Raw genomic sequence first — 144,179 nt, 5'->3', positions numbered from 1 at the left:
TCTGTATTGAGAAAGAAAAGGAAATCCCACAAATTACTTAATGCAGTCATCTCAAATTCAAGCAATAAAAGTACCCCCTTTTACCTCACTAGAGCAGCTATTTCAACCCTTTCTACCCCTCATCTTCTAGTCCTCTTCTAAACCCTACAAGATAAATGCCTTCTCTGCAGCAAGATGGAAAGTTATTGAATTCACAGTATTTTGGAAGGAAAGACATTATTATCCATGGTCCCAAGGCTCTCCTGGTGAATGCACTGCTACTGCCTTCTCTTTTGTGGTTGGGGAAATCAGACCCAAGCCACCCGGCCAACAGTGACCTTGAGGTATGAGGTTGTAGAATTGTTTCTCAAGAACAAAGAATCATTTTAGTAAAACTTGTTTTGCTGAAGATTGTGTATTTTGCAATATAATAATGAAGTTTCTTCCCTCCCCATTTTTTTGTTACCATTTTACATGCCTACTTTTAGGACTAAAGACAACAAGGGACTGCCTTAATTATTTGCCAGACACTAGGACGACTAGGATGTCCACTTACATATTGCACTTTAAACCAGAAATGTGGTGCCACATTTTTGCCAAATTTTTAGCAAAATTTTTGTTTTCCTTTTTAGGTTTACAAAGTAAAACAGCATTAGCCTTGTACCTTACAAATATTATAACTTGATATAGAATATCCCTCAGATTCAATCTGTCAATTTTTCTCCCCCAAACATCCACACAGTCATACTTTTGAACCTACTTCAGAAATACTGTATGTTTGCGTGGATGATATTTTTATATAATAACCACAATAACTGTGCTTATGCAAAAAGAAGTTTGCCATGTAGAGGTAAAATAATCATCTCAGAAGTTTGATTCAGAGGAGTGTCTATTTCTTTTACACAGGGCATAGCAATAACAAAAGCCCACATTTCCTGCACAGAACGATAGCTTACTCCAATACAACCCAGCTCTAGTTTTTAATAGGAAATTGTAATAGTTGTTAACCTCTAGGTCATCCTACATACACAGAATCCATAAAATGCTTTCTAAAATAATAAAATCATGTTTGAACAGGATGTGTACTCAACATATCAGTGCTATGATATAAAACACTGCTAGTTAAAAAAAAACCCTCTTTATTTCACCCCATTATTAATTATTTAATTGTAAATATTTAGTATTTCACTTTAGGGCAACAAAACCCAAAATCTAAGAGATCATTTGAGATGGGCATTTCCTTCCAGTTATTTTGGGTAAAATCTGCTTACAGAACGGAAAAGATTTGCTTTTTCTTTTCACAAATGTTTCCCTTTCAGATATCATATGCAGGAAGCTTGCAAAAAGGCACAGTATGTGAATTATCTTGAAAAGAGGCTGTCGTCTTAGGTTTATGGAAATGGAATAAATCTCAAGCTTAAATAGAACTAGAATAATGACTTCCTTTATATTCTTTCAGCATAGCCTTAACTGCAAACACAAATCATCTGGGTGATATTTAAAAATCAAACTGAAATAAAGGAGTATATGTTGCAGTCATCGCATAGTTGAAAGGCTTGTGTTGTTCTTTAAAAATATGATTAACCAAGTTCAACAAGTGAGCAAAAAGCCAGTTATAAATACAAATAAATACAACTTTCCTTCCAAGTAATACTTGCTCAATTAGACTATTTATACCATGTATTAAAATTGTTATTTTTATACCTGCAAGGATTGACGTGACCACAATTTAGCAATGGCATGAGACTTGCAGCATAGGCACAGCAAATAGGGTTCCAGAATAATTCAGGACTTGACAGATATTAAAAATGCCCCCTTTATATAGAACACCACATTAGGCACTTTACAAAGCGTACACCAACATGAATCAGTAGGAAGCAGTAGGAAACATGTTTTATTGATGTCAGTGACAGAACTACACTTCACTTAGTGGCGTCAGGATTGCACCCAGGAGCCACCTGTACAAAGGCTCTTGTGAAAGAGCACAGTCTGTCCTACAACAAAGGACTGTCCCTTTAGGAGGTCCCAATCCTTAGAACTAAAAATCTTCAAAACAGGCTGAGTACTGAACAAGTGGCAGCCGTTAAGGATCAGCATGTTCTGCTGCTTTTCAAGAAAAACTTGTTACTGCAGTTTAGTAAACACAAGTTACAGGATAAAATCTAATGTTTTGACTACTGCTATTAGAACAAGTCTTCATCTTTAGGAAACTAAAAAGCTGCCATATGCAAAAATACACATAAGATGTCTTCTAGCCATTGATGCCTCCCTGGCCCTCAGGGCTGAGCATGGCCTCTGGACAGGCACCCTATCACCAAGCATTTGGGACAAAAGAGAGACAACACAGATTCTCTCACTGATGAGCTTTTTGTAGTCATACAACCAAGACTTTTGGTCCCTGTAAAGTTGGAGTTGTTACTTCCAAAATAAACCCAAATAATGTATCTGTTGCTGCTTCAAATATAAAAGAATTGACAAATAATTGCTAATGAACTGTATGCAACAGTTCATAAGCCATTATTAAGAGCTTAATAAAAAACACTCATCCTAAAGTACTGCTTGGTACCACAAACTCCTTCTGATATAGATATAACTAAAAGTCCTCCAGTAAACTTAAAAGCTATGCCACCCTCAAGGTATCGTACAGTAATGGGATTGTACATACAGCACCAATTCTTAAAAATGCCATTTAAAAAATATTTTCAAGTGAACACTTACTGACACTTTAAAGATTACACATGGAAGTGTTCTCACTCAGTGATTTCCCATGCACTGAGAGAATTTGCATTGCTTGAGGTGATTTCCACTTTGAAGAACTTTTAAATCACAGAGGAGCTGTCCCTGACAAAGATTTTTACATCTTTGGGTAACTGCTTTCCCTTTGAGAGTTTTCTTGTTATTTTGTAATTCCCCTTTTGAAGATTTGCATATTGATGAAGAGGCGCCTTTGAAGTTTTTCACATTGTTGGGATGGGAGCAACCCTTTGAAAAATGTTCACATCATGGAAGATCTACCTTCAGAATAGCGTGCATCAACAAGGTATTACCCTTCTCAAAAATAGCTTCATTGCTGTCTTAATTTTGTGAGATAGCCTGTCCTTTCTTCATGCACATAAGTCTCTTACTTTGCAAAGCTCTTGGAAAATATATTACAAAAAATTTAGTTCTTTGTCTCCAGAAGTTGTAACAAGAATTACTAAATAGAAAACAGATAAGTGTTACAAACTCTTACAAAACAAGTAAGCTGTCTCATTCATGTAACAGTGCATGGCAAGATGAGAGGAAATGTCTCACATGAGAAAGATGAGGTCAAATACCTGTTGGTGTTACATGGCCTACTAACTGGAGCATTCCTCTCTACCATGTACATGTCAATGCATTACACCAGTCTGAAGCTAGTAATGCCTGAAATAAGTCAAAGATAGCAACAGGAAAACCCTCTGAAGAATCCTCATGTATCTTGATGTCAGAAAAAGCACAGTTCATGTCAGTGGGTCATATTTTCAAAACCACCTAAAAAAATTTGGACATTTTCATTATCAGAAATTAGGTGTTTGCAGTCAATAGATGCATTCAATAACGAGAACTTACAAGGAGTTTATCTGTGCTTCCACATCTCATGAAGTAGCAAGGAGCACTTTAATGTAATACAGAAGAAACTACTCCCATGAAATCTCCTATCAGGCTAATACCAGAAATTCTTGCTAGAGATCGTTACACTTCTATAATGTCTGTCAGGCCAAAAAAGATATAAAATTATAAAAATTAAAGTGGAAATGAGCAAGTCTAACTCCATGATTTATCCAAATGTTACGCAAAATTCTGCCACTGTTTTTTTTGAGTGGGAAAAAAGGACAAAAGCCCACTAGTGCAGGAGTGCAGAGGGAAGGCAATGCTGGAGGGGGAAAAACTTCATTAAGAAAAGGAGGGATTGAAAAAGTTTTTTCTGTTGATTCAGTAGTGAATGAGGATTATGATGTCAACTGCAGCAAATATCCTGGGCAGGTTTTTTCATAGTGATTTTTCATAAATCACCATCAGGTGTGAGTAAATTAATTGCTATGAAAAATAACATTATTTTCATATGCACAGCTATGAGACCTCCTTGTTACTCTAAGCACGAGCTTTGCAGTCAGGAATAATTTCCTGAAGGCCTCTGAAGGCTTCCTATTGCAATACAAAAGAAGTCATTCTTACAGAGCAAGGGAGGGCAAGAGAAGTTAGAGAAATGAGCATTAACAATCTCCATTCATTAGCAGGAAGCTGTTAAAGGTTTGCAGTGATTAATCATATTAAGTAACTACTGACCAGCCACAATTAAAAAATATTTAGTGGCCTATTTAAGTAGATACTTCATCTATTCTCATATAAACAATTTTGTTTGGTTTTACACAGTATATTTGACCTTTAAGCCTAAGACCTGAACTTTTTAGTACTAGCTCCCCAAGTACATGTCAATTTAACTACCACTATTTGACTACCATTATTTAACTACCCCATCAGAACCTTGAAATTCTCTGAACAGAAATGTACCTATGAGAAGTTTCAGTCTCTTTTTTTCCCCAGCACCTTTCCAGCTCCCACCATTTCTCATCGAGATATTTCTGAATATTTCAAACTCAGACACCATATAACATTAGTTCCAACTGGTTTCCCACCAAAGCAATGATCCCTACATAATTTCCGAAAAAAAAAAAAAAAAAAAGGTTTGTAATAAAGCCTCAAAATGAGATAAAGCATAACAAGAACTTCTGGAAAGGTTTCACAGAACACCAGTTTCTCTTACTCTGATCCCATCAGTCATTTGAAAACAGATTTCCATTTTCTAACCAAAAGCACCAACCTCCCCCCCCCCCCCCCCCACAAAAACCAACACCAAACAAGAACAACCACTTGTAAAGATGATGAACTTCTAAAAATATGCTATAGATAGCTTTGGCCCTGGTAGCCAGTTGAGATGGCAAAAAGAACACAGCTTTTTCATCATGTTTTAAATCAAACTTCAGTTCAGTCACTTTTTCCCAGTGGGGGTACATACCTTTTCTGGACAAGCTGAGGTTCTGTTGCAGCCCAATAGCCCATATAGCAGAGCTTCTCAAAAAGCAGAGAATCTTCCATCAGCAAGTCCTAACAATTCCTGAGCAGAGAGGGGCTGGGGAAACCAAATCAAACAAAAACCCAGCACACACACAAAACAACAAGGTGGAGCTGGCAAGAAAGGCTTCTTATGACCCTGGGTAATGTAACCTGATCACTATTCCGGAGTCTCATTCAACCATTTTATACTCTACCTATTTCAGAGGAAGAAGAAAAGCGCTCTCGTACTTGCTCCCCTAATGAAGCCTAAACACCCCTTCCCCTCACACCTCAAATCCAGACAAATATCCCTAGTACAGCAACATCTTACATAAATCATTGTTCACAGCAGTTCTGTCTCTCACTTCAGACCAAACCAATCCCTCCAGAAATAGCTTGCTCTTCAATAAACTTCATTCAGTTGCATTGCGTATAACATACTGACCTCTGAGGATAGCAAGCATATCTTGTCTCCCTAGAGATAAAGCACTACCGCCATTTCAAGTATTAATTACTAGAGCCTTAAAAATTTACTAGTTTATGCTTTAAACATTAGTTCGGTGTTTAAATCGCAATATATTCAAAAGTGACTGCCCCCTCACAGAAGATCACAATGAGATCTTATGGCTGATTGCTATTAGTCACCCTCAAGGAAGAATGCATCACTCACATCAGGTGCCAAAGAGCCTGTAATAAGTGAAACAAAGCTTCACTCACTCCAGCAAAGTTTGTAATGGTATACATGGGGTTTTTTTAGGATGTAACAGTTTCCTAATTCTGAAACAGACTGTACTTTTAAAGCATAAATTATGGTTTAAAGCACCCAGTGGATGAGACTGCCCTTAGTACCAGTACATTAATTATGAAGCAACTTATATAATAAATGTGCAAATACTGGGACATATTTCAACTTCCCAAAGAAAAGTCCTCACTGCATCTGTATCACCAGGAGTCCCTGCTACAGGCAGACTGCACAGACTATCCCTAATAACAGTATCATCCTCTGAGCAAGGAGAAATTAAGCAACTGGCTTTAGTTATATTACAGCAGTACAACAACCCTTCTCACTTATCAGATCCCACTGGGTCATGAATACTGCAGATTTTTTTTTTTTTTTTTTAAGTACAAGTTCATGATGCCCTTGATACTTTCAAAAATCTTTGTATACACTTGTATGACAAGACATGTTGTGGATGTATCAGCTCTGTGTTTTGGTTTAGGTATTGTCAAAGAGAATGTTTCAAATGAATGAAACCCTGAAAACAGTTTTATGATTTGTTATCCTAGATATGTCTGGAAATTTTGTCATAGCTTTCATAGCTTTCCTCTGATATTCAGCATTGTTTTGACAGAACCAAAATGTCATGTGCATTTTTCTTAGTTTTGAGTGAAGCATTTTTCAGGAACGCTTCTTAGGGTCACAGTGAAACTCATACAGGGATAAGTGACAGAGAATCACTATGGGCAAACTGCTCCACCGCTGGGAACAAGAAAACCTGAGGTTTCTCAAGTTTTTCTCCATCCTGGAACAAACCGAACTGTTGTATGCAACATCCTATATGATAAATGTAGACATTTGGCTATAAAATGTTGACAAGTTTGTAGGCATGTTCCACACAAACATATTTTTCATGGAATTGAAATATTTTTTGGCTCTTTTATTTGATGAAAGAAACCCAAACAAACTGCATGGAAGGCTTCAGTTCTAACAGATGTTCCAGTCAGCAAGCTGAAATCAGCATTGCAAGACCTGGCCCTTAGTTTGAGTCCTAAAAAACCCACATCCCTTTGGTATAAATATATGTTTAATTGTTTTCACCTTGCTTCCTTGTCCTTACCCTTTAGAAAATATAAGGCCATGCAAGTAATTAAGTATTTGCATATCCATCTCTTTTCCACACAAACAGGATAACAGAGAATTCCAAGTTTACTCACATATTTGCCTCTTACAGGGCTTACATACCAGTAAGAAATGAAAATATATGAAGTGAAATTAGTTTTGTGCTGACAACTCATACAAATTATGTGACTTCAATTTGAGTTTGTTTAGGTGATGGAGAATGGCACCTAACCTTTCAGCTCTCCTATTGCGAGACAGAATCATTCTGAAAGTATAGCCAAAGCAATGAATTGCCTCTTTCACTGAAAAGAAGGTTATTTACGTTGCTTGGGACTGAGGCACAGCTTAAACTATTACAGAATGGTATCTTTGATTTTAAATTAAATGTCAAGCATAGTTATACAGTGGTGAAGTACCCTCAGCTGTCTGGCAAAAGTATAACATATTGCATGCAAAATGTAAGGAGATAAGATAGAAAAAAACCAACCAACCAGAAAACCTGAACTGCAGACAGAGTGATCCCAGAATAGAGACAGACAAGCACTGCAACTCCAATTTACCTCGATGTCCTGCCGTAACGTGGCCAGTCTGCTTCCAAGGAGCCCACACCAGCACAAGAGGAAGAAAGGGCACGAGTTCAGAGGAGATTGCACAAGAAAGGAAATATTCACAAATGTAAGCAAGAGACTTTAAATTTGTGTTACTGAAAAATTCACTTAAAAACAGAACAGAATAGTTAATTTGCATATAACACACCTAATTTACCCTATCAGTCCCAACACCTAAACATTTTTGCAGGATATGTGGTGCATTCAGCATAAGGCAAGAGAAGTCACAAGTACACTTGTCTACAGCTACGAACATCATCCTTCGAAGACAAAAATATATTATGCCACTTCAGGAAGTCACTGCCAGACCAGGCATGCTGCCACTGAGGTAGTTTGACACTGAAACCCCACATACCACTGGGCTGTGCTGGGTGTCCATGCCCAGGTGATGGCCATGGGCCTCTGAGGGGACAGCAGGGCTGCCCCGTGCCACACACGGCCGGTTCCACAACAGCCCCACCCCAGAGCACAGCTGAGCTCCTCAGCACCTCTGTGGAAAGATACTGGCAAAACACTGCATGGCAGTGAGGGGAAAAAAACAAGAAAAACAACCCTGAAAAGACCAAAATCTGAGAAGAGCCATATTATCCATCAGACAGAAGACAGATTTGATACAACAGCCACCATTCGGGCGTAGCTGACTCCAAGCAGCAGCAATGCACTGTCTTATTAATGGCCTCCATGTCTTGTCACCAACCACCACAGAAACAGCTTTTCTGTGGTGACAGAACTCTCTACTTCAGATACCACAGTGCACAGTGGGAATGGGTCTGTTTCGGCTGTGTGATGGCATTCAGACCTTCCACACTTTCTTAATTCTTTTTGTAGATACATGCCCATAACTGATCAGGAGCTTCAAATAACAATATTATATTCTCATGCTGGTCTGGCTCTACAGTTTATGCTATCTGAAGATGTCATGTAAAATATTTCATACAAAGAGAGTCTTAATAGTGATACCTAAAGAAAGGTAAAAACCTAGTGTTGTTCTCCAGTCTTGTTTAAGTGGGTGAAATGGAGGATTTAATCAGCCTACCAAATAAAAATCAAAGTTTCATGTGGCTGTGACTGATCTACATAGATTTCATAGTCTCAAGAGTCAACCGAGTAGTTTAAATTTTGAAGCATATGGCTTTTACAGCTTCAGTTAATTTGGGCCTTTTTACTATGAAAACATTTAAAACACCTGTCATTTTTAACTTATGAAGTTATTATCGAGTTCAGCTAACAACAGAATATTGCATATTACTGAAATAATTAGTAACCAATTTTCTCAAAAGGCTGAATTTTTTAAGAACATGACAATAGGTCCTTTAATCTTCATAAACTCTTTCAGGAGCTAACACTGACAATTTCATTTCCAAAAGTCACAGATGACAACCTGCTGCAATCTCACCTTTGCCTGACAAATTACTGTTTAATGCCATGAGAACGCTCATCCAGATGCTGATCTGTTGCTTATTCAACCCCTATAGTTTCTAATTGGAGTCAAGTACTTACGAATATTTTTATACTCAAGCTTGAGTTAGTTACCTATTTTCTGAAGGAAAGCTAATAACTCTTATAACTTTCATACCACTTACTTAGCAAACCGAGAAACACAGGATTGCACTGCTAAGTATCGCTCCATTTGGTGGTGTTTCCTGTTGACATCCCTGCTGAATTTGGCTGAGATAGTTTTCTTCACAGTACCTACTATGGGGTTATGTTTTGGATTTGTGCTGGAAACACTGTTGATAATTCAGGGATGTTTTAGTCACCGCTGAGCAGCGCTTACACAGAGTCGAGGCCTTTTCTGCTCCTCTCACCACCCCACCAGTGAGTGGCTGGGGGTGCACAAGAAGTTGGGAGGGGACACAGCCGGGACAGCCGACCCCAGCTGACCCAAGGGATGTCCCAGGCCACAGGGCGTCCTGCTCAGCACATACAGCTGGGGGAAGGAGGAGGAAGGGGGGGACATTCAGAGTGATGGTGTTTGTCTTCCCAAGTCACCCTAACACGTGGAGGAGCCTGGCTTTCCTGGGGATGGCTGAGCACCTGCCTGCCCATGGGAAGTGCTGAATGAATTCCTTGGTTTGCTTTGCTTGCATGCATGGATTTTGCTTTACCTGTTAAACTGTTTTTATCTCAACCCACAAGTTTTCTCACTTTTACTCTTCTGATTCTTTTCCTCCTCCCACTGATGGGGAGCAAGCGAGCAGCTCTGTGCTGCTCAGCTGCCAGCTGGGGTTAAGCCATGACAACGTATGAGGCTATCCTTATTTCTGTGACTACATTGTCATTAATTATAATAAACACTCTTGATCACTTTACCTACAGTAAGAGAGAATCTCAACTGTGTTATAGATATCTGAGCAGTATGTTTATCGTACTGTTTTATGTATCATGGCTTACATTTGTAGCCATAAATTATATCTGATATGATTTTATTGTATAATATAATATACTACTTATCTAATTGTATGAACTGTATAAATTAGATTTATAAAGTATATTTCTGGCCCTTTTAAAACTATTTTAACATTTTAAAGCTATTATCATAGCATTCTTGAGCTTTTAAAAAATGCTCAAGACTAGAAACTTTTCTACGAGCCTCCACTGAAATTGCAAAACCAGAAGGGACGCCATTAACTTTCAGTGAAGTTTGGATGCATCGTGGTGCAAGCACCTGTACAGCATGGAGATAGCCCAGATAATCTTTGGGGACATGCATAGAAGTAATATGATATTCAGTGTAAATAAAGTGGAAAAAGTTATTTTAACCAAGACTGAAAAGAGAGCTAAAGTCAACAGCAGACTGACTTCCTACTCACCAGAAGGTTTATCTTCCCACTGTACACCAAGAAGGACAAGTCTTGGAATAGATCCCAAGCACTTTCTGAGAAACATTTGATTGATTAACTACTACTGACACAACAGTACCGTATAATTGATAATTTAGAGATATGAACGAGAGTAAATATAGATATTTGTACCTGTGGTCCATATTTAAAGGCATCATTTAAAAACTGTAGTCAAAATATTAAAATCAAGCAAATACATAAGAAAGCTGACCTATCTTCATTCTGAAACCTTTCTGAGGATCTTTTAATAACACACCATATTCCTCTTCTTGGTGAGGTGGGAATCACGCCTGTAGGAACACTTTGGTGCATCAGGTAACACCAGGAGGCCAGTATGAAGGGGAACATGATGTATTGTATAAATATTTCAGGATCAAAATACTTTCAAATTATTATTGAAGGAATTAGGGCAAATTTAATGAAAAAAAAATTCAGCCAGCCCCCATTATCATCCTTCATGCAGGCTGTTTCCTTCAAGACATAGCACTATCTATTGTAAAGGAATATTAAATCAATGCTCCACTCTTTAACAGGAGGAGACATGCTATTGGATTTGCTTTTATTTCAGATTAACAATAAAGTTGCTATTCAAAGATGTTAAAAGAGAATTCTTCCAAAACCCATTTGTACTGGTCCCTAATCAAGTTCAGGTTAGGTTATTACACACTGGTAGGCTTCATTCTACTTATTATTCTGCAGTTTCTAAATTATTCTGTAGTGTCACTCTTCAGCTAATCAGCAACAAGAAGTTGCAGAAAGTATCTCCATTTGCTCATTCTCTTCCCCATAACTGGGTGAAGAGATGTAAAAAACTGCTCTGAGAAACTAAAATGCTGAAAGACTGCTACATAAATCCAAATTTTGTATCTACTTCCTTTAAAAAAAAAGTCAATATAATGATTTTCCTTGAAGCAAATAGAGCCCAGACAGTTAGGGGATAAAGACTTTACCCTTTTCAAGTTAACACCATTCAACTACTATCTCCCTAATAACTTCTGGCTATAGCAGTGATTTCTAGATATTTATATACTTAATCCTACTTTATCCAACAGGATTGGCAGCTAGTGTAATTTTGCAGGGAAATGCAGGCCTCTTCTTAAAGACACACTGTAGTAAACAAGATCAACAACTTTTCATTTTTTATAGGACCCAGTGACAGGGCACACTGCAGTCAGGCATTACTTACATGTGAAGCAATGACTGAAACCATGATGCCTGGATACGTTAATTGTCCTGTCATTAAAGTACCTATCCACTGCACAGCCCCAATGGAATCTAAACATGCATCATGTTAATCCTGCATCTGATTATTTGATCTACCAAGAAAAAAAGTAGTAAAGAGATTTGAAAATGAAAAATTTCAGAGAATAGTAAAAAAGCTGCAGTTGTTCAAGTCTAAAAAAATAGCATAAATGTATAGTAATCAAAGTTCTTTATTTTTTCCTATAAATCCAGAGTGAATTAAAGCTTTTAGAAAAGCTTTTCTGAACTCAAAAGATTAAATTTAACATTTTATAGATTTATTATGTAACTGCATGTTTGAGATTGCAGCATGCAGATTGGTTTAAGAATGGAAGAAAGTTATTTTGTTCAATGAAGATATTCACAAGGTGGTGTTGTCCCCATCCTCCCCCCCCCCCCCCCCCCCCCCCCTTATTAAGTAATCACAAATCCACTTGCCTCCCCCAAAGAAAGAAATTCACAGTATTTATTCTGCCCAAGGATGCCATTTCTAGACAGTAAAAAGAGAAAATCTCTTGCTTTAAGAATGGGAAAACTTTAAAGCACATGCTTCAATTTGTTAAGGACATGCTAATACGTTGCCCATAGTAGGTTACACAATGTGAAGGCACAGAAGAGAGGTTCCTAGAAAAAGGAAGGAAAAATTTGACAGTGAAATTAAGTGGGGATCTCATTCCTGTAATTTTTGTTTAATGTTCTTCAAGATTTAGGCCATAGTAGGAAGGAACTTGCATTTAAAAGCCTTTTTTTTTCTAAAGATAGTCCTGTACAAGAACTTGAAAACAGCTTAAAACTGTGCTTGCAGAAACAACAACAACAAAAAACTACAGTTTTTAGAAGCTAGATAGATTACATGCAGGGGCATCAAACATTCAGAAGTTGCTACCACAGCTGAAGTAAATATTTAAATAATTTTATTATTGACCCATTGGTCAATTAAAACATCTTTACTATGCATTTTCTGTCTGAAAATTGAAGCCACTTGGGAACCTTAGCACGTTTGGAAGCTAACAAGTAGCAACAAGGAACTTTCAAAATGTCTGTAACCAATTTTTATTTTGTTTTGAATTAAGAAGTTCTTAACGAGGCAGGTTTGTTTGGGTTTCTTTAAAAATTTTATTATAAGGACCCTGTTCCTCCTATCACTCTATCCTGCTCACCACCATAACACTAGCCTAGACAGCACTTCTGCTGAGACAGTTAAGCTACTGTAAGGACTAATTGCAATTTTCAGGCTGAAAATAGGTGTATACTACTTTCAGTAGGCAGTTGGCATTTCATTATTTAGGGATGACATATCATTACAGTGTTACATCTAAAGGTTAAAATTCTAGCATGCTGCTGAAAAATCTAAGTGGTATACTGAAAAGCCACTATCATTATTTATAATGGCTTTCCCAGCTGCAAAGTGTGGTGGATGGCACGAATTAAACGTTTGCTGGGAGAAAACCTTCTCTAATAATTACACAGTAAACAACAAACTATAGATGATTAGTCAAAAATTAATTGAAGTGTAACCAGAAATGAGTCTGGAAGGCACATACCCCTTTACTGCCACTCAGAAGTCATTCTACAGACTACCCATAAGAGCAAGATGAAATTTTCTCATTTCTGAGTAATGTCCACGGAAAAACCACTTTGTACCATGCAAGCAAGCTGTGTTTTTCCAGCTCTGTACCTTACTTTTCTTATGGGGTACAAACTTAACTGCCTCATTTGCAATCATCTGTAATTTTGTCTTTTGCAGGCTGGCATAGTGAAATCTGCTGTGCAAGGAATGCCAGCAACTGTTTCTTATAACAGATACACATAGTATGAGCCCTGCTGGAGAAACATGCTAAGATAAAAGTGTACAAGAACATTTGACTTCTGGAAGACAACAGCAAAGTTCTGACCTCATCAAGGGAAGGCAGGCCAGAGACTCATTTGTGGGCTGAGTGACAATACACAACATATCTAACAACAGAAAATAACACGCAATGCTTAAGCACTGCATTGTAGCTGTGCACACTACACACAGTGGTGAAACTCAGTGATTTCTCACCCTGGAAATCATGGTCAAACAATGACCTCATCTTTAGTACCAAATGGAGTCTAAATGGACCCATCTTCAAACATACTAGTTTCACACTGACAGATAAAAAAACCAAAAACAAAACCAACAAAAACCCAAACAAACAAAAAACCCAAATTCTTCTGTGTCGTCCTCTAGTTTTTTGACACTCTTCTTGGAAATGAAAGAAAATAATGATCTGGAGTATCTTAAGACAGTGAATAGCCAATACAATCCTGACTGGGCTGAACATCAGCATCTATTACTTCCATAGAGAAAACAATCAATTTAAACACCTGTCTAAAAAACATGTTCAAGGAATAATTTATTTGATAAATGATTCCCTGTCCAAGAGATGCAGTCTTAGAAGAGGTATTTAAAAAAAATTTTAAAATCAAAAACTAAAAACCAAACAAAAAACCCAACAACAGTAATGGGGGGAGTATGGCAAAAAAAATTCTAATTTCTCTCCTTAACATTTTGATCTAATATCTCTTTTTCTTATTAACTGCTTAACATTTACTGTAGTATAAGACTGCTCTATTATAGCAATAGACTCTTCAGACATTGGAAAAAATCGCACATGTTCCAGGGAAACCTCAAGTGTGTTTTGACACACACCGAGCCAGATAAAATGATTCTGCCGCTTGTTTACAGAGCAAGTGACAATATTATTTCGAAGTTCTAGAAGAAGTGATAGACAACTGGTAGCCTCCAGGAAGCACACAGACTTACAAGTAGTACAGCATTTTGGCACTATACTCCAAGCTGTGGACAAGACTGCCACCTCACTGATAGCGCTCATCGACTCTAGTAACAATTCAGGCCTTCCATCATAGCAGTAACTCAATGCTTCAAGTTATACTTACTCACATACTTTGAGATACTTGCCCTTTGTTTGTAGATTCTTTACTGTTAAATCAGCAATATTATGGTTTTGCTATGCTCTGCTCAGCATTACACCAGTATGGTAGGAAGTTAATTCTTGTTCATTCAACAGGCAGGTAGTTTGAAACTACAGTTTACACCACAAAGATAATGGAGCTACTGAAGAAACTGTCTTGCACTGCTAGCTCAGAGAAACTTAATTCTCAGATTTCAGATTTTCTTTGGGGTTTGTGCATATGTGGTTTGGAAAGGGAAAATAAAAATCAATACTTTTTGAGCTTTTAAAATTTCATTTACACAGCCCAGTATCTCAGAATTTGAACAATCAAGTAAATGAAGTACTTAAAATATTTCTAATTCAAAGTACAAAGGGAAAGAGAAAACGAGGAAAATTGAAACCCCACTGGAAGGCCTCCAAGTCAATTTAAGTAACTACCATTCAGAAAAAAATGTTATTATTATACTGTTGTTAAGTAGAATAAATTGTTTATTGAAATAGCAGTGGACCATTCGGTATAGCTAGAACAGCAACACCAACAACTCATGACATTTTTGAGAAATCAGCTGCATGCGAGGCCTTAGATTCTGAAAATGCAAATGTGTAACCCAAATATCCATACAGCAGGTGTGTCTCACCTAGAGTGCATATGAAGTACTGTGCAGAACAAGTACTTCTGAGCTCAGTTTGAAAAACATGAATTCATGCAGTTTCTTTAAAAAAGGGATTTTTTTTTTAATTACTTGAAACAGAGCCATTTTTGTCTCGCACTGTTCATTGTGAAAGGTGGTAATTTAAAATGTAAACATTTGAGCACATTTACATTGCTCCTCTGAGATGTGAGAAAGAAGACAGTGTTTGTTTTTCAGAAAGCTCACAGATGCACTTGACTATATATTTTTCAGAATCTTTATTTTTTTAAACAAAGAATCAATTTCTGCCTAGACTTTCTCACATGCAAACCCCCCAACACACAAATAACAAGAATCATGACAGTACATACTCCTTTGAGTGGGACATCTTTTCCCATTTGTGAGCTACGGGTAGCTCTTTAGATCCTACAGCTAGGAGTGGATTTTCAAAGGACTTTATTGGAGCACCTAAACTGAATTGGACAGATTTTGAAAATGCTCAGCAGTCAACAGCCCTCATTTACAATACTTGACAGTTAATAGAGATATTACGAAAATATTTTGAAAATTTACTACATCCTTATGTTGGTACCATTCTTTTTCCTTTGCATTTATTTGCCCTTTTGGTTCTTTAGCATCTGAGCTGTTTCTTTCAGTACTGGTTTCTACTTGGAAGCGTTTGTCATGAAACTTCTGTCAGCTTGGAGTCATCAGTGAGCCAAAGAAGAGGAATTAAGGTTTACATACTGCAATTTTGTCACGACTTGATATTCTTTCACTTTTTAGTGCATCCTTGACACTTCACAGATATTCACTGGCTTCTCCCCAGAATGATCTCCTGGACCTACCATGTGGCTAAAAAGCTGCCCTATTTCATAGATCATGTTTGGTCCCACTACCCTCAGGCAGACAACAGTGACAAAGAAACTAACTCTTGTGGTGGTTGTATTTTTGTTTTACAAGGAAGTACATTTCAGCTAGGTTGAGACGCTAGTTGGAGAAACACAACAGACTATGAGTAACAGGACAAGATCAAGATAAAAGGCTTTGAGATATTAACAATCTCTCCCTGCAACTGCAACTCTTCTTTATGAGATGCCTAAGCCTCAATGACCTACAGCTATATTCACTTTTTTCTTTTTTGCTGTCCACATACACTACATGCTCATAGCATACCCAGTTCTACATCAAGTTCTACCAAAGCCTTAGAGGGACATAGCAATTAAAGGAAACACAGAAAACTGAAGTTTGTAAGTTATTGTAAATCAAAACAATTAGGAAGTATGAGGAGTAAAAAAAATTTTCAGAGCTGAAAGGATGTATCTTTGTTAACAGAAAATTTCTAACCCATGGTAGGAGGCGGTATGTCAAACGTTAAGGTGGGGAACAGGATAGGTTATGTTCGGTAGGTTGAAACAGACAGATTTCTAACCATTACTACTAATGAGCTACACATACTCTTGAGAGATGTTCATCAGGTTGCATTTAGATATGGTATTGAAATGATCTTTAATTCCAAAGCAACTAGGGAAGAAAAAAAAAATATTTTTTTTAAAAAAAAAAATCACTATTAGATGCCATATGCAAAAGCAACACTTAATCTCAGATAAATAATATTTAAAATACTCTGTTTTAATCACACTTCTTACATTAAGAAAATATTTGCAGCCGTCAGTAGAGAATTTAGTCTGAAAATACTTTAGATGTTTTTGTCTTCTACCTACTCCAAAGTGATTTCATTCCAAGGTATTCTTTGCTTCAAAATTTCTTGATTGTTAAAAGCACAGTTTAGGAAATAAAGGTTTGTAAAAGTAATCTTAAAATTTTTGGCAAGAATAGTTTTCAAGCAGCATCTAAAATGATAAAGAACAGCAGTGATTTTTAGAAATATTCTTTTCCCCTCTGCTTGCCTGTCATATTATAAGGAACAGGGAGAACACAGTAAAGCCAAAAATCAAAAACATTAATCTCCATATGCAGAATTCAACTGATTAAGAACATAAGAAGCCCTAACCATTTTCTGAAACCTTTCAATTTTTTCTGGTTTCTTTCATCCTTGCAAGCTAAATCCAGAACTTCTCTGAGGTTAAAACAATCCTGCCAAAACATCTTGAGCCAAATAATGCCTCTGACTTTAGTAAGAGCTGCACATGTATGTTTAAGAGCAGAAAGTGCACTGCAGAATTTATAGCTTATTGTGTAACTGGAAAATGAGTTCAGGCCTAAAACCCTACTGCAATGTGTGCTCTAAGCGTGCAACAGGTAAGACTTCAAGTCCCTCATGACTCTTTTCCTGCAGATCCTTCTGCAACATTTTTCATTTACTAGATTGTAACTTATAACAGATTCTTACTAAAGATCCTGAATCTTCAGAGTCAGTATTCATACTGCCACATTTGGACACCTCAGAAGAGTATTTACACGTTTTAAGATTCTTTCTCTTGTCATACAAAGGGCTCAGAACCTTCTAACCTAAACATGTAGCTTAGTACACACTAGTTTGACCACCTACCTAATATGTTTGCTACCTTGATCTCAACTGTTTCCAAGATGGAACTACACCATGTATACTGCCATTTCACTCTCTCCTGCCTGGTACCGCATCTGCGGCTTTCAAAAACATTACATGTGACAAACAGCTAACTAGTTAACTTTATGTTTCACAGTTCCTTTATTTGCTAAAGAGGCACTGTTTCAGAGCAAAGTGCCCTGGTCAGAGAGAGGCAGCGATACACAGTTTAAGATTTCTCCATTCCTCCTCTGTGGATCATGTATGCTACCCAGAGACAGCTAGAGTAAGATGGCACTGATGATGGACACTTCTAATGACAGGATACAAGGAAAAAGTTGGATGTTCTGAACCTTGTTAGAAAAGATAAAAATCTTTTTCAGACAAAACACTGTGAATTAACTTTACTGATGTGCAAACACAGAAACCAATGCTTTTAGAATCATCATATTTAGGATTTTCAGAAAAGCTCAGATCTCATTAGGTATTTCAATTTATTTTGGGGGAAGACTCCAATATCCGACATGCTGAGTTGTGCCAAAGGTTTGGCTGTGTGTGTAAAATCTAACCTTCTTCAGATTATATTTGATCTCCATAAAGATTACAGAAGAGACTGCTTGTCTTTAGTCAAGAGACTTCAAACTCCCTGGTTTATCTCTACAGTGAGAAAACCATTTTATTATCTACACAGTAGAAAAATTTCTTATAATAGAAAATATTAGCCATTTATAAATCTTCGTTTTACGTATTTACATGCAATTTCATCAAAATGTTTGGTGAAAACATAAGCCAAATATTATAATAGATTTTAAAAAGTACATTTGTGCTCATTTTTCCAGAAATAGTCAAAATAAAGTTATCTTGATTTCCACAAAAATATGTCCTTGCTCTGGTTTAGAAGTAAATGGAATATTGATAATAGTGGCTCAAGAGTGAGCTAACAAAAAACCCACACCCCAAAAACCATCAGAAAAACCATCTATTGCTTATATGCTCCTGCGCATAACATTGAATACAGCAGGTATAATGGCAGAAGAGCAAAGATATAGAATATTTTTTAATCCAGATTTAATTTGAAATATGGTTTGGACCAGAAGTTACTTTAAATTTCTTCTGGCTAAACACAGGGCAAAATTTCTAGATTTTAAACAAGTACACATTTAAACTTGAAATTAGTTTAAATTGTATCGAAATTATACTAAAACTGAAATTATTTCAATATAGGCACAAAAATAAAATTTTAAAATAAAAATAAAGTTTCATTTAAAAATTTGTATAAGTTCTGAAAGATGCCTTTTTTGCCATTTGTTCTAGCCAAAGTAAAAGCTTAGCTCACATCCTTCAAAAGAAGGATTTTCAGTGTATTTATCAGGTGTAATATCAAAAGGTTTCATGATGAACTTCATTAAAAATGTGTATGTTTTGGTCACATAGTTCTTCCAAATAAAATTTGATATAATACCTAACTAAGAATCAGATCGCAATGTTAGCACCACCAGCACTAATTCCCAGCTATCCTGCACTCCTAGAACAAAAATTATGGAGAGCTGAAATAAAATAAGCAACAGGATGAAGGAGAATCTGGTTTTACCTGATAACAAAAGAAGATGGTGAAAATTTATGCTAAGCTATTAAGTAAAACCTTATGCAGGATAATATAAAAAACGTAATAAGGGTAGCTCCCTTTCATTCTTGTAAAAACAGCCATTTTCTGTACATGAATATATTTAAGATACTTCCTCCCTTCACTTAATCTAATCTGCTTAAAATAGTAAATCAACAGGTTATTAACCTCAGTTGAAAATGAGTTGTATGTCAAAGTTGTCTTGAAATAAGTAGAAACAACAATTTAGCTGCACTTTTCAGAAAAACTAGGCACATGCTTATGAATGACATCACTGGAAATCAAGATGTTTAAAGGCAGGCACTTTGCTGTTGGGTAAAATTACTTGTCTGATATAACTAAGCCTTTGGAGAGTGGCTATTCTACTTCACACAGATGCAGCCCTGCACAACTCACAAAACGAGCACAGGACATATTGGAGTCCTTACTCTCAGCTACTAACAATCACATGCAGCCTATAGGGCTGTCTCAGGGTCTGTGCTTTCTTCTAGCTTATAAACTGCTCATCTCCTTGAGCACAACCCTGGAAAAGTTTTACAGCTCCAGTCACACATGTTTCCAAGCACACTACTGGTTTCTATTACCATATTATTTTTCAAGGGATGCAAAAATGGAAACTCGTTCTTTCATTAGTAATACCCTCCTCTCAAAAAATTGACTGTTTTCTTCTAAACTCCTAGTCCCACTTGTTAATCAACAGCTCCAAGTATGTCTCAAATATTTATATGCAGAAAAACATAGCTAACAGTGTCTGGAAATAAATAAATCATAGTATGCTAAAGCTGAGAAATTCTCCCTAAAATGCAACAGAAATCCCTAGTGGAGGGAATCAAACAGTCTTTGGAGCATGTCTGCTCATTTCCAACCTCTGCAAGTCATGCCAGTAAAATTCCAAAGCAGAGTTTTCTCCAGCTACTCAGTTTAACTTCTCTTAATAAATAAGATGTCCTAGAGCACGGGAATCTCCCATTCCCAAGGGAGGAATGAAAATGGGAAGGCGGGGGGGGAGGGGGAACATTTCATACAATACATTTTGTAAGTCTCATAACCTGGTTTTTATTTGCTAAAAATGGAAAGCTGAAGCTGCCTTTTAGACAGTTATAAAAATATAATGTATCAGTTCCCCTTGGCTCTCTTGTTCATTAAAGACTGGGTTGGTTTTTTTTTTTCCTCCCTTTCCTTTAAGAAAACTGCCCTGCTGCAAAGGGCATTAGAAATAAGGATTGTATTTCAACTGAAGACAGAGTGAGCAAAAAAGCTTTCCTAATTACGTTGCTGATTACTTGAGCAGTCCTCCATTTGACAATACAATTATACTGAAAGAGAGGAGAATATCTACATTACACTGAAAAAAGTGTGGTTTTCCTGCTTTAAAATTTATAGACTACAAGCTGGACATATAAACTCCACTTGAACTCCAAAAAGTCAGATAAACTTTCTGAAAATACCAGGTTTTCCCCTGCACAAATATCTGTGCTACATAATTCGTATTTTATGTTCTTTCCAGGAACTTCTTCACCTACCAGGGACAAGCTAACCTCAAACCATAGCAGTAACAGTGTGCTATAGCCTCTTACTGGTTCCATTTCAACGTCTGCTCTGTTATATTTCTATTTATATTACACAGAAGTCAGCAAGAAGTCATAACGATCCTGACACATCTGGCAGTGCCAGAGGTGCAATACAGCTCAATATCGCAGGAACACTTAAGCAACTTAAAAGCAAAGGAAAAGAGACTACCATAGCAAGCCCCAGCTGTAAAAGGTATTACCATAAAAAGCTGCTGTGCTAACAACAGAATGGTGATGATTGCCATCCTGATAATAAATCATCATCTTCCCAGGTTTAACCTTCAAAACAATTTCAATATTCATTCTTCAGCCACCCTTTTTAACCCTGTTTTCCAGATGGGTAACTCAGGGAGGTTGAGAGTCAGTTCCTCCCCTTCCTGACAGCAGTGGAAAACCCCAGCTGGCTTCAGTTTGTAGCTAACTGGGTTCATCTGGTTATCAAGCATGCTGAGCTGGCTACAGTCAGGACCCCACTCTTGACCTGATACTCCCAGACACTTTCCAGTGTCTGGCCAGATTTGGGTATGTTCCCAGGAACTGAGCACGAGAATTATCTCTTGAACACTGGGAAACAGAGAATTCATCAAAAGGTTAGCTAGAAACAGCAGTTTCCTCATAGCACTGAGTACTACTCTTCTACTGCAGAAGGATGGGTCTTAACTGACAGCACTGTATTAAACCACAGTCACTGGCTCAGTTACGTTCAGGAGTTTGAGATTTATCTGGTTTCATGGAGCATTAAGCTTCTCTACTTATACAGAGCATAAAAAGTCCATTTGCTTCATGTCACATAGCCTGCTCCGCCAAAGCACAGGCAGATTTTCTTCTTTACAGCTCCCATCACAACTGCAGGTGTGTTCGGAGCCCACACACTGGCCTGCGAGGGCACCACAACCTGGGGTGCTGCAACCCAGCAGTCACCCTGCGCTTCCTAATGAAACTCATCGCTTTTGGATGCCTCATTCCAGCTAACCACTCTCTGTGATGCAAAGGAAACAGAAAGAGAGCTCAGCTCAAATACTTCAAGTTACTCTATTCAATGAATTCTGACTTAAATCCTTTGACATGACCCAGCAGCAGACATACCTTTAACAAATTAGCTACCAAATCATACCATTCACATTTTTAACTACTATGTCCTTTCCACAGCAACTTATTTGATTATTTTAAGACAAAAAGCTCAACAACTAGCTACCATTTAGTGATCTCAAATAATAGTATTTTATGAACAATGGCATATATGAGTAGTGGGACTCAGGTACAATTAAGCTTGCTCATTATAGAGCACTGCAAGCTTTGTTTACTGCAACTACGTTAAGTAATTTTTCCCTTCTGCTTTAAAAATAAAAAGCCTCATTTACATCATCCCCAATGGTCCAATTTCAACCACAATTTTTAAGGCTAAGGTTTTGAGGAAGAAAGCACACATTGTACTAGCAGTCATATGACTCTTATGATACAAATAACCTGAACATTTTTCTGTAACAGGGCAGGCATGTTTCCACCATAATTGCTATCAACAGCACAAATAACAATCTTACTTCAGGAAAATACCATTCTACTTTCTTTTTCTGCAGTGAGTCTACATTTATCAGGGGAAAAAATAAAGCTCAGATTCTACTGTCTAGTCCTCTTAAGTAGCTCAACCCAGTAAGTGCAAGTATCTCAAGCTCTACAGGCAAAAAAACTCACCTTGAGTTGCTCTCCATTGCACAGCAACCATTATCTATCCTTATGACAGCCTCTTAAATACACATTATGTATACACAAAACATATGCACGTGACTACATTAGAGAACAGACATTTTTATTTCACAAAAGATAACAAGCCCTCAACTAACATACCTAGAAGAGCACCTTGCTTCATGAGCAGACCTCTACAAAAACACACACCACTTGCTTCCTCAGCTTTTAAAGGAAAAACCTGAGCCCTTTCCCACCCAGGTGAGCCTCCTAACAGCAGCAGCTGATCTTACCCTGCCTTCTTGTGTAAGGTGGTGGGGGAAGGGAAGAGGGGTATCAATCTCTGCTGATTTCACCTGGATTAAACTCAAAATCTAAATTAAACTTGTCATGCCAAACATTTCTACCTAGAAGCTTTCCAATATTCAGAAAATTCAAACTGAAAGTTCTCTGTAATGCTGTTACCAGCCCAGATTGTGCAAGTAATTTCTTAGTTCTTGTGTAATACTCAAGATTTCATAAACCAGCAGAGAACCACATATGCTCTCTTTACATGGAAAGTTAACTGCATCTTCCACTATCATCACAATCAATGCTCCATCTCTATATGTATTGGGAAAAGGGCGCAGCCACTCCACGTCCTATCAAAACTAATCCACTTTTAATGGAAAAAAACCTACACATATTTATGAGACTGTGTAGGGTTTGTGTGGTGGGGTTTTTGGTAGCAGAGGAGGGGGCTACAGCAGCAGTCCCCTGTGAGAAGCTTCTCGAAGCTCCCCCAGCTCCAAGTCAGACCCACCTCCAGCCAAGGCTGAGCCAATTTGTGACTGTGGCTGCACCTCTATGATAATGTATTTAAGAAAGGGAACCTGGGAGGGGGCATTACAAGCAGGACACCTATGCAAACACTGAGGTCAGTAGAAGAAAGGAGGCAGGGAGGAAGTGTGCTAGAGCAGAGATCCCCCTTGTATCCCATGGTGAGAGGGCAGGGCCTGCCCCCGCTGCTACCCATGGAGATCCATGGTGGAGCAGAGATTTGCCTGTGGAAGTCCCCACCCCATAGCAGGTGGCTGTGCCCAAAGAAGGCTGCAACTCTATGGGAAGAAGAAGCCCCTGCTGTTGTAGTTAGGCGCTGGGAGGACTGCAACATGTGAGGATGACCCACACTGGAGCATCTCGGGAACAATGCATCCTGTGGGAAGGACTCATGCCAGAGAAAAATCATGGAGGACTGTCCCCCATGAGAGGCATACCATGCCAGAGCAGGGTAATGAGAGGAGTCCTGTTCCTGTCATCACCATCATTGTCATGTCTGCCCCTCCCCACCCTGAGAAGGAAGGAGTGGCAGACTGACTGTAAACCCCCCATTCCCTGGCCCCTGCAACACTGGGGGGGAGGACGGAGAGAGAGAGATTGGGAACAAAACTGAACCTGGGAAGAAGGGAGGGGTGGGGGGAAGTGTTTTTAAGATGTGGTAATGTTTCTCACAGTCCCACTTTGTCTGTTAAGTGGTGTTGTTGTTAGTATTTGAATTAAAGTGATGTCCTTTTTCTTCCCCTAATGAATCTGTCTTTTGCCTGTGACCATAATAGATGAGACACCCCTCCCTATCCTTATCTCTGAGCCATTTGATCCATTTTCTCCTTCTCAGCGCTGGGGGGAAGTGAGGAGTGAGCGGTTGTGTGGTGTTCAGTTGCCCTCTGGGCTCACACCGTGACAGAGACTAAAAGAAGTATGGCTTACTAGCCTGGTGGTTACTATATTCTGCGAAATGTGATGCCTGAGTTTCCAACTATATGATAAATATCTGCCTTTGTATTCAGTGACATCTACCATAAAGCACATCTAGGGCTTTATAGCAATAAGGTGTGGTGGAACCCTGCAAATTACCTCCCAGCAAAACGCCCTTCAGCTGCAGTCATCACTGTCTTTCTCCTTACACTATTTGCATTACTTTCTGCGCAATAACAAAACTTCAGGAGGTCTTCATATGAAGATACCCTTCACTGCTATTCCCCAGAATGAAGATTATAACCGGTAGGAATTTACATAAAATGTGGTAGCAGCACGATTTTCTATGATGGCATCACTTGTTAGTTTGTTGGGTTTTTTTTTAAAAGGTACAGCTCTTCTAAAGAACTACAGATATCTATTTTTATCATACCCTCTGGTGCCTGAATCTCCTTTAGATTCATCTTAGATGTTGCAGAGTTCAGATCTCCACAATCTGAGCATGGCAAGAATTCAGTGACTCCTCCTGGCTAGTTCTAAAAAGCCTGTTTTGATTAAACATTTGGAGTACCCACCTACCCATAGCCATGTATTTGAGAAGCAAAAAAAGTCTCCTAACTTTGAGAGATTTCTACCAGCAAGGCCAAGAGTTCAGCCAAAACTGTAGGTGGCAACATCGATTATTCAGCTTAGTACTTTGTCAGAAATTGATGTTAGAGGTCCAATTGCCATAAACAAAGCAACTGAAATCAATGGGATGGATTCTGCTCATTTTCAGAAGACTGAACTCCAGTATGTCTGTAACTTCAGAACAGTCAGATTCAGAATAAACAGTTAAAAATAAATGCTGAAATTTTAAGCTTATTTAAAAGGACAGATTCTCCAGCCTACCGTAATTGAGAAACTATAGAGTTGTAACACGGGGCTAGAACTTGTGCAATACTGAGGTAAATCCAGGGTGGTAAACTGGGCCCTTGAATCACATCTTCTTGCTCTATATCCATGTATTAAAATAGCTCTATCACTCCATATTCATAAAGACAACTTTTTAAAAATGCAAAAAAGTACTTCATTTTTTACTTTGCAAGTGTTAGGGTGATATATTACAATGAACATACAAACTGAGGGTGAACACACAAACTGAGAGCAATAACAAAGGCAGGTTTCTCTCTTTCGTCTGCTATCCATGCTGCATAGCCTGATCTTGCAGATTCAAAAGAAAGATGGGTAACATTAGGGAATGTTTGCAGTGCTGTGCAATTCTTTCTGTACCTACAGATACAATACACCCTTGGTGTGCATATATTAAATCTCATTAACTATGTCAGAGATATACACAAAGAACATACTGTATATACCATACCCTATTCAGAGAAGCGCTGCCAGAAAATCTCATAAATGCAAAAGCTCTAGTCATATCTGCTATTGCAGAGCAGATAATTTCAGGCTCTTTAGCTGTTAAACTAGGCAGTTCTTCACATTTTCTGTTCATCAGCTGCTTTCCACACCTAAGAGCACCTCATATGCCGTCTCACAGTTTTACACTGACATTTTATTAGTCAATACCTTACAAATTTGTTCTAACAATTTTGATTGTCTAAGCAAGATTCCACACCTACATTCAGTGGCATTCCTCTGCCCCCAGCCTGGCTTGGCATGACTATTCCCTTGTTGCCCATCCTTTTGAGCCAACAAAGCAAGGAAGTGAAATTTAATAGAATACCTGACCAGATTATTCACTGAGCTCTTTTCAGCAGTGAGAGGAAGAGAGCCTGGAAGGAAGCTGGAGCATCCAGTATGTCTTAGATATTTCAAAGGTGTTCTACAATTTATCATGCTTCAGATATTTCTGATGTATTTTTCTGTACCATTTTGTAGTTTCTTAAATCTAAAACCTACCTATGTATTTTATAATGCTCCTTTTACAATAAAACATAACAACTGAAATTGTGTATTTACATGAACAAAAGTGATCTGAAGGTTTAGAGGAATCTAAAATTTATTAGTAAAGACTGAATTCTCTGCTTCTGTACTTGGCTCTTTAGGGCCCAAGTTTGCTAATGGACTGCACAAATCTGCTCGGTTTCAGCACTTAGCATGATGATTTAAAATCAATGGAATTTCTTATGAGAGAACATGAGCAAATATTTGCAAGATGAGGGTTTACGGCTGCCTGTTTCAAATGAAAAGGTTTTTTGCTTTCTTTTTAACTCTTTCAAATATTTAGATAGCTTTCTGGTAAAGATATATAGCATATGAAATATATGGCAATACAGTGCATAATTAAGATTTTATTTGATCTCATTTGAATGAACTACATAATTCAGGTACTCATGTATTATATTAACAGCCGAATTAGATATATTTTCATTAAAACAACAATAAATAATTATTTTACTTTGTGGCAACTTGTTTGTGACCAGCTTACAGTTTAACTGTATTGTTCATTTTCACTTATTAATTTAATATATTCTAAGCATATTTATTCCCATAAACCTTTTATTTCCCCTGGTAAGGTTTTTTTATTTATAACATAAGAAATGTGATCTGAAGAAACATAGCTCACAGAGTCAAATCCTGATATGATAGTCATCATCATGAATTCCAAATTTACTTTCTGTGAGAGTTCACTGCTGGATAATAGAGTCAGAAACTCCACAAAAATCTCCTGCCAATCCATCATGTAGGGAACATATTCAGAAACTACAGATAGGGAGTAATAAACAGTCTTAAGATAGGTGAAAAATTCTGTCTCCGAAAAACATACTGATGTTAACATAACACAAACTATGTTTGCCAGAAAGTTAATGTAAACAACCACTAAAATGTGCATTTTTTTCAGGCAAATGACCCCATGCATGTATTCCTGCTGCCAGCACCGTGCTAGAGAGCTGGGCTTGGTGACAGCAGCCCCTGATGGTGAGAGCGCAGGCAGAAATCCCCATGCAAAATTAGGGCCTTTTCTTTGTTCTGCCATTGGCTTTTTTTCATTTTAGAACTGGGAAATAAGGTGCTGGGAATGTTTGGTGGCTTTCAGGACATAAGAGGGAGGTGGGAAATGTGGGGTGATGAAGAATCGATGCTTTTATTGTTTTGCATACTCCTTGCTTGCCTCTGAACTGCAAGGGGCTCTGCTGAATGACTCCCTTGGTTCCCTCCAGGCCCATTCCTGGGGAGCAACACTGCAAGAGCTGCTTAGGCTCAGGATTTCTCAACTTACTACAGCACTGCTGGATACTAAAGTGGTTGGTGACTGGTAATATCGCAGTTCTTGTAGAGCCCCATCCCCCGGTTTATGAGAAATCTGGTTTACATTAAAGTATGCCTTCTAATCCTCGTGCATTCCTCGCCTGCAGAGCTGCCTCCTCCCCGGCGCCCCCGTCTGTGAAGCCGAGACCAGGAAACTCCTTACATGGGTATAATAAGTTCAAGCCTCGTATTTCAGCCTGACCACTGGTGTGTGAATCAGAATCAAACTTTTGAACTGTGTGTTTCTCATTGAAACTCACACCTGTTATTTGTTTAGCTGTGTAAGATACTGACTGAATTCAAACGGTAGGAAAACACTTCTTCTTTGAAGACTCTAGTGCAATTTATTTAGCTATTTCTAGCCAGTTCCTGAGAAACATGATACATGTCTGAAGGATTTAAATAAGCTTGTTCCAATTTATATTATTTTCCATTATTAAGTATGGCACAGAAAGCGCTGGGTTTCCAACATGTTCCACTGTCTGTGTGTTAGCCAGAAAAAGCCACATCTCCTGTGCAAATGTAACCAGTCAGTAGAGGCCATTAGTAGCCTTGCCATGGTGGTAGTTCAGTACAGACCGGCACTGAAAGGATGGGGCTATAAGTGTTCCCAAAATATCTCACAGAATATATTAACATCTGTAAACTAGGCCTGCTTTTTTCAAAGACAGCTGCAGATTTGGTTGAGGCTCTATGTTTCTGCTAGCCTGAGAACTTTGCAAGCATACTGCAGTATCTGAGCCCCTCACAAAAACACATCAACCAGTAAAATTTGAGGGGTGTGAGATCCCAGGTCAGAGCTTTTACGATATTTTGACCATCTACACAAAATAGCCTTCTGAACCTCTGGATGAGAATGAAGATATTTTAAACTTGGAGAATATATACATCAGCTCTGTTCTTGCAAACTGTTTCAAAAGGTGAAAAGTTGATAGAGTAGCTGATAGACCTACTTTGAGAACCGTACCTTTAAACAGTGCACTCGCTCTTCTTTTAACACTTCAGTGTGTGGAGGGAATACTTTTAAAAACAAAATCAAAACCAATGGCTCAAACATATACACAAACAGGCACAGCTTCACTACACAGTTTTTTATAGAAATAAAACCAAAAAACATTAAACAAATAGAGCAATAGGCATCATCAGAGACCTTATAGCCATTTTGGATCCAGGCTTCATTTCCCCCGGGAGAGGGCACAAAGAGAATCCCTGCAGTTTGGCAAGATGTCCCATTGACAAAGGTAGCACTTCAGCAAGAAAATCTCTTGTGCTTACATTACAAGTAGGTCATAGAGGCACAAATTTTTACTAACTTTGTGCATCTTAAAAGGTCGTCCATTAGCATTTAGGGAGGATTTCTCTACTTTGAAAATAATTATTTTTTATGAAATGTGACATCCATGAACAGATAAATCTCTTTTATAGGCTTAAGATACTAATACATGGTTACATTTCTGTAGAAGGTAAACTGATAAAAACTAAGGAAATTACTTTTTAAGTCTGCTTACACAAATCTCACCGCCTGCTGAAACAATTAATCAGTAATGTCTTTTCTCACATATGCATGAGAAAGGATACAAAGTGTAGAGCATTCAATCTGGAGTCATATGCAGACTGCATATTTTAATTCCTTTTATTAATTGCTTTGTTGTGAAATTCACCCTAAGAAAATACTTTATCAGTTGACTCCATTATAATTTGGTATCAAATCCGCTCAGTATTCTATTTTTTTTATTCGTCTTTTGTCTGGACTGAGTTGTTTCTAATTTATTGCTGTATATCATTTGCAATAGGATCCTTCAAGTTTCCTCCTTAACTCATGACACCTGGTTTTTGTTATTTTAAAGACAGACAGGGACACTAGGGCATTCACTCCACACATTGTAAAAACAACACTTTAAAAGGGTGGCAGACATACGCATATAAACAGAAACAAAAAGCCTCCTCTGTTCCTGAAAACTTAGGAGTTTAATAGAGTTAGGAGTATGATTCTGCTTCAACATGGAAGAGATTTGGTTTTTTGGGTTTGGTTTTTTTCCTCACTTTGTGGTGACATGTCACAATTTAACATGGCTAACTCATACATATAGAAAAAAGTTATTTCAGCTGAATTCCCAAGGTCAGGGAGGGCTAACGAGCCTACCAGGAAGCAGCTGGGAGCCATTACTGCCCCAGCCCTGACACTACAGGACTGTACATAAGAAGTTCTTTATACATGTAGAATTTGAAACCCAACTGAATTTAGTGGGACTAAACTCTTCTAAATTCATCTATGCTTTTCAGGTGAAGTGTTAAAAGGTTTAAAAGTATTTCAAACAAATATTTGAGACTGGTAAATGTCATTCATTTACATTTTTTTCTTATTTATGGCAATGTCACAGAATCAGTGCAAAGTATATACATGAGCCTATGCAAGGAAAGCCCCATTCCCAGCCCAGAAAGAGCTGTTAGGTCAAACATACAAAAGATGTTCCATTTCTTGTCCAGTTTTACACCACATCTCTTTTCTACGTTTTAGGGCATTCTGTAGTTCATACCGACCTCCTTTATATAATTTGTTAGTATATTAAAATTACTGGGGGAAAGTTACCTAGCTGGAAATGCTGGTAACACTATATGCTACTGTCAGCCATCTTGCGATGTAACACAATTCCTTTTGGATTTTAAATATGAACAATGCCAGAGGGCATGCAACAACATTATGGATGTGTGTGTTTTTCATCTGACAACAATAAACAGAGAAGTCTGTCATGGACAGATAGAACATTTTGAAAAATTGAAGACATCTAATTACAGTGGTATAGACTTTGAAGAATTATTATAACAAAATATTCTGTGGTGATAAATCATACTTTGCTCACATACAGCAAACTCTACTGAACCTCAATAAGTAATTCTAAAGTTACAGTTGTACATTTGTAGTTGTTCACATACTGGTTTTCTGTTGCACTATGAACACCTTCCCAGGATTTTACACTCCTTTGCTGACTTCACCCTAGTGCTGTTCTGCCTGTTTGGCTAGGTAATGACAGCAACAAAACCACATGATTTATAGGTCCTTTGTTTCATTTTGTTAGGACTTCCTAAATAACTAGGACTAAATTGACTCACTAATGCTAGATTGTGGCTTTCCTTATGAAAGTCCTTAGGAAAAACCTTGAAGAAGTAAAAGTAATGTAAATGATTCAAACATAAGAGCATACAGGATTTGACACAGTTTGGCCCATTACTTTAATTCTTTCTCTGCCTGACCATGGTTTTACCCATCTCTTGCAATGTGCTGAGCTCCCATTATTACAATGTACTGCCATGTTCTGAGAATCTTAATCTCATTTTATGAGCACTACAGCATCAATATAATATCACTTGTGTTAATTTTCCCTTCAGTAGTCAGTCACTACCTAAAACATATGGCCATTATTTTCACACTGGCAATAATCAAAGGAGATAGAATTTGAAGTCTTCATTTAGGTATTTAAGAACTTGAAAGTGTATTTAACTTCAAACTTGATTAGTAAGCCCATTGTCTTCAGTGAGTGACTGAAAATCAAACTGGCTGTTTTAGGGATCAAGTTTTAGAAGTCAATTTTCAAAATACTGTTCTTCAGAGAGCAATATATTTGTATTAAAATGACAATTTGGACAATAGCCAAAGCCTCAGCTATTCTAAGTTCCATGAAAATGTTCGTTTATGCAAATCTCCAATAGCTTCAGTGCAGGGATGCAAATTTATATTAGCAGCCAAGAAATTATAGAGATGACAAGAATTGTACTGTTATTGTGTTATTAAGGATGCTTCCTTTAAAATTTTTAAGCAAGGAGGAAGACTACCTGCATCCTTAATATGGGCCTGAACTGGTAAAGAGAAGACTTTGAAAAACAGAGATAAAGATGACTGTTGAAGACATTTTACATGCCCAAGTGATTTCCTATATATGGTCTAATTTCTGCACAAGAACAATTGTATTGTGTAAAATTATACTTAGACCCCTTTAAAACATGAGTTATGTACTAGCAAAAGATCTGTGAGTCTGGCATTTTAAAGCTGATGTAAGATGTACTATAAAAAAAATAAGTGCAAAGAGAAAATTTAAAAGTTAATAATTATTTTTTTTTCCTTTAAACGTCTCAAACATTTCGAACTATATTCTGCAATATATACGCTGGGATTTCAAAAGCAAAAATTATGATCCATAGAAAAGGCCAAAATCTCTTAAAAATTTGTTGTGATTTGGGGAACTAGTTTGTGACTCATTAAAAAGCCTGATTTTTACAAAATATTCATCATCCATGCACTGAAAATCAGGCTGCTGAAAGATTTTTATTTTTTTGAAAATCAAGAGCATCCAAACTATCAGCTGACTTTTGAGAATCTGCAGAACATAAAAATACCTTATGGAAGCTGTTAATTTTTATTATTATTTTGCCACTAGTAAAACTTGAAAAGGTATGAGATACATTCTACAAATAAAATTCATTCTGGAACTAGGAGTGGGTAATTTATTCAGTGAATTTTGCCCTTTTCCCTCAACTATTTGCAAATATCAAAATAGTTTTTATTCTTCATATTGCTCTCTAAATAATTTATAAAAACTTATGTCAGCAAAGTTTTTGAAATGGAATAGTTACTATGTAAATGTGCATTTTGTTGCAAAGGTCAAATGGGCTTTTTGGATTTCCTATCTGGATGTTTGAAAGTTTCAGAGAAGTGGGAAAAGGAAAGGAATGAAAAATGCTGGAAATGCCTCATATGAACCATACATTTTCTCAAGAATTTCCACAATATCTGCTCATCAGTTGTCAAATTTTTTGCCAAGGACCATAGTGTGTATATGAAGGTTTTATGAAAATAGATCTTAACATAGCTTTGCAATTGTGTCTGTGTTTGAGGCCAGAGAGCTGATGGCATAAGCCCTTTACGTTCAGTAGTCACTAAGGCAAATTCAGGTCTAAAAACTAGTGCTCAAACCTATAATATACGAAGGAATGAGGGGGTAGAGTGGATAAGAAGTTAATCACATAGCCAAAATTTAAAAAACAACAACATAAACCAATAACAAAAAAAGCCCATACTTCTATGTTTAGAAAGATTTGGTGCTGAACAGCTTAGCAATTTCAAATGACAAAGAAATAAATATTTTCCCTGGAATGATACTGAATCCATGTGAGATCGTGACCCATATGGTATATGGCACATATGCCTCGTGATCTTGATTTAGCCAAGAATGCTATGAAGAATACTTATGCATTTTTCCTAGAGCAGAAAGGTAAAACATACTCAGTTATTTTTTACTATATAAAGTAATAGTTGCTGATGGGTAAGATAACATAAAACTGGGCCCTGGCAGTGGAGGTGCACAGTGCAGATATTTTCTTCTACAGACACACATATTGAAAAAATCTGTTTGTTTTGCAGTTTTCATTTCCCAGAACCAAATATTTCAGAGATGTTTGTGTTGGTTTCAAAATAGCTTACAAAGCCCAGACCTTGAAGGTTTCCAAATGGAACAGCAAAGTTTGTCAGTGATATTAATGTTTGGTTTACTTTTCTTCTAAATACTTATTATTTTTTGTCCTAGAACAGCATTTGGATAGAAAGTCTACAATGCTTTTTTCAGTCCCTTTTTTTGTTTGTTTGTTTGATACCAGATACTTTCAGTATTAGGATAAGACACAATCCAAGAAAATAGGCAGCCTGCTCCAGAATCAGCCAGAACTATCAAAATAATTGCAGTCACTGGATGATAAATCTGCCTTTGGTCTGATATATAAAAGAAGAACAAAGTGTTTCATATTCAGAAGTATTATTTAAACAAAAATCAGTCAGTCGACCTCCTCAAGACACATAACACACTTAACTGTACAAACCTTTATCTCCTAAGGATTTCTGAACTGGATTAGAGACCACATTGGACTCTGAGAGAACAGACCTGTAAATGGTTATGTTTAATAACCATTAGTTTAGTTATGGCAGTGTTAGACAATCTCTTGCCACTCTCATTTCTTATTTTCATGGTTATGATTCAACAGAGAAAGCTGAAAGGATATTAAATAGAGCAATGAGAAACCAAAGTGACTTGGTAAGTGTTGTGCAGACTTCTACATGCTTTCTCCAATAGAAAGCAGGAAAACTAGTTCTGAACTATTAAGTACTTCCTACATAGGGCTGATCATGGAAATAGTAGGAAAACATTAATTTGTCAAAACAAAAGCTTTCCATAGAAACATACTGGTTGCAATAAAAATTTTTTAAGATAATTTCCCAGTTTGTAACTTAATGCCAAAATAAGACAATTACTCCAGCTCTCAGTAGTTAAAAAAATTTTTGGTGAGCAGCTCAGGGGAAGCAATGATAGGTGGCTCAACTCCTGGGTCTGAGCAGGGATCTGCATCCCAAGGAAACACATCAGCCTGCTTCTGTCTCTAGCACTGTCTGCACTAACACACGCTAATGTCGGTTAGAGATGCCGGGAAGCAAAACACTCTCCCAGCACTGATTTCAACATTATTATAAATACTAGCTTGTTATTCTTCTGAAAGTGCATATGGAGACATACATTTCATTTAGAAATACTTTCCATTGTGTTGCCTAAACCCCAAAACATTCCATTATGTTTTGAAAGTACATTTAATTAAAAATGTTTGATACTATTTCCTTCCAGGTCTCGGATATATAACCAAGCCGTGACTATTTTGAGATACACAGGTACACCAGTTGTTTGAATGCTAGATCTGTCTGAGTATTGGAGTCAAAACAAACAACGCATATTACAGTAAAAAAGGAAATTCAAGTCATACTTGTATTGACTATGTTTTATGATGCTATAAAGAGGTGTCCTGACTCCAGTTTTTAAAACATATTCTGGATGGCCAGAAGCACCTTTCTGATGACATCATGCTCCTTCAGCAGTATTAAAAGGAGGGAAAATAGAGTCTCTTCACTTGTATACCACAAAGAAAAGCAGCATCAATATGCTGACTAGATCTACAGAAACAAGTGATAGATATATATAGGAAAACAACAAGTGTGTAAATGCTTTTGGTATATAAATTTTCAGTAGAAAGGGTTTTAATACCTCAAATTCCTAAGTTACTCACTAGTGTAAGAGCTGAATTTTGAAGTGTGCAGGACATAAGAACACACACAGAGGCTCAAACCACAGGTTCATCTGGTCCATTAACCTGTCTGTAGCAAGACCAAACACCTAGAGACATATATAGTAGCAAGATGAGCACCCTATGATACTTTCCTGGTATCCAACAATTTGTATTTCAGGGACTCCTTGAAAAAAGGTGTTTTCTCTGTATTTAGTAAGTCACAATGGATTTATCTACCATGAGCTTCTCTTGAACCAAGGTAAGTTTTCAGCATCCAGAACATCCTGTGGTTAGAAGCTCTGCACAGCTTAATTGCACATGGTGTGAACAAGTTGCTTGTTTGCTCTGATGTTTTTCTTACTCACTTTGTTCCTATTTCCTGCTCATAAAAGTACTGAACAATCACTCTCTGTACTGTACAATCTATGGGACACATTGTTATTTGCCTCCCCAGCAACCACTCGTCTTTTCTCTAGGCTGGAGTGCCCTAGTCAACTTAACTGTTCACAGCCCATAAGCCATCTTATGATTTTGATCATCCTTGTTGCTTTTCCTGACCCTTTTCCTATTCTGTGATATCTCTTTTGATGAGGCAGAACCACACACAGTATTAACGATGCAGATGCATCACAGATTTATACAGTTGTATCATGAGGATCCTCTGTTTTGTTCTGTATTCCCTCCTTAATATCTAACATCTGATCTCCTTTTAATCTATTACTGTAGATTGAGCTAACACTTTTCTAGAACTTGAATTTTCTGGCCTGAATTCTCCTAGAACTACCTTGTTACTGAGTGGCATTGGGCAATGTTTTTCACTCAACCCTTCATATATGAAGGTTTTACTCTTGTTAATCGCATTGTATTTATCTGCATTCAATTTTGTGGGCTATCTCAAAGCCAAGTCACTGAAGAACTCACAAGGTCTTTCTGCAACTCCTTAAAACCAGCCCTTGTTAGGCAGGAAAGACCTACCAGGATTTTAGTAAAGACTTAAGAGGGTTTTAACAAAAGGAGTTAAAGTGGTAGTTGTTATAGCTAACTTAAAATTGGAATTATAGAGCGATTAATAAAGATAGTTTAAGGATGTTCACCAGGAAGATAGAGCCAGTTCAAAAGCCCGTTGTAAGAAGAAATATTTCTCCCTATTATTCTTACATATGTTAGGGAAAAAATGTCATTTTTCACAGTACACTAATGCACTGTTACTTTTTTTGGTTTGGGTCAGGTTTTTCCACCCCTTATTTTTCCAGTGACCACCCATTTTCAGTTCCTTGTCAGGACTACTGGTACAGGTCTATAGCTCTTTTAAGCAACTTATGACAAAACAAACAAACAAACAAAACCAAAAAACACCCTACCACCACCTTCAGATTAGGGTAGCTTCAAAAGTTTAAAAAATAACAGACTTTATAAAGAAGCAGCCAGCACTTCCCATTGTTAACTCCATATCAGCTTTCAGAACACCCTACTAAGAGTTAGCAGAAAATCCAGTGGCATTCATGAAGGAAGCAAACATCATTCTTATGAAAGATTACTATGAGTTTTCTTCTGCAAGATTGGTAAATTTGAAATGAATAAACAATGAATATGTACCGGCTATAATAATTGTGACAGTAGCAGTCTTTCAGAAACACAAGTCTAAGACTGCTTTAAAGGTGTTTCCATTCATCTTTATCACAGAACTGGCTTTTTACCTTAGCATTTCACCAGCACCAAAAGGTCTTTCTTGGGATCACTAGGAACGTTTTCAATAATCTGATGAGACTCTGCCTCAAGCACAGCCATGTACTGTAAAACAAACATTTAATTTTGGCTTTCACAAGAGGTATGTTATCAACTACCATGTTCCAATAAAATTAAAATCTACCTTTGTACCTAGTTACTCATGTTTCACAGGTTATATTTCTTGAGCCAACACAATGCAATCAAAGAATATTAATGTTGTAACATGGCTAATTTAATAAATCCTGTCTGCTAACAGCATTGCTAGGGAATACTGACATCACGTGGCTTGAGCCAAGGGAAGGCTTGGAGATAACTCTGCCAAGGTGTGTTCAGATATATTCCAGATGATTGTAACTGACATTTTCCAAGATATAGTTTATTTAATGAAATATTTCCTATATGGTCAAGCAGATTAAAATATGTCAATGCAGTTAGAGGAACAGAAAATGGGGAAATTTTTTTAATAGTAAAATTCATCTAGAAGCAAATGTCGTATTGAAATAAAACCGTTTTCTTCTGCCAGTGGGCACAATTCTGCTTTCATTAAACAGAAATGAAACATCTCTAGCTAAAATTGAACTAATTGTCTCTACCAGTGTACCTTTTCACTCAAGTTTTCAGATAGGTGAAAAAGTGAGCAGCAACCAGGCATCAGAGTGCATTTGTACTAAAGAATCTACTATATTTTGCAGCCTTAAATAATGTTACTAAATGGATGAAGATGGAAAACGTAGAGTTAGAACCACTTGTGAACAATCTGCCAACATCGTAACTGTTTAAGAGGATCCTAATGACAGATGTTTTCATTAGTTAAATTAGATGAACATACCAAGGACATCTTATGTGTGATTTTATTGCTTATAACCAAATAGCAGTTTAAGTGACAACTTGTCACTAAATTAAGCAGGTAAAAAAAAAAAGCAGCACCTGATGACACAAAAGATTATTATTGTCTGATGAAAGGGAGAGAGGAAAAAAAAGAGGAAAAAAAAATCTGGTAAAAGCAAATGAAACAGCCCCGAATCCAGAAGCAGACTGTATGTCCTTAACATTGCCCTTCAAAAGCAAATAATTTTTGAATTATCAAAGTACTATGTATACTCTCTTCCTGTTCTGGATTTGTATCTAAAGCAATAGAGTCTTCTCTATTTTTGGTACTATGTAACTACTCTTAAACATACACCATAAAGAAGTCAATTATTGTGCATCCTGCATGATCCCGGGTCACCTAAGAGGCCGGCAGAAAAAGTTCAGCAGGCCTTCTCCTTACCAAGAGATGAAGTTAAAAGGGCAGGCAGCAGCTGGAGCTTTCACCCCAAACACTGTCAGACTGATGCAACCTGAGGTACCAGTAGTAGCTTATTGTTCCCTTTCTGTACCACTGTTTTTCCTGGGGACTCTTCTGGGACTGAGACGATGCCATTTCCTCCCATAATGAAGGTAAGAGAGAGAAACTCAAGATAAATTCCTCATTTCATCAAGAATTTAATTGGAGCCAAGATTTTAGTACCAATTTGATAGGCACTAAAGCACAGGACAAATGAATGCTTATAGTGATATATAATGATATACTTGAAATGTGTATATATATGTGTATATATATACACACACAGTTCAAAAAAAATTTTACAGTATGGTATACAAATCACCAATCCATAGATCTTTAAAAATATGTAAAATAATAAACAAATACATATTGTTTATCCAGTTTGTTTTCAGTAAATGTCTCACACAATTTTAACTTCTTCCTATGAGAAAAACAGAAATAAGGCTACTGCAATGCTGTGACTGTACTGTCAAGTGTGCTGGACTATTACAGCATAGGTTTGGCATGTCAAGAAGAGCAGTTTAAAAGTTCTTGCAAAGATTATCATATTAAGAGTACAGTGAGAATGGATTAATTTTGTACAATTTTCTATCCTCATTAAACTGTTTATTAATCAGTCACACTTTCTGTTCTTTTTATGATCTTTTGCGTGAAAGTCATCACAATTTTAATTAGTAATATAAATTGTGGTAGTGTGGTGGGTACGTTTTGCAATTCATGTTCCTCATTATCATGACCAGAACACACAAGTGCTCTTGTTCTCCAAGATATTACTCGAGCATGTCCAAAGAAGGGCAACGAAGCTGGTGAAGGATCTGGAGCACATGTCGTACGAGGAGCAGCTGAGGGAACTGGGGTTGTTTAGTCTGGAGAAGAGGAGGCTGAGGGGAGACCTCATCGCCCTCTACAACTACCTGAAAGGAGGTTGCAGAGAGCTGGGGATGAGTCTCTTTAACCAAGTAACAAGCGATAGGACAAGAGGGAATGGCCTCAGGTTGCACCGGGGAAGGTTTAGACTGGATATTAGGAAGTGTTTCTTTACAGAAGGGGCATTGGAATGGGCTGCCCAGGGAGGTGGTGGAGTCCCCATCCCTGGAGGTGTTTAAGAGTAGGGTCGACTTAGCGCTGAGAGATATGGTGTCGTTGGGAACTGTTAATGTTGGTTTGATGGCTGGACTGGATGATCTTCAAGGTCTTTTCCAACCTAGACAATTCTGTGATTCTGTGAAATCACTATCAATTTAATCATTCTGAAATTACAGAACATCACTTCAGTCCACCGAAAAATATCTACCTTGACTTTGGGAGCAAACAGTCTGGATAAGATAGAGATATATGAACAGAACATTGAAGCAGCAGTGTTTACAATGGTTGGAACAAGAGCTAACAGTAATTCTAGCATACTTCATATATGTTTGAGATATGAGTTAAGAAATCAGAAACTTTCTGTAATCCCCTCAGGAGTACTCAAAAATTATTCTTTTGCAGTACTGATATGAATTATTTTAGATATATGCAAGTATACACCAAATAATTATTTGTTTCAAGTGGTAAAATACACAAAAAATGGACCTATTGTTAGAAAAGACCTTAAACAGAGACATGGATGCACAGACAATTGTCTCTTCCAAGAAAATCAAGTAATCAAATGTGCTGAACTCCTAAGTAAAATTGTTAAGAAAGTGAACAGCAGGAATGTGCATGCTGCTATATAACAAATTTTACATTTGCTAAGAAAAAACCTATATCCTCCTGAAAAATTTACTTACTTGCAGAGTAGTAAAGAAAGATGATGTCAATTGTGATACTTTGTTTTGGTATCAAATTCAAGTTAAGTCACACTGAGCTTATTTTGGCAATTTTTATTCTTTTATGACATTCGTGTTCCTCACAACCTAAGAAAAATTAGTCTTGCCATTGGCAAACATATCACCTTAACATCGTTGTGAATATCTTCTGATGAATAAACTGATTAAAGTTTCTCTATATCCAAACTGCTTTTAACAGGTTTCTACCTAGTTTCAAAAGCTTGCCTGATTATTAGTCATGCACAAAGTTTTGGGGGGTTAATTAGGCTGATCATTAGCTATTCTACATGATCTGTAGACACAGATTTGCTTCTCAGACACAGTTGCTTCAGCAGTTACTAAATGTGTGTTCCGAATGCTAAGGCGTCTAGATAAGAGCTGCAATTAATGTGGCAGATTTGTATTGCAACACTTCACTGGTACCTATGCTATGATCTATCATCTAGATCAGCTAATAGTAATGCAGATAAATTATAACTGTATAAGTTCTGTGTGTGCAGCATTTGGTGAGAAATCTTCTCTCTTACTTTATTGTTTCATCATATGCACTACTGATAAATCTGTCAGACAATCAGACAATTGCATATTTTTTTTTTTTCACTAGTTACACGTAGTGATATAGCTAGTGCATAATAAAGTACTGTCTACTGGTAGCTTCAATAGTAGGCTAACACACATCTAAGGCAGATCTTCTTACCTAGTTAGAATTTTTGTTGTACCAGAATGTCAGGACTTTAGTCATTTGCCCAGGATTTCCCAATGAAAAATCACCCCCACAGAAACTCTCCAGAGAAGAAAGAATGGCATACCCCAAAAGTACTAGATTATACAGATGAGGTGTAACTCCAAAGTATGTCAGTCTTATATGATACACACAGGTTTCCTGCTAATCCTAGGCAGAAATATGGGAACCTCATCTAGTGCATAATGAGCAATATGAAATCTGTATTTCAGTACAGGTAGCATGTCTTGCACATGTGACAGCTGTCACATCACCATGTCAATCTCTTCAGTCACACCAACATTTTAACCTGAATTGAGAGCAGATGAAAAAAAGTGTTGAAGATAATGCCTCTACTTAGTAGGGTGAGGGAATGCAGCTTTCCCAGGCAGCCTTGTGTGCTTTAGTCCCTTTATAGGAAGAATTTTTTTTAATAAACCATATCCATTCATTCAGTCCCACTCTGCTACTGACTTAGTTTCCAAAAAACATGTAGCTGGGAAAAGACTGAAAGAACATCTCTATCCATTATGTTACCAAATTACCAAACTTAGTTTACTGCAAAAAGTAGGGACTAAAAATAATTAGTCACACTGTGCAATTGTCTGGTTATTTCTATAGGGAGAATATTACACTTATGTTAAAAGTTTCAGACATAAATAGTGATGGAGCAGCTGTTTAGATTATATCAAGAAGCAACCCCCCAACCATTTTTTTTTCCTTTTTTGGAGGTGAATTTTCCCTAACCTTATAACAGCTGAATAGGCTGTACCTAGATCTCATTTATGTGTCCTTCCCAGGACCACCATGCAAAGACAGATCTATTCTTAGCAGATGGTATTTTTGGTCACAAATAGAGGAAGGAGCACATTTTTTACCAGACTCTCATTTCTCCCACAAAATCTCCACTCCTCTTGGCATCTATCCCACCTCACTCCCATCTCTAAGACTTTTGGAGCAGACAACCAGCACTTCTCTCAACGTGAGGCTTTGCCTCCCAAGAGTGCCCAAGTCAGTGGTCTCACTTGTACTCACTTCCTCCAGACCCTCTCCCTCATTCCTGCTCCTGACCTTCAGGACCTTATAAATAACCCTGACTTCGAATGCCAGTTCTCCCACAAAGTTTAGATTCATCTCAAGAGTCTGAACTTTGTTGAGAATAAATAACAATCTCCACAGAACCAGCAAAGGAGGTACAGGCCCAGAGTAATTAGGAAAACAGTAATAACACTGACTACAGTAATTGCTATGAATTCAGACAGGAAGATTTCAGGGCCTCAGAAAAAAAAAAATCTCTGACTGCAGTAAGAGCCACTTGTATGTTTGCGTATCTGTTTCTATCACCTGATTAGGAATTTCTTCAACACAAATGCAAATACACATTACAGGTTATCATTCATACTTTGCTTTGCTTTACTGCAATCAAGCTGAAAGTCTTTAAAAATGCCTGAAAATAAACCACAGAGAAGCTTATGTGCTGGACAGTGCGTACATACATTCAACATCTTTTTCGCCATTCAAGCTTAACTGAAGTGATTAAGTCCTTGTTGCCATCATAAAGTCAGTCTTAGAGCTTTAAATAAAATGGTTGACTTCAGTAGCCTGTTAATGAAACTAGCAATTTCCTACAGAATGAAGCTATAAATGTGACAACTTTCTTTGCATTTTGAAAGCTTACTGAAATAAAGCAGCAAGAAGTAATTTTTTGAGAGCTCTAATACGACACCACTTGCTAAACACAGAAGCTAAGTTTGCATAAAATACAGTGCTTCTTTCTCAGAAACAGTTAAAGGACAGAAATTCCATGCAGTGTCCTTGTAAATAGCATGATGAGTTTTGAGAGGCAAAATACTTTTCAAAATAATTTTAAGAAATTTTCAAAACTGTATTTTTAATTCATTATTTGTAATAAAAGGAAAGCTACACAGAATCATATAAATGAATTTGAGATGCTGCAGCCTTTCTTTCTGCTTCACATAGAAAGTAATCATTCTACCTGAAATAGTGTAAAATGGTAAATTCACATAAATATTACCTTCTGGGACTGATATAAGCTACTATATCCCAATATATGTACTCAGTGAGTTAATGGGATTCACAGAAGTTATCATTACTGTTACTGATAACTAAGGTTACCAGTTTTCTGGAGCCTAAAACCACAGTTTTAAAGAATGAAGGAAAGAAATTGCACCATAGCATGTAGCAATAAGATTCTTTGTGAGACATATTTTAGTACTCAGTGATTTATCATTCTGCAAGAGCCATGTTCTTGTAAACTAGTCATCTTAATCAAAACCCCTTAAAAGTGTTTTGATTCAAATTACATATAAGTTAAAGCCTGCCATTTAAAAACAAAACAAAAGCCATTCTCCAGTTTTAGAAAACATAAGTGATAGCAATGGGCACTAACAGACCCTGTTAAAAAAATCAGAAATCACACATTTGTAATCTCAGGTTGGCACATGCACAGATCTGTGATCTCCCTTACACTTGTAAGCTTCCCTACCTGCTTTCATGACTTGGGTCACTGCAAGGCCTTGAAAACTGTCCAATTTTTGCACAGTTTCAGAACAAAATTATGCCCTGCTGTGACATTGCTACTCACTCCACATAAATCAACCAACGGATTTGCTCGACAGAAGCTCAGATCATCTTGTCTTCTACAATCATTTTTATTAGTAATACCTGTACCTGTGGGCAAGTGAATGAATATGACTGTACTCAGATGCCCTATTTATTGCTTATTGTAGTTTGCCTAGAGAACATGAACTTGCTGCACTTCTTGTTTCCTTGTCCTTAGTGTATAAAAGAATGAACTTTCTACATCTGACACATGCATGCTCTACCAGAATAAAAAATCTGCAGTGGCAGGCCAAATACCTTTGCCAAGGATAAATAAAAGAGTTGGTTATGCTCCTACCACATCTGAGAGTTGCTGGAACAGACATCACTTCTACCCTTTTCACACCCTTTAGTTAAATCTCTGCAGCCTCCCCTACCACCCTTCCTCATCTCTGAAATATCTGTTGCTACAATAAGTTAAATAGTTATTGAGTTTTTCCTGATGCTTTTGATAGCTTTGGCGTTGAACAATCAGCAGAGCAAGTCTTTGGAAAGCTGCAGTACTGTCTCAGAAGTAACAAAGGTAGACATTCATCTTAGCTCTGCTTTTCTTTGGTGCACAGGTTACATTTCTGCTTTAAAACCCTATGAATTTGAAGGAAAATATACAGCTTTTTCATCATATTTAAAACTGGCAGCATTTGCTGTGAGAGCTGAGTTCACTATTAGGGATAACTGCTGCAGTTACTTGGGGCCAAACTATTTATCATTGCCCTACTTTGGCCAGTACTCCTTAGACAGAGAAGCTCTCTCCATACTAATTTGAGTAATGCTTCTTTGTATTTGAAGTATTGTACTTGTATTTCATGAACCACTATTAGTAGTTATGGAAGTGTCTGGGGACTCCAAGACACTTCACAGCCACATTACAGTTCATATCAAGCAGCTGCACAGGCAAAAGTAGCTCCTGATTTAAACAGCTTAAGTATTTTCCTTAGCCAAACAGAGATCAACAAGTTGGATGGGGTTTCACTGAAAATATTTGTCTCACTACAGAACAGATATAAACATATGTTGTTTGTCTGCAGCTGATTTATACTTTCACTTCTGTAATGTTCTTAGTTCCCAATGGGGTAGGAGCAGTCGGGGAAAAGTTAAATCACAATCACATGAGTAAATTATCAGTGACACCTAAAAGCAGTTGTAAACTGCCTTATCATTTCAATTAAACTGAGAACTCAGCTGGTTTATGTCTGCATTAGTCAAGCAATACCAATCAGGAAATTATTACAGAGGCAAACACCATAAATCTTCATTGACTAACAATGATGAGGAATTTCCTGCAGCTTCCTCTAATTGATCCTTACCCTCGAATTTTATACCCTCTTGACAGGAAGCACAGCACTGCCATGTCTAGGAGCCACATTCTGTACTTGCCTGTTTCCTGCTCCTTGGAAATCAATCATCCTGTTGGTATCTCTGTGTTTACATACAGAGAGAACCCAATCTATGCACAAAAGATTAACAGTAATTCTTTCCAAGAAATGTCTAACACTTTTATAGTGCTGATCAATACACAGGTTTAAAAAGCTTATACTCGGTGACTGAAAAGCTATGTCTCAACATGTTACAGTAAGATAGTAAAATACTATTAATCCAGCTTCAGATGCCTCCCATTTGAAAAACACCATGTGATATGATGAACAACTAACCATATTTAACACAGCTTAACACTAGTTCTTATCACATTTCTAGCAACATTTGGTGGTACAGTCTCTGGTGGGAATTTGTTCAGACTTCTCAGAATGGTTTTGGGTAGCATGAAATTATAGTTCATAACGGGAAGATCTAAAGTGCTCTATCGCATATTGTTATATTGGAAGATTTATCAGAAGGTATAGTGCTGAAGTGATGTGTCTGCCCTTACTCAGAAAGCAGCTAATAATATAATATGTAAAAAGTGCATACTACTCCTAGGGTTTGGTTTGTTTACCAACTATGCATTTTCAAAGGCCCTTACTAGGGACAAGTAATTCCCAACACTCCTACTATAGCCTGATACATAATGTATAAGGTTATAGAAAATGTGTATTCATGAGACTTGTTTGGCTTTTGTCAAAAAGAACTGTGAAAAATTATGATGGAACAATTTTCATTTCTAACACATTGTTTTTATAGTTCATTCACGACTGGGAATTGAGGGGTTTAGAATTTTGCCTGCTGCAGATGTCGCAGAGAGGAGAGGAGAGGCAGAGCTTCTTACTTGCTGCTTTGTTGATGACAGTGACAGGAGACCTAAAGGAAATAGTTCTCTTGACATTAAACATGATGAGTAAATCCCTAGGCTACTCTCCCACTACATTGCATTAAAAAAGCCATGGTGCAGGGCATTTGGGAACACATAAAAATAAGTATGTTTTATAACCAGAAACGGCCTGTGGCAAGAAACTTTGAGTTTCAATACAGGACCATGGAGTTGTTAATAATAATAATAATTAAAAAAATTGCAAATCTAGGTAAAAGCTCATAAAGGTTAGTAAGCCTGGCAGACAAAAGGAATTTTTTCTTTTTGGACAAAACTTTTCTTTAATTGCTTTCAATATGCACACTGACTCTTTTCACTATATTTCTTTCATACAAACATTTTTTTCTGAGGTTTTAACTGCCAGTGTGACAAATTCAGTGCCAATTAAGGCAGTCAGAATCTTTAAAAAAATACCAATTCCTCCCTTATAAGAAAAGGAAAAAAACCAGCAGAGAACATATTTAAATTCACAGCTGCAGTTCGTTGTCAGGTAGCTCAATTAACTTTGATCTTTTATGGGGGATAAAAGTTCTGGAGAATGGCAACAGCATGGGAAACCTTTCAGCTTTGGTCCCTGCCTGAGCCATATATGCACATAGTAGAGTTTGTGAACTAACTTCCTCATAAAATTTGCAGAGATTGCAGTAACCAGACACAATATATTTGCCTAGAAGATGGAAATAGCCTTCCTTTCATTTCTGAATGCATGGCGTAACTCTAATATTTAGTACTGTAGTTGTTTTATTTATTCCACTTTCACATGATTTCAGCACGTGAAGGACGTGCACCCCAGGCTTTAGTGTCATAGGCAAATTCCACAATGGGCAGACCAGCCAGCTTTGCTTATGCAGAGCACCCAGCTCAACCAGCCAAAACTCCTTTGCAGAATGCTAGCAAGAATCCATCCTCACCTAGGAACCTCCTAGATCCTAACTTTCCTCAAAGATCCATTCAAGTGAAATCACAGCTGCTGGCTCTGATGTGTGATACAAAGCCCAAAAAGCAATTCTTTGGTTAAGGTAAAAAAGTTGCTTAGTTCAAGTTTCCTCTTTAAAATAGACATTCCTTTTCTTAGATCAAAATACTTTCTGAATATGAAACATAATATTTTATATATCATTCCAAATAACATTTCATCAATGTCTTTTACAAGAGTATCAAATCTCTCTCTTGGAAACACCTACCCCCGTACAACAGAGGCTTCACATTCCTTTCTTCCCAGTCACAGCTCTGTGGTCACAGTCATCCTGTAACTGACAAACACACCCAACTGTTTCATCTCCGTCACTTCCCCAGAAGCACTCCCACACAAAGCAGAAATTCTTTTGTTATACCACAAAAGAACAACCCTGAACTTTATATCATTAATTTGATCCCAGTAATTCTGTTACTCTGCAGACAACCCGTTCCTCCTACGCAATGCTCCAATTCTCCTCTCTGTTGACGATTTCAACTTTATCATCATCAGATTTCTTTGCTGAGTTCCTACCTTGGTATCAACACCACTGAAGAAGACATTTGTGTCATCCCTCTATTTCCAAGAACTCTGCGACTACTCTCCTTTTATCCATAGAGTCCTCCCTGGCTTACACTCTCAGCTATCTCCTTACGAGTTCACTATTTCAGAATTTGTCAGCTTAAAAAATTTTTCCACAGTGCATACCAAATCAGCTCCTCAGACATAAGCAGACCAGAAGTTTACATCTAGAAAGCCACTACCTTATCCAAGGGATCAGAGCTATCTGGCCTAAACTGTTTTCATTGGGTTTTTTATACCAATCTCCTTTATCTCCAGTTTCTTCAGTGTTTGTTCTTTAACAACACATAGCCAGCCAATCCTTCTGACATATCAAATCCTCCACCATCTGCTTTTACATCATGTATGGCAATATCCATATCTTTATACACATTACTACTAAACCTTTCACTTTCCTGTCCAAGTTCTATACTACCTATTATCCTTCTTCCTTAAAACCCAGGAAAATACTCAGTTTGTTTTCTTTTGCCTTTTTATTTTGCCTGGGTCTTGCCAAAGCAAATCCATGCCTGATTACAGCTAGGAGAAAATACATTTCAGGACTCAGTTTCTTACACTGATAAAGAGATATTTTATGAACACCTGTCTAAAATCAAAAGGCTATACCTGCTATTATATTCTCTGTTAAAATATGGGTCTGAAAGAGATGCACATATTTGTTTCCTTATGTTTCCTAGAATGTTATCTTTTATTTAAAGTTGAGAGGTTAATAAAGGAGGATGGGTTTTTCTTCTGTTTCTTGTGGATGAGGGGGGTCTTTTTATCTGTGAATTTTTAAAATGTGAGACATAGCAATCTAAGAACTTTGAGACAGATTACTGTGCCATTTTTTCCCCATCTGCTCCTTCATGCACTGAGATATTTATAAAGTAAGAAACAAAACTGAAAATATTAAGTTTCAAGAGAGCAGTGACAAAGTGTAAGAACTATTTCTATAACAGGCATGGTTCATGAGGCATAAAGATATTGACTCTCAGTGAAACAGAAATCTAGAGAATCAAAGACACCTTAATTAAAAGTTCAGTGTAAACATTGCAATTATTAACCTTCACAAGAAATATGCAATAAACAAACTAAGCTGTTATATATCTGCATGCTAAATGGCTAGATTAATTTTTCTTCACAAGGACAAGTTGGGCTGCTTACAGAAAATTATGTGAAAACATTTTGGTCTGCATTGCTGAGACTTTCTTTAATCTTTCAGGAATTAATTTTTAAATGAAAAACTGCAGAAGTTTTACAAAGCTTTGCTTTGTCAGAGACAGAGAGCAAAAGCAATAATGAGTCTACTGCCATTTTCCATGTTCTTAGCTCATATTTTCAATTTATGTGGATAATTAATATCCGACCATTTAATTCCTTTAAATTTTAATACAAGTGTTTAAAATGAGCCTTACTCAATGACCATTTCACTTTATAACCTGCTACCACTCTGATTCTCTTGATATCCCTTTCATATTCAATAGCTTTTATTTTTACAATCAGATTTTATCAAACTCAAAGGCTGTTCCATTTTTATTTATAAAGACTACATTGACATACCTCATTCTCTTAAAGCATACATCACTCAAAGCTATAAAGGTGCAGCCTTCTCTGTTGAAATCCAGTCTAAAAATAACTTTTTTTTTTTTCCCAATTGTTTCAATTCACGTAGATTTTAGGAGACTATTTGACAAATTACAGTGGATTACATTGATAATCGCAAAGTTCACAACCATAAAACTCAAATTACTGTTTTCCTTTGCTGCAATGGAGCAAAAGGAATCAACAGCAGCACATTATCTGGCCAATAAGACTTAGACTTTATTTCATTTAAAAATTAAAAATACATCTGAACTGTTCCTGAATATCTAATAACAATACATACATATATTATAGCTATATACACATTTTGAAGACTCTAGATTACTAGTTGCTGAAGTAAGATACAACATAACTAGAGGGATGCAAGTATGACTTTAAAGCATTGGCCAGTTTTGCTCTAGAACAGAAACTAAGTGCATTAGGGAGCAGGGAGCTACGTAAAAGCAACATAAAGTTATTACCATGCTTTCTATCATCACTCTCAGCTGTCCCTGATAGTCTGTGACATCTGTGGTGTAGCCTGGAAAAATTCCCCATGTCCCTTTTTAACTTGATGCTTTTTTCAGTGAACATTATTAAGTAGGAAAAAAAATCCAGAAACAAACCTCACACAACATTAATTGAAGCCTAGTGATTTATGTTTGTTTTCTTTTCATCCAGACCAATTCAATACCTTTCTGAATCTTTTATGATGCTTGTTATAGTCTGTACACCTGATTTATTTCACATACTATCGTCTGAATCATCCCAAATGCAGATGTATTTGTTTTAAAAGATTTTGCTGAGACTTGGAAATATTTTTCTCTTTCTGTAAAGGCTACATAAGTATCTTCTTAAATTCTTTGCACAGGTATACAATGACAACTTCTGCTATTACAGACTTCAGAGAGGTTAATTTTTATATGCCCGCATGGTAGTAAAGGAAGAAAGCACAAAGCATCTTCTCCTCTTTCTCTTACATAGGAAGACTGTAGGGACATAGAAACTACTTCAGCAGTCCAGTGGAGCAAGGACAGAAAATGATACCTGGAGAGAAGACCAAGAAAAGGGGGGTCTCTATAGATGATGTGATAGCAGACATATTCTTACATCTGAATTGGAAGAAGGTTATATATTTTTGCAAGATCTGTTAGTACTATAATTTCCCAATCATCTCTCCTAAAGCTTAGTTAAGTAGATGTTTATGGATAACTTATTTCTTTTTTTCAGGGGCAATTCTAAAAGAATGAGAGGTATTTTTCAATGGGAGAGGGAAAAAAACCACAACAAAACAACAACCAAGTATAATGTTTTGTTAATTTCAAAGTTAAACTTTCATCTTTAATGAGGGTTTTGTTGTATTTCTCTGAGATTGTTTATGTAGAGAGACTGTAAAAAAATTAAATAATGACAAATATTCAAAATATCCTCTCCCCAGCATTGCCTCATCAGCTTTAAGATTAGGAAACACTTCTTGAATTAGTTTCATGTTTCAAAGGAGACAGGTTGTCTTCTTTAGAGCTACTTGTTCAAGAAACACCTGTTTTTACAATTTGTCCATTTTCTAGTAGGAACATTATAATACATAGTTAAAGCATAGCTTGCTCCACTTATACTAACTGGAGAGTAATATATAAAATACTCCATTACTTTTCTGGTGTATCTGCTATCAGATCCAAAATATGCAAGAAATAACCCTCAGTGATACATAGGTGCCACCATCATGAAGTTACTGATGAAATGCAACATTTAACTGTCCATCAAAACTGTTTCCTTTTTACAGAACAAAACCCTCTGAATATATAGGTCTCTTCAGGCTTGAGTTTTTGTAGAGATATTGTTCCCAAGTGAACAAGTAGCTCCCACGATAGCTGAGATCAGCAACAATTAGGTTTACATTTGCACACCTGATCAGGAGAACAGATTTGAAGTACCCTGCATAGACAGGTTGACTCAGAGACACAAGCTTAGACATTAATATCCTAAAAAAAAAAAAAAAAAAAAAAGAGGGGGGGGGAGAAAGAGTCTGAAAGAGGTAGCACAAATCAGCAGCAAGAAGTTCAAAACGTACACTCTGGCACCAAGAATTAACTGCAAAATTACAGAACGAGGAACAAGTAGTTGCATAGCAGTGCTTCAACAGAGAATACAGGGCTATAGTGAATCACTAGATGCACATAAACAAAAATGAGACATTACTCTTGAAGCATAAATAGCAAGAGCAGATGTAATCTCAGCATTGCTCTTGCCCAGCACTTGCAAGATCTCAACTGGAATACCGTGATCAGATTTGGGTATCACTAACCAAACAGAGGATGATCTACAAAATTTGAAAGAAGGGATATGTGTATTTTTTACTATTCTAATCAGAAATTGGAGTTAAGACTGTTTTCCACAGTAGACTTAACTGTTGCTATGAAATGTAAAAAAGACATCCCAGTACTGTTACACTTCAGAATAGAACGTTTTTTTTTTTTAATGATAGGCTTTTGACAACATGCTTGGCATTTCAAACATTTAATGTAGAGGACAATTGGAGAAGTCCAGTAGTGTAACAATATGCCCAGCATTTTGCAAAACACCTGAAAATTTCAGTCATTTCATAAAAAGTTGTTTCACAATGTGATTAATGTATGCAGACATGCAGGTAGTGGCATTGCGATACAAATTTTGATTGAAATCCTCTGTGCAACACAAAAACACATTCCCCTTCTCCAAAAAGGGGATTATAATCAGAAGACAATCAGAGAATGAAAATGTTACATAAATGAGATTTGCAAAGATGCTTCTCACATCTATAATGAGGAAATACAGCTGGACAGAGAAGACAGAGGAAGGAGAAATTCTAAAACCTCCAGAACATCTTTTTTTCCTTTTTGTAAACTCTTTGGGTTCTTTCAAACCACTTACGTCTACAGTAATTGAAATAATTTAAGTATATCTACATGAGTATTTTGTCTTCTAAAACTGAAGTTTTTAGTACAACATGTCCTATCATCATGAGTCATGACATGTCATCAACAATGCACAGTTTTGGTGATGTTGAATATTCCTCTGAATTATCTTTCCAGGACACATGGTACAAACAATTTAAATTTTTGTGTTTTTATTTTCATGCCCACATTTTGTTCCTGCAATCCCTTCTATACAAAAGAAAAAGCACAGTCCACCACATAATCTCTGAACTTTCTTATACTTTTTAGTAGCTAAGTTGAGTAGGTAGCTCCACAGCATTCAACGATGAAATTAAGATGAATGATCTGCACTCCTGGCTTGTAGACTGGGTGTAGGCACTTACACAGATGTTCACGTTTTCATATGTAGCTACCAGCAGAGAGACTAGAAGGGTATAAGTTATTTTAAATTATTATTAAGGTTTTCAAAAACAAATGCAAACCAATCTAGATAACAGAAACAGTCTCCCTTTTGTTTTCATCATCAAAATAATATATTTTCACATTGTTTCTCCAAACTATACACAGTTGGTGTGTAAAATATATTGAATATAACTGTGGAGCATGTAGATTGCAATAAAAACCATCTTAGGTGTAAATTAACTCAATATTTATCTCATCTAATATGCAAATTAAGACAATGTATTCTCATTAACATCGGCTTCATTTCCTTTAAGCTAAACTAAATCTCCAGCCAGAGCAGAAAGAAAAAGAATATCTGCAGTTTTCTTTGAAGCTAATGAGGGTGTGATTAGCCTCCCGCTTTGTTATGAAGTGGCATGCTCAGGAGAACTTACCCTGGATAAAGCACAACATAAACGTATGCAACCCAAAAACCAAAGACACACTTAATATGGTACCATATTATGCACTAATAAAATACAAATCAAGAAGAGGTAAATTCCAGATAGCTTCTGAAATTTAAATGTGCAATAAAATGGAAAAACATCTTCTCCAGGCACAAATTTAACAGAAACAGATATGACAGAGACCTTGCTGACAATCTGGAAAGCAGCAAGAGGATTTTTCAGGAGACAGTGCATCTTACAGGCTCGGAAATATATCACTACTACAAACCAGTGCATCTGCTGTGTGGAATCTGTGTTAGTATCAACTTGGTTTATGTGAAGAATATGACGGTGATTCGTGTTATAAAATATAGTGACTTTAATGTGAGGAGCAGGTATGCGGCGGGTACTTTGCAATGTATATAAGTTAAAGAGGATTTACCGTGGTTTTGTTGTTAAAATGGTTCGGAGTTCTTTTTCTGTAAACACAGACTCCTATGGACTGTTGTTGCTCAAGTGGAAAAGTACTGGAGGGACCCCTGTCAGAAGTCCCTAGCAACACCAGAAAGACCCGGGAAAGTTCGAGAGGCTCTACTGCGCATGTGCAGACTGGGGAAGGTTCCAGAAACTCTATTGCGCTTGCGCAGCCAGGAAGTGGAAACTTTTTGTGGAGAATTACGCCCATTTTGTGAATATGCATGAGGGTAGACTATAAGGGGGGCGGCACAGCTCCACCTAGTGTGCGTCGGTACAGAGCGGGAAAGCCCCTCCCAGCTCCCCGGCGTACCAAGCCTTTTTTTTTGGCTTGTTCTTATTTCAATAAATTTATAAAACTATTTTCTGGTTCTGCCTCTGCATTTATAACAGTTTAGAAGCATTTAGTTTTCTGTTTAGGTTTTAAAAACCCCAAAACAAAAACCCCACAAAAACTGCACTTCTAATGAATGGTGCTACCCCCTGCCCAAGCCTCCAAAGATTAATGTGATGACTTGGTTGCTCTGCTAAGGAGTACAACATAATGTTATTTATTAACCAGTTTTAATCCATCATTGTCCATAATGATTGTTTGTGATTAGCAATTTGAATTCTAACACTTGCACAGGATACCTTTATTCATCTGAAGCAATGAGCTGTGTGACTTCCAGCAGCCTTAGGGGACTGAAAGGTAGAAAATGTTGCAATTCAGGATTGTTCTTAATTTCCATATGTTGCTAAGCACTTCAAGTGTCACCAGCATGGTGAATTGAGAGCTCCCAAATAAAAATACACAGGGAAAGCAAAGGTCACACTACAAAATAAAAAGAAGAAAGTTGCTTACTAAAGTGAAGGGAAACAAAAGAGAAGATCCACCTCTGAACCAGCTTCTCCAGAGAGATCTGACTGCATCAAATCTGATAGCAGATGAGCCCCTAACAACTTTAAGTGCTATAGATACAGGCAAGGGCTGTATAAACACAGAGGCCGAGGCTTCTGCTGCTGGGCTGTGCAAGGGAAGGGAAATCTGCAGGGAAAGCCTCACAGGGCTGGAGTTCATGTCCCCTCCTGTCATTGCTTTCTCTCCCACCAGCTGAGAAGCTGCAGGGCTGCCAGCCCGGCTGGCCTGGGAGGAAAACAGGGGGAGCTCTACTTTAGAAAATATACAAATCCATCTATTTTAGAAGTCTTCAAAACAGCTTCATGTGCTGTTCACGTGGCAGGATTAGCTAGGTAACACAGTAGAGCTATAGCAGCTTAGGAAAGGACTGGTCCCAGGATTATGTCTGAGTGTCATGATGTACAACTGGGACTATAATACATCCAGTGTCAGTGGTGGATGTACCACCCTTGTGAGAGATGCTGATGCACCTCAACTAGTTGGATCTCCCTTAAAGTTTCAGTCCTAAAAAACAGTAATAAAAACAGTCAGCCTGTACTGCAATGGCACTAACTGATCTGACCTACTCTAGTTCCCAGCCCCAGGGCGCAGGGGGTAACCTGGAGCTGCCAACACTGCAGACTACAGGCAGCTGTGCTTCCTCTGCTGGTGGAGAGCACAAGGAAACTCAGGGGGCAGGCCACCATCATGGACCCTTCTGCTGATAGGGCACAACAATTCCTGCTGATTATGGCTCTCTTCATCCTGCTCCACCTCAGAAACAACCGTGGAAAAAGGGCAAATCAACTATGCAGATAGGTTTTATGTTCTTTGGGAGTTATCTCACCAATTTCCCACCACCTGCTTTATTATTATTGACAAAAGTTCAGATCCTGGGTTTGTTCATCCTTCATGTCCTCCAGAGTTGAGAAGCTAAGAAAACCTGTCAACAAGAAATGGATTTAGCCAGATTGCTCCATATTGTCCATGCAGTAGCAACCCCTTCTATATCCTTAACTGGGGCTAAGTATTGCTAGTCTCTTTTACAACCAAGACAAGCTGAGTTCCTCCAGACAAACCTGTTCAAGTCACTCCAATATATACCCAGAAGGGCACAAAGCCCTTGCAGGTGTATGGGGCTGGTTACCGACGTAACCTGTTTCTTAAGACGCTGCCAGGACCACAGGGTAGCAGAAACAGAAAGAACTAAGAAAAAGCCATGTACAGCTTTAAAGCCAGCAGAGACTACTAGCATCTTAAAAACCTGACAGTGCTTTTATGGTTTATAAATCCATTTTGTTTTATTTTCCTTCATCCTATTTGTGGCAGACTCATGTACTCCTACTAAAAATTCTTTTCAACTCCAATGTTTTCCCTTTGCAGTATAATCTTGGGGAAAAAAAAAAATCACTTTTCACATTACTGAAAAGACATCTAGTATGTTTTATAGTCTCCAGCACCTGGGAAAAAAACATAACAATTGAGCGATATGACATTTTTGGGAGAACATGAAGGCAATCTCTAAATGAGATTTGAGCTCTTAGGCAGCTTTAGCACACTCTGATACAAATCTGGATCAGATCTCTCTTCCAGGAGTGATGTGAATTCAAAGCTTGGGCTATTTTCCAATTAAAACAAGGTAACAAGCTTCTTTTTCCAGGTAACTGGAAGATGTGCACAGGTCCTGACCCTCCACAACAAGCTTTTTTAAACTAGAAACTTCCATTTAGATCTGTTTTCTCAATACACTTACTCCAAGTTCCCAGTTCTTCCCCTCACCCCTATAATCCCCAAGTCCCTCAGAAATGCTGCTCTCCCAGCAGACGTCCCCCTTCCCTATCACTCTCATAGAGATGTGGCTTCTTTCCTGAGGCCTTTTTGTAAACTCCATTATCAGCACTACCACGAGTCCTTTGCCAGGCACCTTTCTCAGATTTGGGATGCTGACTAGTAACAACTACTGTTTTACCACTCTCAGACATTGTGGAAGATATGTTACTGTTCCTGTGTCAGTGCTTCCCCAGAAATCTTCCCTTTCACCAGTGTAGTGACTTCATGAAGCAACTAGTGACCACGCAGCTGCCCCTCTGGCTGCTCACACACCATGGCCAGGAACCCAGCCCTGTGTTCCTCTGAGCGGTAACACGCTATATTGCCATGTTCCAAAGAAACAGGACACTTTCTCATGTGAAAACCTCAGCTTTTACACCTTGCTTTTGCCTCTGGAAACTCAGGAAATGTTAACACCAACCATGTCTGGAGAGAGAGCCTATTCATTTGACCAGAGCAGTAGTTCCACTGAACAGCCATGTATTAGAAGACACAACCCTTGAAAAAACAGATGAGCTGAACATAAAAAGCAAACCATACTTATCTTCTGGAAAACAAGATCCAGCCACACTAAGAGTAGCATATGGAATTGATATCATGCAAGTAGTCATCTAAAAACACGTTACAGTAGTTTCAAAGCAGTGCAAAAATACAGTTTGGTGTCCTGTGGAATGAAGGCAGCATGGGGAAAAAAAACCAATTTATTTTCTTTTCCTCAGTTCAAGTCGGCTCAAACAAAAACTCAATTTCTTGAGGTATCCAAAATTTTGAAAGTTGTTTTTGTCTGATGTCAAAGTAAAAACTGGAAATTTTTTTTCACAAAGCAACACATCTTGAGTATTTTCTCACATTTTCACAGCATCCAGTTGTATCTGATCTGTGAACTTTGCAGAAGTCAGTACCCCAGTATAAGTGGCACTTATATTTGAAGAAAAGGATCACAAAATATAAATCTACTAGAAGCACATGTATGAACAAGCCAGCACTGTCCTGTTCTCTGCTTACATGGTGCACAAGAGTGAGACACCATTAGAGAGGAACATTAGAATGAGAACCAGAAAAGCATTTATTTCCCTGAATTCCCTTGTATCACATGAAGTTCTACACCATTAAGCAACAATATAGACATAGGTGCAAAATATCTAGAATATCTAGATACCAGACCTACTTAGATATCCTCATGCAGGTATTAGACACCACTCTGCTGAAGACAAGCACCCCTGCCCAACTCCAGTGCTCTTTGAAATCCTGTGCAGAAGGTTTGGCATCGTCCTTATAAGTGGGTGGGATATTTAACTCAGTTTTGCCACCTTTCCAAAGTGCGTATTTGCAGAAGCACAACTTCTAATTTACTTTGGAGATGAGGGTTTTTTTTTTTTCAAATATTAAAATCAACACTACTAAGTAGCAACAGGCAAATAGGAAGATTATCTTTATATAAAACCAGATTTTTTTGACAGACATGATGGAAATTAGCAGTCGATATGCATATAACATTATGTATTTTGACATTAAGTAAGCCTAAATCAATGTGGAAGTAACAAGCATTTGTATACAAACAATCACACTTGTTGTCTTATAAAAATGACAGTTAAATAATGAGAGCTCCTTTTTCCTGCCCCTATAAAAATCACAGAGATCTCAGAAGACAATTTCTCTCTTGAATTCTTTTTATTTAATGTATAACTAGAATAATAGCTTGCAAGAAATAGACTGATCAAGCTATTTGCCTTTAAACAAGATTTTCCTGTATAATTAATGGAAGTCTCCTATGCCCAGACATCACCCTATTAAATGTTACATGAAATGTAACCAATAAATAATTAAGACTCTGATTAATTATAAATAAAAGATCAACAATGTAATATTTTAAGAGCCATGCTCAATCAATTATCAGTATTAACTAGTAATTACTGAATGCTTAGCACGTTAAAAAATTAAACTAAAAGTGCAAACAGAAAAGCAATCTATTTGGAAAGGGTATAATTAAGGAATTTCTTACATCTTGTGCAATCTGTGTCTTGTATCCCATATATTTCATTTCTATATAAGAATTAGTTCGCTTGGCTAAAATGGTTACACACTGCATGTTAAGAATGACATGATGTGTCAAGTTATTCACATGTGTAAAATCCTTGCTCAAAGAATGCACCTTAGAGTAGTCAACATTTCAGTACTCAAAAATATTTTTCAATAATGCAAGTGGTTCATTTCTTATTAATTGTTCCTGTCACAATGATACCCACAGCACTGACATGTTTTCCTGTGTAAACACTGTTCGACAGACAGGCTAGAGATATTTTAAAAACTCTCTCACTCTTGGTCACAAACGCATTTCTTATAAAAGAGATGTAAGTCACTGTTTATTATGTGTTTCTAGGCATTCAGACTAGCAAGGTTCAGTGTGTAGTGTTTATTTCAATGAGGCAGAGCACATGGTGAACCCCCACTGCTGAGTGCACCCACAACAGTTAATGTGTTTTATCACACAGCAACTTGTATTCAGTTGTTCTGGAAAAGAGAGTTCCAGCATCTATTAACTCAAACAGTACAGACATCTGCAAGGTGTTGGGTGGAAAAAGCCCAACATACCAAAATGTGCATTTTGTTCTGCAAGAAAATTAATGAAACAATGAATTAAGTACTTTCATAACATACTTGTTCAATCTACTGACAAGATACAACAAAATACACCTTTAGCTTCTATTAATAGATATCCTACATTAAGGAAACTTAAACGAGACTGTTTGGATCTGCTTATAATATATTAATTAATACAAAATTTCACACACACACACATATACAATTATTACTCACTACCCTTCCATACTTCGGGGGGGGGGGGGGGGGGGGGGGGGATATCACAATGCAAAGGAGATTGGCATCAAAAAATGGTAGGAGCATCAGTCACAAAAAAGGAGAGTTTCAAGTTAGATGGTCTATGTGGACATGACTTGAATACTACTTATATTATTTCTGTATAAACAACCTTGGTTATTTTCAGGAAGATAAGAGATCTTTCCCTTCAGTAGTTGAAGTAAATGCAGGACATCAACATCTGCAATTATACAGGCACATAAATGGACACTATGTACTAATACCCTACAACATACCTGAAGTGATTTCAGCTGAATCTAATGCACAGTAATCAGTATGCCACATAATTATCAAAATAACAGATCAACAGTAACTTTTAGACAAAATATATATACACACAAAACATGCACAAAGTGGGGCTCATCATTCTTTCATCTAAGGACATGACCTAATTACTTCCATCTTAATGATAGAAAACATTTCCTATAAGAAGAAACATCTTTGCATAATCAGATGTTGCTAGAATTTGTGTTCCTTCTAGCTGACACAAAAATGACCCATGAAGGCAGCTGAAGTTTCAGCGCTGCCATGAGTTGTCAACATCCACACTGTTGATTAAATGTAGTCAACTATTGTGACTTAATTTTATTTATTGTTCCTGGTATTCAAAGGTTATGATGCTATGTAAAATATGGTCTTCCTTAGTGCTATTTCTGCACACAACTGTGAAGCAGAACTAATACATTTAACTGATAAATACATCAAAGGGAACATGTCTAAAGCAATAAACATCTCCTGTGGTGGTGATGTTTATGCACTACAGGAGACATTTTGCTGAGTACGTATGTCCCTTTGATGTAGTTATCATTATTTTAATGAAAGCATTAGTTGATTTTATTGCTTTTTAAACACCACTGTTGTCCACCATAGCTCCATTAAATGTAGCTGCATTCATTAATAAAGTGAATGGAGGGGGTTTCATTTAGGTCTGGATGAGTTTGTTGGTAGAATGGCTATCATGCCATAAATCCAGCTCTTCTTTTTCCTTGTGGCATCCTTATTCTAAGGTTACCATTGGGGATAAACAGATTTGTGTTTACACAGAGATGCATATACAACTTGCATCAGCAGACTGACCTTCAAAGTTCTTGTAATTCTGGAAGATTCGCAGAACTGGATTAATCAGTGCACACAGAGAAACTCATTCTGGATTCAAACTTTTATATCTCCCTGAAAGAATGCCCATAAAGTTTCCATTAATTTCTGTTTATTAAAGCTCGCCATAAATACAAGCCTATTAATAGGTTTCTGATTAACCAGAAATAAACACTGAATGTTGCAAAAGTCTTACCACAATAATATATGCAGTAAGACTGTGTCCCCAAAAATACATGCTCATGCATAACATTTTGTGATCAAACATTTATGCTCAGACTTCTAAAATTCTAGTACTATGCTCATAGTCAGGACTTAGGAATGATACCTTCAGTTTCAAAGGAAGGAAATTGAGACCTAGCAAAGTACGCTTCTTTCTGTAATTGGACCCTAAGTTCTTCTTGGTGTAAAAATCCTGAGCGTTGGTATGAGCAACCTTCTCTTTCTGGAAATCAGTTGCATAACAGAGACAAGATCCTCTGTCCTAAAGGATGCTGATAAATATCAGCGCTGGAACAGGTTATTCAGAAGCCAAATATTCATCTACGAAAGTTTAAGAGCCAAAGGTTAGATGAAGCTGTGCTTGACTTGATCTAGTGGTTGTGACAGTTCGCTTTCAAGCAGGAGGTTGGAACAGAGAACTCCAGAGGTCCCTACTATGACTCTATACTAAAGATGTAGCAGTCATCCAGTGCCACCTTCTTTAATGAAAATTCACACGTGCAATAATATAAGCCAGTTTCAGAGGATGCTCTAGGAACATCTTCATTCTTTTAGATTTTTATTTTTCAATAGACATATGTGAAACAGCACAGAAAGGCAAACTGCAGAACCAGTGCAACACATAATAGGAAAAGACCCAAAAGTATGCCCTGAATGTGTTCCAAAAAAATCTTATAAAACCATTTCTTGGGGAGGTCAACTTTACAGAGAAGACTGTAATTTCAATACATGTCTACAGACATAAATACAGTAGAGATAGCATAAGACATTTTGGCAAAAACAATGCTGTCTATCACAGAAGTTTGGAAATTACTTTTACTAGGTTAGAAACAAGCTAGAGTTATAATTAATACTTAATGTTGGAAATTGGTAATAGACTGTAGCATGAACAGAATTTACTACCAAAGAGTTTAAATACTTAGCATTTCAAAGCAGAGCACCTGACAATATTTAAAACTCCTTCTTCTTTTTTTTTTTTTTTTTTTAAAGAGAAATTAGAACACTCAACAGACAACATAATTAAACATCCTGATGTACAGGTCAAAGTGAATTTACAAGCCTGTTTCGTAAAATAATTTAATTAATTAGAATAGCAACACAAATAACTTTATATTTACAGTAATATAACTGGAAGAGGTACAAAGAATTCTAAATATTTCCTGATTAAGCACTCTGTATTAAAGAACTGGGAGAAAGGGTTAATGCACTCCAGGCAATATCCTCAGAGCCTAGCTTCCAGACATTCTATAGTATACTCCTATTGTGTGTCCCTGAGAATTTAAGCGGGAGTTTCTTATTATGGTCAATTAGGAAAGTGCTGCTCCAGATGGGTAGTTTTCAAGTAAAGTTTGCCAGAAATCCTCTAGACAGCTTCTAACTGCTCTGGAAATATGAAGAGTGTTAGAAATGCATCAAGTGCCAATACCACATGCTTCCTGAATGCATGCTTTAAACAAACGTCACCACCTGATATTTGCCAGAAAATCTTAGGTCAGTTATGGTGTATCAATCCAGTGCCTAAAACTGCCTCTGTTTTCCATTAAGCTATTTCTTGGTGAACATGGAAAATGTCTCATGAAACATATGGGAATTTGAAAAGTCTGTTTTATTTAGAAAACTAGATGACTAGGAACTCAGTTACCAAGTCTTCTTTAAAAAAAGAATCCAACTGTTTGCAATTGCCTGTGATTTGTGTCCTGCAGATGAAGGAAGCATTAGAGGAAACTACACTAATCCATGAATCCAATGAAATGCTGCCAGAAGGTAGTGGCTATTCAGTGAATGAAAATATGTTGTTGGAAAAGGAAGGTGTCAAAGGCAAATTAAGCTGTAAATTAGAGTCAAAATAGGGCAAAGTCAGCAATGCAGAAGCAAGCAGGTGTTCAGTACATGCAAGATATATCACAATTTAAAAAAGTAAGTTTGTATTGTTTTGGTCAGGTTCCAGGCTTGCCCAGGTTTTGCAGATAGGTCACAGACTGCCCTCAGATCTCATGAGATGAAGGAATTAGATGAATAGGTGGGACAGAAGTATACGTTTCTAATAATCCCCATAAGAAAATACTGCAGTGCTATCCATCATGCTCAGACTGCTGAATCAACATTTGAAGAATTCTTACTCACCGCAGGGCAGGACCCTGACTATTGCACAGTAACAACCTCTGCCAGGGGTGTGGGGCATGGTGCCAACAGCAATGTGTGAAGGAACAAAGGGGAGAGATATAAGCATTGGGCATACTTTGAGGCACGATGGCGTCTCTCACACTCCAATCTGGGACTTAATCCAAGTTATTTTAAAACCTGACAGAAGAATGGGACAGTTCAGCTTGTGTGTGATATGCTATATATCTTCCTGCATTGCTCAGTATCATGAAAAAAAAAAAATCCCAAACCCCAAACTATGTATGAGAAGGAATGTGAATTTTCTTCTTTAGTATTTCAGCTGCTTAGTAGGTATTACATGACCCAAAGAAGAATATCTAGGCTAAAGCTGGTTGACCATTCTCCAGAAAAGAAATTCTGTTGTTGAGAAAAAGCCTAGTTGCTTCAGTCAAAATGTTTCAGAAGAACATACTGGTGTTGATTACTTTTCTATCAAAAATGTTTTCCTGCTCCACACTGGATTTTTCAGGGAAAAACATGCCAGTGCTACTGGCATTAAGTTCAATCCCAGGAGTAGGACATGTCTCATGGCCTGATTACTGTAACCACAGACAGGCCAGCTCTAAGAATGTCGCATCCTCATACCTTCACAAAAATTCCTACTGGGAGCTGTGAGGGCTTGTGCAATGCTGCATTTTAAAATCCATGGCAGGATGTGGTTGCACAATCAGAGTGTACTTGCTGGATCCTTTGTTGTGGTTGTTGTTTTAATACATTAATCTTCTCCAGCCAACTGTGTCTTGCATTATCAATCTTTCATTAACAAATCCCCTTCTTTCTGAATTTTTTTTTAATACAAGGATTAGTGCAGCTGTGTCTCATCAGACCTCTTGTGTCTTTTTCTAGGACTTTGTAAGGGACCCTGATTAAAGACTGTCTCAGCTGCTGTTCTCTTCTGCATTTTTCCTTCCATGTTGCCACTGAATATTAAGAATCTTATTGTTCCCTTTTGTAATTATGTTAGCACTTGGGCACTTTAAAGAAAAAAAAAAGTATTTTTTACTGAATGCTTCCTACCCTCCTCCCCCCAACCCCACCCCCCACCTCCCCCCACTACTTTTTAACTGAAAACCTTTGAAAATTCAACAGCATGTTTTTAGAAGCCTCAGCAGAGGATGTGGTTCAGGGTTCTCCTCTGCTAACATCTGCTGATCTCATTGTTTTCATAGATTAATCTTCCCTAATTGAGTTGTACATTTTAACAGAGCTTCCATTCAGAAAGAAAAAACTGCCCACCTTTTGCTGTGGTGTCTTTTATGCCTGTAGGTGCAAGAGAAGACAAGCTTTCAGCTGTAAATAAATTGTAAGACAAAAAAAATTATAGTTTCCACTGATGAATAAAACCACTGGCCAGATAGGTAAAATACAACTTGAAGAAAAGACATCTAAATAAGGTCTGAAAATTTTCTTATTCTATTTCAGTCTTATGTTTGACTGAATTGTTGACTTACAGCCTTCTCATACTAAATGCAATTATCTAATATGAGGAAGGTACTGGAGATACATTAGACTCTTTAAAACATATTAACTTTTTGGACATGTATATTTTTCTTAATTTGTACTTTCATAATGAAGTACCCGTCAAAATTCAGTATTATGAAGTTTTTAAAAGCCTCAGAAGCACTGCAGTTTGGGGATCTTTTTCATTAATATCTACAGACTATCTGGATTGTGCTTGAGAAATACATAACAAAACTCTTTTTTGTAAGTAACTATTTGTAGAATGCAGATATTTTAGTTCAATGTCATTACAGAATGCTTTATAATTATAGGAAAGAAAATTAGAAGATATATTTGTAATACAAACTGCTAACTACTTTCAGCTGGCAACACTATGTCCTTGCATGAAAATTATGCTATTATACTCCATGACTGTGCATGAAATATAAAGCTCATGGTTCCTATAAGAGACAAAAGGTGGGAAAAAAATAAATACAAAAATTATTTGAGTTGCCACAGAAAATAAGGCTAACATTTGCTTTCTTTCATCTTTTTGTTCCCCTCTCTACAAGAAGATAGAATGCAAAATTATATTTAGCCTTTGCAGATATTTCTATTTGTCCAACCTCTCTCAGAAATAACAGATGATTCCTAGAAAGGCATTTTAATGTGATAAACCTAAGAACAAGAGATTGAAAGAGATCATGTAAAGAGGGCTAAAAGCAGGGTTCATTTTCATTTCAGGGATGAGAACATGTTAATGTCAATGAGCATTTAACAGTGCATCTGGTCCTATACAGAAATACCAGTTCCACAGAATTCTAGCCAGGAATTTTATCAATTATGTAGGATCAGAATTTGAATGGAAGGCAACAAACAGATTTTCAATGCTCTAACAAGCTCATGGTATAACATCTTACTTCCTACTTTCTTCCACCATTGTGGCCAGATTACATCCTCAAATATGTGAGAAATATCTAAATGAATTTTAAATGAAGATGCACACAACCTTAAGAGTACCATTTAGCTCCTCGGCATAGAAATTATTTGCTCTTTTGATATATACCAAGAATGTCCCTAGAAGAATTTGGCAGCTATTTTGAGCAAGATGATGATTTATGCACTTGTTCTTATCAGGTTAAAAAAACCCTTTAACATATAAAATTTGCTTTGGAGATTTCTTCTTTGCATATGCCTAACAAGTAATTCTACTTGCAAATGGACAGTGATGCACCATTATTATGAAATGTATAAGAGAAACCATCAACAAAATAAGAGATGATAGCAACTAGAAGATGGCAGCTGTAATTTTCTGTGCTATTCCTGCAAACAGTGAATCAAGAACAAAATGCTACTGAAAAATAATTTTATTCACGTCCACACTTTCCAACAGTCAGTCTCTTAGTACACCTTTCTTCATATTTTCCTTCATTTTCCACTAAATAATTACTCTACGAGCCACCTATTGCCCTTGATGTCAGAGGGAGTTGTGTGCACAAACTGAAGACAATGTATTGCTCTTCATATCTACAGTTATTTTTTCCAACTGCATAAGAAGCTATTTTCTACACTTTGCTATAAATTCATGGAAAAAAAACCCTTGAAATTTACTATCTAGTCCTGAGATACCTATGAAATGTATGATAGTTTTTACAATTCATAAAGTAAAATAAGGATGATTTACAGCATTCTGCAATGGCTGATGACAACCAAGGACATCTACAGCACACTGTTCTTGTACGATAGGCCATAAAAAATGCTGCAAGTCATCATTTACTAGCCTGCCTTGCAGGTCCTCCCAGAAAGGGAATCAAGCCACCCTAGCATCCCTGTGGTTGTGGGAGCCGTCCCTGGGAGGACGGGATGGGTTTTAATCTCAGTAACTATTAGTTTTCCTGCACCTCTCAGCACAAGAGAACTGGCAGACTTTTCACAAGTCAAGTATTTACCTCCTGTTTTCTCTATGCTTCTAAATACTAACAGGATTTGGCTAAAGATAAAACTACAGCTGCAGTTTAAGGGTTTTCCTGAGATTCCCCAAGAAATGATTCAGAAACTACTGTTGTCACACTGTTACTGGCAAATTCAAATTCACTGCTAGGTTCAAGAAAAGGGACCCTATTAGGAGAAGGAACAATCCAATATGCTCCCATACATGTCACAAGGGATTTAAAAATTATTACATCTATTGCCTTCTCAAAGCTGTATTTCTTTCTTGACATTAGAATGAAGTGCCTACTGTTTTCCTGTAAAAATAATTTGTATGAGAGCACATAGGCCAATGGACAGCAATTACTTGGGTTTTATTAGATCTAAACTACCATAACAGGGCACAGTCACATTATTTATATGATCAGGGGAATAAACTCTCTTTTCATCTTTCCATGATGCTCCCTCCAGAGCTATGCAAACTATAGCTACTACTTTCTAGGCATTTCTCCCAGCTACCAGGAACAAGACAGAGACTAATCTGACCAGTATGAGTTCTGAGTGTCCTCCTCTTCCCATACAGTGTAGCTGAAAAAGAGTAACAAAGCAGTATCACCTTTTTTGATGGTTTTGAGAATTTGACTGCCCACTGGAGCAGGGCTGCTTTGCAGAGTAACATCTGCAGGACCAATCAGTTCTACTTTAGGCAATTCATCTTTCACTAGCTGTTCACTAAATACACTACCTACTTACCACATATTATGCTACTGGTTGGACCTTCCTCAGTGTCTTCAGGATCCCACTCTTTCCTCTAAGAAGCTGTTTCCCATCTTGTAGAAAATATTATACTTTTAAATTCCTTAAATACTTTAAAAAGGTTTTACTTAACTTTAGACATACCACGAAATCATTACAAATAACTGGCAGTAATTTGTAAAGCCAATGGCAAGCCTGTGCCTTGAGAACTGAATTCACTACATGATCTCAATACAGTTGAGTTTTCAGCAAACAAAAGAATGCAAGAGAAACACTCTGCTAGGAAACAGAGACAAGTCCTCAATTTACGGGGATGGTAACAGGCCTAGTAGCAGATGAAGTCACAGCGACCCCAGGAGCCAGAGTTCACTCTCTCAACCTCACCAAATGAAGCAACAAATCTTTCTATTCATTGTTTTCCTTGGATCAAGGAAGGAAAGATCAGTGTTCTGAATGATCCTCTAAGAATTTATTTTAACCAAGATTATCACAGTACCATGCCACCCATACATGTAAAAGAAATTTTCACTGTTACAAGACCAAAAGCCCAGAACTGCCATGTTCCAATCTTAGCTTTACTATAGACAAAGTGAGTTAACCAACACTTCTCTATTTCTCCATTTGTAGAAAAATAAAATAGTAAAATAAATAGCCTTCATTTAAAGTCCTCTCTCAAACTAAGTAATGTAAGGGTTAAACAGCTAATATTTTACTGAGCTTTGAAAACAATGTCTGACGATCTAATGCTCTCCTCAACAGATGGCTTAAAAGAAATCTGGGAAGCCTTACCCATGGAAAACATTACTAGCCTTAAGAACAATTCATATAACAGATATCTGAACACATGGCTGCCTTTCAACACTTATGTTTAAACCAGGAATAGGATTCAAAAGCCACCATCCTCTAGGAGCTTTTCTCTTTACAAAGATCCCACATTATATCTCTCTTCTCCCTCTCCTCAAATGCAATCTTGCCACGCTATTTACTGAGCTGTTATTTCTTAAGTGACTAAAATAAACCCAACATCTATATTACTTTAAAATTACCAAGCAGTATTTTAACATTTTATAAAGATAAGAACGTACTAATATGAATGGATAGTCTCAAAGTATTAAGATAGTTAGCAGAGTAGATACACTTTTTTAACAAAGACTACTTGGGAAAAAAACTTAAGAAAATGCCTCCACTCAACATTCTCAAAAAGAATTAAACTTTTGCAACTCCTTGAAACTAATATTTAATTCAAAATTAAATTTAGGTATATATTTCAATAAAATTATTTCAATATACACAGCAGAAAAACGCCAAGAAAGATTTCCATTTAATCTCCTTTGTTCAATGTTAAACAAAATCCTTTTTCAATTTCTCAAAATCATAAAACACAATAAGAATGGTAATCTGCCCGAGGATAAAGCACTTGGGCAGGTATTTTCAGTAATCCAAGCCTTATCCTCTTATCACCCTCACCCTTAAATTTTTCCAGGCACTGCCCTGTGCCCAGTCACCAAGTATGGTGCAACCTTTCCCATTCCATCTCATGTCCCATACACCATATTGATACTTAAAACCCCTTAAAATTAGAGTTATAAAGCAAGCTTATTTGCAATTCATATAACCGATTGCTATCTTTCCCTACCTGGTCTGCTGATCTTTGATGGTCATATGAGTGGAAAGCATCTTCAAGTGGTCAGAAAATATCCAGCACACAGCAACCATCGCTGTAAATAACAATCAGTGTCTTTAAGAAACCCACCACTGTTCTGGCAAGAGTATCTAAAGATAATAAGTATTGATAGGGGTCAGGTCTGTGATGGAGGCAGTTCAGTACAATTGGCTGTTAAAATCACAGCTAGTTCCAGCTCTTCATGGCCCCACAAGTCTCTGTACACACTTCCCTGCCTGCACTTAGGCTGCTAGGGCTCCTCATGCCACAGGCTCCTTGCCTATTTTCTAGTCTTGGCAAGTTTCTGAAGCCTGAGGTTGGTGCATCATTCTCTCCATGACACAGCTTCTGGAGAATCCTGAAGTCCACCTGGTCTCCATCCACACACCTGCATCAGCAGCGAAGTGAACACCCCAAGTTAACCATGCTGACCTCAGGCCACCCAAGGGAGAGCCCCCAACTTCTGCTAGGTAGTGTATGGATCTGCCTGCCACAAGACCAAATCCCAGTATCAGCATCATCACAGTAGGATGCACACTCATCTGAAACCACCACAGGACCCCTGCCATACCCAGCAAGAGGTAAGCACACCTCCAAGTCACCCACTTCATGCATTCATCCCAGTGCTCCATCATACTCACAGCCATACAGCCCAAACCTTGCCCCACTTGCTGATATCCAGGGACCACTGCACTAGCATACACTGCAACTTAACTCTCTTCCTAACACCTTCACCTACACACCCCCCAAAACATTTACTGGTCTCCTGTCAGATTCACCATTCCTGTCTCACATAGCCCAGGGCCTTGGATTTTATATACTTGAAAAGTCTCAAACTCTGATGTACACTCATGTAGGGCCATCCAAATAAACACAGCTCTTGCAATCCCAGTCTTATAATACTACTCATTGGTCAGAAACATTTCAGAGGTGAAGACTTAGCTAAGGAAAGTTAATGGGACTTAGTTGCTGTTTTACTCCCCAACATCATAAGCTTTAGTCAAGTGGATGCATTGCCATTTCAAGGGACTTTCTTCCAGGTGCAAGAACACAAGGTTGTTTCTAGTGATAGCACAGTCAATAAAACAGGTAAATCTGGGGACCGAGTAAACTCGGAAGCTTACATATGCTGAGAAATAACTAGCCATGTTCTGGACTCAAAGTACATGGGCAGCTGATACAACAGCAAATTTATCCACTTATTTATTAAAACAGCACTTGATGACATCCATGTGTTCAGCTTAATGGATAACTTGCCATTCCTCTCCTCATTCTGGCCTCGATCCAGTACTACTCCCCACATCTTCTGCTAGTCATTTCCAGCTGTGGCCTAATTAGGATGAACCTAACATGCTTGATTTATATTTCCCTCTCTTATCTTTTTCATTCATGTTTTTGCCCTAATCAAAGTGTTGCTATCATTTGGAGACTCGCATCAAATCTCGACTTCTTAAAGACCACCTAAAGTGGTCCGTAGCTCTGCACATCACAATGACTTCAAAGGCAGTCTTTTCAGGGTGTGTATCATTTGCACTGTCCATTGAGTCTTGTCAGCTAAATGCTTACAAGAAAGATGAAAATCTTCAGTTTCCTTTAGGAAAAGGGATATTATGGTACAGGATATAAGACCTCCATGAGTGCTTATGTATGTGTCTGCCTGCAAATGAATGAAATGATGATAAAATACCTTTAGCAGCTGCTTTACTCCCCCTAGAGCCCTTTCTTATGTGCCAGAAAAACAGGAGATTCCTTTTCAACACTTTGTTGATCCCTAGCAAGGCTAATAATAAACCTTGTAGCAGGTGCTGATTATGATAATAAATGACATGAAATGATGCATATAGTATAGAGGAAACCCATCAGTATTTCTGCTAGTGGAAATAGTGGCCCTTCCCATGTTCTAAGCAAAAGCAATTCCCATTGCCTGGGACTAAAAACTATCTTACTGCATTAGCTTTCTTTTATCTGTGCTTATTCCCTTCTTTTCCTTTCCTTCCTCCCCACTTTCTGGCATATCAATATGCACTGCCACCTTCTTCTTTTCCATATCCTAAGCTCCCAAAAGCTTGGTATGAGCATAATTTATTTCAATTCCCAAACACTCTCAGCAAGCAGATAACAAGACAAGGGAGTTACTGCACAGAAGTTGAAGGACAGAAAAACCCTCCATCACGCCACACTGTACACACAGAACTGAATGACAGTTAAACATGCATTGTAAATAGACTTTTTTCCTTCTGCTATTCTTGCTCAATACAGTGAAAACCACCAAGAAATGGGGAGTAGAAATACATAGTTAACTCTACTTTGGGGCATCTCTATTACTAAAAGTTACCCAGGCAACATTTTTTCATAATAATCAGAAGCACAAACATCGGTTTGGCCACCATACCATGCCCTTTGTCTTATCCAAGGCCAAGGTCACCTTTTTCTTCTTTTTAGTCCTTCAGTATTTGACTTGCAGCATTTCTGAGTAGCTTAAGGACACAAAACAACTTCTCAAACAGAAATATTTTAATTGCTGTAAGGCTAAACTGTGTTGGTGCCTGGTTTGTCAACAGACGCCGGAAAACACAGTTATTGGTATATAGGGCACTAAGTTCAAGTGACCTGCAAATGCCTCCTCTGTTAGAGCACCTGTAATTCTCACGTATGTTCAAGTCTGGCAAAACAGGCAGATACAGGAGGATCTGATCCCAACACAAGGAGCAGCGCCTCTGTAGGGGCAGGGGCAGTGGGTTGAGGGGGAAGGTGGGGATGGATAGGTCTTGTCTCTTCACAAATTTTCTAACAGAAACAACCGATGTCAAGTATTTAATGTAACAACTCAACCCGCCAAATCACCACCAGCTTTAGAAGGAAAAGCAGCATAAGAGGCACTTGTTCTGCATTCTTCCATGATGATCATTTATCAGAAGGTCATTCGTTTTTATTTTGGTATTTCCAAGAGAAAAAGAATAAAAGGCCAACATCACAAAAGAACAATGACATCATGAAAGGACTGACCAGCATCAAAACTGAATCCCTGATTTAAATATGTGAGACTTATGAAAATGAGTTGTCACATGTTCCCAATACTGCTATTTCTTAAGATAGCCATGCACAAAACCAAAGAAAAAAGTGTCTGGGTGTGTCAGCTGTGTATGTCCAAGAAACAGAAAACAGACACTCCTGCGGGGACTTCTAACAATAAATACCTAATACCAAAACGAAAAAATGGAGGTGTATAAATTCAGAGAATAAACAATCTGCTGCCCTTAGGTTATTCCCCTAACTGCTCCATATTCAGAATACCTCTACCCTCCGATATGTGGATTAAATCAGTAGGAATTCCTCACATGTAAAACAGGGTATTCACTGCTAATCTCACTGAGATGAACATGCAACATGACATCACTAATCTGTGGGGGAAACAAAGCAGCCACTGTATTAAGCAACTGAGGGAGTGCAGAAATTGTTTATTTAGCAGACATGGCTTTCTAATAACCGTAAAGCCAAACTGTACTTAATCTGTTTAGTGTGACCTTTAAAATACAAAATTGCCTAAGAGTGGTCTATTGTACAGATTTCATCGCAATTAAAATTTTGTAAATCACTGGGAATACAGAAAAATACAACTGCTATACGAAGTCAAGGTATCAAATTCTCTTGTACTATAAATCACATTATATTTTACATTTATGTGACATATTTCATTCCTTAGCTATATCATGAGCCTACAAGAGTCTTTCCACTAAATTAATGCTGTATGTCTCCTCTACCATGATGTGTCTGATTAAAATGCCACTATATTTTTTCTTCCTTTCTTTAAAGGCCTAATCCCATAATACTTTATAAAGATCTTATTATGTAGAGATTGAGCTCTTTTTTCCCAAACCTTTCATCTTATTCAGTTTGATTAGGGTCATGGGGCCAGGTTCATCCCAAGTATAATTCCACTGTAGTCAAGTGCTACACCACTGATCATAGTAGACCACATAAGCAAACATTTGGTGCCCTACATTTGGCAATACAAAAGGATAAAGTCATATTCATTCCATTTTCAGTCTGAACCATACTTTGATATATCATTCAAGATGCTAATGAGTCAAACAGACATTTACAAGAGTAAATACTCCAAATGTAACACACTACTCAAATTAATTCCCTGTTCTTCATACTTTGTCCAAATCTTCCAACCATTTCAGTAAACACTTTGGATATGATGTGCTGCTTAAGCTCTCAGGATGGAAATTGTCTCAAGCAAGTTATTTTAACCAATCCATCTGAGACAGAGTTGCTGGAATCTCCCTGTCTGCTTAATAGTCAGAATTCACCAGTATCATCCTGAAGATGTTTATTTTCCTACCAACCACGCAGTAACTTTACAGTAAATTACAACTAGTTAAAATTGCCTCGTTCTACATGTACCAACCTTTATTACATGTCATTTGACATAATATCATCTAAGGACTAAAACCACTGAACTATGAAAAATCAACAATTATTTTTTTATTTTCCTGCCCAATAAATTCCCAGAGTGCTGTAAATTCTGCCTTGTTCAACAAGTATTCATTGTACACAGGGACTGCACTGAATAATCCACAACTCTTACTCATTTGAATGAAAATTTTAAAAATGGAAGCTTAAAGGAAGAAGGGATAAGAAAACTGTGACAGTCCTTGGAGCCACACTGTTTCTGAACTGCAAATACTTGTAATTTTTATATCATATAAAACTTGGACTTTGAGATCCATTCTATTTAACATCCACTTTTAGGAGGTCAATAGTCCCCATTCAGTTCACATACTCCACGTTTACTCCTTTCTCATTCTGTTAGTAATAAAAAGGTGCCACAGATAATTAAAAACAAACTCAGTCCCAGCATTCATTAAGGAAGAAAATATGATCTTCTGAAAAGCTGTCACATATAATAAAGCAGTGTTAAGTGTCCAGAGTTACAGTGATTTCAAATGGATAAGTCTAGAGGAAGAAATCCACCAAAATGCAGTTAAATTAATTGCTATTTTACAAGGGGAAGCTTAAAAATGCAGTAATTAATTGACCTACTGTTTGAGACAATTTCCCTATAGTTAACAATCACTCTTGCAAAAGATGAAAAAGACAGTTTGCTCTCATTTGAAAAAAGGCTAATGAAATCTGCAAACTAACATCGCTAGTCTTTCCAGTATACATGAAGTATAAAGCAAAAAACCCAAAGAATATCCATGGGATGGGATAAATTCTGAACTAATTTTTATGTGCAACTTCACTGCACCTAACAGCATTATTTCAAATTAGGACTGGGGTTCTCCCAATACCCTGACATTTTGAATATTTAGCCCAAGGCCCATAGTTACCTGGGTGGAGAACAGTGTAAATAGAAATTAATTGAAAAAGTCCTTTTAGCGTTGGGGATTCAGAAAAATATATGGGTTTATTCACTATAAGAACATTTTACTTACTTGTTCATAACTCTGAAACAGATTATTCAAAATACCTTGAAACACAGTTTATTAACCTTTCTGCAACTGGCTTATTTGTTATGTGTATAATTCCTAATAATTTTCATTGTTTCTCAAAAAAATATCAGAAATTGCACGCATATTCCAAAGATCTCTAAAGCCTGCAAATACATACAGGGACATGGGATAAATGCTGCCACTACTGCTTGCACAACATACAAAATTCACTGGCACAACGTGAACATAGACTCATTAGGATTTGAAAGGAGAAACACGGGCATGATGGTGCCCCATAGAAGGGGCCTCGCTCTCACAAGAACAGAATAGTGTCAAATTATGCAAAGAGTACATACAGAAGGGAACACTGCATTCCTAAATGTCATGATTTCAATGACAATGCAGCTTTTGGAAAATGGGAAATACACACAGTACACAAGATGTGAGCACACTGAAAGTTTTATGCAATGTCAATATGGTGCCCTCTATCTTACTTCTCTTCTTGAGGATGCCTGACATTTAGTCGGTATTTCTGGCTGCCACTGAATACTGACACGATGATTTCAGAAAACTGTCAGTGACTACAATGTATCCTTTTCTAAACTGTAATTGTTCAGTATCAAGCATAATTTAGACAATTTTCCTCTAGATGCATTACCCAAACTCATATACACTGAAGTTCATCAGCTACCTTTTTGCCTGCTCAGTTCTGTGAGGTCCTCTGGAGTTTCTGGCCATTAACACAGTATTTTATGACACAAAGGAGTTTCATGCCATCTGCAAAATTGGAGATTTCCGTGTTCACTTCAGTCTGCAGATCATCAGCTTGCATAAAATCAGCATAAGTCTCTAGCAGCAGCAGACTGACACTTCTTGAACCAAGAAATGACCATTAAGATCACTGATTCTTCTAAGTTAAGGACAACTGGGTTTTTTTATATTTTTTTAGCCTTTGGTGTGTAATCTTCTAAAAAACTTTTTTTAAATGCAAATATATTATATGCCCACTGAATCCTTTTTACTCTCATACTTTATTGACATCTTCATGCACCTCCAGCAGACAGTAGGATTACCCCCAAGACCTTGTCCTAACAGACCAAATTTATTCATCTGCTTAGTGATTTTATTCTTTAGATGAATTCTTCCATCTCACCATGGACAAAATTTGTGGTTATCAGTCCACAGTCCCTCTCTAGCACTCCACATAGAGCCTATCTTGCAACTTCAATGTACATTTCAAAAATATTAGAACTGGAATCAACATAGATGGAAATTCTGATTTTGAGCCAGTCTTGAGAGAAAACTTACAAAATGCAGGCTTTGCAAAATGCCTCCTGTTATTGAAAAAGAAAATATGAGAAGACTAAAATTTGTTTAGTGTAATTTTTCTTACAGTTTATAAGCACCTAAAGATTTCAGATCAAAAGTAGACCCTAATGAAGAATGCAAATTTCACAGCTCACAGCTGTGAGAAAAATACCAAGTGTGAACAGCTTATAAATTTTGGGAAAGTTCTCTAAAAGCTGTGGTTTTCTCCCTTAAAAATGGCCCTACATCTATCAACAAGAGGATATACACTGAAAAAATTATCACAGTTTCCATGATGCTTTTTAGAGCTATGCTAAGGATTTTTATAATAGCCTGATTCAGTGTTCAAGAAAGATCAATGTACGTTATTTTGCAATTTAATCCCATAAATTTAGATGTTATTGACCTATTAATATCAAATATCATAAAATCCTCTTAAAACAAATGTAATTTAGTTTTTGGTAGGTGCTGGGGGGTGTGTGTGTGTGTGTGTTTTGTTTTGTTTTGTTTTTTTGTTTAAGTCAATATACATACCCAAACAAAAAAATAAAAAGGAGTTAAGGTAAATGCCAATACACTAGACTTGTATTTTCATGTTTAAATACTCTATTATTCATTAGTCCCTTCCACACACAGTACACATTTAAAAAATTATGTCAATGGATTTCACTTTAACAGATTTATTAAAATATGTAGATAACTGTTAATGTCTTTTTGGTGGGAAATAGCTGTGGTATATGCACTACCGGATCAGATAGTTTAATCAAACAAAAAACCGTCAGAGATTGTTCCAGCTAAGGATTAATTGTGCCAACTTAAGTCAGACAAAATATATTTTGGCATTGCTTCTGACAGATGAAATTAAAACAAACATTAGGGATCAGCTTGCAGCTAACAATATGCAAAATTAAAGAATATAAAAATTTAAACTTTTATGGGAGTGCTGATTAGCTTTTGTTCTAAAAACTGCAAAGAGACTTTGCTGTTAATCTTGTTTCACATCCACTTAGCAAACAGAAACAAGGATCCTTAAAAACCTTGCTATTCAAACAAGATAATAGACACTGAATGAATACTCTGTATTAGTGGCCTATGCAAAAATGGCTTTTTTTTTTTAATTGGGCAGAAGTAAAACAGTAAAAAACTCAATTTATCTCTAAAGTCATGTATGACTGTGTAAGCTGATTATAATAAAGTATAAGGCCTATGCATTTTTCATTTGAAGGTTAAATTCTCAATTAGTTTTTCACCATGTTGCCATCTCTGCTGAGTGCAGTTGCTAACTGCAGTAAAACAATAGCTTTCACTGTTTGAATTCACGTGTTGAATTCAAGACAGTCAGAGATGTAGGAGGCTCAAGAGTACTGAAGCCCAAACCAGAATTATTGCATAAAACCAAAATCCAAACATCAGTCTGAGTTTTCAGACTTTTTAAAATTCTTGTAAAAGAAAAAAGACGTGTTATTCTTGATTATGTTTATTCCACATTTTTCAGACACATTTTTCTTTTTCATAAAAGCAAAAGTTGACATCTGAAATACTCTTCAATAAATGCATGAAGAATAAACAGAATGCATGTAGAAATATTTTAAAGTTGAGTACCTGAATGAGCTTTGTCTACAAATAATAGGCTTAAAAATATAATCTACTGTAAAACCAGAACTAACTAGCATCCTACTGATGAAGAATATTTCAGAATATACTTTTCTTTGTTAAAAGCCATTTCTTGGTACTTCGGAGAGCGCAGGTCTTAATGACTAAACAGAAACTGTTAGACTGAGCTATGTGCGCACTCTCTCTTTGCAGTCTGGCTCCTCAGTGCCTCACAAGAGTGCTGATAAAAGAGTTACCTATCACACCTTTCATAAAGTGTTTAGCCAACAAGCATCCCAAACTGATTATCTTGTGTTGTTATTAAAAAAACCCAAGTACCTATAATAATATCTAGATTCTCTCTCCTTCTCACCCAACATTTCGTCTAGGGCAGAAACAGCTCCTGACCAGAACTTCACTATGTTGCCTGTCCCTCTCTGTGTTTTTGCTAAGCTAGTCTAAACACATTGTTTCATAAATGACAAACACTTGCATGAAAGCAGCTTTAAAATAGATGTAGAATCTATGAAGAAAGATTAAGTTTGAGAAAGCACAAATTCTGAATGAAGCCTTCTGCTTAAGGTTGAAGCCCAGAAGAAAGTTTCTAATGTATTACAACAACAGTAAAGAGCGTTTCCATGGTAGTATATACAGTAGCATAACTAAATTCTTTCATGGACTACAGTTACAAGTGAGGCAGCTTGAAATTTTCTCTTTTATCAGACAGTAAGGAGAAAAAAAAAAAAAAGTGACAGGTTGAGGCCTAAGAATACTATAGCATCACCTACCACACAGGTGAGCACGCTGCCGCTTAGCCCTGAGATCCCTGCCCAGCTTCCTGGAGCTTTCAGCTCCCTTGCTCAGAACGATGCTCACTGATGAAGACACCCTCATCTTCAGAGTACAATGACATGTGCAGAGTAGTGTTGGAGTACAGTTCATTAAATGGACTATTTGACCATTTTTAAGTAAAATTATAGATGAATACCTAAGAGCCTTCAGTAACAGTTAGACGGTTACTGTACAAAACACATCACATTTTAATACATTTAAAACATGTAAATTTATACCAGAGCACAAGACGAACTATTACTTATCTCACAAAGATATTATGCAAGCAGATAAAAACAGAGAAACTGAGGTGCAGAATACCTTAAGTGATTTGTGACTGATCAAAATGGAAGCCTCTGCCTGAGCAAAGATGTATATGTGGTTCTCTCAAGCTGCAATTCATTGTTCCAGTCCACAAAAAGTCCCGTCTGTCTCGCTGTGAACCAAGTCAGCCGAATCTCCCCACAGATTAATCTTGTCTACCAGACTTCAGATGCCAGTGGACATAAAGAAGTTACAACAGAAGAAAAAAAAGCAATAAATGGAGTGTGTACTGGGCTGTTAATTAACATAGGCCCCCCTCAGCTAGGCCAGGTTTTTGGGTTTTTTCTGGTTGTAAAGTACATAATTTCCTTATGTTTAGACAATGCAAGTCAAATTCTATTGCTAACTCTCCAGTGTTAATGAGGGAAGACATTCACACTTTTTTTGAAGCTGACATCCTTATTATCCCCTTACACTCTGTTTACTCAAATACAGTGATGAGGTAAAAAAAAAAAAATCACAAGTGAAGAGTATGAAAGAGGGAGGAAAAATCTAGGAGATAAGAAAACATTAATAAGATTCCAAGGCAGTAACGGTGGAAAAAAATAATTAAAAACAGTATCACCTGAGATAGGTTTTATGTCCAAAGGGGGATTATAATTTTGGATTTTACATCACTTAAAGATACAGCTTGCTTTTACAATCTACCTGCTTTCCTGTACAGCTACAGAAATGCTCCTTAATGTCAGACCATTAATCTTATGACCCTTAAAACATTTCTTTGTTTAAAATTACGAAGAAAGACCTTCACTCAAGCACAGTTGCAATCAATGGAAAAAATATTAATCACTTGAGACGCGGTGTTTTGAGATTCATGAAATTGAAATGAATCACAATATGAAAAACGCAATTATTTTTAAGGGCTTTGTTTTGTTAACATTCAGTCACTCAATCTGCTCTCTTTGCTTATGTGTTCTTTGAGGCGGGAGAAAAGTGTTTAACTGTTGTTTTGGTGCTCAGTACATGCTCTCTCCATCCCTGGGTCTGCCTCCCCCACTGCCACACCTCACCTAAACCGACACAAAAAAATGCAGCCTTCACAACATCATGACAGTGGTCTCGTTCCCATTGTTACCTTCCAATCCAGCACCTCAGTTCTATTCCAAACACAAAGCCTGAATTTGCCTGTGGCATGACAGTATGATTATCTGCCCTTCTACGTTGTGGGGTTTTTTTGTTTGTTTGTTTGAAAAGACTCTGCTTTCATCAGAGGCCTACTAAGACATGCATTCAAACTTGTAGTAAGTAAAGAATTTAACTGCTGACTGTTTGTTGACCTATTAGCTTTGAAAGGCCCCTTTATCTAATAGGTCTGGATCCTGCAAACAGTAAGTTGTTCAGAGTAATATGTCAATGAACCAGTTCACAAGCACAGTTTGGGACAAGAATAAAACCCAGCTGATGATGGAACACTTTTGATGGATAGACCACTCGGTGGATAAGGAATTGGCTGGATGGCCACACTCAAAGAGTTGCAGTCAACATCTCAACATCCAAGCGGAGAGCAGTGATGAGTGGCGTTCCTCAGGTGTCGGTACAGGGACCAGTGCTGTTTAACATCTTTGTTGGCGACATGGACAGTGGGATCAAGTGTACCCTCAGCCAGTTTGCCAACAACACCAAGCTGTGTGGTGCAGTCGACACACTGGAGGGAAGGGATGTGCCATCCAGAGGGACATGGACAGGCCTGAGAGGTAGGCCCATGCAAACCTCAAAGTTTAACAAGGCCAAGTGCAAGGTCCTGCACACGGGTTGGGGCAATCCCAAGCACAAATCCAGGGTGGGCAAGGAGTGGATTGAGAGCAGCCCTGCAGAGAAGGACTTGGGGGTATTAGTGGATGGAAAACTGACTCTGAGCCAGCAATGTGCGCTCACAACCCAGAAAGCCAATGGTGTCCTGGGCTGCATCAAGAGAAGTGTGGCCAGCAGGTCGAGGGAGGGGATTCTCCCCCTGTACTCAGCTCTGGTGAGACCCCACCTGCAGTGCTGTGTCCAGCTCTGGGGCCCCCAATATAAGGAGGACATGGACCTGCTCAAGCGGGTCCAGTGGGATGGGATTGCACCCTCAGCGAGTTCGCTGATGTCACCAAGCTATGTGGTACAGTCAACATGCTGGAAGGAAGGAAGATGATCAGGGGGCTGGAGCACCTCCCCTGTGAGGACAGGCTGAGAGAGTTGGGGGTGTTCAGCCTGGAGAAGAGAAGGCTCCAGGGAGACCTTATAACGGCCTTCCAGTGCTTAGAGGGGGCTACAGGAAAAATGGGGAGGGACTCTTTATCAGGGAGTGCACGGATAAGATGATGGGTAACAGTTTTAAACTGAAAGAGGGTAGATTTAGGATAGATATGAGGAAAAAATCCTTTACTGTGAGGGTGGTGAGACACTGGAACAGGTTGTCCAGAGAAGTTGTGGTTGCCCCCTTCCCAGAAGTGTTCAAGGTCAGGTTGGACGGGGCTTTGAGCAACCTGGTCTAGTGGAAGGTGTCCCTGCCCATGGCAGGGGGGTTGGAGCTAGATGATCTTTAAGGTCCCTCCCAACCCAAACCCAAACCATTCTATGATTCCAGTAACTTGTCTTCCCTAAAAAAGGTGGCTTGGACCAGAAAAATCAAGATGCGCACACTGACTTCCCAACTGCTTGACCAGTCCATCACATGTGACATTAGTCAAATATATTAAAGAGTCTACTTGGACAAATGTGAGGTTATCAGAGCTACAGAAACATCATCTCGATGATAGACATATTTGAAAACCATTTTCAGATCAAATTTACTTATACTAAACAACAGAAAAGTTTTACACAAAATGAAAAATCGACTCTTTTGGATAAATTGTTGGTTTATGTTCCAGTAAGCCACGAACTGGTTGGCAAAGTTGTCCAAGAAATGTTGGGTTTTGTCTAATGCAGAAATGTTAGGTTGTAGTCAGAAAGAACTTTAGTTTTCTATGGTGATGGTGATTTTGCTTGCAAGAGAAGATGACTACCTGACTGCCTTTCCTCACAAAGGACAAGATCACAAGCATTCCTGACAGACCGAGGGTTTCCTTTTAAGCAAGGCTCGGGGGTTTTTTCTAGGTGGCAGAAGATTTGCCAGAGATTCTTAACATCAGAAGGAATTTCAATGGAAGAGCCTGTCCCTACCGAATTTGAAGGGAGTTTCGCCATCCAAGCAAAGAACAAGTGCTTTGCCCACAAGTACCTACAGAGAGATCCTACAACACAAGTGCATCTCAATAACTCTTTCAGGAACAGTCCTATTAACTTCTCTGAGACACGCTGTGTGAACAATAAACTCTGCCTGTGTTAAAGGATTACAGTCTATTTCCTAATAAAGAAAAATAGCCCTATCAGAAAAAATACATAGATTTCTAATATAGATTGAGCAAATGATGCCCTCAGCTGGATGCACTAAAGCCTGCTTTATAGCACAGTGGTAACAAATTAAACAATACAATGACTTTAGCTACAAGTAGCTAGATACAGGCATCTCTCATCAGAGACCTAAGCTTTTAGAGGATGCTAATTCATCAGAGCGCTGTAGTAATTGCCTATTAAAAAAACCCTAACAAACCCAAACCAAAAAACAAAAAAACCCAAAACAACTACCCACACAATAACAAACTTTAACCTTCATGGTTTACACAAGAAAAAGAATGGGAAATAATGTGCCACCTCTATAACCCTCCACCTCCATTTGCCTTTGTGCTCAGAGAACACCATTAAAGACATGTCTTTGGGCTTTGTAAGTCTTAAAAATTAGTTTCAACAGGCTTTGATTCTGCTTTAAGTCCAAATATCATTTGCCTTGTGACATAAGAGACAACTGCTAACATTCCGACCATCAATGAATAATCATACAAACCCATGATTACAGGCTGTTGGCATTGCTGGGTGTTGCAGGGGCCTTAGGAAGGGTGCACACTGGTATCGGTGTGTGGAGGACATGCATGAGGCAAAGAAGATTCAAAGTTACTCTAACATAGTCAGCTGTCTTCGCAGTCACTCCACCTCTAAAGTAGAAAAGTAGTAAAATAAAGGAACAGAGACAATGAAGGAAATATTCTTGTGACTGTTACATTAGGCTGCCCACAGACCTGGGATAACCTAAATGCTTCAGGAAGACAAAAGATCTTCAGAATAAGATGAAAAATTCAGTAGCTGCCAGCAAGAAAATTGAGGTGACACCATCAAGTCTAGAAACCACTTCACAATGTAGACCACAGAAGTTGTGATGAAAGGTGGGTTGGTCATTTTATTTTTCCTCTTCCACTATTAGACTTAAAACCGATAGCTTGAAAAAAAATATAAGTGGCTTAAATTTTATAGCCAGAAATGGAGACTAGCATAAGTAATGAGCTCACTAAGGATAAATTGAGAGGAATGCTCTTTCCTGTCTAGTAGAGAATTTCAGCTTTTGATGACAAATAATAAAAACACATTGCACTGTAACAAAATTTAGTAACTTGGTGCTTTTAAAATCTTCTAAAAAAATGACTTTTCATGTACATGCAAAGTTCATTTACCTGAAGAACCCACATCCTATACAGAAGGCCCATTTCAATGAAAATGTAAAAATACAATTTTTTTCTTAGCTCTGTTCCTGACAAGGCATTCCATTAATTTCAATATATTTAGATTTCATTTCTCTGGAAGAGGCAAATCCACACACATGCAGCTACATAAGTATTTTTGTTATTGAGATCAAAGGAATCTTTGCAAAAAATGTGCATATTTGTCCTCCATTTTTTGATAAACATGCTTTTTTTATATATAGTGCTCAATAAATTCTTACTCTCCTGTGACTGTACTGCAGAACCCTCCCTTTTATTTAACAGCTCAGTATACAGAATTTAGGATTTTTTCACTCTTTTGCTATCAGACATTACAATCGATTCATAAAAGACCACATTACATTGCTACAAAGCTGCATTTTCTAATTTCACTTACACATCAAAAAGTCCCACATGCTAAAGAGGATCACAGCTAACTAGAGGCCAAATACGGTCACTCAACTAAATGTTTATCTTTTGCTAATTATTTTCAAATTACATTTAATCCAAATAATTTATTTGTTGGCCTATTTTTGTCTCATTAGCAACACATGTAATTTCAATTAGGTTAATTAACTAAATTCCACCAACCAGGCAATATCAGATTTTCCTCATTCTTTGACAAGTCAAACAAAGCTTTTGTTTGAAGTAAGTTTGTTGGTGATAGGGGAGGGGCTTTAGGTGGGGGATGGTAACGATTGTTTTGCTATTTGTTGATTTGATAAAGCCTGGTGGTGCCAATTCAGTGTACCAGTCATCAAATACAAAACGCAATTGAGAAGAAGGAAAAGTTGCCATGAGGTGTAAATAGAAAAAATCCACAGGGGAAGAAATGATGCAAGGGGATCACTGATGAGAGAAAATTTGATCATGGTGTGCTTTGCTGTGTAAAGGATGCTGTTTCTTAGATAAGCTGCAAACTCAAGTTTAGCAAGACATTTTGCTTTATAAGTAGATTGAGGACAGTGTGGAACTTGTAGCACAAACAATTTCAACTCAGACTTAAAAAAAAATAATATTCATTTGTTTCACTTTTTCTCTGCATAATTTATAGTACCTAGCATGTAGATGTGTTGTCCTCTGGATTTGTTATTCAAAGTCACATTTTGTAAGAATTGCTCCCTGCATGTGAATACACCAAAGATCAGGTCAGAAGAGAAGCAATGGGCTGCTTTTATCTGCAAGTTTTTAACCTCAACTATAAACCAGAAATGAACATCTTACTGCTTTCTACAGGGCTGTGTGAAGCTCAGCATTACTCTGATATGTGATATTAATCTACATACACATAATAAGAAACAAGCACAGAAAATAGCAATAATACTTAGCTAGTGAGTAGATACTTTATTTAGAGATTTTTCTTTCAGACTAACACCTTGTACAACTGGGATTTGATATACATTTTATCAAAGCCACATTCAAACAGGGATTTAGACAGAAAAGTATATTTGTGTTCATCTCTATAATGACTAGACAGCAGCAGTTTATGTATTCTGGTGTTACACTTTCATACTGGAAACCCTAAGACAGATCTGAGAATCATGTGATTAAAGCAGGATAATAATTTAAAGAATAATAGCCTATTCACTAGTCTGTGTGAGTGCACAAAATTTAGACTAGAACACAAGCCCTGTACACTATACAGAAGCCCTGATTGAAGATACTAAAGGCCTAAAGTGTATTTCAATGACTCTTCATTGACGGAGTTCCACAATACATGCAATTGTGTACAACTCTGCACAAATATATCTAAACCAAAGTTTACTTTTGAAAGAAAATGTTATAACAAAGCAGCATTTATTTCTTTGGCTGTTTTCTTTCACTTTGAATGATGTAGCCACACAAACATTCAACTGCCTTTACTTTTAATAAGCATTTACATGGGGGCAACTTAGTACCGTTAAGAGCATTCAGCAAGCTCTTGGAACAGACAGTAGCTTTATGCCTACTTGAACATTGCTAAATACTCTTCTTAATACTGTTCTTAATTCTAGTTGCTATTTTCATACTAACCAGGTAAATCTGCATAACACCTCAATTAATTATACTCTACTCAATGACAAACGGCCAGGCCAGCATTCTGCTATTTTTTTTCTTGCAGTTTTTATTAATTTCTAAATTGAATAACTTCCATTGAAGACTAACTTTATCTAAGACCTGGATCATTCCACAAAATGATAGTAAATAGTATTTAATCTTGGCAGCTTCTGAAATTTTTCTAAACATTATTAGGATGAAAGGCAAATTCCATTTTTATCACCTAATCTTGAAGTATAACAGCATCATGGATGCAACTACTTGCTTTCTTGATGTTAGTTTCTTTTCTGTAACATGCAGAAGAAAGGGCAGTTGAGTGTTTGTGGCCATGCCTGGAAAGTATTAAACAGTGTTTTGGTAAGTTCAGACACTCTGCAACGTGGAACTTAAAGTCATGAGGAAAAGTCAGTTCTAAAGCTTTGGTGAAGGGGGAGAATTCTGGAAACATGCCGTCCTCTACATGTAGTCTGATCACTCTGTATGCATCTTAACAGAAAAGGATATTAGTGGATAATCCTCTGTTTGGGATCCATTCCAAATTTACAATATCAAGTAACTCAAGTTGGTGCAAAACTGTAGCCTTGGGGATTATCTCAAGAGATTTGATTGAAATTCACTTTTGTAGAGAAACTTCTTAGCACAACAGTCTGGAAATCAAATATAAGCCAGCCTTATTTTTAACATCTCTCACCTTGAATTTTTCCATGCTCCTAATAGTCTCACATTAAATGGTCTACAAAGTATACATGTGATCTTTAATTTTGCTAATCCTCTGTTACAGCCCAAAAGACCAAAAATGCCTTATTTGATGCCACTGTATATTTGTTGAGCTTTTTCAAGCAGAGTGTGCCACAGTATATACTGGACTTCCAACACATTTTTTAGAGATGAAGTAAATAGCAGGATTTTTCCACTATGTTTTGTGGAAAACAATATTCTAGCATGGGGGGCAGGAGATTATGTTATCCTTCTTTCTCCTCCTCCTCCTTGTTTCAGTGCACTAAAATGTTACTACACAACACAGCATGGTATCATAGGATGTTGCATAGGTGAAATCCTATGATGAATTAATGCATTTTACTGTGTTTCCACAAATGCAGACAAGCCATTTAATAAACAAATAATATGCCAACACTTATTAGAAATACAACTACATATTGTACCAACAAATACTTAAGTACTACAAAAAACAAGGAAAGAAGAAATCTGGAACAATCTGAATCAAAAAGAGTGAGATCTCTACATACATGTCCATGCCAACACAGGATGGTAACTCAAAATTATAATGTATTATTTAAACTAATATTTATTATTGCTAATTATAAATGTAATATATGAAAGCAACAGCTGCTAAGAACATTATTCTCTCCCTGAAAACTTATCCTATGTGGCATCATTTCTTCATTTCAAAGTAATCCTAACCTAGACTACAAATGCTCACACTAAGTATGAAGTGAGATATTCTTCATTAAACTGAGAGTGACTAGTTCAGCAGAGTCTTAGATCTGTTAAACATCTCAGAAGAAGTTAGACCCTACAAAAGCTTGTACCAGTTAATATACATGTAGATAAACAGATACACACAGAGAAAAATACAAACAAGTAAACACCGATCCTCAACTCAAAAGTTCCAGCGATATTTCAACATCTCCTTTAGCTATAAATTTAGATCTTTAACTTTGTAATTCTTCTTCTTTCACTCATGCTTTGCTGTCTCTTCCTTTCAAGAGTAGATAGCTCCAATAGAAGACACTACTGATATAACTAACTCCTGTTGTCAAGAATAAACTTGCTCGCTTGACCTCAATGATGCCAGTTCTCCAGAATGACTATATGAAAAAAAATCATTTGACTGGTCTTTATCAAATGGTCTGGAATCTGCATATGAACAGAGCTTAAACAATATCTTTCCCTAACCCATGTGATTGAAATACTAAGCCATTTTTCCTTCTAGTTACAAAATGTTAGTTATTGACAACAAATACTCCAACCAGAGATACTCTTCAAGATGCCTCAGGGCTGATTCATTCAATATCCCTTTCAGTGAGAAATCTTTCAGTGGAATTCTTCATATGACAGGAATTTTAATTATTCTAATTATGAATTTTATTTCAATTAAATGGCAGCTGAATGAAGTGGGTTTGAGTTTTAGTTATATGTATTAGTTGTAAAAGGTTTAATTCTTATGCCAGTAGGCTTAAAACTTTCCCATTAGCTAGTATTCCTACACTAAACTTCTGAAAAATGTTAAATGATTGTAACAATGTCAAATAAATGCATCCTCACAAAAATATACACAGAAGCAGTAATTTTCAATGGCATTATTATGTAGAAACATCACACTACTCATCAACAACATTTTAAGAGCTCATTGAAATAATAAAGTGGCTACAGTTATTTCCATTAGAAGGTTTATAAATAATATCTGCTGTTTGGTACATTAAGAGAGCACAACTATGTAATAATTGAAATGTCAATACATCTTCCCTGTGAAATTTTCTACTTCTAAAAGAAGGCATCTAGCTTACTGTAGCAAGAATGTGCCATTCCCTCCTCCTCCTCCTGCCTCAACATACGAACTGTGGAGCAAAATAGTGCTTGCCATTCCCATTCAATTGTCCCTCCAATATTAAATAAAACCATGTGGAAGAAAAAAAAATGTTATTACACACTTACTTGTGTAAATACAATCTCTTTAAAAAAAAAAACCACACAAACCTACTGCCTTCTGACTTATTTTTCTTCACTTTTTCATTTTGAATCAACAGCAATCTAAAAAAGGGGGGAACAAACAAGGGAAAGTATAATTTAGATAACTGTCAAAGCCTGGTAAAACTGAGCCACTCCAACAACATAATAAGAAATCATGAAGTATCTAGTCCATCACCTCTATTGTTATGAAGAGTTCTTTATTATGCTGAAATCTTTACTTATGAAGAGTTTTCATTTATATAACCAGGTTTTTCATGAACAATTTGGAAGCTGACATTCTGGGGAAAAATAAGAGCTTTCAGATACTGGTGTGTCTAGCTCTTTTACTGATATATCTTATCATTTTAATACTAGCAGATACTCCTTCAGAACCCCTTTGACATTGTATAGAATCTTACTGTTCTTTAGTTCAGGTTACAGACAAAAAAGAATCTTGGGCTGAAATTTTCCACAGCAAATCTGAGTCACTAGCAAAGAAAAAAGTTTAATCCCACAAAACAGGCTTGCATTGCTATCCCAGTACCCACTCTTCAGTAGACTTCAGTATCCTTCTGCATCCAGATGAATGGTGGGGATTTTTATGGTAAAAATACATTGACCTTCATCCTCCTCAGCTCTTTGACTTTGCCCAACTGACACAAGGTACTCTGTACTACAGTTTATTACTGACAACTCTACAAGTTCCTATTATTTACCCCCTTCTTCTCAAGCCAAACCTCTCAGGTTCCAGATTAGTCAGAGGATAAATTGAAGGAAAGGCAGTGGGATTTTTTACTTTGAAAACCAGGTCTGATTGAAGTCTTCTTCAGTCTCAGATATGAGACTGAGCAGATAAGGGCATTTTGTTCACTGAAAACTGATGAGATTTTTACAAATATGCCAAAATGAAGTACTCTGTATTTTTGCAATACCTAATCAAAGTCCCACATCAAAGTTTGCGAAGGAGAGAAATACATAAGGATGGAAAAGAGGGTTCATTGTTTAACAGAGTGCTCTGGCATGGTATGAAAGTCTGAAGTAGTTTTCTATACCCAACTAAATGGAAAACTGTCAGACAGTTTTAAAAATAAGATCTTATGTGGCTGATGTCCTACTCAAAACTTCAAAATAGCATTTAAACAAGAATGTCTGCAACAGTATAATACGAAGATCACACAGGTATATATTTTTGTTATCTCACCAGTATTACTACTGTACTTTGTAGGCCTATTCTCCAAATGTGATTCAAAACAGGAGAGGTCACAACAGAAAAAATCATCATAACCCAGCATACTATTGTGAGTCCAGTTTTCAGTTCTGTTAAACCACTTTTATTAATCAGACAAAAATTTGGTTTAAAGTATTCTTATACACATTTCATCTGCATGAAAGAATTTTCAATTACTGTAAATTTGCCATTGTTATCAATGCAAGTGGTCAGAAATGGACCTTCCCCACCTAGAAGTCAGATGGCACCTCAATGGCACAAATTGTAATGGAGAAGAAAGAAAAAGAACAAGAAAACAAAACAGATTTTGGCAGAAAATTGGTGATTCAACGACAGGCAGAAGCTATTGGTAAACAGAGAGATGCCCGAGCTTGCTGTCTGATGCTAAGCCATGGTAAAACACTGAATTTATACTGCATCACAACTCCAGAACTGAGACTACAAAAGAGCTGCTTACAGATGCTGGTACATACATTTTACACATCCTCAGCTATAGCCAATACATCCTTTATCACACACCTCATTTGACTGTGCTTCAAGGCTTCCAGTAGGACTGCAAGGGATCACAGGGCCATTGCTCACACAGAGCAATAACTTCAGGCTGCAATAGACCTTGGACAGGACACAAAGGCTAACACTTGCAAAAATACCATCTCTTTAAAGCTAAGTTTTCAGGAACTGGGTTTTATATCATCTGGCACATCTGTTTGGATGTATCCTAGAAGGTACTTCCTGATTCACGCTGACACGTTCTTTGCACTCATACAAACTGAGAAGGGTTCTAACAGAAAGAGCTGTATCCAGTTCTGAACAAAATTTTCATTAGTCTGATGGCTTTATATAAATTACAACCAAAAATGTTAAGGCTATCAGTGAAACAATATTCCCAATTTTTGTTTTTGAGAAAGATACAATATTTTTTCATCTTCCAAACTAATTAGGCTGATAGTTCAGACTGCAAAATACAGCTGTTTTCTTGACACCTTTAAGTTCAGCTAACTCTGAACTCCATTTCATTGAACCCTTTCCACACTTGTTTCAATGGCAACAGACTGCAAACACAGAAAAATACCCACTTTAATTAACTTTTACTCCTTTCCAGGGGGTGTTAAAAGAAAACCAAGAGCTATTACAGAGACAAAGTGAATGAGCCTTCCAGGCAGTGAAGGCTATTACATTCAATTGTTTGGCAACACTTCTATTCAAGACTAACAATTTCAGAGACTTATGTTCTTAATAGAGCAGACTAAAACTCTTCTGATTAACAATTTTTCCATCAGAAACTGCTGATTTTCTGGATCAAAACGTTCTACGGGAATGTTTATTCCACTAAAACTTCTGAAGGAAACCAGGCAGGGCTGGCAGATTGGCTTGGAAGCCTGCCTATTAGCCAGCCAGGCTGGCAGGAAAGCAGGCAGGCTGGCTGCCCAGCATGTCCTCTGCCCAGTTTGCTAGTCCCCCTCCTCCAAGAGGTCAGGCAGATTATGTATTATAATTATATTTATTATTAAATTAGTCAACATTTATAAGAATAAAACACAATATTTCAACCTTATTAACAAAATACTCCAGTAAGGTTGGCATGAATAGATGTTCCATTTTTTCAGAAAGTAGTTTAGAAATTTTATTGTGTGAGGAATATTTATATTTTTGTTCCAATTCAAAACAATAAGAAAAAAAAGCAAGTGAAACACTGAAGTTTCTGCAGAATAGGAGCTTCAGGTTTGAACCATGTTGAGCCATACCCAAACTCCATCTCCCAAAACAGAAACCATATAAAGCTATGGCATTTTTACAGTAACAGACAGAATTTGAAGACAGTTATTGCACAATATTACCTTTACTTTTCCAGTAATCTAAGGAATTTTTTAATTTGACTGAGCTTAAGGACTTATGAAAAGGGTTACTCTCTTTTCTTATTAATTCTGAACGGATATATTTTTTAAAAAGTGAATTGTTATCTTTATAATTACCTCAGGTTACACTGGCAGAACTTGAAAAACACAAATTCGGATCAGGGATTGTTTCTAGTATCCCCCAAGAGCAGCTGGGCTACTTATTCACATGACCAGGAGCACACGTCTGGCAACTAAACACAACCACCAATTGTCACCACATACGCAAACACAATGACCCATCTGACAAGAGTGAACTTTGCATATCATTTCTTGACAGAAGTTACAGCTCTGGTGTCCAGCATGAGTGGAAAAATAAACCAGAATGAGCAGACGATACATACATTGGTTACGGGACATGAACACCTAGGATGTGCAGACGCTACATCCCTGCAAGAGACATTTCTACTACCTGCTAAAGTGCTAGATATCACTGTGTTTAACTTAACTAATATTAGTTATTTAACTATACTGACAGGAACAAACTTCTATACCCAAAAATCCTGATCACACTTAAAACTACAAGAATTATAACTTGAATTCCTGAAATCCTCATAGAAATTGTCATAGAATAACTGCACCTAAATTTCTAATGATGAACAAGGAGAAGTTACTCCACTATGGCTTACTTCTTTGCAAACTTTCAGGGAAAGTCTGCATTATATTCATTTACTTTTATGGCACTGGAGCCATACTGTTATGAAGGTTTTGGACATTCTCTTATATGAGATCTATTTCAGCTTTATTATGTTGTACAGGTGAGAGCCATGAATAAACTGAACATAACCAAAAGCATTCAGAGATATGCTACCCAAGATACCCTGCACCACTGGTAAAGTATTTGTGCCAGAAATATAATGTCTTTTACCAGTTTGATACCACCATTATGATCATCTCTACAAACATACAGTAGCAGTAGTAGTAGCCTGCATTTAAAGAACTAAAAGTTGACTTAGAACTAGCAAAAATCTGCTGTTGGTTTTTTTTTTTTTCTCTGCTGAAAAACCCTTGTTTCTGTAATCTTCAGGAGTCAATGCTATCTATGTTCACAGCATTTAAAAATAACTTTGTACTTACCACATCTAGCATTTTTACTCCCTGCACTGCAAACACTATATATAGAATGCATGAACTCACGTTGGAAAGTAAAGGTGACACAAGCACAATGACGCACAGGACATATAGATTAGGGAGTAGTTAGAGACTGCAAAAAGAAATACCTTGCCAATATTTCTTGACCCATGAGGCAAGGACAAAACTGAAATTTCTTTGCCTACATATTACATACACAGATCAACTGAAATATATTCTAGCCCTACAGTATACAAACACCACAGAAAAAACAAAATATACTGCTAATATGGTGGTTCTGCTGTGTGCCACATACTAAGAAGATCTAGAATAACAGAGAAAATACCTACTCGAAAGTACTAACATTGCAAGAAGTAGTGATTCCACACAGAATATTCACACAGTTCAACTTAGAGCCCTACAAATTGCAACAGAAAGAACTCCTAAACTAGGTATTTAAAACCTACAGCTAGAAAGGTAAATACTTCCCTCTAAGTGGCACCTTCCTCTGAGTCAATATTGATTCAAGCTTCCTATCACAACTGTATTATTTTTATAAAATAAAGCTAACTCTGCAGTTAATCACAAACAGGCTTCCGGAACCTTAAGAATAAATGTCGTGAACATTTCAAATATTAAGAGATTCCATAAAACTGAGTTTGTACTGGGTTTACATCATTTAGTTAACCTTCAGTTCTCAATATGAAGTAATATATAACTTTATTGTATGCTATTCAACAGCTTCCACTAGATGCGAATACTAAATCTCAAGTCACTGTTTTCAGCTGGAGCATCAGGGCAGCAGGATGCTCCAGTCATTCCACCTTGTTACCAGGTGTATGAACCTTGCACAGAAGATGAATACCAGCTTCACCCCAGCAGAGCTGCTCCAGAAGGTGCTCATGAACCCCACCATGGCTGCCTGGGCAGACAAAGAACAAGTTCCTCTTCAGGAAACCAAACCCAGCCAAGTTGTTCTGAAAAACTTCAAGTGAAGCACATTACATTGCTAATATCTGCTTTGTAAATGAAGTTGAGCCAAAGTTACAGGGTGAAGTCTCAATCTTTTTTTAGCGTGAGGTTTTGCTTTGTTTTTAACCACTTAAGTACAGAAAGAAGGCATGATAGAGAAGATGACTTGCCTTCTTACTTGCAAAGTCTTTAGGTAAGGCAGATACAGTAATTTTCCAAAGTAAAAGAAGACCAAATATTCTTTCTTCATCCATGTGAGTGAAGTCATGACATTTGGGATAGTTTGTGACTACACAAAGCAGAATTTACCCAGAGCTACCCACTTCAAAAGATGTTTAGCTATTAAGCTTTTTCTCCTCCCCAGTCCATTCCCCAGTACCTTTCTTGACTTAGGGATCTTAAGTCATCTGCAGCAGATCCTCAGCTGATGTAAATCACCATGGTCCATATAAACTAATAGGATTTTGACAGTTGATATCAAGTGAAGATCTGCCGTAAAATTCACCGCAGCTTTAAATCCTGCACTGTCAAACCCAGGAACCATTTGGAAAAGTTTGTAAGATCAAGGTCTCTAACAATGGTCTGTAAGTTTAAAAGTCTATACTTTTCCAACAAATTTCCAAGCATAAATTAATTTTGACAATTAACTTTGGTAAAAAGAGATCATGATAACTCAATTGGTTGAGTTACCCAAAAGATTACATCACTTGCTGCTTTAAAACCTGCATATGATTTCTGCTCTGGTACATCATTAGTTAAAGTGCTACAGAGTGTATACTGTTGGGCATGACATGAAGGAAACAAAATCAATCAGATTTAGCACCCAAGACCGTCCACGATGCAGTGCCAGTTATCTGAACAGAAACAGTAGAATTTTGTGACTAGAATTTTACTGATTAAGCTGCATAGGGAGCTCTTGTGGGTTTCTGTCTTTTCTTAATCCAATATAAAAGTTTTACTGGCTCATTACTGCCAATTAAGAAAGACTTGACTTTAAAAATTTACTGAATGCTGATGAACAACATGAACTCTTATGAAGCACAATATTAATTAGATGTCAGACTCCGAGTAAACTCAGATAATGCATAAACAAGAGTAAACATTCAAGTTTTTCATAAACAATTATAGCATCATAGCGACAACACGCTTTGCTTATGACTGAGGAAGCATTTTATTTAACCAACAGTTTCAAGGCTCTTACCTGAACATATTTCAGTACAAAGCATGGAGCACATAAGGACTTAAAGCTCTACTGCATTGCTGGAGTCATCCACTTTTAAAAGCAACCTCTAATCAAACCCAGACCAAGAGTGACAAGCAGGACTTACTGACTGCTGTTCTGTGGCCCAGGTGAACTCAATAAATATTTTCAGACCAAGGTCCTAAAAGGCTATTACAGAACAACCAAGACAGCTCGTGCTAACAAGAACCCTTACAGAGGCTGATAGCAACACAGAGGTCCATGACTGAATAACCAGAAACAACCTTCCTTGTCCCACTGCCCTTTGTGAGCTTCATCTTGCCATATCTTGTGCCACACCTGATCTATAGCTTAGATGACACTACCAATCCTTAAGACTCAGAGAGTCATAATTTATTTTAAAGATTTCCATCTGAGCTGAATTATCCTATATTTCCTCATGCATATAACATGAAATTGGGGAACTACATAATTCGTAGTCCTTAGGTTTGTTTGGCATAGTATGTTTTCCTGATTTTAGATGGCTTGCTTCCCCTGCCATAATTCAAAATGCATTTACTTAAAACTAAAATACTTGTAACCTTAAAATTACTTAAAGGCGTTTTTCTTCTTTTATATTCACCTGAACAGGCTTCAATAGCACACTAGCCGTATTGTTTCATTTTCTAATGATGTTTCCATGGAGGTTTTTTGCTGCTGTTGGGTTTTGGTTTAGGCTTGTTTTTTAAAGGAGCTCAACAAAAAAAACCCCAGATACAGTTATGACTAAGTATCAGTAAACCAGTCTTGTATCTGGCATTTAAAGTGTGTGGGTTAACATAAAGTATGACATGTTGAAGTGCATTACATTTGGAGAAGGACCTCCAATGTTCACAACTCTGTCTTTTAACACAGAAATTCTCAAACCCTACACAGAATTGTTTTATTTACTCATCAACTAAAATGCATATTTGGCATATCAGACAGGATTTTATTACTCTCTAATGTCCAGTAATAAAGACAATTAATCAGTTAGTTCATAGTTAACTGGAAAAAAACACTTTTTTTTCCCCACCTGAACACCTGTTAATTCTCCCATCCCTCCCCACTCCATGACCTTTAAGAAGTCTCATTAAATGGAATTGCTCAGGAACTTTCTGACAAACTATCTTCCGTGGCTGTGGAGGGAGGGGGAGAAATATTAACAAAAAACAGTTTTGTAAAAAAGCTGTCGTAGAAATGTAGCATCTGTGAAATTCTTCAGGCTCAAAGGGAATTTCTAGTCAAAAGTCAAAGTCCAAAATAACCAGCAACCCAGCAGTTAGGTTATGATATGACCATGCTTCCTGGCAGGAATTCGAATCAGCATGTCTAACATTTGAAGCGTATGTCTCAATCAGTGGGCGTATTGACTTTCTGTTGCTTTTACTATCTGCCTTTTCACTGACAGATAAATAAAATTAAAGGCTTCTTTTATCTTGATGTAGAGTAAAAACAATTTAGAACTCATCAGAAATCTTGTTTTCCAGCCACCTAGTATTCACTGGATTAGATGCTGACAGGATGGTGTGAATATTACTTATTATCTATACACTTTTTAATGTTACCTCTTTCTACACAGATATTGAGTAGTAGGTAAATTCCTGTAATTCTCTACTGAAGGAACAGTATTTTTAAAAATTAAGAAAATTGGCGAAAAAAAATATTTTATTTTTTTCTTAGAGTATGGGTCCAAGAAAAAAATAAAAAATTAAAATCAAAAAACCCCCATGTATATATGCTTAATCTGCACACTCACATCCATCCCCAAATCCTTACTGGGAAACAAAAAAATAAAAAATCTTACTAACTTAGAAAAGTAGTCCCAATAAGGTTAATGAACAAGAACCAAATGTGTATGAGGGCCGTTTGCAAAATCAAATCCATGTACTGGTCTGTAGTAAGAAGCTTCTTTTCTTCTTACAATGTCATCCTCTGAATATAAGTGACAACTAATATAAAGTTTTCTAGCTACAATAAAGGGCTTCTCAAAAACAGACAACAATTTATAATAAAATTAAGCATAGATTTAGAGTGTATATAGAGTGCAAATGTGGATCTTTCTAATGTCACATATTTCAGTTTGTAGCACCATCTCATGAATTTGCTATACAATACAAACACTGCGTGCTAATGAAAATGAGGCAGCAGAATCTCATAAGTCTCTTATTTGTGTTCTATCACAAAACCAGCAACATTTGTAAAATCCCCAGAAGCACAGCTACTAAGATATATTTATTATCAGGTAGTGTTATCTGTTCCATAATTTAACTCTGAAGCTAGATTTCTAACGGTAAACCCCATTTGTGCAGTGGTTGCCTCCTCCACCACGGCTTCCTCTAAAAAGGAATCTGTTTCTCTGAAGTGTCACATGCCACATCACAATCAGGATAGAAACTTCCCTGACATGCTTAGGAAAAAAACAAAAAAGGGAAGAAAGATTTAAATATCCCTACTTATAGATTTCTCATCTACACAAAAAAAATATACATGGCCTGAAAAACCTTATGTGTATATACAAATCCTTACGTACAACTTGAGCCCTTCTGACAAGCAAACCAGGTCTCCAAGGAAAAGACTTTCTAATATTGGAACATTAATGTAGAGAATGTCAGGGGCTGAACAAACAGGCTGTTAAGAGTAGGGATTAAAACTGACCCCAAATGCATGGCAGTGGGGAAAGCCTGCTTACCTTGACCATTTCCAGGTTTTTACTATTTTTTTCTTCTGTTTATAGCAATGACTTTTTTTATCGTGCAGGTAGCTGGAAATTCTAAAAGTACATCGGAAAAAATCTCTGAGCACTGTCTATAGGAACATCCAAGCTCTGGCTGCAGAGGCAGTTGTCCCCATACATTCCCTGAAACTTGTCCTCAGAGGGTCTGTACAGGCTGTAAATAGCAAAAGCAATATTGTCCTCCAAACCAATTTTAGCTTCAAAATTTTCCACAGCTCCCTGGCTACTTTCTGCCTAATCTGCACCCTGTGTCAAACTGGTGATTCAATTCATACCTCCTAAGGCACTGGAAAAAAATCCTGTTGTGAAATCAGTGATGGATATGCATTTCTAGGGAGTTTTATATTAAAAAGGAAAAAACTGTCATCCCTTAAACCATCCTTTGATCAACTTATTCTTCAAGCACTTTGAGTAAATTTATCTGACCTTCTTGTTAATTTTGTCAAACAATAATTTTGTATGACAATGGCTTTGCTGCTCTTATTTCATCCTCTGGAGTCAAATCTTGTGATCTCCATGCAGAATAGTCCCATATGGGATTCTGAGAGTGTTTGTCCATACATTCCAGAATTTTACCCAAAATAAAAGAAAAAGCACCATCATAAACATTACCATAGAAACAAACTACCGCAGACATAGCTATTAAGGAGAACAAAAAGGAAAAGCTAATTTATAAAGAAAACTCACAGTCTTCAGTCTCTTTAACAGATACAATGCTAATAGAATAGAAACAGATTGTATTAAGCACTGAACAAACGATCAAAATAATATTACTATGCCCTTTATTTAAACAGGGGTAACTATAATTGATAGGAAGATCAAATAAAGAGCCTGATTCTGCAACCATCATAGACCTTCAGTAACATCCTCCTGCTTAAATTCATAACATCATTTCATACCAGCCTCTGATTTCCTTCTGCCTGACTGTCCTACAATTTTCTCCATGGCATCCCCTCCATACACTGAAGGTGAAAATGTGATCCCAATAAGTCACTAGGGCTAGGGGCAACAGACCTTATCTAGAAGTTATTTTTCAATAACGCAACACTGTGCTCTCTTTGTTTTAATCTCCTTTTATATATAAAAAAATACTACTTTCCTCAAGAAAGAGAAACAACTCTTACAACATAATTGTCTCAGATATAGACGTGTCTAAATTAAGGACACAGTTACAGTGATGAAGGGTTGTCCTTCCCTCTTGCAGCTTGTTATTCCCATATGCAGCTTCACAGAAAAAAAATAGCTCAAAGTAAGAACTACAAGGAAGATCCTGACTAAATTCCACTCATTTCAGATTGTGCACTGCCTTGAACGCTTCCGGATTCCATAAATTCATCCTAATAATGAACTTGTCACTAAGCCTTTCTGCAGATTCTAGAAGGCTACACACTACATTCTTCTGCAGTCTTTACTTTTTTCTTCAGTGTCCTGCTGTTGACCTTGATATGCATGTGCTGATAAATTATTTCCAAGCCTATTAGATGATGAATTTTTTCTTATAGCTGGGCCTTGAAAACTTGAATTTTCACACTAAACTATTATTTTGGTGAGACTAGGATTGTGTATTTAAAAAAAAAAACAAAAAAACCCAAACAAACAAAAAAAAAAAAAACAAACCCAAGACAGAGAAATGTTTTACATCTACTCTTACTTGCACCAATGAAGTCAATTTTAACTCTGGAATGAACATTTTAAAGATCCTTTAATCGGTCAGGAAGTTCAGTTGTGGACTGTATTTCTCTGAATGTATTCTATAAATTTACCATGTCTTAAGTATCAAATTACTTCAAATACTTGGCAAAAAACATTCAACCTCTCAATAACAGCAGAACTAAAAATACAAATCTCACTGATTTAGCAACTCTGGTGGACCAAATCTTCTTGTTTTCCTCCCACTGTTGAACATCTGTATGTATTCTACAGTTTTATCACTGGATAAAGGAAAAAAAATACAAAGAAACCAAGGAGAAAAGCAATATACACTATTCTCTGCTTTTGGAAAAGGTAATACTTAAATCTTGATACATAGGCCCTGTTTCTAAATAAGGCAGTGCTTATATGCAACAGTTAGCCATGAACTGTGCAGAATCACGATAAGTAACTGAATGCTCTGAAATAGTCACACTTTGTTTATATTTTTTAAAAATTCATTACTCTATACATTTTTGTTTGAGATTTTGTACACTTACTATTTGCATTTGTACTTAAACTTTTCCTATAAAAGATTCTTTTCAAATAATACTTGTTTGGTACAAGTAACCTACAAAATAAGGGTAACATGAAGACTTGTTTATAATGGCTCCAATTTAATTCCAACAACAGATTCTTTCAACGTGTAATTCCTCAAACACTGTGATTTCAATACTCTCATAACTTAACTGGGAGAGCTACAAGCCTTTTCAGTCTATAGACCATTTTGGTCATATCCAAGAAACAAAAGCTAAAGGAAGACATTTAAAATACATATACAAATAAATGGAGATGAAGAAAATGGGTGCATATTCTCCCTGTCAGTCCTCCTATCACATCCTTCCACGTACTGCTTGCCTTTCATTCCCATGTTTTAGATCTGCAGTCTTCTCTTCCTAGGCAGAAGCAATATGGATCCCATTCAGATATAGCTTCCTCACCTTTGGAAGTGTTAACTTCATGCCATGCTCTTGCTACAGCCTTGGGACACTGTATTCAAGATGCTGAAGTCCCAGTCATCTATTAACTGAAGTGCAAGAGACTAGAAGGGGTTTTAGGTATAAATCTTGCACATTATCATCTCCAATAAAGTGATGAGAGGAGAGGACAAGCTTTTAATTGTCTTCCTCTCCCCAGCCCCCATCTGATCATCACTGTACTGTAAGACAACACCAATAAAATACATTTTCCTTTTGGCAGACTGCAAGTTCAGGTCTTTCTGGAAAAAGCGAGGTTACAATTATTCCTCTTTATAGGTAACTGAGGCCTTGATTCTTCATATAGCCTTCTGCCTCTTTTAGTACCTCGTGTTACCTGCAGTTATAAGAGATGAGAATTCCCCAAGCCTCTTATGTAGCAACACTTCCACAATAATTTAAAAAAAAAATAAATCACAAAAAATACAAAATAAAACACAGATGTGTGATACCCAAATTCTTGCATGGTCTTAAAGTGCCTGAGAATTAAATTTTTATCACTCTCCATAAGATCTTGTATAAAGTTGCTGGTTTCTGCAAAGGACCCAGTTAGATCTTTCATCCACTCATGCTGAGAGAACATGGCAATTGAAATCACAAGGACTGCGACAGATAACAGCTATGCCCAAACCTTGCTTTCAGTTGCACAGTCATCTACCTTAATATCAAGTCTCCAATACTGGAAAAACATACAGAAAAAATACATGTATGAAAAATGAGAACACTATAAAGGTGATGATTTTGTGATGAAGCACGCATGTACATATATGTCATATATGTATGAAACAGTACTGAATAACGACTTTTTTCAAACAGATGAACAATTGGATAGTTAAAAAAGATCAGTATTCACTGCACAATAAAAGTTGTTAGATCTTTGGATATGCTTGAATTGCAGCAAACAAAATACTGTGCAGATACTGGTCATCTGACATAGTAAACTGCTCATTGACATGGTAATTTTTTAGGTAATTATAGCAGGGGTTACCAAGATCTTACACATGCTGTGTTAAACAAATCCCAGTCTTGACAGATGGGCTATAGACTGCTCTCTTTTGAAGCTGAAATGGCCAGTTCTGGACTCCTTGCTGGTGACAGCTTTGCCCTCTTCCAAGACTGTGGTATGGCAATGCTGCATGAAGCACTGCATAGGCAGTGCGGGACCACAACACTGGCCTCCACTTAAGGAGGGCAAACAGACAGGGGTGGAGAGGAAGAGACATGTTTGAGACCAAAAATTAAACCAGCTATGAAGAACAGATAAAAATATAAGTATCAATTTCAAGGCCTGCTCTTCATAAACTAGACAGTCCTCCAATATAACTATGCTAGTTATGCTTCAACTCCCACTGAAGTCAACAGTTCAGACAGCACTGCTTTCTACGTTTCACATACTTTCTGTTAAAAAAAGAAAGTGGAGAAAGTGAACATGAAAAAAGCAGCTTACTGATTCCTCAACATACTGCTGATGAATTTTTAATGAATAAATTTTGAGTTTGTTCTCTATGCTGCAGAGCTCTCCCCATACTCACGTTTTTAAAAAACAGGAAAACAGAATGATATTACTATTTCCTAAGACTTTAAATTATAGAAGAAACCTCTTTCACTTCAAAGTTTTACAAATCCATATTATATTTTGAACAAAATCCTCAGATTTTATACCATTCCTTTTCATTTATGTTGTCAGATGCACCGTGGCATTAGGCTTAAAAGCTAGACAGCAGTACTGCTCCGAAGGCAGCATAGGAAACAAGAAAAACAATTAAATTTTGTATGTTTACAAGTGAAAGTCTGCTGTAAATAACCATGTCAAGTAGATCTTGCTGTGGGAAGGTGGGATCAGAATATCGATAAGAACTGTGAGAAGGAAGGAATAGTGATCAGCAACAGACTACAGAAGGCAGAGCTGAAACAGGAGAGAAAACTAGATTTAGCCAAGCTATGGGATAAAGAAAAATAAACAAAAAAAGGTAATAAAAATTAAAGAAATCCTAGTAAGCTGGATAGGGGGTGGCAGAATATGATGGGGCAAGAGAACAGATCATAATTCTGTGTTTTTCCTGCTCTGCATTTCCTCTTTCTCAAATGTTTGATTCCCCATTTATTATCTCATTTGTAGCAGACTGATTCACCCTGCCAGCTCTGAATCTGGAATAACCAGACTGGAGGAACTTCCAGCTCTATCAACCCTTCCTTTTACTCTGCAATGGGAGAAAAACTATGCCTATGACTGCCTGCAAGACCTAAGAAACAAGAACAAAGCAAACCAAGGCCATGATTACTTTGTACTGTACATTGCTGAATAACTGTCATAGGGCTAAGGGATATTTACTCCTTAGGCTCCTAATACAAAAATACTCCTTTTTCTCCAACCATGCCTAATCCTGAAGAGCATGTTAACCTGACAATATTCACCACTCCAGAAGTGAGAGTATGTCGAAGTACTTCGAAGTCCTCAGGGAGAAAGTTCCCAGCATATTTAGTCCAGTCTTTCTGATGTCCTCATTTCACTCTCACGTGTCCTCTCTTTGGAAAAGAAAGCATCTGATCAGTGATGAGTGTGGCCTTATTAAGAGTAAGGAAACTATAAAATATTAGGAAATAAACAATGCCAAAGAGGAGCCAGACTGCAAGGTTTCTACTTTGTTAGCCTAGTCTGGCATTTAGAGATAATACAATAATACAAACAGTAGCATTCATTACTAAATGTTTTGTCAGTAGAGTCATTTAAAATAATCACATTTTACTACTTTTTTTTTTTTTTTTTGTACTCATAAAGGCTTTTGCAGCATAAAAAAGCCTCCAGTTCTATTCAAATCTTACATTGTCTGATAAAAAACTCTCACCATGAGAAAGAGCTAGCCATATCTCAATTCTCTAATCATTGCCTGGCATTAAGAGTTATGAGAAATCAATTATAATCACGATTAAATAAGGGGGTCATCATCAATATGCCAGTAGCCTTGACAGAAAATTGTGTTAAGAGTACAATCACTAAATATAATTTCATACGGGTATCTCTCCTGTGATCTGTATAAATGTGGGAAGCCGAAGGAGAAAGGAGAATGATCACTACATGAAAGCCTACAATAATGAATAAAAGTTAAGTTTATTTAACAATGCCTAATATGGCATCATCACTGCAATTAAGATATTCTCCATAAATAAAGAGGAGAGATCACTGGAAGCTATGCAAACATTTTCATAAACTTGCAAATCAAAATAATCCAGCAAATTTTATGTCCAGCATTAAACATCAACCAGAAGAGTCTAAAGTATCACACAGTTTTGGCTGGCTGGACTTTTAACTTGCCATTTTAACTTTTGGCCATTTTAACTTGCTTTTTCTTTGTAAAGTTTCACTAAAATAAATGTCATGTATTATAATCTCTGTGTATATGTGTATATATACACATACATCATGTACACACACACACATGTATCAACTGCTGCTGAATACAAAGGGTGACTGAAAAAACACAAAAGAACTGTGGCCTTAATCCCCACCACTCACCCTCCTCACCCACCATCTTGTATTTATATTTGCTGTTAAGTTTCTTCATAGAAGCCAGGCACTAAGCTGCTACTCTCTGGAATATTCACAATGAAAATTCATATAATTTCACTGGTAAATTCAGGTTTCATTCATTCAGAAACCTTAAGAAATGGCCACCTGATAATTCCAGAATATAAAACTATGCCATGTGCCAGCAGGAGCATCATTAGTAAAATAGTTTATTTTAATATCGGTCTTAGATTTTCACTGCTACTCTACTATACATTTGAAATCGTGAACCTGTCTCCATCCACAAATGCACCTTCAGAAGAAAACAATGAAAAGCAAGGAATTCTAAAGAAATAAAAACCAAGGGCTTTATTTCACTTCAACTTTTTTTTCCAACATACTGTTCTGAAGTGTTGATGGATTTTTTGGTTTGGGGTTTTTTTTTGGTTTGGGGTTTTTTTGTGGGTTTTTGGTTTTGTTTTTAGAGTACTAAACTACTTATACAGATTAGAACTGAGCAACTAGCAAAAAAATAGTCACAAATTTTAAGGAACATTCAATTCCTCTGTATATATGCATGTCAGCTGACCAACAGATACTACGAGAAAGCCTAGATAATAGTTGTGATTCCTTTTTCTGCTAGCAGGCCATCACAGTAAATATTTTTCTTCAACATATGACCCAATAAAACCACACTGAGTGTTTACCCTCCTCTTGGTATTATAATGATGTGATAGCTAACACATGTGGTTTCATCTCCAACTTATGTCCTCCGCTTTTCAAAACTGATTCTCTGGAATGAAATCATAGTTCATAATAACCTAAAGGTACTTTCTCATACTCTTAAACAACAGGAATACTTTCTGCCATTCTGCCACTACACTCCTACGTACATTCTTGATGTTCTAATCTTGAGATACAACTTCATTTGTAGAAGAAACCACCCTCAAAAGACAGCAATTTAATTGCAAATAGCAGCACTGGTAGAACCAAAGGTCTTCTAAGAAAAGCAGGATTGAACCAACAGATGTTGTCCTTCTATTTGAACTCTGGCTCTTGAACAATTAGGGTCTTAAAAGACTAATCCTTACAAGCTCCTCCTGCACAAAGAAACAGCAAAATACTTCTGTGCTCATTTGAATCTCAAAATGGAAGCATAGTTGTTTTTATTCTGCAAATGAATGTTACATCCTTAGTATTTGACAACCACTGTAGCAGATTAAATGGTCTGTGCAACAAGATGTACCTGCATTCAAAGTCAGTAGAGGGAAGGATATAGAAAAGTGATAGCCGCAGGATGCAATGATAGCCAGACCTAAAGCACTTTGTTTATTCGAATTTCTTTCCAGCCATCTGTATCTTGCCTTTACAGAGTAGAAGTATTGTCTCATTTGCCCTGGACGAGATATAAATTAAGAAACGCTGCTAAGATACGTTCTTTTTAAACAATTGCATAGATTCTCATTTCAAAGGACATTTTAAAAACCATTCTCCCTTACAAAACATTAGCATATGCTTCTTAAGTGCTCCTGAAATAAAATTTGTATCACTACAGTCACATGGCATTATTCTGCCTACAATAGCTAGTATCAGCTGCCTTGTTGTTAAGACTTGAATCGGAATTTCCTTGCTGCAAATGTTTTCTCTCTAGGGTATATAATTTTACCTCTCACTCCTCCTGAAAATTGTCAGGCAATCTAAAAACATCCTCCACTCCTGTTCACTGTATGAGTATCTCTTTTTCACCAGTCTTGCTTCCAGAAAGAAAACTAGCATTAATTCAAAAAATGGATGAAAACAAAATTCCTGGTTTCTTATCAATAACTACAAAGTTTCATTTCTAACCTACCTTTAAAAGTAGTATTACTTTAACATGTTTAATAAAAGCAATGAATTAGCGTAACAAAAATGGAATTACATACAAATAATTTTTTACAAGCCCTAATAAAATAACGCTAAATCTTGAAATGTTATTGTGTCTCAATATGCACAACTCCTGACCTTAAAACCTGTAATGTCTATCATTACCTCACTGTCTGAACTACCATCTCTACAGGCATGTGAGTTCTCATATTTAACTAAATCAACTGATCAGTACAGCATTGACAATGATTTTGTTTTTAAAATTACCTAGTGTTTCACTTTCCCAGTATACAGTTGGATTGATTAAATAAAGGTATTCATATTCATAATACTACTTTACAAGGCAGGGATAAAAACAGACATTTATATATTTTTAGACCAACGTCTATTCAACTGAAATTCCTATAATGGCTCATGTTGGGTTGAATTAAACTTCTATTTCCCCATCAGCTCTGGTTAGAAGATATTTTGTTTTCATATGTTGCAGAATTATGCACCTATAATTACTTTAAAATCTTACATAAATAGGCTTGAGAGTCCCAAAAGAAAACAAGAGCACATTATTTACCACATAGTTCAGCAATAAATTGAGGTAAGCACAGATTCTGCTAAAACTGATGTAGGATTCTGACAATTTTATAAAAAAGTAGGATACTAATTTAAAATAGGCAATTTCCCTTGTTTTTTGTGCCAAGCATCAGTATGGAGAGGACCTGCTACAGTAAAGGCAATGTTGAACAGAGATTGCCCCCTGAATTTAGGTTTAATCATACTTGTGTGATTTAAAAAAGCAGCCATGCCATTTAAAAGAAGTAAAAGGAGGGGAGTGGTGGGAAAGAAGCAGCTGATAAGTACAAGAATAGTTCAGACGGTATCCTTTTGGGAACTGAAAATCGTATTTCTTTAGAAACAAAGCGATATTGTGCTGTAGATTTAACCTGGGTGGGGGAGTTATGCAAGACTTCGACTTATACAGGAGTCTTTCATTTGGATGAAAACACGTGGAGCCTTAACAGCACAGGACTTGTGAACTGTTCCCCATTATCTACCATACACATCATAAATGTCTTTGAATCTGTCATGTAAAGCAAGCTCCCACATTTCCTGAACTACTCCATTTCTACACAGTGCTATGGCCATATCGATTAGTGATAAAACTTTGCAAGGACAGTTAGCAGAATGCAGCAAACGTAAATCAAATCAGCAGGACTACTTCTGATTCAGTAGAAAGACTCCTATCAAACCCATTTTGCAACTAATAAGGCCTCATGTGAGTGAGACTCCTCTTTAATTTCATGTTTATGTAATGTATAAACACGCCAAATTTTTTTATTCATGGTGGCGTACCTGCTGCCTCAGCAACATGCACACCTTTTCAAAATCAGAATTTGGAATATTGAACTTATCTTCAAACATTGTTTTTCCAGAATAGCCATATTATAAATATGATTAATGTCTGAAATATTTAATTACCATCACATTGATCCATAAAGTCACAGAAATACCAAGGTTTAAATTCAAACACATCAGTACAACAGGTGAAAAAGTTTATGCCAAACTTGACTCATGAAGAGGGCATATTTTTGAGAATATTACAAATGGCCAAATAAAGATATCAGAGATCCAGGTCTATTCAAATTTCAGAGCGAATGTTAGAAAGTCTGCAGTTCTCCAGATGAGGACACACACACAGGCCCAGAACATGTGAAGATTTTACCACATTTCATACACGCCCACTCAGATATACCAAACATCTCTTTCTTTAATACTAACGATCTCAATTCTACAGTTTACAGGTATTCCACAAAAAATTAAGCAAGGCACCATATAGAATAAACAAGTAGTCATCTTGCTAGAAACTTAAATGTCTAAACCTTTGCTTTTTCTAATCTAGTTTCACTATTTTGCCATTGAAAAACTCAGTTTACATTTTTATAATTTTAGTCCAGATGGATTGCAGGCTTGGATAACAACATAAAACTGGTTAATCAACTTTCATGCCATATTTATGCTGCAACAGGGAGGTTTTACTGTTGTCTGCAGTTTACCAGTGCATACTGTGGAATACAGCCAGTGTTTTATGTACCCTTAAAACGGCAAGCTGTAGCCCACTTTGCCATCAGTGACCCTAAGCCTGCTACTAACAACAATCTCTTGTCTTTACTGAACATAGATTCAGTTAAATTTAATTCAAAATAAACATAACACCTTTCCAGCAAGCAGAATTACATTTCACTCATGAAATTTATGACTTCTCAGTGTCAGATAACCCAGGTAAAAGTCAAGAAACCTGTATTTCCTAATGAATTTGTTATGGCATCACTATCTCCATTCCTAATGTAAGTTTTTGGCTGAATAAAGAAATTCCTTTTCCAGAAACTCCAGTGTAACTGTAGCTCTGATTATCATATTTTGACAATAGTGCTGCTTTGGTTTTAGTGGAGTTAATTTTCCCCAGTATGCTGAAGGACTTGCATGAAAAAAACTGTCAAAAGCTGGTATGGCATTCTGTGTTTTATAAATCATTTGTGGACATTTACAGCAGCAAGTAACTTAGTAATTAAAATCAAATTCTATGGCTGTTCAGAAAAGTCAAGACTGATAGCAGACAACAATTAAGAGCAGATATTTGAACCATACCAATTACATAGAGCTTGCAATTAACATTATTCTCATAAATTATAATGTGTAATGTGTTTTGCCTAACATGACCAAGAAGCAGAAGAGTGGGTAATTACTGAAACTGGCTTTACTGCACCACCATCACTTAAGCATTGGAACCAAGCCAGTTTACCCAAAACTACAAAGGCAATACCAGTAGACTTTGGCCAATGCATTCAATTAAAGTTTCTTCTTAATAGATCATTTCACCTATACATGCAATCTGGACAACACTAACCTATCCCACATTGTGGTTGGGGGTTTTTTGGGTTGGTTTTGGGATTTGGGTTTTTTTTACGGGATTTTTTGTGTAGTTTTCTTTGGTTTTGTGTGGTTGTTTTTTATTGGTTGGTTGATTTTTTTTATGATGTAGTGTAGCACAAACTAAGTTCCTGTGGAGACTATATGTGCTATATAATGTATATGTTATTTAGATTAATAAAAGTAGAATATTTGAAGGTTTAATGTAATACAGAAACATGTTTTATTTATCATAAAACAAAGGTAGTTTATTTCATTAACTTGAAATACAGACACAAGTGATACCTGTCACAGTAGCACTGCAGTTTTATCTCCCAGTAAGAAGCATTCTGCCATTCCCAATAATAAAAAATAAAAAATTTAAAATCTTATTTATAGTTTAAAAGTACTTGTAACATGGGAGGCTATAAATTCATCAGCAAAGCAGGACTAAGTATTATCTGCAGGTGCCCTGGATTAGTTTGATTTTAAGGAGAATGAGAAAGCACAAAAAAACCCTACAGCCACAGGGTGGGGGGAATCATTTGAATTGTCTCAAAATTTGGAAACATTACAGTGAGTTCCAGCAGCAATGATTTAGCAGAGTACAAATGAAGTAACTGGAAGAAATATTTTCTCAGACAATTACAAACTATTTTTATCACATGGCTCTGAATCTTGAGAGGGGTACATTGCTATCTACAAATTGCTTAAACCCCTTCCTACAATAGCAGTTCCTGAAATTGTATTTTCCTGCTCTTTTCCTTTCTCCATAAATCTCTTATGTTGCACTTTTTAAAGACAGATGAAGCCAGGTCATAGCCTCTCAACAGCTAATCTGAAATTCATAATATTTTATTGTCACAACTAATTTTGGCCTTTCAGATTTCCAAGATGCTACATCTTTATACCAAAACAGTTATTTTCATAACCCCACTACTTTTATTATATTATGTTTCAGTTTAATATTTTTAAGTACAATTCAATTAACTATCAATAATGCCTTCAAAAATTTGTAACTGAAAAAAAACTGTTTCTAATTGAATAAACTGCACTCTAAGTAATAAAAAGCTGCTTTAAATTTAGTTTATTTATCATGTCAGCCACCACAAGCAATATCTAACTGTTCTCTAAAATAATAAAACTGTGCTAACCTCTAAAAACCATTCCATACTGTGTTTTCATTCTTTCTATAACAGTGCACTCAAATGCACACCAGCAACAACTGCAAACACATGTGGGATTTAGTAGCATAAACTGCCCTACCACCTTTGTTAGAGGAGAGGCCTGTAGTACAGGTCCAGAACTGACTTTAATGAAATGCAGAAATATGTAAGTTGATTGGGTACCAGTAACATGAAGGAGCTGCAAGCCATTTACCTTGCTGATGTGCCTACCTTGTTACTGGTACTCAAGTTGACATGGTATTTATAACTGCTACACTGCAGTGGGACTGTAATACAATGTTTAAATCCTCTGACAAGAGCAAGAACTATAGAAAGCTTCAAAAGGATGAAAGTAGTGTTAATTTAATCAAGGAGAAAGGTCTGCTTTGCAAAAATATTGTACTGAGCCAAAAGGTGATTTGTTCAAAACAACACAGCCTAGGATACTACTGATAGCGGGCTGAATACATAAGCCCTGATCTCCTGTTTTTAACAGTGACCTCAGAGAAAGGTACACAAAACCCCATAACAAGCAGTGAATATTGTCTGCTTCAGCATGTTTTTGTGATTAGTTAATGACCAAAACAAGAACATTAATCATGCATTTATTATTAAAACAAAATGTGTTTTTGTCAGAGTTTGAGTGATGATGCTAGAACAAATTAGACACTACTTTCACATGAAGCAATACTTTTGCTTCAAGGAGTATGTAGGCCATACCAACTCAGCAGAATTCCACTCTAAACAGAAACAAAACTAATAAACATTTTCTCTACTCACCTTCCTCACCATTCACATTGCACTTCTTTGCTGTATTACTGTCTCTGCTTGTCTTTTTTTCCCCCACTGGTGTTCCATTCTTCTTCCATGTTTCTCCCCTTAAAAACAGAAGAAAAAAGTCTTTCAGTCTTTTATAATTGAAAGCATGCTATTTTCAGATCATTGGAGGAGCTACACATAACTCTCCTCCTTTCGTCTTATCAGTTGAGATAGTTAGCTTCTTGCAGTGAAGAATCTACATTTGTGCAAAGCCAGCACAAGACCCTAATCCTAGTGACTACCTAAATGTTATTAGTGCACAGTTACTAAATTTAGCAGTGTAATTGTGGTTCAGTAAGGATTCACCTTCAACTCCAAAAATAAATTCATTAGATGTATCTTACCCTTGTCTGTGAAAGATAAAAAGACCAACTTCATGCTCCTTTTGGAAGCCTTTTTCCTCAATGTTCAATAGCAAGGAGCTGGTGAGAGACTTCCAATTCCAGAACAACAGTATTTCCAAGACTAGGATCTGCAGAATTTTTTAACTTTTGATACAGAGAGGCATCCTTTCTGTCAGTTTCCATGTTTTACTGATCCATTAATACTAAGAAATCCTATTCAAAATAACAGAAAACTCTGCCTTGCAAAAACCTGTTCTCTTATGCTCCGACATCCTTATTTCCAAAACTGCCTCATTAAATCATTTCATAACAAATTCTTTACAAGCTGCTTGCAATAAGGTTTCTCTACAAATGAAACTCCTGGATTTAACTAATATTGAAAAGAATAGGTTCCATCATTACTTGATAAAGAATGAGAAATATTGTTTTTAAAGCTTCATTAGGGTTTCAGCTGTGGAGTACAGTTGCTGCTGAGGTTTCAACCATGAGTAGGGGGAACACGACCACCCCTAGTGCCACACAGATGTGACTGTTACAGCCAGTAAATGGCACAGGGTATTAAATCTGGAACTACAGAAAAGCAAAAGCCATACCTACAAGGCTTAGTGGAATAAGCCATCTTCCTTCTGCTAAAAAATCTCTTGTCTAGAATTAGGCCAATAAGATATATCTTAACTTTATTATTGTGTATATTTTAAACTCATATTGTTTTTGTCTTTTCTTTGCTTTTTTATTATTTCTGCTGAGATATTTCTATAATCATACAGAATATAATATACTTTGTGTACCTGAATGGTAAGGGAGAGTTACAGAGCTTACTAAATCATATGTACATCTAAGGAACTCTTGATTTTGTAAAATGAAAAAAAATTAATACTGTAGTTTTACAGGGGTTTCTCCAGTGATCCTTAATCAGCCTTGTAGTATATAACTAGATACACCAGAAAATTAAAACGTTAACTCATATACCAAGGCACCATTATGTTAACTATTTTAAGCACCCAGATACACAGTATTAAGGGTTGTTTCACCTCCTCCTGTCTGAGAAAAGGATCACCCAAAAAAAGTAGCAATATGAGTGGGAAACTTAAGGTTTGCAAAGTGTGGTTCTTACAGGAACATTATATTAAGTCAAACAACACGACGGGTAAAGTTTCTTAAAATAGCCTCCGACAGTCTAGGTGCCACTGAAATCACGTTTCCAATGAAATCATATGAACTCTATAAGTTCAAACTAGATTCAGGACTGAACTTTTTAATGGCAACAAACACGTTACAGGAGCATAATACCAAATGTGATGTTGATTTCATTCATCTGAGCACCAAAATTATGATACCTCAGTGTCTAAAGTGGAACATTGATGCAGTCACACTCAGAAGTCTGAAGAGCATTGCTATTCAGTTAAGCAGGCTTAGCAGCTCACATCATAAAGAGAGAGAATTGGAACCAGAAAAGAATATAGGCCTCCCTAGTGCTGAGGACTAACCACAACATTTTGGGTGTTTTATAAAGAAGGGGAATTCATAATTAAACATCTCATAAGAAGGAGAATTAGTTGCTTTAGAGAAAATGGGCTGCCATGGGAATCAACAAAGAACATTAACACGAAATGTTGAGATGCCTCTTAAAATCGCATACCTCTCTAGAAGCTAAATAATTTAATCTGGGATGCAACAAAGTAATTATTTTCAAAACAAGAGTCATAATTCTGTCAGAGCATTTTTGCAAAACAATGGTAATAATAATGAAAGTATCAATTCCCTTTCATTAAATAAGTCAGGATAAGTGCAGAGTGCATAATATTCATACTCCCAACAATCTCCCACTCTACGGTAGAGTATACTAGACTATGCAGTTACTTGAGTATCTAGCTCTCATTTTTTGACGCTGAATATTCTGCTATTTTATGTAAGTATTTATTGTATTCAGTAATTACCACAAACCAAATTACTAATGGAAACGTCCTCCTTTTCATATCAGATTTCTAACTGACCAGCAAGCTTTTGCATAACACAAACCAGCTGCAAATGGATCATACCAGAGCCACATACTGACACAGCTCCCCATATCATCTTTTCCTAGATGAATATGTCCATACTAATAAACCAAAGAATTTCAACTATTTATAACTACTTATTATCTAAAATGGTTTCAATAAAAAAGATGTTGCTTAAATCAGTGGTTTAAATAAAATAAATTTAGCTAACACTGTTAAATCTGTCTCTAAGTTATTTTACCATGTTTTATAGTCCTTCTTTTGACATCAGTGCCACTGTCAGGCATTAACTATGTGGTTAGTCTTCTGAGACTACAAAGTTTCCTCAAAATCCCTCTGGCTTTAACTATTTATTGCCACCTCCTTCTCTTTAGCCTGGGTCTATCTTTGCTGGAAACCTCACACAGCCCATATGAAATACCATGCAAGTACAGACTCTGTATTTTGGAAGTTCAGCATATAGGTATCGCGTGGGTTTTCATTATTTTTTTCTGCTTATGTCTGCAGATGGGTCTCAGTGTGCTGTGGATATCATAACGTTCAGTTTCTTTGGAACAATCAGCATGTAATAATCTGTGCTATGCTTCCATTAACTATTCCTGACATGGTTCAGAGTTAGTAAGCACCAGATTTCTTTCACCCCTTTAACCAATCAACTCAACTAGAAAACAAAATCAGTCCAAATCCCTGATTCATTGCAAAGTGCTGAAACTTTACAGACGGTTACAGACCTAGAGCCCATTATAACTGTTTCATTATTGCTCCTGGTATTTCCTTCAATTGTTTTTGTCCTGGTATGATATATAATTCACAGTAGTGGGACTAATTTGAATGAAACATCTATTCATAGCTGCAGGGTCTCCATAAAGCCAATGGTGACTTTTAGTCCTGCTTGCCAATGTCCTATGCTTTTACACATATATCTAGCTAGCTAGCTAACAAGAAGGGAAAAACAATATTGGGGAAGGAGTAAAATCCAATGGTTTAGGATTTTAACCACCATTAAGTAACAGAAATGAGGACACAATCTTCCATTTAAGTGGAAAGCCCCATATTACATATTCTTACAGAAACCCTTCTGAACCTGCCCCTAAGGCATAGCTTGTTCTCAGCATCAGACACACCTGATTAAGATATCAGAAGACAATTCCAGTGAGCCCTAAATTATGTCAGAATTTTTCACAACCCATCTCTCCTCAACATCAAACACATGAATGTCATGGACAGAGACCCAGAGGTTGAAGACATGTAGTTTGGGGGGAAAAAAAAAATAAAATAAAATTTGAAGTGACCAGACCTAAGATGAGGCAAGTCCTAGTTGATTTAGATAGGAAGAAGAATTAAATTCTTGACTATAGTTATGGAGGGCATCATCTACCTATTTGCCAGACAATAGTGATATTGAGGGGTTTGGGTTTTTTTAGGATCCTACAGTTATTAAAAATTTAATAGCTGTAGTATCACATAATGCCTACTTCTATTTGTGACTCAACAGAAAAATGTCATTCCTCTGTCAGAAACAGACATCAGTGTTGATCATAACACTGTCCTGATCCACACACCTCAGGCCATGGGAGGCAAAATCTCTAAACATACGGTGTACTGAGGCTGCAATTCAGCCAGGAAACCACTCTCATATTTTAGAAAAATGAGGAATATAGTGTTATTTTCTAATGAGTCACACAATTATTTCCTCAGATCTTGCATTTTTAAGTATAGACTTTCTACTGGTGCAGTTCACGCTTGACATGGTGAAATTAAAAGCCATGTACAAATTAAAATCAAACGCGCCTTTTAAAGAAACCCAAAAGCTCTGCACAAGCTGTAAGTATAGTCCCTTCTTACAAAGAAACTAAAATTTAAGACATTAAGGGTCAAGCAAAACATAAGCATTACACTTTCTCCTAAATATACCTTGTGTACCTTTACAAATTATGCTCAAACAAAAGGATATTGTACACTCACAGGATGCACTACCACCCAGAGTGGAGCACAGCAGAACAGACACGAGCCTGGGTTTTTAAACAGCATTCCATCACAAACTCCTTCCATGCCCTGCGGGGAGTGATTTCCAATCTGCCTTAAGCACAAGAATGGAGTCTCTCTGACTATCCTATATATTATTGTTCCAGTATGTTCAGCCTACAAATGATTGCTTAATATTTTTGCTTCACCTATCTGTTTAGGAGATGTGGCAGTGAGGCAAGGTAAGGAAATTCTATTTTCACTAGAAGAAAGCTATTTTAAGTACTATCGCCAAGATTAAACTACATAAATTTAATTTTATCAACATTTTTAACATCAGACTGTATTCTGCTCATTCCTGTTCTCAATGGGTAGAGGGCTAAAGGGCTTCATTAACACAAGTTTCACAGTGTCATGGCATCAATCCTCTTACCCCTGTAAGAAAATTTACAGAACAACTTTCAGAATATAAGATATCATTCTCTCACCTGTTCTCCCCACCACCACCTCCCACCCCTTAGCTGAAGAACTTCCATGGACAAGTAACCTTAAAATAGCTACTTTAAGAAAGATGCATCTTGGTGTGTGGTCGTATCTCCATAATTGAGCACAGATTTTCTTTTATCTTGATTGTTAATGATCATAGTAACACTAAGCACACAGCAATGGTTGGGAAGCAGGTCTGCTTGGTAGCTAGCATCTGCTATTAAGTACATTAAGAATTTCTGTATGTGGAGAAAGAGTCATAAAAAGAGGGTCTAAGTCCCAATACCAGAACTATAAAGAACGTACTTAATTTGTTTCAAAGGGATTAGTCATCTGAAGAAAGCCTAAAACATTTAACTCTACAGAGCTTCTAAAATACTTGGAATCTCTGAACAGTAAATAAAATTATGTGAGTAACCAAGCCTCTTCTCAGTCCTTTATTATTTTTCATACATATATGGGATTTATTGGGGAATTTCTTTATTCAAAAGATTCCTCAGCATCTTATCAGAAATGGGCCCGTACCAAAAAAACCCACTTTAGCATGAAATTAGCAGCATTTTCAAAAGTAGTTATTCTACTTATATTAGCTGTGAAGCAAATACCAAAGTATTGGGTTTATGTTCTTATGAAATTCATACAACCGCACACAAACAGAAAAATCATGCCTTAATTCCACACACTTCCAAACCTACCAGTATGAGCAAATACATCTGCTAATTTGGATATCTGATAGTAGAAAGTGATCTTAAATTATCTGAAAACTGGTTTTAGGAGCACCTAGTTGTCCAGATTTTTGTGTTTTGTAACAGTAGTCTCATTTATTACAGAAACATACCTGACAATACAATATAGTTCATGTGGCACTCATGATAATTCTGTAATAGAAATCAGCTGTTATGATTTCCTGTAGAAAGCATGATTCATTCTGGACCAAAACCAACTTAAATACTTTTTGTTTTCAGTTAAAAGTTAGAGATTTCTGGCAAAAAAATGTTAAAATTCATTAGTAGACTGTTTTACTGCACTTTTAACCCTTCTGCTCAAACCAAAAAGCCCTGAAAACTCAAGAAGCCACCTACAAATTTGGTTAAAACTAAAAAAAAGTAAGACCATCAGCAATGGAGCTTTAATAGTGAAGTTTATATTTCATTGAAGGTCCCAGTGCTAAGAGTTGTGGACTCCTATAGATAGCAAAATATACACTACAAAATTTAACAAGTACTCAGCTACAGAGAGATTATTTAATCCAGTGAAAAGCAAAAAACACAAAAAGTAATTATTTGGCAAAGAATACACTTCATTTTTACCTTATGGTACTAAATGTTATTAAAAGTGTTTTAAGAATCATATTCACCAGATTGCTTTCAAAAGCAAGCTATATAGCAGCATAAAACCTTTACATTTTTACACTCAGTCAATATTTAGCATTCAATCTGAGGATCTCACACTCCCACACTCTTAAACTAGATATTCAAAACTCTTCCCTGGTCAAAATCCAATTTAAAACTTGGGACCTTCTCCTCCAACTCCCAGGAGGAAACATGGAGAGTAAGGTGCCGTGAACTCCTCAGAATCTGTCCCTATCATTACAGGGTCAGTGAGCAATTCTGTAAGTGGGTCCTCTAAAACATTATTCCCATGTTACAGATAAGAAAATAAAGACAATAAATGCACTTGCTGAAGGTGAAAGTCCATAGAAGAAAAAAAAACCAAACAAGAGATAGAGACCTACTAACAAACCTGTCTCTTTCTTACATTGATTTCTGGTTTCGATTTTATTCATCATTGCTAAAACTTCCTTCACAGCAAATAAACACATTCTGTTGCTTCAGGTTTCCACAGAAATAGGCATTTGTAAACCAACTCTCCCAAGTTTTTATCCACTAAGGACTTATCACCTAACAAACTGAAAATAGCTACTACACATTGGAAATATTATTTAAGTTTTCATGTAGAACTTTCTGGTTTAATAGTTTCTATGTCCCCTTTGATTTCTTAAAAAATATATTGTTTTGTCTTTTTCAACATTTATGTTTCTGTTTAGTATAAAAGGGAGCTGAAATCCAGGGATTTGTAGGAAAATATTTTTGTTCGCATACAAGCATCAGTGCAGCCACAAGCTTCAGCTATAGCCCTGCTGCTTTTATTTTTCACATTTGGTTAAGAAATAAATATGATATTCTCCCCATTTGTAGTTGGCAAACCTCTTCTGAAATCTGGAGCCATGCTGATGTAAAAGGAAACAAAAGCACTGTAAATTTATTGTAAACAGACTCTGATTTCTACTTGTGAGACAGTTCTCTCAAGTTTTAGAACTGTAATTTAACCCACTGGACTCAATAAACTTTGAATAAGATCACATTACAATGAACAAGTAAAAATACATACAATTTGACACAGATATTCATCAGTCTTTAGTGTCTTCGTTTCATCTTATTCTCTGTACCATTTAAAATATACTTGATTGGAAAAACTAAATTCAACTTGTAGTAACAATACAGTAATGTATAAAACACTATTTACAGATGTTTTAAAACTATTTGGAATTTTTAAAATACAAATAAAAAATAAATATCTTCTTATAAAAAACAAGTCAAATCCAACTTTTTTTGCATCTTCTCTACTTTAGATATGCCCTGGATCCTTCTGGATTTGATGAAACAGCAAAAATGTCCAAGAAAACATTTGCATTTGCCCTCAGTTTTGAGTTTCACAAAATTAAAATTCCATCTCTAAAATTTTTAAATAACACTCAAAATATTATTTATAGCACTTTTAAGAAACTTTTCATGGCAAACTTACATGGTATGTAAGTTCACTGTCCGTAAATTTGGTTTGGGGTTGGTATGCCCTTGTCAAAATCTGGCATTGCTAATTTCAAGTGAGTATCTGTAGTCTACAAGAGTTTCTCAATAAAACAAACTTTTGATCATCATCAAGTTCTACCCATTTCAACCACCAAAAAACCAACACATTTCTAAAATTGTCAAGAATTACAAAAACTGGTCTTGAAAATAATTATCAAAGCACTTAAGATCGAAACCCAACAGTGTTTTGCGTTTGTGAAAGTGATTCAGAATAGGGTTTAGGCCATGCAATTTCTACACAAAGAGAAACTTCTTGGCAGCCAGAAGAGGGAGCCAAGTATATCACCTAGATTCTCCAAAACGTCTCAGAAGAGGCATTGCTTACATGATGAAATTCCATTATAAGGTTCCTTATGTCGTAGGCTGAAGACCACTGATGAGCTTTAAATGCTTTAATTGTTTGATTTAAATGCTTTAAATGTTTGATTTACACAGATAGATTTCCAGCACAGGTATTAACATCCCCTTAGCTGGAAGCAATAATACATTATTGTTGACTCTTCTCTGTCTAAACAAAGCACAACACCTACTGTTTGGTAGCCACAGCTGTTGAACGCCTCATTGTCAAGAAGCCGCTCATTTGTTGGTAATGGTAGTTGGCCATAAATGATCTGGCAGGAAAATTCTTCTGTCTGGTGTCAAGAAATAACTAAGAGCAACTCTTTCTTATGGTTTAGTTGGTGAACTCTTCACATTATTCTATATACATGAATTTGGATTAGTTTCAAAGTCCCATTCAAAGGTTCCATCTATGTGAAAGAGGCAACCAAAACACTAAAAAAAAACCCCAAAGAAACATTATTACCTTCATTTTCAAACACTTATGAACATTGATTTTTAGCCTGTACTTCAAAAACTAAATTTAAAAAGTGTTCTTAGATACTAAGAGGTATTGCTGCTTTATTAAGGGCATTAACGTTTATTTAGGCTATGGAGACATGCTGACAGCCTATATACATACCCTAATGTTTAGACAGTCTAAGACATTGTAGTATCATAAATGAAATTAAATTTCTCCTCCTGTGTCTCATAAAAAGACCTTTGTTTATGCCACTATCATCATAATTATTTGTAAGCCATATTACTTGCCATATTACTGGCCCAGAAATAACTACGTAAGAAAGAAATGAGTACACATTTACAGAGAAGAGCTTCTAGAAGCTTTATCTTAACATTTCCTCACATCATTTGATATGCTTGGCTGGACCTCTGAGTAAAAATAAATTATCACTTTAAGTTTGAAGGTGTACTTTTGTAGTGGATTAAAATTCATGCATCTTTTCATTTGATGACTGCTTCAGGCTTTCTTTTTACGCAGCTTCAAAAGGGGGAATATATATATATACACACTTTTTTAATGCTGAGCTGCCTTTTTAAGCTGGACAAATATGAGTTACAATGTGCTCCAAGGGAAACAAAAAAGAAGCATATTAAAAACTGTCACTTGTATGAAGAAAATAACTCCTGAAATAGACATTTCCACATTTCCAGGACAAATTCATCCCTATCACAAACAGACTTTTTAAAATTTCTTAAGTTTGCTGGGAAAGTAAAGCATCTATAGCAAAAAATCCCACCTACTTTCAAGTTTAAATATCACTTTGCTAAACATCTAACTCTTTATTAGGATGACTTATGAAGCCTACATAGTCTTTGATTTTATCAACAGAAAATTTATTATTTCATTATGATTCAGCAGAATTACTGAGATATCCAATTTCAAAATGCCTACAATCTTCAACCTTGTTCAGAATGTAATTCTGTGCATAATGTTTAGTCATCTATGCCTACAGAAAGAAATTTAGTCAAGAGAATTGTGACATAGCTTACATAGCTCCTAGAATCTTCATTTATTTTGTTAGCAGCGTGATTTTTCACTGTAGTAGTTACATGAGTATAGTTCTTGTTCTGGTCATCCCAATACCAGAATACAGTTTAGTCCTCTGAATTTACCCAGAATATATCACTCCAGTACAAAACCTTACTACAGAAATGACTGTATCCAGTCATGAAAGGAACACAGAATATGATGTATAGAAGCACTTTGAGAACCTTGTCCCTAACCTACAGGTTTTCAATTCATGTCCCGCAGGGGCACAGAGAATTATGCGAGGCATCTGAGAACAAGGATCAATGACTGAATTTTCTTATAACAAAGTTAAACCCCACTTTCACAATTAGTTTTTGGAAAGATTGGAAAGGCAGACGGATCTGATTCAGTAGGGATTCATGCACATTCAGTAAAGTATTAAGGTCTGTGAGAAGCAAAACAGGAGAAAAATTCTAAAGGACTGGACAACTGGTAAATAGATTATGAAGGTAAATTGCCATAACAATTTCTAGGGGAATAAAACTTCAAAAATTCTCTAATGCAATATTACTTTTAATGGCAACTAATAAAAATATTGTGCTGTTTCAGCAGAACAGATGGAAATTTCTCATTAAATTGTTCTATAACACTTTTCAGAAGCAGACTTTAGAATTTTACACCAAATGTCATTTTACATCACTAGGAAGAGTTTCTTTGATTGTTCTACAAAAAAAGCCCCCAAAATTAAAATAAATAAATAAAAATAAAAATAAATAAAAATAAACTTCTACCACCACTCACGACAGGTCTAAGTACTGTTCCAGCAGACACTAGGATTGTCTCTGATTTAAAGAACTCAACATTTACAAGCTCTTCAGAGGAATCATTAAAGGATGGCATAGATATCTTACAACCACAGCAAGGGGACGGAACTATAACATGACATAAAAAATAGTACATTCTGTAACTCTTTGGCTAAATGGTACACGTAGTTTTGTCTGTTTACTCGTGGGCTGTTTCTAAGAAAGTATTTAGCAAGACACTGGGGCAGAGGTTCTAAGAGTCTCTTCACAGCATTTTCCTTTCAGCAGAGCTGATGTGCAACAGCCAGAGTGCAGAAGCCAGAGACCTCTGCAGAATTCCCATTGTTGCATATCCAATAGAAATTATGGACCCCACAATTTAGGTGGATAAAAACCTTATTAAATTCCCAACAGCATCATTTAAAAGTAAAATTTAAAAATACCTTTGTAATTACCACATTTCAGTTCTCAGGAAAATAAACTGCCTTCAACAGAATCACCTGACAGAAGCTGCAGTCTACAAACTCCAACAAAAAAGAATTATTTACCATGATCAAGATGCCTGTTGTATCTCAGCTGCCAATAGCACACAAAGAGCAATTTTTTGCTCTAGCAAACCAATTCTTTGCTCTAGCAGGGAATCTCCATATTATTTTCCCCTCATCTTCACAGATTATGTGTGACCTTTCGTTGTTTCACTACTAACAACTTATAAAATATAACAACATATAACTTAAATGTGCAAATGTTTACTACAACAATTACAGGTCTGGCCAAATGAAATTCCTGATGCTGCAGTCATGGAATACATGAGCGGGCATCATAAATCTAGAATCAATTCTGTATGCTGGGTTGTTCAAATAAACTCAAAACAAACACAAAATCCTCTGAAATTGAGAGATTCAAAGTAAACGAGGCTTTTGGATAGAACTATAGTAGTTTAATGTTCTGATTTTATAAATGTTGAACAGCAGAACAGGGAGAGAACTTCCTCCTGACTAATACGTTATCCCAGGAGTAATGAAACAGAACTGACAAATGCAACAGAAAGTCATGCTGATATTTTCTAAAGACGTATTGCTTTTTTGTTAGTTAAAGAAAAATGACAGTGCTTTCCAGGGAAAAGCCAGTTGTGTACACCCATATTTTAACAAGGTGCAAACAGGACAAAATATCGATAGGGCCCAAAAAACACCACCAAAAAAACCTAACCTAAAGAACTGGTAAGACAGGTATCTGAAATAGATAAATTTACTAGGCACAATAAAATTCTCTGCTCTGTACGTAAGAGTCATTTAGGGCCTACTCCACTGTAGCTCATTAAAGATTTCTATTGACTTCTGTGATCTTTGGTATAGGAGCCGAGATTTTTGTAACTATAAAAAGAAATCATTCCAGTTTGCACAGGTGCAAATTAGAATGCAAGGTAGGAAAAAAAATCAAATTGAGACCCTAATGTATCCTTTTATGGCATAAATAACAATTTAAAAGGTTAATCTAGTAACACTGTGCAGACGGCTGTTAAATGAGACCTTCTCTGGGTTGCTGAAGGTGAAGAGCACTGTAGAAAAGTCCAGGACTTGTCCCTCCATGCTGGAGGAGATCGGATTGTCACATTTTAGGACAAACTTCATGTCACTGACTCAAAAAGCACTGAACTCCTCCTTTTTTGGTACATTACCTTGATAATGATATCTCTACAAGGCTATTTAACCTTGTCATCTCATATTTTTTATACATACTGTACATATTCAGACCTAAGTTAACTCATTTTCTAGTCTTGCTGCAAGAGCTAGTTTCAAAGTTCTGTTAAAAAGTGCCAAACATATATATAGTGATGCACCTTTTTCTTGTGGTGCACAAAGCTGGTCTCCTTCCATAAGGAGTCTTGAAGCATGAGGTGTAGGCTAGAACTTCACCACAAATCACAGAATCATAAAATCATGTAGGCCAGAAAATACCCCCACAGGTCACCTAGTCCAGCCTCCTGCTGAAAGAATGTCCAGGTAGAGCAGCAACTGACCCACATTTTTCTTAGCCTTTTTCTTTTGCTGTCGGTGCACTTCTGTAAGACATTACTTTAATGTAAGACATTGCCTTTCACATCCCTCTGTTTTTTCAGCTCCATCTGAGCTTTGAATTTCCTAATTCTATCCATGCATGATGATACAATGTCTCTGTATTCCTCCTGGCTAGCCCATCGCTGCTTCCACTTCCTCTGTACCTCCTCCTTAGGTTTGAGCTCAATCAAGAGTTCCTCACTTATCCATGCTGGTGGTCTGCCATGCTTGCTTGATTTTCTAAACATTGCAATAGACTGTTTTTGTGCTTTGAGGAGGTTGTCTTTGAATATAAACCAGTTGTCCTGTGTCCCTTTGACCCTCCAGGGCAGTCTTCCATTAAGCCTGCCAAGAAGATCCCTGAATAAGCTAAAACCTGCTTTCCTAAGATCCAAATTTGTGATCTTACTCCTACTTACTCTATCTTACAGGCTTTTAAACTCCACAATCTCATGGTTACTGCAGGGAAAGATGCCCTTGCCATTTATATCTTTGACCAGTTCTTCCTTGTTTTTGAGGAGGAGGTTCAGCAGAACATCTCACCTGCGCAGCTCATCACTTATCTGCCTCAAGAAATTGTCTTCTGCTTGCACCCAAGTTTGGGGTTGTTTAGTCTGGAGAAGAGAAGGCTGAGGGGAGACCTTATCACCCTCTACAACTACCTGAAAGGAGGTTGCAGAGAGCTGGGGATGAGTCTCTTTAACCAAGTAACAAGCGATAGGACAAGAGGGAATGGCCTCAAGTTGTGCCAGGGAAGGTTTAGACTGGATATTAGGAAGCATTTCTTTACAGAAGGGGTTGTTGGGCGTTGGAATGGGCTGCCCAGGGCAGTGGTGGAGTCCCCATCCCTGGAGGTGTTTAAGAGTCGGGCTGACATAGCACTGAGGGATATGGTGTAGTTGAGAACTGTCAATGTTAGGTTAATGGTTGGACTAGATGATCTTCAGGGTCTTTTCCAACCTTGATGATTCTGTGATTCTGTGAGCGTAACTATGCTCTGATACAAGATGCTATGACTAAAAGCCAAAGTACTTTTTCATCAGCTTGACCCTCTAACTCACATTCATAGATACGCAAGTTACCATATTTTGCTGCAGCGACAAAAAGTGTGACAACAACAATTCAGGAAAATAAATACTGTAGGAAATTGCTACCTTTGCTTTTAGAAGCAAGCAAAACATAAACGCCATTTTCTCACAAAATTTTTTGAACAGCATAAACAAGAGACTTACAAGCCACATGAGCTTCCCATATCTTTTCAGCTCAAACGAGTATTTTTCTCTTCTCACTCCTCTTATCTCTTCATGTTATAGAGACTTTTTCCTCCTTCATGCTTAGGCAGTGGAACTGAATGCTGATGAGACAAAACTAGGTGCAACACTACACAGTCACTTTTAGTCTGATTTCCTGAGCTACTACCAACCGACCTCAGGCTATTTTAAGTGACAAGTAAGCCAGATTTACAAAACTGCGATGAGTTTTACTCATATATGCTAGGTTGATCACGTCATTCTGTCATTCTTACCCAGTGATGAAAACATGATTGTTTGGGGGGAACAATAAAAATTTCTTAAAATTTTTACTAATACATTTTGTCTTTGTGAAAGAGGTAACAGGAGTCACACAGCCAAATCCCACTGAAACTCCCTGTTCACAAGAAAGACATCTTACCTCCAAATATACCAAGATATTTTCAATTACCTTTACCTGAAAGCTCAACAGATGGCTGACAAATATTTTAAAGCTCCTTATATGATGACATGGGCACTGTGCTGGCAATTTCTTAGCTTTCTAACAAGGAGAGTATTGACAGATCATTGTCATGCCAATCTAATAGAGCAATTCATAATTTATGGATGAAGACTCAGTAGAAGGTAAACATTAGAATCTAGGGTCAGATCCAGCTTTCTCCAAAGAAAGAAAAAAACCCCAAAAAAGCCTCCATTGTCTTGATTTACAAAATGGCTGACCACACACATAAAAACCTGGTAAAACTGCTAGAGATTTACAAAATAACACAAAGATCAAAGTAAACAAAGCTTAAAATCTTTGGGATTAGTTTAAAAAGCTAATGCAGCATCTTGATCCAAGTATACAATCAGTAAAGTGTATTTCATTACTTAATGTTAAATACAGAGCATAAACCCCTTTTTTCACTTTTCCAGTCATTTACATTAATATTTGTATACTGTCACAAAGCTCTTGTGATGAGGAACCAAAATACAGGGACTCTTTTTTTTTTGGAGCCATTTTAATTGTGTTAGCTGGCAGACTAAAATGCACAAACTTATATGGGCAAAATGGCTTAATATCTAAAATTTTAATTTTTGATGAAGTGAAATATAAATACATTGGGCATATTGATATTTTATTCACATTCCAAAAGTAAGCATTGGAACCACTTAAAACACATCTTCAGCCATGAAGCTGTGAATCTGGTTTTAACCAAAATGATTGAACTTTCTGTTACCCACTCTGCCAATCAAGTCAACTGGGTTTTTACACATTTTAGAGATAATGCAGCCTAAGGTCTTGCGTGAAGTTGGAGTAGGAAACAGTGCAGGTCCTTTCAATTCTTGATCATCTTTCTCAGGCCATTTTCACATTTCACAACTAGGGAACAGCCAGGATCTCATTCTCATACACTCATAGTACAACAAACCAAAATGAATGTAGCTCTGATGGTGATAAGAGATGAATGGAGGAATGGACAAGCGGCACACCAAGGAAAGCACAAAGTATACTTTATAAGGTAGTGCAGCTCCTGATTTCACAGTGCTACCACTCCATAGTGTTTACATGAGCCTTAAGGTCTGCCTTTCCATGGCTATATAACAGACTAAATGGAACAAAACCAAGTCTTCTGCAAAAGAGCAAAGCCCCAAAACTCATACTGTGCTACAGTAAGATCAACAAAAATTACAATATGCTCAGCATGTCAAGTGATCTTTCTATAAATTTATCAAATACTACCTGAAATACTCTGATTTTTTTTTATTCAAAGCCAGTGTGGAGGGCTATTCCAGAACTTCATTCTTCTACCAGCAAGGAAGCACATTCTAATTTCCAGTCTAAATACATTTATGCTTAATTTATATCAATTTGATCTCATAGAATTAATTTTTTTAATATTTTAATAATTCTCCAACATTTACGGCCCACAAATTTTCAGAAAATAGCAGTCATTTCCCCTCTCAGCCTTTGTGTTGGTACACTAAATAAGCCAAGATCATTTTATCTCCTCCAGTAAAACTAGTTCTTCATTTCCCTCATGATATTAGTAGCACTTTTCCACAACTGCTCCTGTTTCCCTGCATGTTTCTAAATGTACGCACAACTACTATCAATAAATTATTTTCTTACAGAAATTAATAAAATGTTCCAGTAGCATTACAAACAAACAAAAAGCCCCAAATGAACAGTTCTGTCAGAGTTCATGCATCATATTTGGAAACTACATTCAGATATGTGGATTTTAGTATAATTTTCTAAGCAAATCTCAGAATACATTTAATTCTAGAATGGCTGCCAGTGCTGGCAAAATTAAGGGGGAAAAAAAAAAAAAGCAGCAGTATGGGGGATGGAAATTTGAAATTGGGAGGAAAAATCACCCATGCCAATAAAAATTCTATAAATCAGCATTTCTCATTTTTTTCTCTGCTTATTTTTGATATATACAGTAAGTGATGGAAACTGATCTGCTGCTTTTCCAAGCTGTGTTATACAGCTTTACTGTGAAAGTCAGTTTTTCTCAGGTTTAAATAAAAGGGTTTAATCTCTGCATCGACCTGGGCCATTAATTTGGAACAGTTTTGCTTTCTTATATTCAGCCACAGAAAGAACTCTCCAACTACGTGAACATACTCAACTACTGCAACTCACTTTAGTGAGAGCATCCAGTATAATCTATTACTCCCACTCCACGAGACACAGATCATGACTGTAACTTTTATTTTTGAATTCAGATTGTGATAACCTCTAAAAAACCCAAAATGTTCTTAAAGGGTGTTGCACAGTGAAGACAAATGATAAGAGTGAAAAAAATTAAAAAGGGTGGGGGGAACAGGACAGTAAAAAAGCAAAGCAAATGGCCATGCTTTGTATATTTTTAGCACTCTCTAAGAAGGTTTTTATTACCACAGCAATATATATATTTATTCATGATGCATATGGCTTAAAAATAAGAGTAACAACCCTTGAAAAACAGTTTTAATTTTAAAATTATTGATTGATTATAAATAAGGAATGGAGTATAAGCAAACTGTATCTTTTGGTTAGCAACACAACTGTCTTTCAGTGTTCAATATTACATGCCATGGTCAAAAAAATGACCATTTTATACACAGTGATTCTACTCAGCATAAATTCCTGCAAGTACATATCAATCACCATGATCTTAATAACTCTTAAATACACATGTGTGTTTCTATGTAGACATATATAAAGGTGCTCAATAGTCCAATTTCTATTCAAAACCTATCTGGAATTCTGTTTTGCAATATCAGTCTCCTATATGTGTATTTGATCCACATTTGTAAATACTTCTTGAAATTGTATTGATGAACCAAACAGCTAACAGAATTTTATTTTAAAACACTGATGTTAAAATTTTTTTACTAGGGTAAGGTAAAACAATGTGTATGATCACATTCTTTTTAGAATTTATAGCTTTAGATGTACCCTGTAGCATACCTCCAGGATACAACTTTCATCACAGCTCCAAGCGAGTCAAGACTTAGAAATGTAATAGCTAGCTCAGAAAGGGAATTAATAAAAAACATTGGATAGGCTTGTGGAAGAAGACTTAACTGACATTTCTTAAGTGTCCCATATAGAGTTTGGAAAATAAGGAAAAAAGTCAGTGCTAGTATAAGCCAGCAGAAGTTGGGTATGCCACTGACCTCCTAAACACCCATTCCTCCGATGCCAGTCCCACCTCACACCCTCCTCCCTATGATATCATACAGCTGCTACAGCATTCTTAGTTTGCTGTGGGTGCTATATGAATCACCTGAAAATAAAAATTATTTTTCTTCTGCCATTGACTGGTTCTGGAAAAACAGTTCCCCATATAATTGCTGGGATTTGGTCTATAGGTCAAGAGTTAAGATGCAGGTTCAAACGTGTGCACAGGTGCTACACATTGTACACAGTTCCCTGTTAAATTATAACGGAAAATTATTTTGAGAAAGGCCTCCCCTGAAGGTGGGAAATAACATGGATATCCTACTTAACAGAAAAGGACTCTTAAATTTCATATAAGCCAAGTGTACAATGGTCCCAGTAACAGACTGTGAGAAATAACACTGGTCTTCTACTTGATGAAATTTTTTAGGAATTATGATCTGCACTGTATGAAGTTCTGCCAGATAGTTCCCTGAGAATTAGATTTTTAAAGTTATGCCTTAATTGAGCTATATTCCTTCCAACTGGCCTTCTTACCATGAGTCTTAGACAGGAGGGTATTTGTCTGCCTCTAATCTTGAACCTAGGCCTGAAGCAGCTCAAGATTCTTTAAGTACACTGTGTATCTCTTCCATATTTACCAGGTATGTATCAGAAGACAGCCAAACAATTTAATCTCCATTTTCAGAAACACCGTATGGCTGCAAAAAGCAACTTTCAAAAGGACTTCCTATCGTTTAACAGCTTGCATGAGTATTAGTAGGTTAAGATTAAGAAAAGGAGCTCAAAGAAAATATATTTTAATTAACACTGATTAAAATTTAAGACGTGAAGCAATACCATGAATATGAATTACAATTCATATGCAGAATAATTGTCCTTTGCTAAGTACGAATAACATACACAGAAAAATATTACAAGAGAAACACATATCACACCTTAGCTATTATGCAAAGTTAAGGACATGAAAGTAACCTTTTTGATTTGTTATGCCTTCCTAATTCAATTAAATGAGAACAAAACTAAGATGAGGATTACATTTGCAAAGACATTTAGCATCGTTAACAGTGTCTGCCAGAGAGCTTTTTTCCTTTTTTTATTTCCTTAAAGAGAAAACAAGAGCATGGCCTTTGAAACTTTCTATTTTTTAAAACAGAAATGATAGTACTTAATAGTGAAAGCCTGCACAACAGAATTTTAAAACATAAAGAGTTTATGAATTCCGTTGATGAGGAACTCATCTGATATAATACCTGCCACAATGGCATTAACTCACATTGTCAAGGGAAAATTAAAACAGTATCAGTATTTTTAGTGCAACCATCTAGCAGTGCCACAATTTCTCATTGCCTTTTTTTGTTGTTAAAAAGCAAAAGAAAAACTTGCTCTCTTCCAGTGATGTGTCCTCAAAAGGACTACAGAATTAAATCCAGATTTACATTAATTTAGGGAAATTTCAGCCCTTCACAGGTACAACAGACAGTGCTCTTAAAACATATGCATATGAGTGCACAATAAACTATTACAAGTACACACAGCAAGCTAGCTACTCCACCATGCGGGCACACCCGAAGAGAGCTAAGGGACTTCAATTTGTGCACCAAGGTGAGACATCTAAACCATCCCTTCTAGGAAAAAGCAGTATGTGTGAGGAGCAGGCTCACCAAGCATGCTCAAATGAAAGCCTGAGATCACAACACTGAAACAGAGCTGTACTGGTGTCTGTCTGCAAGGAACCAAACTTCTGTGTGCCAGTCTCAGATACAGCTCTCCAAGCATCTAAAGCCAGTTGTGCAAACAAAAAAAATTTCTGTGCAATACACTCAGTGTAAACAGAAACTTAAAAAACCACTCCAGATTAAAAAAAAAAAAAGAAAAGAAAAGAAGATAGCTTCTTGATCTCTACCCTTAATAATTAAACTAGCTACAAGTGTGAAACGGAAGAAGTATATCTTTATTTACACCATTTTTCTCTTACTGGCTTATCACAGATTCTACAGAAGAACATCTAACTGCATATCTTGTTAGCAGTACACAGCACATTGTCTACAGACAGCTTTCCTGAGTGTCAGCTTCCACACATGAATCCGATGTTATCTCTCACCTTCCTTTTATTATACTGAACAGCCGAATTTCTACTGTATTTTTTGCACTTGTTGAAGATTCCTGTAGAAACCATATTTATAACCCAGATACTTCAAATTAAGTGACATTTCCATTCCTAGGAACAGAGACAAATAAGAAGCAACAAAGAATTTCCTTTTACATTATTTGCTGTTGTCTCTGTCTTCATATTGATACTCAAGAGAGTAGGTTGCATATTATGTAAGAGCCATGTGTATATGATAATGCTGTAAACAATCTGCAAAAAATCTCATAAGGCTTGGTCAGGCCAATCTATTCTTCAGAAGGTTCAGAACCAGGCTGGTGACACTGCCCCCCGCCCCCCCCATCCAAAAAAAGTTTAAAACTACCTAATGGATACTTAATCTTATCTTGCCACACCTACATTACAAGCTAAAGAATGCTTCCTTGTTATTTTATGTGAAAATACAGTAAACACCATCACAAAACCATTCTGCCTTTTGATGTTTCAACTGACTACAGTGTGTCTTCTCAGACTTGCCAGATATTCCTCATTATAGCAATCGCGGAATAAATCTTTTTTTTCCACTGATAACGAAAATTTGTTACAAACTTCATATTCCAGTTAGTATTGCCTACAGCGTACGCGCAGAGAAACGTCCAAGCTAAACATAATAGATGCAACCTAGACTCTAGGAAGATGATGCTGTTGGCTGCCTGAAAAATCACTGCTCTGCATTGTCCCACTCCCACATACACACATCCACCCCCACTCCTGTCCCTGTCCTTTACTCCTCATCCACTGTAGGCATTTGTCTGCTGAGAAAATAGAGGCTGACAGGGAAGGTCATTGTGACCAATTGTAAGTCTCAGCATACAAATGTGCCTTTTAGCTGTTGGCTCCACAAACAGTGACCGTGTCATATTATTGATAAATCCTTGAAAAGGCTCTAATGTATCTTCATTTCAGAAAACAACTGCCTTCAAGGTTGCTCTGAGAAAATAAGCAGCCAGAATGCTGAAGAATTCTTAAAGTTGGCATTCTCCTGAAGATTAAAAGATAATAACACTTCTATTAGAATCACTCTGCTACGCTGTATTGATCTCATCAGGGAGGCCACTGCAGGTCTAATATGAACAGAGCAGTTTTAGAATTAATCACAGGGGTTTTTATTATGGTTCATAGGGCTCCTCATTCAAATGGCATCGTTTGCAATATTTATGGCCTAGATTGGTTGCCATTATTAAGTGCAAGTGTGCCACATGGTGTCTGGCCTGCTGTGTTAAAACACAAAGTCATTCTTCAAAAGTAAATCTTATCTAAACTATGCACAAAAAGCCAATTACTTTTTGATTTACATTTTAATTTCACATTCAGCTTTTCCCTTATATACAAAAACCTTACTTAATCTTTGTTTTGGATTAACTAGCACAGGCATACAAGGTACAATTCATAGTTTTAAGTAGACTGTTACAGCATATTAATGCACTCTGCTCAGAAAGATATCTATTTGGTCAATGACAAGCTACAATTTTTCCATGAGAGAAGCAAATGAAAAGGTGGAAGAAAAACAGCATTTTGGAAAGTGGACTGTCCACTGATCTTCGAGATAAAACTGACTCATTAAGGCTCTCAACTTAGACTGGGCATTTGAAAATGAAAAAAGTGTTCACCAATGTCAGAGCAAGCCCTCACTGACCAGTTCCAGGAGTAATTTAAGGTACAGCTCTAATTTCCGTGATCCTTGATTTTCTTTCTTTTTTTTTTTTTTTTTTAAACCTTCTTTGCCACTTCAGCTATGCTCAGATCATTCTTGTTTACCCAATCTCAACAGTATTTTCTTGCCATGATGGTGAAAGAAGTTTGATCTGAACAAAGGTGAATGAGTATATGCACTCCTGATGCTAAGTTATTAAATTACTTAAAGTCCTGGGAAAATATTTGTGTGGGGGGTTTGTGGGGGTTTTTTTTTGGTTTTGGCTTTTTTTTTTTTTTAAACCAGCATGAACCTTAGGAAAGCACTCTCCTTTTGCTCATTGAATGCCAGGATGGTCAAGTGAGCCCCAGAAGCCTGCACACATACGAAACAATTTAGCCCTACCAAGCACACTCAATTTGTTTTACATTTATACCCCTATGACAGGGTTAGCTAAGTTACTGTCATGTTCTTAAAATCATTCCATACAAAAGCAACAGCAAGTGTGCTGCTGTAGGACCAGGAGCTGAAGGAGCCGATTCAGGTTTGTCGTTGTTGGCCAGGGTAAAAGGCTACTGGTTTTGTCACTGACTTGACATCTTCTCCAGCATGTATTAGCTCTCTGAGTTAAGCAACAGCAGCACAGCAGAGCTGCATCCTTCTCTGTGGAAACAACACAAATTAGTAACCTTTGCATAGGCTCCCATGATTGGCAAAGTGAACTCTGCAAACACTCGATTATAGTGAAAGATGAAACATTTCAAAACACCTCTCTTACCACCACAGCTTCTCCATGATGAATAATTCTGACATTTCAGCAACCAACTGGCCCACTAACAATGCGAAGAATGGCCACACACACAGAGAAAATGCTGCACCTTCCTTTATGCCACGAATGGCACCTGCGGGAGGCTGCCATGGACCTGAGGGCAGCCTGAGCCCTCCCCTGCCCCGTGGAGCCCCCAGTCTCTCAGGGGCACAGGCCAGGCCGTGGCTCCAGCCTGGCCCGCAGCGCAGTGGTGCCAGTGCCTAGCCTGCCTCCCTGAGTAACCTTGGGCCCAACTCGTCACCCCTCTTGTGCCCAACTCCCCGAGGGCTGTCAGGACAGGCCCCCTCAGCCTCGCTGTCACCTTGCTGCTCCCCAAGTGGGGCTCTTTGCTCTGAGCATGCAGCTGGGATCCAAGACTGAACTTCCACAAAGACTAATGGCAAATACGATGCTTTGGTCAAGAAACACACGGAGGGAAGCGGGGGGGCGGGGGGCTTTTGGCTGCATCTCTTGTCAGCAACACAGGCCTGCTCTTGAGACCATGCTGGTGTGTCAATATGACTGATTTACAAATATATTCCCAGGTGCAGATTTAGGCTAAATCAAGTCAGAAAATGCACTGTATACAAACAAGGTCCTCCTCCATAACCGAATCCTTTTTGTGCCACGTAAACACATCCATGCTACCTTCTGATTTTCCTCCTTTGCAGTTTTTACCTCTTCCTCCTTTATTTCCTAATCAGAAATCTGACTTAAAACATTTAGCTTTTGGGATGGTTTGATTGTGAAGATAAGCCGTACTGCATAACGCCCCCCAAACCCAAAGTTCACTTTGATGTTTCCATCACATCCTGGTCACTCTCAACTGTGCATTGAAAACAGGCTTGGAGAATGTGGGCATGCCTCAGATCTCTCCCCACACAGCGCAGTGTTTCACTAACAACCATCATCGCTAACTGAATGTGTAGAACTGGCATTTGAGGTTTTAATCATTATCATCATTTCACTAACAAAAAAATCCTTCCTGAAAATTAATTATTTAAATAAATTTTGTTGTTCAAAAGGGTTTCCAGCATCCCTTGTAAAGTATGTTAATAATTTTTGCCCTAAAGCTCAGAATCCATTGAATTTTTAGTGAATTTTGGGCAAGAAAACTGCACTGACCTTTGCAAGGCCATATAAGGAATCTACACACCAATTTCCCATTAAACCAAATCATTAACCTATAATAAAATAAAAATTGCTTGTCTAAATGTATGTTGACTTTAAAATCCCCCATATTTTCTTAACTCTATTTGAAAGAAAGCCTTTATTATGACATTAATTTAATTTGAAGGACTAATTATATATGGTAAGCACATACCTAAATGCTTTGTAGGATAGAAACACATTTAATGAACTTAGAGAATAATTGTATTTATCTGCTTAGTCAACACAGAACAGGTATGCTGCTCCATGCTTGTTTTTCCTGAAAGCACGAGGTATGAAGCAGTAATACAGAAAAGACAAAATAAAAATGAATTGGCAAGTGCCTTCCAACCCCATTAAGACTGCAAGAGATATATGGTTACAAGCTCTTAATTCAGTAGACAAAACCAACTCCAAGTTCTGCTGAGATGCATCTGCTCTCCAGTCCCAATTTATGCACAGTGTTCCCTGTCTCAATTCAGTCCTTCCAGGATTCTGCTGAGAAGCATCTCCACATTTTTGGATTCTTCTAGACTAAATGACCTGAGAAACAAAGTAACTTTTACAACGGTATCACACACTTGAATATACACACACTTATTTTCATCTTTCACCTATACTGACCCACTCATAACTTCCATAAACAACTCTCTTAATGGCTACCAATGAATACAGCCTGATGGCCAACGACAGTGTAGCACAACATGCTATCAAAGCTGTTTGTTTCTGCCTTCTATGTATTTTCTTCACTTAGTAGCTTATTCATATCTACCTTGATCACTGCACTTTAAAGCCAACATATAGTATATGATACCTCCTGAATATGAACAAAATCAAAACTGAGATTAGAATATAGAGGTCTGAACCTCTTCCCTCTCACAACATCCTAGGACATCCACCTGTTCTCTTATTTAGATAGCTAACAAAAAGAGTTGTTTTGTTTTTTAAACAACTACATATTTTCTGTGTAACAGAACTTCTGAAAATAAGCACTTGGATCTCAGCACCATCTTATTTACCCATCTTTACCAGCCAGGCTCCTGAAATAACATATTGACTATCATTCTCACCTATGACAGGTTCCAACCTAAGTCTCCTGGAGTGAAAGATTAGGAAGTTAATCCATTTTGAGACCTTGCTGCAAGATATTAATGCTTTAAAAAACAAAAGTGATGGATGAATATTATTCAGGTCAAATAAAATCAGAGTGCTAAGAAGAGCTAGCCAGTTCGCAGTCCCAACGAACAGTGTGTGAAAAAAACAAACCATAAAACAGGAACCAACTTTGAATCACAATGTGAATTTAAACACTCATATTATTACTAGTTGGTGTCCAGTTTAAGGAGATATTGTAGTACTAAAACAGTTATGAAGTTATAATACAGTTTTTAATAACTTTATTCATTATCTATAGAGCATGTTTTGGGGTGGACAGCTCCAATAACAGCACTGTTTTCAATATGTTTCCATAACATCATCTTCAACAATTTGCAGCCTCTTCTACACAAGTATTTGTTTCTAGATACACAGTGCATATCTTGATACACAGACACATAAATGCAGCATCTTTTCACCATTAAATCCAGCTTTTTCATATATATATCTCCCTATGAAAATACAGCTTTCTGAAAACCTCCAAGTACTGTATTCAATACCTGAAGTTCATATTTCAGGCTCTATTGGATTTATGATTTTTTAAACTGAAATTGCCTATGCAATATTGTTCAAGTGGTTGTCATTAATTATACACTTGTATTTATGTCATAATTTAGTGTGCACTTGAGAACTGTAATTCAGATTCACTTAGATTTAGTTGCCCAGCTAAAGGGAATGAGACTTCCTGATATATGAAAAGGGTGACACTTTGACTGGGTAAGACAGGAACTCCCAAAACAGATATAACCAGAAAACATCTCAAGAGGATGTCAGGAAAGGCCGAGTGTTTCAGGCTGAATACATGGAAACTGGCCAGAGAATATAACACAGGGCAGCATGCTTTATTGGGGTGAATTACCCAGTTCCACCCATGATGCAAGTACTTTCTGCATTTTTACACATATTTAAGATGTCCATTAGAGATTTAAGATGCACACTACCTAGGAGTCACTGCTATGCTTTCTGTAGCTTTCTAAAGGAAGGAGGAAAAACAGGGAAGTAACCAGGCAGGAGTTCCTGAAGAACAGACAAACCAAATACAAGACAAAAGCTTTTTCTTACACCAAGTTTTAAATAATGCTGCACTGAAACTGAATATATTTTGACAGAATTTTATTAAACAATAAAGAAGTCAGCAACCAAGAAACCCAACTCCTAGAAGAGATATCTCTCTAGGAAGAAGTGAGCCTTGTGAATGAAGAAGGTATGATGGGACACAAACTCTTGCTGTAAAAGCCAAATTCTCAATGGCCTTGGGCACCAGTTACTTAAAAGGCTATGCAGACTTTTGCAGATAGTGACCAGCACCATTAATTTTACTGTTTAGCACAAAGCATGCACCAACAGCCTACTAATGCATACCAGCTGTGACACAGCATGAAGTATGAATGGCACTTTCTCTAACAGAGAACTAATCTCCCTATATTGTATATTTGTTTAAGAATTCTTAGTGTAAAAACAGTAAAGATAAATACCAGGAATGTTGTTATAGTTCATGAAATATGACTCTTTGCCATAAAAAGTAAAGCATTTGCTCTGCAGTTTGACCCAGATAATATAACACTATAAAACCATTCTAAAGGAGAGGTATGTCACCATTTTTACTTGAGGCTATTTTATAGATAAAATGGTAAGAAACTACAGCAAAAATATGAAGGCACCCCTTCAAAATAATTTCTTCATTTTACTTGTTTTCTATCATACGTACTGCCCTAGAAACTGCAGGCGACTTCCTCAGCTTGAGTAAATCCATATAGCTCTGTTCTCTATAATGATTTTCAAATCACCAACTAAAAATTACTTTTAGTCAGAAGCTGACAGGCAAAATCAACCCCTCACAGACACATTTTTATTTTACTGTTGCTGAAAGTAGTAGGAACTTAAGTGTGGAACTGTTTAAATACAGCAGATAAACACAACTTCTCTTGCATCAAGATACCCTAAAACAGCACAAGTTGCTGAACTTCCATCTAGCATAGCCATGACTTACAACAAGTCCACAGCATCATCCTATGAGGAATTTCTAAAAGTACAGTAATGTTTAAGTAGGAAGGCATTCAAGATATATTTCGAACTCACAGCAAAGCTTGTGAGCTCAGGCATTATGGTAGAATAACACAGAATCCCAATCCAAGCTGAGTCACAAAAATTCAGAACAAATATCTTCCCAGACCTTCAGGTTTTGCAGCTGCTCCAGGAGCGAGCCTGTGTTTGTTCACTGTTACCAAACACATTCTCATGGCTCTGACAATGTAACAGGGAAACGGTTTGAATTCTGCAAGTAACATAAAGTTTCAGAGTATCAGAGAGATCTGAATCCTAGGCACTGTCAAAGCACATAACGAACGAAAAGGCAGGGATGAGCAGATCTGCTGAAACATGCTTAAAGACGCATGTATATACCAGTGCAATGATTAGATATTTTACCCGAGAGTGTTAGCTACAAGCCAGCTCTGTAGCTCGCAGTAGTTCAAGCCTTCCGCACAACCATCTAAGCAGTTCAGGTATAATAGGTACTATCACAATCAGCCCAGACCAACAGTGACACACACAGAGTCACTGCTCAGCTGCCTCTGCCCACCTGTAAGCAGCTGGGGAACCAAAAAGCTCTCCAAAGCACCAGTCCCACAGCCTAACACTGCTTTGTCTGGACTGGCTATCTGCCTCTTCTGCCATCCCTACCCTGCCCCTCTTGGGTGTAGTTCAAGATCCCATAGCTGAAACACTGTTTGGCAAAGCACCACCACCACCCACCATGCAAAATACCCGGAGTTCGGGTTAAATTTCAAACATGGAGTTAACCCCCAATTTCTTCCCAGCAATGCTGTTTCAAGGAAAATATAAAATATTGCAGTAAAGAGCATCACATGCATACATCACATTCTTCCATGAGTTACTTAGCTTTTATTTTGGTGTAACAAATAAAATACAGTTGTGGACTTCAAAGTCACTGACCACTTTTTAACTTATTTAAAGAAGGAAGAAATCCCTGGAATAAGTTGCCTCCAGTCAACTGACAATGCACCATTTCAGAAATAGTTTTAAACTGTCAGTGATCTACTTCTTATATGCTTGACTAGTTTCTTGATCAGAGGAAAGCCACGCATGACTACAGAACAGATATAAAAGGCAGACAATATACGGATTTCCTTTTGATGTAATCTGATTGCTGGTTTCTGTAAATATGAAAATATACTTTTGTGATGCAAGCAAGGGCAAAATATGACTTAGCCTCCTAGTCTACTTGAAAATGCAAAAGTTTTTTTCAGTGAGAAAAGAGCCTGGACTGTGCCTTGGATGGAATGATGAACTAATGCCTCAAATCCCTACAGGACAAGTCTGATTATATATTTCTAACTCCCATTCAGGGTTTTAATATGGCAGAGATTCACTGGGAATACATGGACTGAGATTCATTTTCATTTTCCTACTGGGAGGTGTTTACTGCAGAGGAGCTCACCTTTTGTATTGTACATTGACATTCTCCCTAATTATTTTTGATTCCCCATGCCCTCATCAAGTCCCTGTGATCTTCATCTAGGGATCACATCTAAAACCCGAGTCATCTCAGTCTTTGAGATCAAAGTGTGGACTGAATACATTCCAAGTCAAATTATAGGATAAACTATTTTCAAAGCTAAAATCATAAATAATAGGCAGAAAGTGTGTAGCAAGGAGAGGTAGTAGCAAGTGTAGCAAGCACCTTTCAACTGAAGAATATTACATAGAGAATCCTTCTTGTTAACAGAGCCATCACTGAAGCGTAAAGACCACCTGATTAAGTCCACCAATAACAAGGCAGCTTTAGAGGGGGGAGTGGAGATACTTGGAGATGGGTAGGGGGCTAGTTAGACTTTTTATCTTTGCCAACTCACACAAAATTTCAAAACAAGACTCAGCACCTTGGCTTAGAAATTAGATGCACTTTTATTTAGGCTGACAGCCTGCCTGTTCACTTTCCAATGAAGAAATATACTGGCAAAGCTATTTTAATGCTCATGAAACTGTTCTCACAGTTTTCATGCCCAGAAGCAGCTAAGAAAACCCAGGTTATTGCAGTACAATAAATATACGATTCTTCCCCTGTGGCCCACCATGCACATTGCCACAGAGCATCAGTAGGACCCAACACATTTACACTAAGAGCACAGACACTTTCTACTCAAGCTGCTTAGTGGCTTGGAAAGCTCTCTCCAGCATGCTCTACTAGACCACACAGCATAACTCAGGTTCAATTTATCTGAGACCACTAAACCCATGGTGTTCACTACTCCGAGTATGTATCATTCAGGCTGAACATTAAGATGTTTCTACATCAAATCAACTCTCACTCAAGCACAAACTGATAAGTCTCCACTACCTGTAGTAGAGCTACACTATTTCTACCAGATACAGGTTTGGCGCTACTGCTGTAATTATTAGATCTTCTTTATATGCTCCCCAATTCACTATCAAACTAACCCTATTTCAGAAGTCAATTACCATACCCTAACACAAATTTCTAATTACTAGAGATAGGGAAATTGTTACACTCCATCTACAGTTTCTGACAACAGTACCACACCTACTTAATTTCAGCTCCTCGTATTTGTCTGATATAATGAAAAGAATTCACACACAAGAAATGCTGTGCCTATTCAGTGCCTAGCTGCATATGTCCGATTATCAACTGCCAATTCATACTGGTTGAATTCCTTTCATCAATGATAATGAATCACTTCTGTTAGCATATGGTTACACACCATGTGTCTGACTATACTTTTGCCCTCTGAAAAATTATCTGAAGAGCTATTTACTGAAGTTTTAGATATGGAGAATTCAACATTAAAAATTATTGATGCCCACCATTATCTGTTTGCATACACAGTCGGCAGGCTGGGCATGGAATGTTCACATAGCAGCAGTGGATTAGTATTTTTAAACTATTTCTATTATTGATTTAACCACTTGAAGCTGCTGGAAGCAGAGTTCCCGTCACAGCTGTTAATGCAAAATGCATTAGGGAAAATCCCTACTGTGAAGGTGTGCAAAAATGTTCACACATAAAATGGTGAGATTCCACTTCTCATCAGCATCATGTACAACTGAAAATCCCCATTTTTATTCAGCTCAGCTAGATAAGAAACATGAAAGGGAAAAAGCTACTATTTTCTTTTTCTCATTTACTTTAGTCCTGTCTAAAGACCAGATCCTGCAGTCTACCCAAACTGAGTAGCATTTTTTTTCCCCAAGTTGTTCCATTAAAGCTAATGCAGCCACTTGCAGAGCAGGGCTATTCAAAGAGAGGAAGGGTATCAGTGTAGCTCTGCGTGATCACAAATCCATTAACAAGATCCTTAAAAATTAAGAAAGTAGCTTTGTCAGAAGTTGGAAGGGACCAGACCCTGCAACACTGTTACAACAGCTCTTGGCCAATACACCAGGCAAATTAGTTTCTTAATCAAGTTAAAATAAAAATTACTAAGTAAAAACTGACTTCCAGACAACATGAATCAAGAAGATAAAAGCCACTTAATTTTATGTTTTGTCTTCTCCACAGCTTAATATTCATTCTGGTTGAGGCTGGATGTGGAGTCATGGTCTAAAAGCTACTCTAGAATAGTTCCACACTTGGCATGTCTTACTTTGAATACTCCCTCTCTGAATTAGATATTCTAAAAGAACTCCTGTGTAGCCAAGCTCTTACAATGTTCATGAAGGAAATGCTTCAAAAAGTGTAATGATCTTCAGATTCACTGATGGGCATTACATCCTTCACTTATTTTTCATGTTAGTGCATCTCTATTCTAAGTGATTATTTCATTGATGTAAACAAAAATTAACATATTATTGCCATGAATCAACTTCATTCATTGCCTTGACAACGCTGCACTTCAATTCTGCAAACACTTGAGAACTAAAAAGTACAAAAATTTGGAATTTGGGGAAAAAGGTTCCAAAATACAAACAATAGGCTTAAGTATCAAAAAACAAGCACATACCACTCTCACCACACAAATCCAGAAGTATTTCACATGTGCAAAACAAGAAAGTAAAGTAATTCTCATATGTAAGTGCAAAATCCTGCCCTATAACTACTTCAAAATATTCCTCCATACTGAATATTTGTGTGTCTGTGCACAGTAATTAGCCACTGATTAGTGCACTAAACTACTTCAACTAGTTCACCAACATCTAAGCATCTGTAGCTCTGTTGACTTCAAATGGCATTCAAAGCATCAGTAGTCACAATGGAATGAGGAGCGTTTCATTACCTACAGACTTCAATAGCAATATTCTGAAAAGCACAGGGGAAACACTGAAACAGGTTGCCTTTTTAAAATGTTACTATTCTATTCTGGTTTTATATACAAAATTCCTATGAGAAACTTAATGCTTCACTACTAAGCTTCTAGCATGCTTTGTTTAAACCCACTTGGTCTATGGGTCCAACTGATACGTAAAATGTGTCCATTGCTGCTTTCAAATGCATATCTGGCAGAACTGTGAATTTGAGGAGAATTATTTTCTATTTGAATTGAAAACAGATAAATGACAAGAAAAAAATAAAATTAACCAGAGCAGAAATGAGATAATTGCACAAATTCAGCTACTAATCAGGGAATTTATTATACAGAACTTTGGCCTGTAGAGATCCAAAAGTCTAAGGATACAGCACAAGTTAAACACAAAAATTGTCTCTTTGCATGCAGTATTTCAGTGGTGCCGATCAGAAAATACTGCTTCTGAAAAGCAGTATGACTTCGATTTATAGTGCAGGAGAGAGATAACGTACCCACTGAACCCATGGCTCTATGGGTATGCCACTGTTTGACAGTCCTATTGTTGATTATACTCATTTTCTACTTCAGCAAGCAGCAAAATTTTATGAGATCCACCCCCATAAATGTTTGTTCCCTGACACAATCTGGTCTACAGTTACAGAAGTTGCTAAATATGATTATTGCCTGAGAAGCAAGGAGAGAACAGAAATATTATAACCAAATATGCTAATCGTAGTGATTCCTCTTCTGCCCCCCCACCCAACAATAACATCAATATGAGGCACTATCATTCAAACCCCACAAACTCTACAGAGAAACAGAAACCCATAAATTAATGAGTAGAAAGACTGTTTATTCAGTTATATTTGAAGATAGAACATGGATGATAATGCTTTATATCTTTTTCAAACAGTAGTTGGGGTTTTGTCTGTTTTAAGCAAAGGTAAAAATGTTTGTAATTACCTAGCTGTCAAACAGTTGCATGGGTGTAAATGGGGACAGAACTACTCATTCTTGTTGGGACCCAAAGCTTAATACCTGTAATAACAAAGGTCTGATAATGTACAGAATACAAAATTTTGGTGCAATTCCTTCATTCATAATTTCTGTATATAATGTTTCTGAACAGTCTGGACTCATCCTGTAAACAAAATTATTCTCTTCTTTTGCTGCTTTGCCCCTCAGAGTAACTTAAATGAAAGCAGAGCACTGTCGCCTCTGCCCTGCTTCCCCCCAGTTACATTTGACAAATTTGAGGCATTTAACACCCTGCATCAAGCAGGTGTATTTGTCAGTGATATTCTCCCTGCTGCATTAAATTGCCTCCTTTCATTAGCAAATGTTGCCAAACAAAGCAGTACTCTGACAACTTCTCATTTCCAAGCATATTAAAGGGTTACATCTTAGACCAATTTTACTGTTATAGATTTAGATTGAATCTGCCTCAGTAACATTGTCCCATTCTGGGCTGATGACGAAACCTGAGCTATCCATATGCTTAATTGCACTCATAAATGGAGCTCTTAACAGTCTGTGGTAGTGATAGTGTTACAGTTGCTGTTTATGGAATTGTTCTCTAATTCCCTTTTTTGTAAATTGAAATATTTTTTTCCTACGACTTGCACACATTCTGACAGAGAATGGTATTTTTCATGAAATGTACTTGGCCTGCAAACAGCAGCAGAAGGGAAAGGGAAGGCAAATGAGAAATAATGGAATGAGGTAAAGGTAACTGTGTACCCAGCCTGAGAGGAAATCATCCTAAGAGTGATCTCAGACACCAAGCTCCACAAAAGGGGCATCAAGTTATCCGAGCACCCAAGGAACCTATCTGGGCCCATCTATCTTGTGGCAATCTCTTTCCAGACAAACATTACCTGCCAAATTCCCTGCAAGGGCATATCCCAGCTGCCCAGCCTGGAAAGTACCCGCAAGGTAGGAGACAGTACACAAACCACAAAAGAGAGCCACACTACACACTCCTCTCAATATCATGTCAGCAAGGGAAGGATTCAGTTTTGTGAAGAAACATGAAGAGGCAAACGTAATGATCTTTGTTCACAAAGTGATTCCTTTAATGTAAATTATCCACATCTGGGATAATTCAATGAGGAAATAAACAAATCTATATGGGTACGAAAACTTTCAGACCATATAGTTTATGCTTTCTTAATATTCATTGACATGAAAAGCTCCCTTGACTTGTTGCTTGCCTTTTTAATATTTTCCCTGATGTACACATGATCTGTAACATCGCCTATGAAATTTCTTAAAACAGCATTTTGACTGACAGTTTGAAATTACATTCCCGTTTCAAATGCAACTCAAATAATTTTAAAACGGCAACAAGGGTTCAACAAATAATGAAATAAATGGTTCACTTAAGCTATGAGGCACATTATGCCTCAGGTTAACAGAAAACAAAATTGCTAACTGAAAAAACTCCTGTTTTGATTGGTGAAAGCAATCTTGGAAGGTATTATTTCTAACTAACCAAAGTGAGCATGACTGGGTGGCTTAAAACACTTTATGAAAATTATTTTTTAAGCACTCATGTCTGGACAAAGAATTCTAACTCTTGAGAAGCACTCTTAAAATCACGGTCTTTACTGAATTATTTCATCTGATTGGAACGCTACTTTCAAAACTTGCAAAATTTAAAAAAATACAAAATAGATCTTTCTTCCTCTCTGCTGTATGTACTGGGCCCCTCCTCCTCACTATGCCAATATGGAATTTTATCAATTTAGATGTAAATACATTACTTACAGGTGATGATTTCTTACATCATTAATGATTTTTGGAACTAAGATCTCTGAAACTATGTCTATGGCATATCTGATTCGGTTACAGATCTCACCACAAGTACCACTTGGCCAGAGGTCATCGGCCAGTACTGTTCTGCAAGTATAAACACTAATATTAGCAAAATTCTACTCTTCATTATCTTGCAGCACAGCTGACAGGAAGGTTATCTGATATTTGCAAACTGGTTAAAGCCCCTCACCCTGTCACTGCAATTGTGAATTGTCAAAAGGATATAATGATAGAAAGACCTTCTGTATGCCACAGGGAAAGTATTTTAATAATTTATAAGCTGGTCAATGGGGTTTACAAGCACTCAGACATGCATTAAAATGTGTCTGAGACAGGAACTTGAAGTTAATTTTCAATTGATTCTGTCTAGCAAATGCTGCTTAAGAACCTCAGAGTCTTTCCCCCCCCCCCCCCTTTTTTTTCCTCCTCCAGAAGGCAAAAGCTTAATTAGGAGGATATCATTCTGGTTTACATCTCCCAAAGTATGTAATCGCAACATTTCAATAATCATTTTTACATGTGTACCATACTTGAAGTAACTTAAAGAATTTAATTCCCCACAAAGAGCTGAGAATTACATAATACAGTGCACAAGCTAGATCATAAAAGCGCAAAGTATCATTGTTTCACTTAAGTCTATTTTACCTTGCAGATTTAATGCTCTTCTACTGAGAAAGAACAAGTTAGGGAGAATCAATTTCACATTTTTAATATATATTTAAAAAAAAAAAAAGAAATCTGACTACAGCCTGAGAGGTTGGAATCATATTGATTTTGCTGTTTTTCCACAGGAGTGTAATATCAATTCTGTCTGCAATTATTTTGCATTTCTAATCAGCTCATTACAAGCCAGTAAGATAATGTTAGTTTATGGTACAATACACTTGTGGTTCATTTGCCAATACCAATAAAATTTCACAATGTACCAGGTAAAATTTTGTTGTCATTTATGATATCTACAGAGGCTCATCTTTAGATCTGCTTTACTGATAATGATATAGCTACCAGAGATGGTAAATCCACATTGCACATGAGAAGATACAACATTTACAAAAGAGGAAGTGTCTTTTGGACTGTAAATTAAGCATCTGTAAAGCAACAAGGAATACCCAGTTAAAGGTGTTTAAATCGAATAAGTATCAAGCCTAGTTTTAGCAGCCATGCTATATATCATAATTCTGGGTCCATAACGTGCAAAACTCAGGCACAGCCACCGGAATTGTTATCTTTAATAGAAATATCAAGATTCTTAGCAACAAAAATATGACCTATCAGACTGCAAGATCCACATGATCGGACTCTTCGAGATCCATAAAACTTTCAGAGCATTACATTACAAAACTGTAAGCAGCATCTTAAGATGGTTGGAAAAGTTTAAAATTTCTTCATAATGTATAACTCGTATAGTGCAATTGGGTTTTGAAGCTTCAGGCATACTTCAAATACACTGAAGTTTTCTATTTTGTTTTCCTGAAGTACTATTTTCTCCATAAAGTATGCTATCATTTAGAATACAAAGGAGAAAGAAAAAATGGTATATTTGGTCCTTGTTTATTTCTATAAATCATAAAACTTACTGGAAAAAATAGCATCTTGAAATTTATTTCAACTAATGACACAAAATATGAAATGTAAGGACAAATAGCCCACTGCACAACCCTTACTAGAAAATAAAGCATAACATATTTTTATATATATACACATATAATTGACTCTTCCCAAAATATCAGTTATGATTGCAAAGTCCTTTTATCATGAGGTTTGTATTTAGCATTTTCAAGAAGAATTATTCTGTGGCATTAAGGCTGACAATAAAACAACCTCAGCTCTTTTCCATGTGAGTTGAAGCTCATGAATACCTTCTTCAGTATGTATTGTTTTTTCTTCAGCATTTCTAATTTGGTTCACAGTATGGCTAGCTATCTTTTGAGAAGCAATTATTCTATAGTATTTCTTTTTATTGTCTATTCAGGATTTATTTATTTCACTACACTGAGATTTGCTTTGTAAACAGTCCTCATCACTATAACACTTTGGGGTTTTCCAAATAGTTTATCTTCATAACAATACTGAGTCAGGAAGGTGGTAATACAGAGATTAAAGTAAAAAATGTACACCAGACTATCCCATCCGTGTCAGGTAGGACTGCTATGTTGCCCTGGTTTCAGCCAGGATAGAGTTAAATTTCCTCGGGCTGGGAGGGAGCACAGCTGGAGGGCCAGGCCCGGGGTGGTCATTGGAGCATTCCATATGATGTGACGTCACGCTCAGGATATAAAGGAGGCGCGTGCATTTCCGCTTCCGGTCAGTGCGGCGGGATCTTTGGTGCGGACTGGATCGCTGCTGAGGGCAGGCTGCGTACTGGTCGCCAGGTGGTGAGCAACTGCATTGTGTATTACCCATTTGGACTTCTTATTGTTACTGCTGTTACTATTACTAAACTGTTGGGGTTTTTTTATTCAACCTATGAATTCTTTTTTTGCCCTTCCCTTATTTCACCGGGCATGGGGGGAAAAGGTAAGCAACTGGCTGTGTGGTGATTGGCTACCGGCCGAGTTCACACCACAACATATGTGCACTTCACAGCAAGTAGAACTACATGTATATCAAGCTCAGTTACAGTAAAGAAGATCCAGAAATATTGATAATAATATGCAAAATGTCTCAAGCCAGATATGACCCCCAAAAAAACCCAAACACACACACAAATCTGAAGAGTCCTGTGATTCAAGTTCCTCTTTTCCAACAGTCTGCCTACCCAGCCATTTTGCAATGTATATTCTGCACCTGAAAAGTTTTTTCCTACATTCTTAGATAAGATCAAGTTTAAGTAGACAGTACTAAGAGTTGCAAAAGCTAGAGCCTGGAAAGTTTCAAATCTCTGCTGAAAAGAACAGGG

The sequence above is a fragment of the Strix uralensis genome, chromosome 12 (genome assembly GCF_047716275.1).
Source record: "Strix uralensis isolate ZFMK-TIS-50842 chromosome 12, bStrUra1, whole genome shotgun sequence".
In the NCBI taxonomy this organism is placed as follows: Eukaryota; Metazoa; Chordata; class Aves; order Strigiformes; family Strigidae; genus Strix; species Strix uralensis.
This window is presented reverse-complemented; position numbering follows the sequence as displayed.